This window comes from Hyperoodon ampullatus, assembly GCF_949752795.1.
Source record: "Hyperoodon ampullatus genome assembly, chromosome: 11".
NCBI classification, from domain to species: Eukaryota; Metazoa; Chordata; class Mammalia; order Artiodactyla; family Ziphiidae; genus Hyperoodon; species Hyperoodon ampullatus.
Genome location: NC_136924.1, coordinates 99164356 through 99303439, shown reverse-complemented (window position 1 = coordinate 99303439; position 139084 = coordinate 99164356). Strand labels below are relative to the sequence as shown.

Below are 139084 nucleotides of genomic sequence, written 5' to 3'. Positions count from 1 at the left end.
GAATTGGTTTTCTCTAGTTTAATGGGTTAGGAAGGTATAGTTCTGTGATGAGCTAATAACTTCATGCATTTTTTAAACCAACTTTGATTTGTTTCAGCAATCAAGAGAGGAATACATGAATAAAGAGTCCATATTATCCATGGTCCGTTTGAGGTTTTGCTTCACTGTGACGTGGGCACTGATCTCCCGTTTTGCAGGCCAGCATCCTGCGTCCACTTTCCCAGCCAGGGTTCTGTCCAGCAGATGATGTTGCTGGATCCCATGACTCAGGGATGCATTTTCCCTAGGATAAGACTTGCTCTGTCTTCTCACGGTACATGTAACTTATTGGCATCCTTTTAAAGCACATTTCCATCTTGGAGGGTGAATCCAAGTGTACTTCCCGCAGTTGGGGTGGCCCCCTGCAGAAAGTAACTCGCTCTGAATTTTGTGCCTAGAAAGTACGTATTCTCATGGGCAGCTGGCCCATGTTCTGAGACTCTCGTGGGCCACGCATGTCACCTTGAAAGACCCAGGGCTGTGTTTCTCAAACTTTGTGACTCATTATGTGCGTGTGTGTGTGTTTATATGTGCATGCTAACCCTGAAAAAAATGTTCCGCAAAACTGCTGTGTGAGATACATTCTGGTATTTTCTGTTTTGTTTTAATTTTTAAAAAATACTCTTCCTGACCCACTAAACTGATTTTATAACCCACTAATGAGAAATGACCCACCCGCAGTATGAAAAGCGCTAATCTGGGAGTTCCTACAGATGACAGCAAATGGAAACAATTAGCAAATTAATTCATTTGGGTCCTAGTCACACATCTGTTATACCTGTTATAGCTCAGATTCTTTATTTCTCAAAATTGGATTTTTCTTCTCTTTATTGACACTGATGCCTCCAAAGTAAGTGCCTGGCCACCAGGAAGCTTGAATTTCATGCATTTTTACAAGGACCCTTGTCAGTCAGTATTTTAACATCATGTTTCTAAAATAAATTTGATCTTAACTCAAGACACAGGTTTTTATTTAACAGAAGATTATTTTTTAAAATAAAATTATAAACAGAGCCCTGCTTTATGAACTTGCTAGTTTACTCAGCCGTTTTCATTGAGCATTTTCAAGGTGGAGTAAATTAGCAAATGAATAAATGAGCATATCCGTGAGTTGGAGCTGGGGATTCAGAAATGCCACCTTCCTGCCCTCAAGGAGCTCGCCTCCAAAAGAGAGGGGAGAGACCTGCTGAGGAAACACGGTGAAGAGCAGAGGCGCTCATGGAGGCTGAGTCAGAACGACTGACTTAGGGAGGTCGGGAGGGCAGGGGCCAGACGAGGAGCAGGTGGGGTTTGAGTTGGGTCTTGCAGGATGCATAGGAGTTCAAGTGGAAGGTCTGCCAGGTTGTGCTGAAGGAGCTGGTCTGCTCTTCAAAGAAGTTTGGAATAGAACCAGCCAAGTTTTTAAGTTGGGGCAACGTAAGATCAGCTTATTTTAGAAGGATGATTGTGAGGACAAACGTGAAAGGTGCTCAGGAGATGGAGATGGGGAGAGAGAAACCAGGCAGAGGTGTTGGTAGTAGTCTCGTGTAGGTTTCGGAAGGAGGATGAGGTTGCCAAGGGGATGAAGGAGAGGAAGACGGATGGGTTCGAGGCCCTGGGAGCTGGCTTGCATCTGTGGGGTGAAGAGGTAAAGTAATAGAGTCTGAGGAATCTCTCTCTCGGTTTCTAGTTTAAGTGACCACATTGGTGGTGATGCTATTAACAGTAGAAAATACCAAGGGAGGAACAGGTAGGTGTTGGAGAGAGAAGATAACGAATTTAGATTTAGATCTGTGGGTTTGCGTTTCTGTTGGACGTCTGGCTGGAGATGCTCCGGTGCTCAGTGACCTTGGGAGGCAGGGGCGGCGGGGACGCATCTGGAGTAAGATGGAGCAGCCTCTCTTCCTTCTTTGGCCACACGCTTCTGGTCTGTGTGGTCCAGGGCCTGAGCTCTCTCATTCGTCAAATGGGGAAGCAGTGTTTATCTTGCAGGGTTGTAATGAGGATTGGAGAAAACAGATATTAACATCCTGGCACAAGGCAAGCACTCCAAAGTGCTATAGCATCACTCTTAGAGATGTGGGCTGAGAGGAAAGATCCAGGGCTCACATCTCAGTTTTGCCACAAAATTACAGGTGTCCTCGGACAAGTTACATCACTTTTCTGGGCCTCAGTTTCCTCATGTGGATATGGAAGGCACTGAATTTGACCATCTCTTACGTGCATTCTAGGGCAAAAATTCTGTGATCTTCTGAACAATGAGAGAATTTACCAATATACTGGATGTTAGAACTGGGGCTTTAAATCACTAGTGTCTGTAAGGATGGAGAAAAACTAACAAGATGAAAGATAGTGGGCAGATGTTTACAGTTGCCCCTGTAGCCGAAGTCCTTACTTGGGTTACTTAGATGTAGAAGAGGCAGGAATTTTGATCGGGGAGCTCTGGTTTGAAGCGCTTGAGGTGAGACAGCGGGCAGGCCCCGGTGCCGCTCAGGGCTCTGTCTCCGATGGTCACAGTGTGAAGGGAGGTGGTGCCAGGCTGCACTGGTGGGGATGGAGCGTCCACAGCCAGCCAGTCTGTTGCCACTTGCAATGTTCAGATTCCATGGAGCAGAGTGTCCAGCTCATTCATCAAGTGCTCGGTCACCAAACGATTCTGTGCCCCTACTATGTGCCAGGGGCTCAGACGTAGCAGTTCAGGGCACTGCGTTTCAGGGAGGGCAGGAAGAGGAGTTGGGCCGGGTGGCAAAGCCCTGCAGGCTGCTGAGAAGGGGGTGTGTTGCTTGGAGAGAGAGGCTCGAGCGACTTGACACTGTCTCCCTACGTGTGACAGGCTGGCACCTGGGAGAGGAATTCGGCCTCCGCTTTACCGCTCCAGAGGGAAGAACTAATTCTTTTAGCCAGGGTAACGATGATGATGCTAATGAAGAGAAATATCATCTACTCTCTATTAAGTGCAGCGCATGCTGGGTACTAAATCAGGCACGGTGTGTACGTCACGCACGGGCTCCGTGCACGTACTGTACTCATGATTCATGGAGCAGCGAGTGACATGTGAAAGAGCAGAGCTCCTGTCACCAGGCTGATTCCATGGCCAAGCCGCCCATGTAGAAGTCAGAGGTGGGCAGGTAGGGCTCACTTAGGGAACAGCTGCCTGCTGACAGTGTTCAAGCAGCGGGTGAAGGCTGTCTGTGCAGGGTCTCCCCAGGGCGTTTCTGCAGAGCGGAGGAGATTGGAGGTAAGCGAGTAACTCTTCCTGGGCTCCCTGGATCCTCAGGAAGCCCTCGGGGGAGGTAGGCTCTAGGTCCATTTTGCAGACAGGCAGACTGCAGGCACCTCAAGGCGTTCAGCGGCTCACCCAGAGTCGCACAGGCCCCGAGAGACAGGACTCAAGCCTGGGTCTCCTGATCCCCCCCGCCCTTCCTGCCGCCCGCGCTGCCCCCCCAAACCCGCCCCGCAGTCCTGCCTTCTGGGCTTCCTTGCGCCTGCTCTTCCCTGCTCCTTTCTGGACCCCACAGACTCCCAGGCTCCAGACGGAGGCCACGGCCAGCACCCTGGCTGGTGGAGAGGTGTTACCACAGCCAGTGCGTGTACGTGTGCGCGCGTGTGCGTGCCGTGGAGGCCCTGCGGGCGGTGAAGTCTTGGGGCTGTGTGTGATGTGGCGTAGGCAGGCTGGAGCTCCTGGCACTGCGGGGCTGGTGGACAAGGCGGTGGGATCGTGAAGGGCAGGTGCTCTGCGTTGCCCCCTGCAGGCCCTGGCGCTACCGTCCTTTCTGAAAGGTGGGCCCCGAGGCAGCAGATTAGGGAAGTTAATTGCTCCGTTAATTTACCCAGATCAGACAGGCTCTCTGCTTGGAAGATGCCCTGCCAATGGAAGGAGGAAGCTGCTAATTGGCCAGTTCTGGTTCCTGACGGGGCCCTGGGGGGATAGGGAGTGTCGGAGGGCCTGCTAAGCTCCCTGGGCCTGTGCCCCCCACCCACCCCAGCCGATGGCCTTGGTCTTGGCCTGTAGGCGAGCTATCCTCTTTCCTTTCCTTTTCTCTCTCTCCCTGGGCTTTTCTTCCCTCTCCTTCCCCATTTTTCTGTTGACACGAGATGCCACCAGGAGAGCCAGCTGGGCCAGATTTCCAGACATCGTTCCTTCATTCGATACGTGCTCGTGGGGTCCCTGGCTCGGGACTGGGACGTGGCGGAAGCTGAGGGGACATGGCGAGAATCCGACTGCACTCTGCTCTCCCGAGGCCAACAGTCCGCTGGCCAAGACGTGACCTGACCACGCGCTGCTCGGGCGGAGTCAGCGAGCCCACGTGATGGGGGCGGCGAGGCGGGGGGCCGTGAGCAGGGGGATTGTCACTGGGCCATAGGCCCGAGGAGCCTCCAGGCTGGAGGGGGGAGGCTAACGGAAGCCTGGAACCGGGGCAGCTGGAGAGAGCCGAGCCAGGCGCGCAGGCCTCCCCGAGGCTGGGACAGGGTGCTGGGTTCAGGGTCAGGGTGGGTGCAGGACGGATCGAAAGCCATCTCTAGGGGGGCGCAGGGAACCCTAGGTGTCTGTGCTGTGCAGCTGTGTCGGGGTGAGGGCCTGAGGGTGAACAAAGGCAGAACCCGTAGCGTTGACTCTACAGCACGAGGGGGAGGGGCAGCCCTGCAGTGACTTCATCCTATTGTTCTGTACCCCCCCATCCCCCTGCATTAGGCACGTCTGTGAGGATGGGCTCCGGCTGACTGAGTGCTTTTGGCAGATCCGTCCCTGCTGGAGGGGAGATTTTGGCCAGGATGCCTCCCCAGCTGGTGTGACTTCAGATTACGGACTGAAATGTCTCAGCGCCACTTTGGTGATCGTGTGCAGATGTCTCTTCAGGAGACGCACCAAACAGGGCAGGGGGGCGGGTCTCACACCCCCCAGATCCTCTGGTTTTGGAAGATTTCCTAGAGGTGGTGGGACTTGAGTTGCTGCTTGGGTAGTGGATCCAGTGAACCACTTTCTCAAGGCGGGCAGGGGGGTCGGTAACAGAGGAGGTCATCGTAGTCCTGGCTTCAGAAATTCTGACTTGGTCCCCGCCGGCCGAGGCCTCCGAAGCGGGGGCCTGGGCAGCTCGCTGAGGGAGCCTGGGACTGGATGGCAGTGTGACGGCCTTGGTGCAGGTCATCTCATTTTCCATACGATGCTCTCTGCACCTACTTTGAGGACAGTCACTTGTGTGAAATCCCTTTCAACAATGTACCTTTTTTTCTGTAAACGCAGCCTGCTGTCATTGCTTTGACAGTTATAATAGAAATGTTCAGCAGAGTCTGGAATGATGGAAGCCGGGGGAGGGGAAGGGAGGAGAGTGGACTCAGTGGTCTCTGAAGACCCTCAGCTTCTGGGATCTTCCTCCAACAAGGAAATTCAAGGAATTTCCCGCTTCCTCCCCCTAATGCAGGTGGTGGGTCTGTTTCTTTAAGGTGTGGGTGGCAGGTTCCCTCTCGAGGTAGACAGGGAGCAAGGGGATAGGTCGCGGAGCTCCCTAATTACAGTGCCTTCTGGATCTCCTTCCCTCTTCCCCTGGGTGCTGATGTTGCTTAAACGGAGCAGTTAGAGCCGGAGGATGTGGCTGGGAGCCTCAGGCAGGTGTGACCTGTCTGCCCTGGGCTTGCTGATGTCCTGTGGCAGGAGGCTGGCGGTGGGAACAGCTCACACCCAGGGTTTCTGTTCTGTGCGTTGCTTCTCCAGGCAGCTCCTGGTTGCTGGAGGTCCTACGGAGGAGGGTGGGTCGGAGCAGGGCGTCCGCGTCTCACGACTTCAGGGAACCGTCTTCCCGGAGAACACAGTGTAACCGTCCCCCCGGAGCTGGGGGTGGCAGCCCTCCGGGAAAGGGCTGCAGCTTGGGGCGCCCCTGTTTTGTCACTGAACTCTCTTGATTCCTTGGTTCTGTGGTCTCTGTCCTCAGGTCTGGTGCCCAGTGGGGTCGGCAGAAATGTACGTAGTAGTGTTGATACTGATGACAGCCCTTGACACTGAGTTGTCCGTCTACCGCTTCCGTCACATGTGGTTCAAACACATTTAGAAACAACCACTTGGTCAACAAGGGTTTGTGGAGCGTAGCTGTGAGCCAGCACTGTGCGCAGTCGCTGGGGAGACCGAGAGGGGAAAAGGCTGGGGGCCCAGTGAGTGAGCCGTTCCCAGGTCTTCTGTCCACATCGTGGCCTGTCTCGAGTTGTCAGGCCCCGGAGGGTGGGTGCAGTGGGAGCTCCAGCGTGGTTGGAATGTCTAGGGGTAGGCAGGGCGGGACCAGGACTCATTCTGATGTGGAAACTCAGGGGTCACATTCAGCAGTGGAATCTGGGCGTGCCCAGGGCAGCCCTTGACTCACTTTCCCACGGCTGGTGGATCTGAGGGCGTGGACGGGAGTTTCCGGCCCCTCCTCGGAGGGCTGCGGTCACAAAGGATGACCGGCCCCCTTCGGAGCTCCCCAGGTCGGTGCTCCTCTGTGAGTTGGCTGCTCCTGCCTGCACCCTGGGCCACCAGCCCGCTGTGGTGACGAGCTGCAGCTGGGCCCGCAGAGCTTAAAATAGCTGGGTGAGCTGGCCGCTTTGCATGTGGGGCGCCCGCGGGGCGTGATGGGCAGCTGCCTGGAGTTGGGGCGCCAGTGGCTCTGACCCAGGGGTGGGCAGTGCTCTTTGGGAGTTTCTCCCGATCTCAGGGTTGGGGGACAGGGGGCGGTGTGGCTGGGCGCTCAGGTGTGGCTGGTGCAGAGGGGACGCGAAGAGCTTGTCTTTCCCAAGACCTTTTAAGGGAAGGCCTCGAACCTGACCTTGGGGCCTCCTGCTGTAGAGTCAGAGGGCTTCAGACCCGGCATCCTTTAGCCACGTAGGGTCCCGTACAGCCTAAATGAGAAGAGAAAATGAGACGCAGAGGTGCGGTGCCAGGTCACGGGCACCTGGAGTCCCAGCCGGGCGGGCACTGACCACTGGGACCCTCCCTCTGCAGCTGCCTCCTGTTGGGCTGGGCAGAAGCCTTCTCTGGGCCTTCCTTCACTCAACAAGTATTTCCTGACTACTGACCACGTGTAGAGCTGTCCTTGGCTGCGGAAACACAGCCAGAACCCTGCCCTCATGAAGCTTAGTTCTGGTGAAGACGAGAGATCCTAAACCATCAATGAAAAAAAATGCAAATTACACCGTACGCTGGGGTTAAGTGCTGTGCAGAGAGCGGAGCTGGCTGATACTGGGTGCCCTGGGGGAGGTACAGAGTTCAGCGGGGCAGCCCTTGAGGAGGTGGCTTTGGGTGGAGCTGTGAAGGAGTGAGTGCTGGCAGAGCAGACGCCTGGGGCAGGGGTGACCCAGAGGAGGGAGAAGACGGCGTGAAGGCTGCCCCGTGAGAAACAGCAGGAAGGCCCGAGTGGCCGGAGTGGAGGGATGAGCGGGACGGACATGTGTGTGTCAACGGGGAAAATGCTGCGAGGGCTTCGTCTCTTACCCTGGGAGAGATGGGAGCCGTTAGAGGGTTTTGTTTTTTTATTTTTTGGCCGCGCAGCATGCGGGATCTTAGTTCCCCGACCAGGGATCAAACCCGTGCCCCCTGCAATGGAAGTGTGGAATCCTAACCACGGGACCGCCAGGAAGTCCCCCGTTCGAGGGTTTTGAGAAGAGCAGGGACCTGGCCTGACCTACATCGTACGGGAGCTAATGTCAGCGGTCTTTTTCTGGTTATTAGGCCACCGGTGGGGGACCCCGGGAGACCCTCCCCATGACGTGTCCATCCTCCATTCCTGTCCCCACCCTCAACGTGCGACTTCTGGGAGGACGAGCAGGGTGCTGGGTTCTTCTCCTTGCCTTGGAGTTTCTCCTGGACCGAGGGAGCTGGGCCATTGCAGTGGTTGGCCGGAGGCTGCTCGTGCTGGCGGTCAAGAGCCTGTTAGTAAAGAAGCAGGAAATTTGCCATCAGGAGCTAGAAACTGGCCACGGTGGGAGTATTTGCACTGCGAAAAGTGGCGAGCACGACGAGTCACGGCTTTTCCCCGGAGAGCTGGCTGATAAACGTGGACAGCCCACCCCCGGTTGTCATCCGCACTCTCCCTGGGCCGGGGTTTCGGGGGGCGGGGCCTCTGCCTGCTTTCATTGGCACCCACACCAGCGTTCAGGCTCTAGGAGGTCGGAATGCGGGGGACGTGTTGGCTGGGGGGTGACGTGGGGTGGTGCTGGCGTGTCCCCTGGGACTTCCAAAGCAGGTCCATGGGCCGGCGACGGGGGGCTTCTCTGTTGTTCCTGGATGCGTGGTCCTGAGGGCCCTCGCACCCCACCTCTTTCCTTCCCTTTGCTCCCTCTGTGCGTGTGGGACGGCTCTGTGCCTCTGTGCATAAGAGCAGGGTCCAGCACCAGGCCCGGGCAGAACCACTAGGCTTAAGGAGAGGGCTCTGTTTGGAGTGACGGGCCCCAGCCCTGCCACTAAACAGCTTAGAGGAGCCTTCTGCTCTTCGGGTCTAGTCTCCTCGTGTGTGACTGGGCTGACCGCCCTGCTTGTGTATCACACACGCGTGCGGTGAGGACCGCACCTAGAACCAGCTGAGTCCCTGTGATCACGCCTTTGCATCGATGTGCAGCGCCTGGGGCCCCTCCTCCACCCGCCTCCAGTGGGGGTGACAGCCCAGCACGCTCCCACTTCCTCCAAGAAGCCTTCCCGGATAGGCCAGGCCTCCCTGCCCTCGGTTCACGCCACCCACTCTGGCTCGTGCTCGAGCTGCCTTTTCAGGTTTCAGCTCTTCCCCTGGGTGGACGCGGGCTCCTCGGTCACAGCCACAGCGGCGAGCCCAGGGCGGCCCACAGTGGGTGCTTGGGGAGTCTTAGTGACTGGTAATGACTATCTGTGTCCTTGATCTTCGTATGGAGCCCTTGAATGTGCTGGTTGGTTGTGTGTGTGTAGATGGAAGGTTCTGGGGTATGGACGGCCCACCTGGTAAGGCCCTTTCCCAGCAGTGCCTCTCTGCCCCCCGCAGTCCTCCCTAACCCCACTCTGCAGACGAGGAAATGGAAACAGGGTCACTCCTTCGTTCATTCATTCAAAAAACGTGCATGCTGCTCCGAGAGCTGTGCGTCTCTGGTCCGGGTCACACAGGTGGCAAGTGTCAGAGCTGGGCCTGGGCCTGATTCCCTGCAGTCTGAGCGTGTGCTCTGTGCTGCCGTTAGGACGAGCGGGCACCCACGGAGGCATGCTGGGTGAGGCGACGAGGGGCGGCCTCGGTGGTCAGGGCCTGATTCCGCTGTGTCGTCCCGCCCAGCCGAGGCTGGCATTTCCTCCGGCAACGGTGTGGGGGAGGGGGAGAGCAGGTGTGCCCTGGCGCCCAGCCCGAATGGGATATGGAGGCGCCCCCTGGGGCCGGAGCTCGGGGAATGAGTGACACGCGGTCACCCAGATGCATCAGGCCTCGCGGAGCCCAGCCACATTCTCTGAGCTCCAGGCTGGACATCTGAGCCCCTCCAGGGTTCAGGAGGGGACCGAGGCTGGCCAGTGACCCTAGAGAGGGCCTCCAGGGCGAGGACAAATGGTGGTGATCTGGCAAGATGCACGCCCATCGGCAAGGCTGAGGGCGGTGTTGGTGGGCGTCCAGTGCATGGAGCTAGGGCACAGGTCAGGACTGACAGAGCACAGTGCCGGAGGTCACAACCCCACGCTTGAGTACTTGTGTCAAATCCCTGGGGAGCCAGAGAAGGTTTTCAGTTGGCGAGAGGGGCAGCGTGGCACCCCCAGGGCTCTGTCTCAGAATAGTTACGTGGCAGCCGGTGGCAAGGTTAATTGTGGAGGGGACGGGAAGCAGGGACCCCGGGAGGGAGAACTGGGCCAGCAGGAGCTTCTGCTTTCAGGGTTGTGTGTGCCGTCTGCATCCTGGGAGGTTTTGCGCAAGGCTGGGTCCCCCTCGTGTGTGAGCGGGATCCACCAGCAACGACCCTCTGCTAGAGCCACCGGAGAGAGACTGTGGAAAGAACCTTCCTAAGAGTTTCGGTACCATCAGCAGACTACCTTCAGGTCTGGGGTGGCCCAGATGCTCCTCTGAGGCCCCTCAGTAGGAGGCAGCCTGAATGGCAGCCTCCTGGACACGGGGCAGCCTGAGTGGGCACAGGGGAGGGAGCCTTACTTTACAGAGTGGCCAGTTCTTCATGGCTTCATGCACTGAGACCGCCGAGTCCTCAGACAGCCCCGTTCTACCCAACAGAGACGCGCCCACCACTCATCCCCACGCCGCTCATTCCCTTCCGCTGGGGGGCGGGGGGGCCGCGTGCAGCCTCCCCTCCCCCGTGGCTTCAGAGCAGACGGGGTCCCGGCCACTGTTCCTTCCCCGTCTTCTTTGGAGCATCTACAAATGCTGTGTGCCTGCTGCTCTCCCTGCAGTGGCTCCAGCCTCAGTGAAGAGGCAGGAAGAGGCAGCGGCTCCTGAGTCGGCGGGAGGGTCCCAGCCGCATGGGCTGCTCGCACAGGCTGGCCACTGTGTCAGAGAGCGTTGTCCCAGCCGGCGGTCAGTGCCCTCCATGGAGTGGCTGAGGAACATTAGATTTGCTGGGTCAGGAAATTCCACTGGGGCATGACAGTGACCTTCGGGCTTCATTACACTTCCTGGGCCCACTGCCGGGCCTTATCTCGTTCTCCGCAAGCCGCCTGCCCTCCCTGATAAGCGAGCGCCCATCACGGTGCTTCATTGCTCCCGGCATCCGGGAGCGGATGGCGTGGTGTGTGCCCACCGCACACAGCAGGCCCTTCTGGGGCATCTGACAGGGAGGCTGATTGGGCTTGGGGTGAAAGGTGGGGCTCGTTTGGGACTTGCCTGGAAAAAAGGGCCTGTGAGCCCAGTGGGGGCCGCTCCCTGGGTGGGCCCCCAGCCTGCGCCCCGCATCCTGTAAACCTGCTCAAACAGGAGGCGTGGCAGCCCTCACTCCCCTCCCAAAGGCAAGGCCCATTCTCCTGAAGAGTGGCTGTCACCTTGCTCGAGGCTCCCACGAGGCCCGCTGTCTGCACGCGTGTGTTCGGTGGTGATCTCACAGCTCCTGTGTGCTGGGCACTGGCTCTGAGCCAAGGGCTGGGATACAAAGATGATGGACGCAGCCCCTGCCCTGAAGGGGCTCACGGTCTGGGGCCAGGACGTTGGTGAGAAGGTAGCTCCATGGTGGGACGGACTCAGGTGCGTTGGTGCTCCAAGCAGAGGCCCGAGTCCGGCTGTGGACGCTGGCAGTCAGGGCGCGGGGAGGTAGGTCCAGGCAGAGGAAGCAGCAAGTGCCACGGCTGGGGGCGAGGCAGACGTGGGAGGTCTGTTCTGGTGGGAGGTTAGCCAGGTAAGGGTGGGGGTGGGAGAGCACCTGGCGTCCAGGGTCATTTCTGCTTCACCCCCGCCTCCCTTCCCAGTCACTTGCCGCGAAACCTCATTTTGGCTGGGTGTGTGGACGTGTCCTCCCCAGACATCCTGGGCACTCGTCTCCCTCTGGCTTCGCCCAGCCTTTTCCCACCAGGATGCTCTTCCTTCTGCTGCCCTGACCGGTCCTGCCATCTCCCAAGAAACAAGGTAGGTCCCATTTCCCTGGGTGGGAATTTCAGGGCTGGAAGGGGCCTTAGAGAAGCAACCAGTAGAAACTTCCTTTTCTGTAGTCGAGGAGGTGGAGGTAATTGGCGTCCTGAGGCTTTGTCCCTCAGGCGACCCAGGAAGCCCTTCTTTGGCGGTGCTGCCATCCCAGCCCCCGTGCTCCCCGTCCTTTGAGCTCCTCCTCTCTTGTTCACCCAGCATTCTCTGGTCCCGCTGCTGGTCACGCATTGTCCTGGGTTCAGCCCCTGCTGCCCTGGGGTTTATGGTCCGGTAGGAGAGCCAGACAGCAAACTGTCACTCGAGTAAGCATGTGCTTCCAAACGGACAAGTGCTGCAAGAGAAATGGAGCTCTGAGAATTTAGGCTTTAATTTAGACGGGGTGGGAGGGGAGCCACAAAACCAGAAGAGACCGTTGTGAAGCACTCACAAGAACTCAGGGGTGAGAAGAGGTGGTCACAGCGGCAGGCACCGGGGCTGAGGAAATGGTTAAGACACAGCCCCTGCCTCCTTTGAGAAGCCCAGTGACTAGAGCAGAGGCAGGTGGACAAACTAATTTGTCTGGACGAAGATCTGGGGGCCTGAAGGAGGGGCAAACCTCTTCCCAGGGAAGGAGGTGCCGCCCTTGGTAGAAGGTCCTGAGCAATACATCCCTCCTTCTAAGGGCACCCCTCCCACTGCAGCCAAACCCAGTTCTTTGTTTGTTTTCCTTACTGGTCTCAGAAACTAAGCAAATAACAAACACAGTGACCTTTAGTTCCTTTCTACCCCAGCCCTTTTACTATCATCACCGTCCTTGTGAATCCTGGCCAAGTCTGGTGACTCGTGGCCCTGGAGCTGTTGAATTTCCACGGCAAATTGGAGGCCCACCCCTGCCCCCTGCCCCAGACCCTCCTCATCTCCCCCTGCAGAGTGAACCTTCATGCCAACATCCTGGGGTGTGGCCCCTGTTAGGCACCGCTCCATCCTTCTCCTCCTGCCCTCTTTCTTTTTAAAATTTATTGAGGTGACCTTGGTCTCTAACATCATACAGGTTTCACGTGTACAACATCGTATCTTGACTTTCGTATACTCTGCAGCTCGCTCACCACCAAGGGTGTGGTTTCCAGCCACACCCTCCCCCTCCCTCCCCCTCTGATAACCACTGCTCTGTTCTCTGTATCCACGTATGTGTTTTGGTTTGGTTTGGTTTGTTTATGTATTTAATATCTGACACATGAGTGAAATCATACGGTATTTGTCTTTCTCTGTCTGACTTATTTCACTTAACCCGTGAGGTCCATCCATGTTGTCACTAATGGCAGGGTTTTGTCTGTTTCGTGGCTGAGTCGTGTTCCATCATATATACACCACGTCTTTTGTATCTATATTCATCCATCGTCCATCCTTGTTCCCTTTTGGCACCATCGGTAAATGGTTTGCTTAGCAATCAAAGCATTTTCTACATTGCTGAAGAGGATCCCAATTTGGGAGTTTAAAAATTAAGCTGAGGTGAATAAGGCTCCCTTCTGTAATGGTGGCCCCTCTGGATGGCGAGTGCCCCTCTGTCTCACCTGAATTCTGGTGGGGCCGCCCTGCCTGAGCCTCGGAGGTCCAGGATGCCTCACGAGCTACACACGTTGTCAGATACAGAGATACTCAGTGTGGGACCAGAAGGGGATCTGTGTGGCCCATCACCTGTGTGCAGGTTAGCGAGAGCCCAAAGGCCTGAGAGACGCAGGGAGAGGCCAAGAGCTTGGCATTACTCCGAAGCTGCAACATGCAACATCTCCCCAGCTGCCAGGCAGCAGAGATGTTGCATGTTGATTTCACGTATTCACATCTCTTCCTCCCCTCTGGGAACTCTGTACCTGCTTACTTTTTTTGTTGTCTAAAGAAAACAAAAGGAAAGAAGAAGGCAGCTCTGCCTTGTTCACGTGCTCTGAGACCCTCAAGGGCAGTCTGTACCTTCCAGCTCTCCTGAGCCTGGCGAGTAGATGAGGACCATCACGGGGGAGAGATGGTGTCTCACATCACCTTCTCTCTCTGATGGTTCCTTCTGCACCCAAAGTCTAAGTAATTGAGGCAGCACAGCAGCTGACCTTGCCTCTCCACCCTGCTGCCAGGCCTGGCTTACTAGGGCCCCGATTCTGTCACGTGCCCCACTTCTTGGGAAGCCCCAGGATGAAGCTCAGACTCCTAGTGTCACTCGAGGCCTCACAGGTGGCTCACTGTGGCCCCCCAGGCCCCGTCTCCTCACTGCCCCCGAAGTTCCCCTAGCCGTGCTCTCCCGCCTCCCCTGTCCCTGCCACGCCCGCTCCAGCCAGCCCTTCTCCGAGGGGAGGCCAAACTCCAGCTCCGTGCCGTCCTGTCATGGCACGTGTGCGCTCTGTCATTCTGCTGTGGGCTTCTCCAGGGATGGTCTGGAGTGGGGTGGAAGGCTGGTCTGTTCACTACATCTCGAGCTCCTTGGGGCCACGGCCATGTCTCACTCACCTTTGTCTCTCCCGGTGCCCCTGCTCAGTGTCCCGCCCACGATGAGCTGTCTATGATGAGTGGTCTCTTCATGGTGGCAGTGGAGGACGACGCTCTGACTGAAACCGCCTGCCCGTGGCTGGTCTGCCGGCTTTGCCCGAGCTGCCTCCTGTCGGGGACTCAGTTCCTGTCTTGCAGACTACCTTCTCCCCTCACCTTTCCTTCTTCCAGCCCGCTGTACGGTAATGTAGGGCCATCTCCTGGGGGACTCCCCTCTGCTGACGACCGGTCCAGTGGCACTGCCCTGACCACCCCTCTCCCCTATGCCCCTTACTCAGGTCCTTCTGCTCATGACCTCTCATCAGGCTCCCTGTTATGCTTTTAGACTCTGTCTGTTAGACTGGCAGATTCCCAAGGGCAGGAACTAGGTTTAGAGCCCAAGAGAGTAAAGAACATGGGCTTTGAAATCACAGTTTCCTTATCTGTAAAATGGGGATAATAACCATACGTATCTTGTGGGGCTGCCCTGAGGATTCGGTGAGTTACTGCGGGTGATGCTTGGTGCCTGGGATACACTGGGGCCTTGCAAATAGGAGTTGCTCTTATGCTTCTGATCTAAGCTGGGAGCGAGCCCTCACGGGACCTCACCGAGGCTTTGTTGATGAGCCGAGGAGTGGGACTTCAGTGCCCTTTTTTTTTTTTTTGCGGTACGCGGGCCTCTCACTGTTGTGGCCTCTCACTATTGTGGCCTCTCCCGTTGCGGAGCACAGGCTCCGGACGCGCAGGCTCAGCGGCCATGGCTCACGGGCCCAGCCGCTCCGCGGCATGTGGGATCTTCCCGGACCGGGGCACGAACCCGCGTTCCCTGCATTGGCAGGCGGACTCCCAACCACTGCGCCACCGGGGAAGCCCTTCAGTGCCCTTTTGATGAGCATGGCCAGGAGGAAGCAGAGCAGAGCGCTTACACGGGGCGGCCCCTCTTCCTCTCCTACCTGCCTGTTGTCCTGCAGCCCCGGCCCCCCAGGGCCTCAGCTGCTGAGGAAACAGCTATTGGCACAAATCCACGTAGAATCAGAAATGAGGGTGGAACGATCCAGGGCAGTGGGGAGGCTGTTCTCACGGAACAAGGTGTGAGCTGGGGAGAAGAGAGAGAGGAAAAGAACGGAGAAGGTGGGGGTGGGGAGTGGGGGCCAGCCTGGGAGGTGCTGGCTGACTCCAAGTCCACGTTGGAGACTAGTAATGACAGCCCCTGGTACTGGCTCAGCTCTTAGGGGCCTCAGACGGTTCTCACACAGGCCGACTCCTCTGGGGCTGGGCTCTGTGAACCCCATTTTAAAGAGGAGGAGATAGCACCTCACAAAGGCGGACCACCTAGCCCTGATCACAGACCTCAGATCGAGCTCAGAGTGAAAAACAGGTCTCCTGACTCTCAGTCCAGCTGGTACGGTCTCTCCCGCATCAGAGAAGTGATGTGGCAGCCGTGAGCCCTCAGGAGCCGGTCCAGGCTGAAGAGGACAAGAGGCATTCCAGTCGGGTGGCCGTGGGATCTGCCGGGAGCCAGCCGGACATCTGCCCCTCATGTGTGCACAGCACCCACAGGACCGCTGTGCCCAACCAGGAGACAGCAAGGTGCCATGTCTGTGACACACGCTGGTTTTCGTTGCTGGGCTGCCACCTGAGTGGGGAAGGGGCTTAGAATAGTAGCACCGCTGTTGGTCCCTTTAAAGAAGCTGGGCTGCCCTCAGAATGAGCGCCCGCACCCCTGGGATGCAGGCCTGCCTCCGGCCCTGAGGTGCAGACTCAGCAGCTTAGGGGCCCGAAGAAGATCTGTGACAAGGGTCTGGTCGGTATGAATGTCCCCCTTGGCCAGAGCGGATGTGGTAGCTCTGTTCCTGCCCATGGCCTTGGTGATTAATGTCCTTCTGTCTTCCTGGCTAGATCTTGTGTATCTGAATCTGAAGGGCAGGGAGCAGCAGTATACCTCATACCTGTTTCCCCAGGGCCTGGTGCGCTCAGCACAGAGCAGGTGTGGAGTAGACATCTGATGGGATCCCAGGAGGACATTTTCACACTCACACACCATCCAGCCGCCCTGCCCAGCGCCTTCCGGCGGCCAAGCGCGCTGTTAGGTGTGGGATGCAGGGCCAGGGGAGACGTGGCGCTGCTCTGGGGCTCTCAGCACCCTCTCGCTGGTGGTAGAGGTGCCGCCCCCCACCTGTCTTCTGGTCTCCTTTGTTTGCCAGCTGGGCAGCGCAGACCTCTGCACAAGCCCGGGACGCAGGTGGTGTTTCATGGTAGGATGAAGGGCTCCTTCTGGATGCCCCCAACCTCCTAGCGAGAGCATTCTTGGTGCTGTGCCCTGACCAGCCCTCCCGGAGCGCCGGTATCCCAGCGCACTCCAACACCACCCTTGGCAAGGCAGGATTCACGGGGGCAAGGCAGGACCTTACCTGGGCCACCTACTCTTCTCAGCCGGGTGGGGGGGGGTCCCGCCTGGAACGCAGGTCAGGAGTTGGTGGGGGGGCTCGCGCAGCTGCAGGAGACTCCGGAACCGCGTGCGCGCGTGCGCGGAGGGGGCGGGGCGGGCGGCGCGGGTCGCGAGGGCCTTTCCCACACCTCGCGCCTCCCCTGCGGTCCCAGCTCCCCGCGCGCCCTAGCCTGATCCACGTGTGCAGACACGCGCGCCTGTGTGTGTGTAGCCGGCAGACCTTGTGCCTGGGTCGGACAGGCCCCGTGGGCACAGGGAGCGGCGGCCAGCTGGCCAGCGGCCGCGCTTCTTTCCCTTCCAGTCCTCCCCAGCACTTTCCTCTGGGGAGGTTTTCTTGGGTCGTGGTACCTCCAGCCATTCCCCTCCCCTCCCGCCCCCTTCTCTTCCCGGAAAGAGGCCAGCGCCTTGCGATGAAGGTTCTGGTTCACCCCGGCTCCGGAGCCCTTGACATTTAGCGAGGCTCGCGGTGCACTGGTGTAGGCACCAGGCAGACGCTAATCCCATTAAAGCTGTGGTGTCATCCGGGAGGGAGGCTGCCCCCCGTAGTCCTCGCGCTCATTGGCCGAATGCAAACCAGGGGGCGGGGCCGAGGGCCGGGGAGGGGGCTCCGGAGATTTCGGAGTCGGAGTCGGGCCGGGATTTCGCAGGGGGAGCCCAGCGGTTGAAGCTGCGGCGGATCCCTCGGCACTGCCCGCCGCGCGGCCGGGCAGCCCAGGGCCGGGGGCAGCTCCGCAAAGTCGCGGGGCGAGAGGAGGCGGGCGCCCGTAAAGTGGCCGGGCCGGGCCGGGCTGGGACGGGGAGAGGGGTGCCGGGGAGCCCGGAGCCGGGCGCCCGGGTGCCTCGTGTGGAGCTGCGGTGCGCCCGGGAGGCGAGCCGACGCTCGGGAACGAGCAAGCAAATCGCTGCCTCCCCAAAGACGCTAAGTTACGCAGGCCAGCCGGTTCCTGGGGAGCGCGCGTGGAGCCGCGCCGCGGCGCGCCGCAGAGCCCTCCCGGGCCGGCCGGCGAGGAGCGGGGCGCCGGCACCCCCAGCGCGGGGTCCGGCCGGCAGTGCTCCCCGGGACTGAGCGGCGGCGTGCGAGGCTCCTCCGACCCGCCCGCAGCCCGCGCCCGACTCGGGCGCCCCCTCCGTGCCACTCCGGGAGCGATGCCCCCCGCCCCCCGCGTCCCCCGGGAGCGACGCGATCATGGAGAAGTCGAGTAGCGAGGATTCTTCGATCCACCGGAGTCCATCTTTGGACAGCAAGGACTCGGACTTTGTCAAGCCGTCCACCTCGGGCCGCCCGTTCGGCCGCGGTTTCACGGCCGGCGCCTTCTACGGCACCGCGGGCTCCCGCGGCCAGAGCCGCGCTGAGGCTGGCGTGAAGACCGACAAGTACAATGCACCCAAAGGCAGCAAGTACGTGGTGTTTTACCTGGACCTGTCCTTTGTTCTCCTCCTAGAATTTAAGAAGTGCAACATGGCCAGAGGCTGCCTCTGCTGCTTGAAGTACACGATGTTCCTCTTCAATCTGATATTCTGGGTAAGTCCCTCCCGGTATCTCTCCTTGGTCTCCTCTCTTCTTTGCTTAAGCACGATACCCTCTTCCCGTTCGGAGCTGCATTGCTCTGCTCTCTGCACAGCGGTAAGTGGGTTTTAAAAAACCGTTCCCCCGGCCCCCGCCCCCGCCCACACTTTCATTCATCTTTCTCTTCCCTTCTCTCTCCTTGGTGGCTGAATGGAGGCTGCAACTTGCCTGTCTTCCAGGAGAGACTTGTTCTACTCCTGGGAGGCTGCTGAAGTTTGCCGTCACCTTCTCCCCCTGTAAGAAACCCGTGCCCCCAACTGGGTAACGTGCAGAAATAGGTGTGGTGTCGGAATTTTTAGCAGCCGTGACCTTGATTTTAATTCAAGCATTAGTGCGGGTGGTTTTCCGAGTTTCTTCTTGTATGCCTCCTGAACATGCACGAACACAGTCTGCGCCAAGTTATGGGCATGAGATGGGGAGAGTGGTAGAGGTCACGCCCTCCTGATCCTTTCAGTGAATCCCAGGAAAAGGAGAAGGAGCCCCTATCCCAGGCCGAGGGCCCCGCTCTCTGGCCTGCATCTCTGCCCCCGAGTTAGGGCTTGTGTGGAGAGGGAGGGTGTGGGAGGGATGCTGCCATCGGGTGGCGGCAGCTGCTTTTGAGGGATTGCAGTGGACTGGGCAGGGAGTGGGCCGGCCATGTGCTCCCGCCATGGGACCCAGAGCCTGGAAGGGACAAAGGGAGTGCCCCATCCTTGGTGAGAGAGGAGGCTCTAGAGAAGGTGCCAGTGGGTGCGGCAGCTTGGAATTGTGCTCAGTCCCCTGTTATTCTCTTGACCCTGTGTGCCCCTGTGCACGAGAAGTACTAGGCGAATTTGAAAACTTCGTAAATGCCTATCTAACTCTTCCTTCCTCCCGACTTCTGCCTCCGCCTTTCTTCTCTGGAGCCCAGACTTCGTCAGCACAGATGTTTGGCTCTGCCCCAGGGCTGTCCTCCTCCCTTTTGGAGGCTGTCCGCTGCCCATGGTCCAGGAGGAGCACGGGGGCAGGAGAGTCACCCAGTGCGGGGGGGCTGCGTGCGGTGTGCTTTGGTGTTCAGTGCTTGTGTGAACTGACCCACTTTAACTGAAAAACTTTCATGAGTGTGTATGGGTGGGTGACTTTTCCCTGGGAAGGGGAGAGCTCAGGCCTGGGCGGGAGGAGGACTGGGCTCTGGCCTTGGTTCTGCATTAGCTCTTCGTGTGACCTTGGGCAAATCACTTTATCCCTAAGGACTGGGTTTCCTTTCTATTCCAGTGGGGGGGGCGGTCGTGATGGTCCCCCTCACAGCCTCGCCTCCTTCGTTATGGGACCTCCTGCCTCCTTACCTTCTCTCTGGGGAGGGATCTCCCTTCCCTTCTCTTCCGAGGAGCCTGGTCTGAGATCTTTTGAGTAGGATTTCCCCAGGTCTGGGTCTGGGTCACTGCTGGTAAGATGTTACCTGTCCTCTGGTGAGCGTTTTGTGGAAACCGGGGCAGATCCACTGGAATGTCAAGAATGATCTTGTGGCTGCCTCTGGGCAAGTCCTCCTGGTCCTCTGGCTCGTTTACCAGCATCCGTGTCAGCCAAGCACTGGTGTGTGTTTCTCTGGGGCCTGGGGATTTCCATGAATGCTGCCCATTCATTGTGCACGGCTTCCCTCTCTGTCCTTGTTCACAGTCTCCGCCTACCTTTCTGCCTTTCTGCCTTGCCCCACTCTTACTAGAAAGACCCTCCTGGGATGCTCGGTGCCCTGGCCAGTACCTCCCGCTCAGACGCTCTCCTCCCCGCCCCCACCCCGCCACCTGCTGGCCAGAGTAGGTATAACTGCGTGTGCCGCCTCTTTTTCTCTCCGGGCGTTTAGGGACCTCTCCTCGCGCTAGCTAGTGCTGTGGTCTGTGCCCTGCACATGGAAGGCACTGGTTGTGTGTTTGTGAGTGAATGAAGGGAGGGTCAGCGCAGTAAACCCACACATGTGGTAGGGATTCCCAGTCCCACCTGACAGGAAAGAGAAGTTAGTTCTCAAACTTGCCGGGGATGAAGGCTGTCCTAGCGCCTTAGCTGTGGGGTGACAAGCGACTCTCTCTTCGTGTGGTTAATGAACCGTTCAGTGGAGTGGCCTTCCTTTTTGGTTATAGTGAGAGAACTTACTCTTCCTAATAAGAAAGTGCCTACCCCCTCTCTCTTACCAGGCAAGGACTTGATTTCTCCTAGTCTCTGACTTTTCTGGCTACTTAATATTTTCAGAATTCCCACAACGTGCTATGAGCTGGGAAAAATTTTGAGTCTCAAAGACCCAGGTCCTTCATGCTTGTAGCGTATGGGATGATGAAATAAGGCCTAGACCTTAGGAGAGATGGAAAATTCAGCAGAAGAGAAACGGATGCTTGTGTGTGTGAGAGTGCTGGCCACTGCGTTTCTTGGCAGGTAGATGAGCAGGTGTAGCCAGGACTTGGGCTTGTGCGTCCCTGTGCCCCCGTCCAGCGAAGGCTTCCTGCGGGAGGTGCTTGGGCCTGAAATAGAAGGAGCAGTGGAGGGAAGAGCCAACTCGGAAGAGAAGGAGCGAAGGCGGGTGGTGGTGTTGGTGAGGCAGGACCTCTGGAGACCCCTGCTGCTTCCCAGGGCACCAGGGAGGCAAGGACAGACGTGAGTGAGAGGGTGGGCGCGAGGGGGTGTGTGGGGCTGGTCAGCGCTGCGCCCTCTGGGACCCAGAGCAGTTGTTAGAAATTATGTAGCCATGACTTTCTAGTCTCATGGCTCAGAGCCCAAAAGGAGGCTTTTCTGAGGCATTAGAGTTGAACCTGAGGCCTGCAATCAATAGATCGAGATCTCCCTATAGATCCTGAAGCCTACCTGGTCGTTCTCCAAACCCACTGCTGTGGCCACACCGCCTGCCTCCCGGGAGCCCGCTGGGAGGAGTCCCGCTGCCAGGAGAGGTGCAGCTGTCTCACACTGCAGCCCCTCGCAGGCCTGAGCGGGCCTGGCTCCTTGCCACTGGGTGGAGCTTCTAGGGTATTGGTGTTGGCAGGGGCCCGGGTGACATCACTGGGGGCAGGATGGAGGCGGAGCTGTGTGCTGGCCTCCCCCCACGTCCTCCTTCCGAGGAAGGAAAGGGCAGGTGCCTTGCAGGCTGCTGGGTGCCTGCCTGTGGGGGGCGGGGGAAGGGATGGCGTCCAGGTCTGCCCCTGGCACCGCCGCCTAGAGCCAGCCAGTGCTAGCCAGGTTGGCGCCCAGGGCAGCGTTTCTGAGGGCCTGACATAGACGGTGGGGTAGAGGTCAGCCTGCCTGAGTGAGCCCCACCTCCTCTGTGCCCATGCACGCCCCACCCGGATCCTCAAAGAGAACGCTGGCTTCCAGGTGGATGCGAAATGAGCTGGCCCAGAAGTTTCCCCATGCGGAGGGGCCTGTCCGCCAGCACTCCAGCCGCCCCAGGTGTCTCTCCTCGTCTCAGCCCCGTCTCTCAGTCCTCCCGGGACCATCTGGTGGAAAACTCCAGGCAGAGATTAAGTGAAGCTAAGCCCCTCCAGGAGGGCACAAAAGGCTCAGAGCTTTCAACTCTGAGTATCGGGGCGAGCGCTGAGTGCTGGGGGCCTTTGTCCCTTTCCCGGGACGGCAAATCGTGGTCCCGTCCCACCTCCTCCCAACCCAAATTGGGCTCCTCTCTGATGGGGGCGGTGGTTGGGAGTAGCGCTGGCGTGGCTAGTGCAATTGCCACTCAGAATAATGGTCACTTTGCATGCTCACCAGCAGAGCTGTCCCATCACTTTAAATCAAGGCTGGCAGAGCAGTGACATTCTGGCCTCGCCGGAAAGCCTATTCCTTGTGGATTGGTCCCTTAAGAAAGGCCAATTAGCCAAGGAGGCAGCGTTCAGGGTGCCTGCCGGGGCAGGAGAAGGGCCGGCGCAGGGCTGCCTGCGCCGGGTGTCGGGCGGGCACCCTGATTAACCTCCCCTACATGGGGGCAGGCCTTCGCGGCCTGGCCCCTCTCGGGCCGCTCACTGTTCCTCTGGGTGCGGGCAGCTTGGTCATGGCTCTCCAGCCACCTTGGAGGCACGCGTTTGGTCCTGGCTTGGTCTCCAGTGGATGCCGTAGCTGCCCTGTGTCCGTGAAGCCCAGGATGGGGTCTGGTACAATCTGGGCTGGGCGGCCTGGGGTGTCCTGAGTCTGTGGGCTGCCTTCCGTCTGGGAACGGAAGTCGTGAGTGGGCTGAGGGGTCAGAACAGAGTCCTAACAGGAGATACAGGCCAAGCTGGGCAGCAAGAGGTATGTATGTAGAGGCTTCCCAAAGACTCCGGCCGGCTCCCCAGAGGGCAGCTACACGTGGGTCCTGATGCTCAGGGTGGGTCAGGCCTGGCTCTGCTCGGGGAGGGGGGCTGATGCCCCGAGACCCGGGAATGTGGCCGTGAGGGAATGCCGGCTCTGTGTTCGCTTCCTTTCCAAAGCATTAAAAATTGAACTTCCTTGTCTTGATATCTATTTTTAAATCATGTCAGAGCCAGCATTGGTGTCAGTCAAGAGGGGGTGGGGAGGAGGAGGGCAGGGAAGAGAGCGTTCCGCTGAAACGGGGGGAGTGCTGTCACCCCGGTGGGGAAGGGCCCGCAGGCCTGCCCCCCACCCCGCTGTCCTGAGGAGCACAGAAAAAGCCACAGGCCTCCTCCCCAGGCCTCCGCAGAGGATGGGGCCTCGCCCTCCCCTGCCTCCGCGTGCCTGGCTGCCCTTGGCTGAACTTGGCGGCGGGCTGTGGGGCTTACTGGGCTGTAGGGTCCCAATCGAGCCGGTTCACTCATGCCACAACTATTTCCTGAATGCCCGCTGCGTGCGCAGGAGCCTGCAGCGCCGAGGACCGGCTGACTGGGCTCGCACAGGGCAGATCAGCTTTCCCGGGCCAGGAAGTCGTGGATGGAGAGGTCACCTGGCCCGTCCTCCCCCAGGCACCAGAACACGGAGCCCCCTCCCCCTCCCCCGCATCCTGGGCCGGGGCAGCGGCAGGCCTGGACTCAGCCTCCGTCCCGGGGGCCTGCCTGGACCTGTCCTTCCCTTCCCCCACGCCGTGTGATGGCTGTCTCGCTCCCTCTAAACTGTTTGCGTCCATCAGAAATAAAGGGGAGGAAAAACAGCCCGTTTCTTTTACGAGCATCTGAGTTTGGAAAAAAGAATTAGTGAGTTGTGTCTTTTCTGTTTCTTCTTATGGAAAGGGCTGAGTGGGCACTCTGTGGCTAGTGTGCCCTGTGTGCATTTATCGAGCACCTGCTGTTAGCCTGGTCCCTGGGAGCAGTCAGGTGCATAAACAGATAATTACACTTCTGGGCAGTAAGTGCTCAGTCGAGCCTCTAAGTAGAGTAATTAATACTGCTTAATAGAGACAAGATACAGAGATGACAGTGACCGCTGGACTTGGAAGGATTGATAGGAGTTTGCTGGATAGGTGAGGATGGGGTTCCGGGCTGGGGAGAAGGGTGATCCAGACTGAGCCCCCTGCACGTGTGCAATGGGCCGAACATAGGGAAACAAAGGGCGGTATCAGCCTGGTGGTGCCAGCCGAGGGCGGCTTCCTGGTGAGTTCGGCCTGTGTTCCGAGGACGAGGTGCTGGGGATGCCGTTAGGTTTGTCACCAGGGCTCTGCGGAACGGGATGCTTTGCTTTTCGGGCGGTGACCCCCGAGACAGGTCTTGCGGTGCCGCTCGGGCTGCAAGCTGTGGCTGTCGCTGGTGCAGCTTACGGAGACCTGCTTCCGTGGTTCCAGTTAGCAGGCTCTGAGGCTGAGGCAAACCCGTCGCGCAGAGTTAAGTCTTCTGAGCCAGCTTTGTCCCTGCTCACGTTTGAAAGCTAATCTGCTAGCAGGAGTCGGGGCGGGGGTGGTGGTGGGGGGCATTGGGGCAGGGACATTAGAAGTGGCGCGTGGAGGGGACGGTGGGCAGCTCGGGGGGGAGAAGGGGCTCTCACCCCACACCCCCCGCTCTTCCTCCCCCAGCCCCAGGACCTCAGGGGGCCTGAAATCTCTTTTAACGTGGTCGGTCCGTGCTTCCATTCGGATGGGTTCCGCTGTCTCCTCCCTCGGGCCCCGCCAGGCCCCCTGAGAGCCTGCAGGAAGGCCCTGGAAGGGAAGGGAACAGGGTTTCAAATCCTCTTCCTCATGTGGGCAGCTCAGTACCACGCAGGAGGCCGGGTTAGGTGGCTGGTGCGGGGGTGACTGCCTTCAGGGAGCGTCCCATCCGTTCCGGGGCTCTCCCCTAGGATGTAGGTTCGAATCACCCAGGCAGCTGTGTACACGGACAGAGGCCGCTGTGCCCCTTGACCTCCGACCTGCTGACTCGGAGCGCGCAGGAATGAGGCCTGTGTTGTGAAGCGTTCCTACCCCGCCTGGTGCCTGGGCTTCCGCACGTGTGACGGTATCACCTGTCCTGCAGGGCTGTTGCCAGGGGCCCAGGTGAGGCGGTGTGTGCATGACACAGGTCCGCTTCTTAGCGGGATGCTGGCACGCCAGACTCAGTGACAGTGGTTGCAGGTGTTGTCACCGCCCTCCTGCAGTGACAGCATGGACCCCCAGGGAGCCCCCCACAGTGAGTCAGGTGCCCAGGGCTGGCGTGACAGGGCTGGGCGGGGCTTTGGAGCCTGGACGGAGCTCCAGATGTCTTGTTGGGCTGGGGAGAGTTCCAGATGTCCTCTGGTCTCAGGGATACGTGGTAGGAATGGGGAGGAGGCTCTGTGGGAACGGAGGATGGGGTGGAAGGCAGTGCGGGAGGGCCGGGGTCTCGGACGCGGGGGCCTGCAGCTGCCCCGCCACACTGCACTCCTCTCAGTCGGGCCACGCCCTCCCCTGCCTCCCTTTGTTCCTGGCGCCATGGATCGGCCGGCTGGGCCTGTGGTCACATGGCAGGGTCCCACGGTCCTCTGCCCTGGGCGCTCCAAGGGCAGGTCACGGTGCACACTCAGGGTTGGGCTCTGCTGGGCAACTTGGCTGTGACCTGAGCTGACAAAAGACAGGCAACTGGGGCCTCCAGGTCACTTTACTAACTAGAAAAATGGTCGCTTAAGACTTTTTTCAAATAGCAGAATATATCCTATCTAAATTCATAGAAAGACGTATATAACGAACATGTGCCCACCATGTAGTTTAAGGAATGAAATGTCATGTACACCTGCGAAGCCTCTGTGCGGTCCTCCCTGGTCTCGCCCCAGCATCCTGCCTAGGGAGAACCATTCTCCTTACATTTTGTGTTAAGTCTATTTCTTTACGGTTTTCCCGCGTGTGTGTGCATCCTTAAACACCACATCGTTTGGCTTGGCTTGTTTTTAAACTTTTGGTAGTTGGAAGCGTTCTGAATTTTTAAAATTCAGCGTTACGTTTATTGATTCATCCGTGTTGATATATGTGATGATAGTGCGTTTATTTTTGCTGCTTCACGGGATTCCGTGATGTGTGTGTGCAGCAGTGTATTCTTCTGGTGATGACATTTGGGTTATTTCCTTCTTTGCAAACATGCTTCTGGAGACGTTCTGGAATAAGCCTCTTGGTGCACATATGCCAGAGCGTCTCTGGGGCCTCGCTTCTGAAAGTGTCTCTGGAGGAGCAGCTCTTCCCTTCCAGTCTTTGGACAGGGCTCTGCTGTGCATGACTGGTACCCGGCTCCAGCCAGAGGTGACCCCACTGCATCCCCGAGCTTGTTGATCGTGCACTTGAATGTTCTGGCCATGTCAAATGGCTGTAAAGTTCCTCAGCGTTGAGCCAGTCCATGGACCACACGTGGAGAGCTGCTTTAGGAAACATAGCAAAGATGGGCACTGATGAGTTTTAGAATCCTTGCGTTTCCACTTTATTGGAGAATGACAGATTATTTTCCAAGCTGGAAACATCAACTGACATCTCCCCCAGTGGAATGCAATTGAAAATGGGAAGTCTGGGGCATTCTCCGATACGGTGGGTATAAAATGCTGTGTTATGTTTTAAATGTGCATTTCTCTGATGATTAGTCAACATCTTTTCATAGGTTTATCAGCCATTCTTTTCTCTTCTGTGAATGCCTCTTGATGTTTTCGTCCATTTTCTTATAGAGTTGTTTGCTTTTTCTTCCTAAGTTTTAGGAGTTTTATTCGTGTTCTGGATACTCATCCGTTGTCTGCTAAGTGTACCACAAACACAGTTGACAGCTTCCAGTTTGTAGCTTGTCTTTTCACTTTCTTCAGAGATCTTTTGATAAACAAATTCTTTAAATTAATGCAGTCAAACTTAGTCTCTTTTCTTTGTGAGATGGTACTTTTTATGTATTATTTAACCTAACATCTCGGGGACATCTTTATGTCCCTGGTAATAAGACAGTGCTTTTGTCACAACATAATAGACGCTCATATTCATGAGGGTCTGAATGAGTGAATGCATGATCAAAGGCGAGCCCCTGTATTTATTTCTGAAGGCTTTACTTTTCATATTTAAGTGCTTCGTAGCTCTGGAATGTATATCTGCGTGCGATGTGAGCAGGGCTCCGACTCCCCCCTCCCCTTGTAACATCAGCTGCTTGAGCCCCCCCAGCCGGCCAGGCCCCTTCTCCCCCACTGGTGGGTACCTTGCACCTTTCCCTGTGCTACACCGTCTGAATTACGGCCACTTTATAACAAGTCTCCGTAAGTGGTAGGGCAAGTCCGTTCATCTTATGCTTTTCAAGAATGCTTGGGCTGTTCTCGGCCCTTTGTTCTTTTGTGTAAGTTTTGGAATCAGTTTGTCTAGTTTCACCAAAAATCGATCCATCAAGCCCACCCCCCAGCCCTGGTGGTATTTTGATTGTCCTTTCATTGAATCTCTTGATCACCTCGGGGAGAATCGCCATCTTTGTGTTTGCATTCATGAATAGAAATTGTATTCTCAACGTGCATTTCTGTTCACGGACGTGGTTTACTCCACGTATTAGGCCTCTAATGTTCTCCGTGAGGGTCTTACACGTTTTCTGCCGAGTGCAGACTTTTGATCCTCCATCCTTTGCTTTGCCAGGGGTGGCTCTGGTGTGAGGGATGACGGGGCGGCGGCTATGAAAGGACGGAAAGTAGGGTTAGAGGCTCCTCTGGGACAAGAGGAGCTGAGGGAACCCCAAAACCAAACACCACTCGCTCCCTGGTGCCTGTCCAGGGGCTCCACGTGGCCCGTGCTTGAGTCAGGCGGGGGTGTGCGTGTCTCCCTCCAGCTGCTGTCCTCCCCCCGGGCAGGAAAGGCCCTTTCAGAAGTCTCAGAACGCAGGACCCTGTGGTCCAGAGTAGAAGCAGAAGGGGTGGGGTCAGGGGGCAGCCAGTGTGTGTCTGTCTCTGTGTGAAGATGCTGTGATAGCACAGAGGGCGGGGCAAGTTCCTGAGGGTTTTTACAATGGCCCCACTGCATGGCATGAGGTTCCCCGAGCAGCTGTCGAACCCACGCCCCCAGCAGTGGAAACGTGGAGTCTTAACCACCAGACCGCCAGGGAGGTCCCCCTGAGGGTTTTAAAATGTCCTCGTGTTCCACTGGTCTGGTTCTGCGCTTGCATCTTCCCCAGGGTACCCAGATTGTACGTTCTCAGAGCTTCCCCCCATACGCACACATTCACAGTTATGTATGCATATATGTGTGCACATGTGTATATAGACCTAATGCGGTATTTATGTATAAACGTGTGTGTATGCCGTGTGAGTATATAAACAGTCAAAACACATTTGTAGCGTAAGTATGTGCGTATATATTTATACATCTATGAACATGTATATTTAGAGAGATTCCCTCCAAGTGTGTGTGACCTTGGGTATAAGCTGGCATCTTCATCTAAGCATCTCACGTTCTAGATGGATTCTGTACAAGCTGAGGCTCCCAGATTGCAAGCACCGCACACCAGGCAGGGCTAACTCAGGAGCACAGAATGTATCTCCCCATTTATCTCTCTGTCTGTGAGCAGTTCCCAGCAGTGGCAGTTGGCATCTGGGGGCAAATCACTTGAGCAGACGTCTCTTATTTTTGCCGGCCCAGCTTTCTTTTCCCTTCTCTGGGTACCCGCACCCCTGTTTTTCTCTCTATGGGTCTTTCAGTATCTATGAAGGATACCAGGTGAGCTCACAGGCTAGGAGGGAAGGCTGAGCAGCAGACCACACATGGGCCAGGGACCAGGGTGCTCCGGGGGTCCGGTACCAGGAGCTGATGGTGAGCTTCAGCCCGTGGACTCTGTCAGGATGCGTCAGCTCCTGCTGCTTTGGCCCTTGGGTCTCACTCTTCAAGATCCAGGAGAGTCAAGATCTGGGAGGGAGTCTGGCTGGTCACGAGCCCACCCTTGGGCGGGGATGAGCAGAGCACGCTGCTTGACGGGACAGGGCCATCTGCCCTGGGGAGGAGGAGAATATCCTGAAGAAAAACGGGTGCTGATACCAAAAGAAGGGGAGGGCAAAATGGTAGATGAAGTGTTCGCCCCCCCAATGCCAGATGCTGCTGCTGCTGCTGGGATTTGCTCATCCCCTGAGATGTAGCTGCCCCACTTCCTGGAGAGAGAGGGCAGGAGCAGGTGGGGAAGCGAGACCCAGGGCGGTGGAGCAGCTGCTGCCCCGTCCAGCGGCCCTGGTTCTGTTCACATGGCCACGCCAACTGCCTCTGCTGGTGAGATGGGCAGCCTGGGTGCTCCTCTGTGTGCCCAGCGCCTGGCTGTGCCATCCAGGTGTGTGTGAGTCCCTCAGGGGTAGGTGTTCTGGGTTCCCCAGAGGCAGGCCACTCTTCGGGGCATCTCCCAGCAAAGCACACTCCTGGATCCTAGCCAGTCAGCCCCTTTCCACACCCCTCCCCGGTGACCACCACTGGGCAGAGGCCCGGCCAGCCGATGCTCTGGGGTGTGCCTGCCGGGCCGTGCTGTTCTTTTAGCCCTGCCCTGGGTTGTCCTGACCTTCCTCAGTGCTGAGTTCCAGGAGTCCCCAAAATGTGTCCTCAGGGATGAGCCCTGGTTCGCTAACCCCCAGGCTGGCCTGGACGAGGGGGAGGCACGTGAGAAGGGGGGCCCGAGCCAGCAGGGTGCAGACCTGGAGCAGGACCCTGGGAAGGAGGGGAGCGTGGAGGAGGAGGAGGCCCTCCACAGGGTGCCAGCCTGTGGGCACCCCTCGTGGGGGAGGGCACCCTGCGTGGAGTGCCTGCCGTGTCTGGGGACGGAGCTGGGTGCTCTCCTGACCCTGGCGGGCGGTGTCAGCGTGTCCGCGTCCAGCCCCTGCCGTCTGTCTTCTGAGCACAGCAGGCTTGATGGAGGAAGCAGGTCTCAGGAAGTAGCTGAGGGCCAGAAAGGACAGGGCTCCAGGACCCGGAGGATGGGAGGTGTACCGCTAGGGAGAAGGCAGGGCAGGAGGACAGTCACGAGAAGGTTCTGGATGAGAGGGGCGGGGGGAGCATGGAGGATGAGGGGGCAGGAAAAAGAAGGTGGTTTGGGGCTTCCCTGGTGGCGCCGTGGTTGAGAGTCCGCCTGCCGATGCAGGGGACGCGGGTTCAGGCCCCGGTCCAGGAAGATCCCACATGCCGCGGAGCGGCTGGGCCCGTGAGCCATGGCCGCTGAGCCTGTGCGTCCAGAGCCTGTGCTCCGCAACGGGAGAGGCCACAACAGTGAGAGGCCCACGTACTGCAAAAAAAAAAAAAAAAAAAAGAAGGTGGTATGGAAGACGGAGAAGAGGCTAATGCATAGGGCTTGAAGCAGAGTGTGGTGGGCAAGGACTTGCTCCCTGGCACAGTCCATGGTAGCCAGTGGACAGTAGAGACTGCAGGTGGCAGGTTTGGAGAACAGGTGAATGTGGCCTGGCCCATAGACCCCAACGCCCCTTTGCAAGGGGCTCTAAGGAGAGGGCGGCTGCTGGCAGGACCTTCCCGAGCCTTTTGTGCTGGAGCAGCGGCCCCAGGGTTCTCTCTGCGGGCGGTCATGTGTGTTCCCAGGCCCAACCGTGCTCCCCGCCTGTGGGCAAGAGCGAGTGACAGCTTGTCAGACTGATGAGCCTGGGCCCTGGGCAAGAGACCTTTGATGTCTGAGTCATTTAGGACACGAGTCCTGACTGGGCCCTGAGGCCTGAGGACCCTCAGGGGGGCTGGGGGAAGGAACGTGGATGCAGTCAGGAGAGCTGAGTGCACAAGGTGCTTGATTCGTTACCATTTATGGCAGCCAAAGAGAGCGGTGCAGGCCCGCCCCCTCCCCTCCGCCTCGAGCCCCCCTCTGCCTGCCCCTTTCTCAGCCTGCCTGATGGGAGGAGGGGCGTCTGTGTGGAAAGCGCACGTTGAGCTGAAAGCTGTGGGAGGATTGACAGGATTCTCAGCATTGCTGATTTGTTTCCTCTCCTTCCTCGTGGATGGAGGCTCCTCACATCTTATTGCGGTTGGGTGGGCAAGGCGGGGCAGACGCCCCTCCAGCAGCCTGCGAGATCCTGGTGGGCCCAGCCACCAAGCGTACATTTCCTCCCCGTTCTACAATAGAAGTGCCGAGTCCCGCTTTTCATGTAATACATGCACCAGTTAACTCTTCAGTTGCACCTGGGATCCAGGTGGGAGAGTGGGAAAGAGCAGCGCATGGTCACAGAGCCCTGGCTTCTAGCCCCAGCAGTTGCTAACTGGCTGTGTGACCCTGGACAAGTTACTTCCCCTCTCTGGGCCTAAGTTTCCACATCTGCACAACGGTAGACTTGGACCAGCTCACCTCGAAGACCCCTTCAGGCTCTGGCATCCTGTGATTTTTATTCAGTTCTTTTGCTCCCTTTGTGTTTTCAGAGAGCTGGTGGTTCTTGAGATGCTTTATCTTCCTCTTCCTCTTGGGTGGAGCAAGGGACCAGGGATGGAGTTCTTTACGTCTCACAAGTGGGGAGACCGAGGCCAGAGTGAGGGAGGACCCGTCAGGCAGGACTGGGTGTGTCCTGCGTGTGCTGGAACTTGCTCCCTGAGCCTCATCAAACTGCCCCAGGTTCTGCCCTGCCTCGGGGCTCCCGGCCCAGGGGCTCTGGATTCCATGGCCCACCCGAGGGCAGGAAGAGATGGGAGTCTGGCTAGGCAGTCAGCCACAGCAGCCCCCGCTTCCCTGCCTGGGAGGGTTGTCACCACCAAGCAGGTAACCAGGGGCGGGCTGCTTTATTCAGCGCCCCCAGTGCCGCGTTTGACACCCAGCGCGCTGTGCGGCTCCCTTCCTGTTGTTAGAAAGAGGCCTTAATGACGACTGATCCAACCGCACCCCCCAGCACTAGGAAGGGCTTTCTTTTCCCTCCTGCTTCCCCAGCCCCTGCTCCTCCAGGCCTCCGCCTCCAGCCTCTGTCTCTCCCTCTGCCCGCTTCCATCCGGGCGGCCGGCACCTGCCCGTCCAGCTGTACTTGGCAGCCGCTGCCTTTGAGAAAACAAACAAACAAACAAACAAACATCCCCCCCTCCCAACTCACGGCTCCAGGCTGTGATGGTGTCCCTTCCTTGTGAATACAGGGACCGTCCCGCTCCCCCACCGGAAAGGACACACGCAGGTTCACTTCCCGCCGTCCACCACCGCTGGCTGCGTCTCCCCTTCCTCTCAGCCCCTCCTCTGTCCTTCCGACTTTGTCGTGAGGGCCGCGGGCTCGCGTGGAAAGAGGCTGGACGGGAGCGCGGGTTCCCCTCGCAGCCCTGCCTTGGCTTTCCTGTGGGGCTTCTGCTTCTCATCTGCAAGATGGGGATAAACCTTAACTCTTGGCTGGCCAGCCGGGGAGAGTTGTCCGGAGGACACACCGAGGTGTTTGGGAAGGTCTCTGAAGTCTGTAAAGGGCGATGCTGATGTAAACTGGGATGGCTGTTGTGTTCTTTCTGTAACTTCCCGTGGTGCTGTGTCCGTGTTTCCATTTCAGGGTGGGCCCGAAGGCCCGCAGTGGGTGTTCCCTGAGGCATTTCACCCTCCAGGCAGCCTCGCTGTGTGGTCCTGGTTCCCGCACGCCGCCTGCCCAGGTGCCCACGGAGGCTGACACCTCAGCAGAGACCGCTTGAGGCTGCCCACGAAGTGGGGTGTCGGGTGGGACCCCTCTCCGACATCCCTGAGGCTCTGCGCTGGGTCAGAGGGGAGAAGGTGGGTTGGACCGGGAGCAGCTGCAAGCGCCAGAGAGAGCTGCTCTGTCACGCTGGTTCAGGCTCCTGGCTGCTGTCAGGGGTCCTAAGAGCACGGTGGGATACCCTGTGTGTCCCAGGATCACAGAGCATGGACCCTGTGACCCAGGGCTGCTGTTCGGGCCCCGCCCGGCTCTGTGCTGGAGGAGCCTCCTGGGCAGGCCCTTTTCTGGCGGCCCTGAGTCTGCGCTGGGACTGGCGGGAGTTTGGGTGCATTTGCTTCTTGGCTTTAACTGCCCCTTGGGGATGAGCAACCCGGGCTTCCGTCCTCTCCTGGACAGAGCCACTGGCTTGTGCTTCAACCGTGGAGGTAGGTTTCGGGGGCAGGATGCTCGCCTGCATCGCTGTGGACCCACACGAGGGGACCAGGACCCTTTTCCTCTCACCCCGGGCACTCACACCAGGGCAGGTGGGTCTGAGGGCGGGGCGGGGCGGGGCGGGGGGCAGCTTCTCCAAGCTCGTCCTCCCCGTTTTGTGGTGTCTTGGAGCCACCCGAAGCACGTCTTCCCCTTAGAGCGTCAAAGGCCTTATTTTGCTTTTAGGCAGGCTGAGTCGTAGGGGAGGTGTTATGTCAGGGGTCCAGGCCACACCGGGAATAAATGAAGCCCGCCTGGCTGCGCTGGAGCCACTGGCACCATACCCGAGTAGGCATGGAACCCGAGTGTATTAGGTGGGTCAGGAGGTGACCTGGCTTCCAGGGTGGGTGGGCCCCTGAGGGGTCAGCTGCTGCCCCTTGCCTGCTTCCACTGAAGTCCACTGTGGGCTGGTCTCTCCAGGGAGCTGCGGGCGTCCTGGGGGAATGTGGACCCCCTTTGCCAAGGCCCTGACCTCCAGCCTTTAGACAGACACCCATGGCCCCTTGCTTCAGGGGGCTCTGAGGATCCTTCTGGATCCTTGTGAAATTCCAGGCCAGGCGGCTACCCCAAGGGCCCACTGTCCTAGGGGGTGGCTAGGCTGCCAGAATGCGCCTCTGAGCCAGGGTTGGAGGAGGGAAGGGGCAAAGGGCATCCTCTCGCCGCTTAACTTGCTGGAGGTAGTTTTCTGTGTCTTTCTCTGTCTGGTGTTCCCAGACTTCTATTCGTGCCTCTCTCCCTCTGGGTTCTTGTCACCTGGCTATTAGGGGGTATTGGGAGGTGAGCCTCCACGCTCCCCTGGTGCCACCCCTGAGCTGGAATTCCGGGACCGAGGTGAAGGCAGACCTGGAGCCCTTCTGGGAAGTCATGTTGGGTCCCCTGATGGAGATGCCCACTGCCCAGCTTGGGGACGACTTAGGTCTTGCATTCTTGGTGCTGGAGAAGGCACTGACCCCACCACACCCAGCGCCCATTTCTCTGGTGTCTCCCGCATCACCGAGGCAGCGGCAAGGGGCCCCATTTGGGTGGGTGGCCTGGTCTTTGGGGGGGGTGAAGGGTGACCGCCGCTCCAGACCTCACGCGCCTGTGCAGACACTTTTCTCTCCCTTTCCCTTGCCCCAGGGGATTGGGGGTGGGGAGAAGAGAGTCAGAACCCACAGAGGGGGACTTGCTCTGGCCTCAGCTGTCTCCTGCCCGCATCCCTGTGCCCACCCTTCTCGCCTGCCGCCGACACCCACTCAGCCCCCTCACCTCCTTCCAGGCCTCCCTAGCTGCCCAGGTGGAGGTGAAAGGTACCGTGGTGGGAAGGGCACCGGCTTCAGAGACACACAGGTGGGCTTGATTCCTGGCACCACCGCCTCCTGTTTATACGAACCTGACCTCCTCATCTGTCACATGGCTAGGGAGGCTAGGGAGTAACCGAAACGCTGTCTGAAGAGTGTTCCGCCCGTCGTCCCGCACACGACGGGCGTGTTGGGTCCAGGCGGGGTGTGTGTGGGCAGCTGGCCGACGTGGGGAGCGTATGTTCAGGACTGGGTTGGGGGGCCCGGTCGCTGTTCTCGGCCACCTTCCCCAGCTGGGCCCCTTCCTCTAGGCTTTGCTTTGGCGCTCGCTCTCTCCAGCTGGAGAGCTGGAGCTCCAGCTCCTTCAGGGCGGGAGGACGAGGCCAGATGAGGAGTGAGTCCAGCCGCCTGGGGCTCTGAGAGGCGGAGGAAATCGAAGGTGGGGTTCTGGGCTTTTAGGATGCTCTCCAGGGACTCAGTGTTTAAACTGGAGTTGAAACCTCTCTGAGCTCTTGAGAGGGGGGCCGGGAGGAGGCCCTGGGGCCTCTGCATCAGCTGGAGCAGCGGGGACCTGGGTGGGCAGGGGAGGGTCTGGGATGGGCAGCGGCTTGCCCACCTGGCCTTGACGGCGGGGCTGAAGCCTGTCTCTGGGGAGACTGGGCGCCCCACCGAGGGTCTCAGCAGAGACCGAGCGATAGAGGAGAGCAGGGCCTGGGAAGGGAGGAGGAGAAGGAGAGGAAAGGGAAGGGCAGGACGGAGCAGGCCCGGGCCAGCCTGGGTGGGGCGGGGGGCGAGGCCAGCCGGTGGGCGGGGCCGGGCGGAGCTGGGCGGGGCCTGCGGGCCGAGCCCGCAGGTAGGATCGCCGGGGGCCGCGCCTGCTGCCCCGTCCTCTCCGCGGTGGTGAGCACGTCTTCGTCACCAGCTGCCTGTGCTCAGCGGCGCTCGCTCTCCGCTGCCAGTAACAAACGCGGGTGGCTGGATCTGGGTCCTTAGAAAAACAACCTGGCCTTTCTTGTCTTTCTTTACCTCGGGCAGCCCGTGCACTGGAGTGGAGGTGGGACCCCAAGGACGGGCCGGAGGCACCGGCGCCACGGTGGACGTGTTGGCTGTCAGGGCCACTCAGCCAGCCTGGCAGCCGCTGTGCTGACTGTCCGAGTTGTGTGGTTGTGGAGCGAAGGCCCCAAACGGAGAGGGAAGTGCTGGAGATGAGGGGTTTCCCCTCCCACTGGCGGCCGTGGTGGTGGCCGCGAGCGTGGGCTCAGGGTCAGACGTTGTGAGCCAGCGAGGCGGCGGCTCGGCCCCTCCAGGCTGACGCTGTTCCTCTGTGCACGACGGCAGTGCCGCTCGGCCGACCCGGGGGCTGTCGGCTGGGTCTGCAGGGGGTGTCTTGGCACCGCGCGAGGAACGGAGCTGCTGCGTGGTTGGTTGTCGCTATTTTGTTGTCTGTGATGATGAGCCGCTCTGTTTGCCCAGCCTCAGGCCCTGAGCTGGGCTGAGCGCCTGACCAGGACTGAGCTCCCGGAGGAGGGCGGCGGGAGAGACGTCCTGACTTCTGCCGGGCCGGGAGCAAAGGAAAAGCTGGGCCAGCAGCCTCTTAAACGGAGACCCCTCTTAAGGCTATAGAGGCTGGTTTGTACATCTCGCTCTGGGATCTAGGATTGCGGCCCAGAAGGGGGAGGTGGCAGGGACGAATTCGAGGTACCCACAGCAGCTGTCACTTCTGGGAGCTCCCACCACGCTGGACCCCGGTCTGAGCACCCATCTGTGTTGAACCTTGTCTGGCTGATTCCAGAGCCTTCCATGCTCCTGACCACTGTGTTGCCCTTTACTGTCCCAGGCTGGTGACGGACCAGGGCATGTGACTTAGCGTGAAGCTCTCAGGGCTGGGCCTCTTCCCGGCTCCCCTCCAGGGGTCTGGGTGGGTGGGTGGCCCCTGGCCGGCAGGCGGCAAGCCCCACCGCCCCACACCCTCCTGGTGGGCGCTCAGGGGCTGGGCCTGGCGGCCTGTGCACGGCACAAAGCAGCTCAGCAGATGTGGGCAGAGGTGCCTCTTTGGAGCAGGCAGAGGTGGTCAGGCTGAACCTGGCCGTTTGCTGGGAATGGGGAGTGTCGGGGGGCAGTCTGTGGAGGAATCTGATGCTGGTGTTTTCCTGGGACTGACATAGCCCCGCTGTCCTGGCCTGTGGGGTCACTGCCTCCCTGTGATGTGGGACCACTCCCTGCCCCCTGGGGACGAGCACGCCAGGCTGCTGGCGGAGGGGCCCAGGTGGGAAGGGTTTTGTCCTTCAGAGGACAGGCCCTGCTCATCGTAGATCTTGGATAAGGAACATGCTGGCCTTTGCCCGTGGCTCCCGACTCTGGAGCCATCCTTCACCTGTTGCTTTTTTCCAAAGATGCAGAGAGATATTTCAAGCTGCCTTTTATGGCTCTGGGACAGGAGAGCCCTGGGACTGGTCAGCGGGCTGACCTTTTGCAAGTTTGCTGGCTGTTGGTGAGAGGAGGGAAGACAACACGGGTCATGGGGCTGCTTCACTGCGAGCACAGGTGGGGCTTCCCAGGGCTCCCTGGTGGCAGGCCTCGGGGTGGGGGGAAGGCCTCTCCTCAGGACCACTCGCTAGGTCTCTCACCCCAACCATTACTCCTCCTTCCCTCGTTCGTTCGTTCATTCACGCATTCATTCAGACACCTACTTATGCAGGGATGAGACACAGACCTTGTCTCGTCATGACCAGACTGCCTTGACACCCGGAGACATTGTTTTGTATTAAAGGGAAATATTAAAGAAGGCTGAGCAACTGATCGAAGCTTTCCCTTTTTTTTTTTTTAGTTTTTAAAAAAATATTTATTTATTTGGTTGCGCCAGGCCTTAGTTACAGCAGGCGGGCTCCTCAGTTGTGGCATGCATGTGGGATCTAGTTCCCTGACCAGGGATCGAACCCGGACCCCCTGCATTGGGAGCACGGAGTCTTAACCACTGCGCCACCAGGGAAGTCCCTTTTTTTTTTAGTTTTGATAAAATTTAATTTAATAACATTATCACTAGGCCATTCAATGCACTTATTATTACATTTCCTTTAAAATTTTTATTGGAGTATAGTTGCTTTACAATGTTGTGTTAGTTTCTGTTGTACAGCAAATGAATCAGCTATATGTATATGTATATCCCCTCTTTTTTGGATTTCCTTCCCATTTAGGTCACCAGAGAACATTGAGTAGAATTCCCTGTGCTGTACAGTAGGTTCTCATTAGTTATCTATTTTATATATAGTATCAATAGTATATATATGTCGATCCCAATCTCCCAGTTCATCCCACTCCCCCACTTTCCCCCTTGGTGTCCATATATTTGTTCTCTACGTCTGTGTCTCTATTTCTGCTTTGCAAATAGGTTCATCTGTACCATTTTTCTACATTCCACATATAAGCGATATTATACGATATTTGTTTTTCTCTTTCTGACTTACTTCACTCTGTATGACAGTCTCCAGGTCCATCCATGTCTCTACAAGTAACCCAATTTCGTTCCTTTTTATGGTTGAGTAATAGTCCACTGTATATATGTACCACATCTTCTCTATCCATTCATTCCTCTGTCGATGGACATTCAGACATTGTTTAGAGCAGTTTTAGGTTCGCAGCAAAGCTGAGTAGAAGGTTAAAGAGAGTTCTCATGTACCTTCTGCCCCCAACCCTGTGAAGTCTCCCCCACTATCAGTGTACCAGAGCAGTACACTTATTACAGTCAATGAACTTATTTTGACACACCTTTATCACCCGAAGTCCATCATTTACATTGGAGTTCACCCTTGTTGTTGTACATTCTGTAGGTCTGACAGCTGTACCATGAAAGGTAGCCACCATTACAGTATGACACAGAACAGCTTCACTGCCCTAAAACTCCCCTGTGTTCTTCCTGCACACGCGAAGCTTTCCTTCGGACGTGCTGAAATGCGTTGTTTAAGGACATCACACACCGAACCAGAGTGTGTTGGAAAGAAAGCAGCAGCGTCTCCGGTCCTCTGTTTCCTTAGAGCTGCCCAGGGCCCTTTGCCATTTCTCCTGACTGTTCTTCCAATAAACGGCTATCGAACTTCTAGGCTGCCCCAGACACAGCTCTGGGCTGTGCCCCGCTGGGACGCAGGGGGCGGGGCATGGCCCTGGGAAGAGGAGGTGCGAACGGGATCCCCACTTCCTGCACACAGGGTGCTGGCTCCGGCCCAGGAGAAGCTTGCTTGGCCTTGGGCGGAACTGGTACTTCCAGAGTCAGGAACGGCCGCAGCTGGCGGGCTCGGGGGCCCTGCTGCGTCGGCCTGTGACGGCGGCAGAGGGAAGGGAGCCAGGTCCAGCACACGCCTACCGGCCTGGGCCTTCCCCTTGCCAGGTTAACAGGCCCTCCCAGCACCGTGGAGCCACGTCTGGATGAGTCACAGGGGTCTTGGCTCTTGGCAGCCTTTCCCGAGCCTGATGCCGCCCAGAGGTGATCCTCATCAGCTTGTGTGTGGGGCCTTGTTTGATTTATGGCTCACTTTGTGAGCTGGCTCTGTCACCCATGTTCCTGCCAAGAGCGTGCCAGGGCCCTTTCTCCGGTGGGCCCTCAGGAAATAGTAATTGGCAATCGAGCACCAGAGACTCTGGTTCACTGGTGCTGGCCTCCAGGTCCTTGTTCTCCCATGATTTATAGCTCTCTTCTTTTTTTTTTTTTTAATGTATTTATTTTTATTTATTTATTTTTGGCTGCGTTGGGTCCTCGTTGCTGTACACGGGCTTTCTCTAGTTGCGGTGAGCCGCGGCTACTCTTCATTGCGGTGCGTGGGCTTCTCATTGCGGTGGCTTCTCTTGTTGCGGAGCACGGGCTCTAGGTGCGCGGGCTTCAGTAGTTGTGGCTCGTGGGCTCAGTAGCTGTGGCTCGCAGGCTCTAGAGCACAGGCTCAGTAGTTGTGGCGCACAGGCTTAGTTGCTCCGTGGCATGTGGGATCTTCCCGGACCAGGGCTCGAACCCGTGTCCCCTGCATCGGCAGGCAGATTCTTAACCACTGCACCACCAGGGAAGCCCTATAGCTCTCTTCTTAAATCATCCCCCAGGCCTCATTCGGGACCTCTCCTCCTCACTGTGGGTTTTGTCCTACACTGTGGGTTTCATCACAGCTCTGGCCATCCAGATTCAGAGAACTGCCGCTGGAAATGCACGTGGAGGCCAACATGGACAGATGGGTGGAGCGTGGGCAGGGAGGCCCGGCTCCGGGCGGGGCTGGCCCTTCCCGGCCCCGTCTATTAACTCTGCATTAGCATGCACCGTGGCGTTATCTCTAACAGTTTGATTTATGCCACCGTGGTTTTGCTTACAAATTAGAAGCCTCTATTGTGCTCAGCGGGCTTTAAAATCAGTGTGGAGTAATTGCAGTACATGGGTAGCTGGATGACATTAACATGAGAAATGTGCCGTAGTCGTCATCCTTGGAACAAACACGACCAATTACAGTGAAATTGCACGCCCTTTCCCCAGCTAATTGGAACACAGCTCTCCACCAAGGCCTCCCCGGCACGGCCAGCCCTGGACAGAGATGTGTCTCGAATGGATTTGTCAGGAGTCGGGCTGGGAACCATCATGTTGATGTCCCTTGGAGGTGTCGGGCCAGACAGAGTTTGTTTCACTGCCTGTTCCAGATCCCTGGCTTTTGAAGTGTGGTTTGCTGTCGTGATGCTTTGGTCCTGGTGTGACGGCCCTGAGAGCCTCAGCGTGTGGTGCTCTGTGTGAGTGCCCGTGTGTGCGTGTGTTTGTGCACACCCACGTGTGTGTGTCCATGTTGCCTTAGAGTAAAAACAGTACCCCTGAGGCCAGGCCATCCTCGTGCATCCTGCCCTTCCCCAGCAGTTCCTGTCATCAGCTCCCCCGTTTCCTCACTGCTCACCCTCTGGTGTAAGTGCTGGGCAGAGCACGGGAGTCCAGGTGTCTGGACGCTGGAGCGTGAACTGGAGGCAGCAGCAGCAGGAGATTGTTAGGAGAGCGATCAGCCCAGGGCCGACAGGCGGCCAGGCAGCAGGACAGCTGTCACTCTTCTCTGCACAGTGGGGTCGCAAGTAGATTTAAGACAAAATCCTGATGCTGGGCTCCATCCTTCGAAATCCTGCTTTAATTGGTCTGGGGTGTGTCCTGGGCATCTGGATGTTAAAAGCCCCCTGCCTGCCCCTGCCGCCGGGGGCCAGGGATTCACATACACGTGTTACCAGGGCTAAGAACTGCCATCTGGTCCATTTCTCTGACTTCAGATGGATCTGTGCTTCTCTAGGTGGGACCCATACTAACTGATGTTAAAGATCTCTGAGAAAAAAAAAAAGGCGGGACCTGATAGGCCTCCATCTAAGCAGACTCCCTGCTGCTTCAAATCCTCCCCTGGTTGGACTGAGAGGCCGGCCCCGTCTCTCTGTATGGAAGGTGGCAGGCAGCGTGTCATCACTGGGAGCACTCATAAACCGGACAGTAAGGCTTTCGTTGGAGAGCGGCCCCCCGGGGATTGTGCTATGTGCTGCACGGCCTGCTGGCACCTTCCCCGGCCGCTGCAGTGGAGTTGAGGGCCCTCGGGGATCTGCAGGTTGTTGGGGGGAGGGGCACAAGGGCTCCGGCCCTCTCTTTTTATACAGGAGGGACCCCACGTAGGAGAGGACTCTGCCAGCAAATCACAGTGATTTGGTGGCAGAGGTCAGGCTGGAAGGCCAGGCCTGCTCCCATCAGGGCCGTTTCCCACACGTGGCAGCCCCAGCTGGGAGAAGCGGGCCCTGGACCCCGTCTCTGGGGAGGCTGAGCCCGGGGGCAGGACCCCCGGGAGCGAGGACCCCGAGCAGCCTGCGTCTCGGCGAGGCTCCCAGACGCACGCGTTGCTCCAGGCTGGCCGCCTGCCGGGCTGGGGGAATGACAGCTGTCAGGTCTGCTTTGACGCCAGTGCAGGCCCCTGACAGATCCCCTGGTTCTGTCAGCTCGGCTGCCACAGCTGCAGACTTCTTGCTGGGGGAAAGCAGGTCTGCCTCAGATGGATCAGCCCCCCGGGGAGCGGGGGCAGAACGAGGGTCGGGGTGACCAGGCGGCCATGGGGGCCGGTGCCCGTCCCCTTGCGGTGGTCAGGCCATCAGTCGGCCAGTGCACCGGGAGCGTTACCTTTGACCTGGCTCTGGGCGGGGCACAGAGGGGCTCTGGTGGGGCACAGTCTCCTGCTCGGAGAGCTCTGTTCCGGTAAAGAGATGGGCTCCATATCATCCCGGCACGCTAAGAGCTGTGACGGGGTGAACACAGAAGCTGTGCGCATGCCTGAAGCCAGGGTCCGGGGAAGGCTTTCTTCTGCATCCACAGTGAGCGGAGGAGAGGTACTTCAGGCCAGGCAGGGCTTTGCCTCCTGGTGTCCTCCGCCTGCCCCCAGCCTGCAGGCCTGTCCACCAGGAGTCCAGCAGCGAGGCTGGTAACAGTTTCTGCACCTCCCACAGAAGGGGGCACGGTGGTGGGGAGGCTTCATGCCCAGGGCCGGATGGGAGGCACAGTGTTCTTGGTGGGGGGGTGTCCGAGCACAGCAGGAGTCGCGTGCACGCTGATACTGCTCGGGGGCAGTTCGCAGGCAGCTGCAAGCAGGCAGGTCCCCGTGGGATGCTGGCCCGTTGTCGCATCCTCACGGGAAGATGAGCAATGCATCCCTACGCACTGCCTGACTCATGCTTGCTTCCGGAGCCTAAAAAGGTGGAAAAGCAGCTCGCCCTTCCCAATAACAGGAAGAACGGGCAGAGTCGTTGGCTTAGTCTGGGGAGCAGAAGGGATTCTTTCCAAATAGATCTTGCTCATCAGAGGGGCGTGACCATGGCCACCCCGTAGCCCCGAGCCTCCAGGCTGATTCCCAAGAAAGCTGGGCAGGGTCTTTCTTAGCTGGAAGAACGGGCTTGTGCCAGGAGGACCCAGAGGGACCGTTCTTTTGCGCTCACTCTGCCTGCTGGGCCAGGCTGGGACCCACTTGGAGACCGTTTTGCCTTTCTTCCGACCACAGTCGAGGTCACAGGGCCCATCAACATCCCAGGCCTGACACGAGGTGGGAGAGAGGTCAGGGCCACTGTTCTGCCGTCTCTCCCAGTGGTCAGTATTGCCGGGGGGACAGAGTGGAGACTGGGGGGATGGAGGCCCGGGAGGTTGCCCTGGCCGAGCGCTGGAGCTGGGGAGTGCGTGTGTGACGAGGGGAGCAGCGGAGGGGGAGGGCAGGGCTGGAAAGGAAGATTATTTCTTATTCTCAGAATTGCACAGAGCGGGAGAAGCTTCTTCCAAGACCAGAGAAGATAACCTTCCATTCTTGGCTTTGGGGCTTTGAAAGGAGAAACATTCCTAATTGATCCACAAGTTCAAGAAGACTGGCTGGGGTATTTCCTAGGGGATGTTCAGCTCCGGAAGGGCCAGATGACATCTCAGCAGCCGTGATCCTCCGGCCGTGAGGATCCTAGGGGCCGTCTGCTCTCTTTCCCTCCGTCTGGGTGGAACGCTGACTCTTTTCCTAGGGGTGGAGAGTCCAGGCCTCCCCAGGGGTGTTCAGATTTCAGGGCTCCCTCCTCACACGTGACCCGAGTCCTTTCCACGCAGTAGCCTCGACGGCAGAGAGGGCCGGAGCCCATTGCTTAGTGAGAGATACTGAGGTGCAGACGGGAGACCCAAGTGCTTACCAGGCATGTCTGGAGGGGGGCGTGGAGGCCAGAATGGAGCCCTTGTCCCCATGCCTCTGCCTGTGGACGCACCGAGTCCTGTAGCATCTTCTGTCTTTGCACCAGCGACAAGCATCTCAGTGGGCAAATCCAAACAAGTGTTTAGTGGTGAAGAATTAAATGCAAGAGCTGAAGCCAGCAGTCATTTCAACCAGCACAGGGAGACTGAGAGCCCCAGAGCAGCCTTAGGAGCTGTCTGCCCCACGTGTGCCTGGTTTTCTCGGGCCCTGAGTGTGTCCCCCAGGGTTGTGCAGTCTGGCTTGTTGGTGCTGCGGGCACAGGCTTCAGAGAGCTGCTGCGGCCTCCTGACGAGGGCTGGCCTCGGGGGGGAGCTCTGGGCAGCCCATCTTGTGGGTGGTTCCGTGGCCTGTACACCCCTGGACTCCGTCAGCCACCAAGGTCAGATGCCCGGGGGGACAGAGCTGTTCCTGGTGGGCGGGGAGGAAGGACGTGGTGAGAGACTGTGCAGCCGCCCCAGGTCCCCTCCTCGCCCCCTCGCACCGCTGCTCTGATCGCCCCTTTGCTCCGCCGGGCAGGGCCCTCCCTGCCCAGACCTGTGTGAGGCGGGGGGCCTGGTGCCCTTGGGGGCCTTGTAGGCAAGAGGAGGTGGGGAGATGCTTCATAAACAGGGGTGATCGGTCCCCCTCACGTGGGCTGGGGTGACGAAAATCTTGACTTCTGTGAGTTATAATGACTAAGGACCACTGACATGTGTGTGATGCCGCGCGGTTTAGCCAGCGCCTTCGTAAACATTTCTCATCTCCCCATGGCCCCTTTCGAGGACGTAACAACAGCAGCTAATATTTGTTGAGCAATTACTATGTGCCAGGCACTGCACTGAATGCTTTATGTGCGTTTAAAAACATTTTCTCCTAAAGGGAACCCTCCTACACTGTTGGTGGGAATGTAGGTTGGTGTAGCCACTATGGAGAACAGTATGGAGGTCCCTTAAAAAACGAAAATAGAATTACCATATCACCCAGCAATCCCACTCCTGGACGTATATCTGGAGAAAACCATACTTTGAAAAGATACACGCACCCCAGTGTTCATTGCGTCTCTATTTACGATAGCCAAAACATGGAAACAACCTAAGTGTCCATCAACAGATGAATGGATAAAGAAGATGTGGTGCATATATACAATGGAATGTTACTCAGCCATTAAAAAAAGAAAAACAGAAACAGACTCTCAGACTTAGAAAACAAACTTATGGTTACCAAAGGGGAAAGGTGCGGGGGAGGGATACATTAGGAGGTTGGGATTAACATGTACACACTACTATATATAAAATAGATAACCAGCAAGGACCTGCTGTATAGCACAGGGAATACTCAGTATTCTGAAATAGTCTATACGGGAAGAGAGTCTGAAAAAGCATAGATACATGTATACCTATAACTGAATCACTGTGCTGTACAGCTGAAACTAACACAATATTGTAAATCAACTAGACTCCAGGATAAGATAAAAATTAAAAAGAGAATTCTCTCCTCACCATCACCTTGGGACACAGTACCAAGGTGATCTCATTTTACCCATGATGAGACTGAAGCTTGGAGAGGTTGGCTAGCAAGGTCACAAAGGTACTGCCCAAGCAGGTGGGTTCCGGAGGCCAAGCTCTCACCCCAACCCTCCGGGTCCCCCGTCGGCAGCAGGCCTGGAAGGGTACGGTTCTGTCCCAGCACCAGCTCTGGCTGTCAGCAGAGCAATGCTCCGTCCCCAGCCCAGGGCACGAGCTGATGCCCAAGCAGGTTTCTCAGTGGAGATTCACTGCAGCTCACTTCCAGGCTGTTTCATTTCCAGTGGCTGCTGTAACAAATCACCACGAATTTGGTGGCTTAAATAACAGGAATGTATTCTCCATAGTTCTGGCGGTCAGAAGTCCAACACCAAGGTGTTGGCAGGGCCGTGTGCCCTCCGGAGGCTCTGGGGGAGGATCCTTCCTGCCTCTTCCAGATCCTGGTGGCTGCCAGTGCTCCTCGGCTTCTGGCCCCTTCACTCCCATCTCTGCATCCACCTTCGCGTCACACTCTGCTCTGTGTGTCTGCCTCTCTCTTATAAGGACACTCGTCATGGCATTTAGGGGTAATCCAGGATGATTCGTCATCTCGAGACCCTTAACTTAATCACACACGCAAATAGGGTCACACTCACAGGTTCCAGGGATGAGGGCGTGGATGGGCACGTCAGCCCATGACGCAGGGCGTCCTCTTCAGGCGGCAGGAGTCGGTCCCAGTTCAGACCCAGGGGGCGGTGGGGGCCTGGGACGTGTGCCAGGCCTCCCAGCAAGGGGCAGCCGGCGGCGGAGCCAGCACGGTGACGCCCCGCCTTGGGCCTGTCTCCCCTCTCCTCTGTCTGTAAACTCTGAGCCTCGGGGTGGGGAGGCACCTCTAGTTGTTCTGCTCTTCTCTTGGCCTCCTGCCTCACCTTCTCCCGACAGATCCCCCGGGTGCCCCCTGCTTTCTCTCTGCTGATCATACACTTTCTCCTGACTTCTGACCACACTGCCCTCTGCAGCATTCCTGCCTGGAGCTTGCTGGCAAGGGCCTTTCACCAGGACCTGTCTACGCAGGGAGGGCTGCTGCCAGACCGAAAGCCTGGTGCGCTGTGCTAGATGGGGGTGGGCACTTCGGGGGATTGCCCAGAGGTGGAGCTGTGGGCTGTCTCCCTGCTGGGTTTTGCTGAACTTGAGAGAGAGGGGAAGTGGGCCGGTGCTGGCGTCGCTCTCCTGCCAGTTACCACCTGGGCTGCATGCAGATGGAGTCCCTTGCGGCCTCACAGGTCCGGCCAGCAGCCTCCTCCCTGGCGGGCAGGCGGGCACTGCTGCCCCAGCCTCTATTGCAAAGACATTTCAGGAACCTGGTGCTGTGTGGGCCGCACGAGCTTGCCTTTCGTGGTCCCTGAGCAGGAGACAAGGGTCTCCTGTCCTTTCAGCTCATTCCCCACATTTCCCACCCCTCCCACACATCCCAGCACTGCCCTCGGGGCCCTGTATCCCCTTACAGAAGCCACCCCACCTGCCCCCCAGATTGCCTGAGCCTCCCTGGGCTGTGCTTGGAGCTGCCTGGGACCTGGGCAGAGGTGGTGGGCATCATGGATTATCCGAGGGGATGAAGGGCCGTGAAGGTCAGGAGGAAGGGTCGGTTCCAGCTCCTCCAGGGGTTCAGGTGGGAAAGCAGACGTCTTCCCTGGTGCCTGGTCCTGGGCCCCAGCTTTTTTCTCCCTGTCCTTGTCTCACCATCTCCCCCCATCCCCACCCCGAGCCCTTGTCCCTCCACCGACCAGGTGGTCTCCTCTGTTGCATAGCAGTGCCCACCGGGGACTTGCCCTCCCTGCCCTGGGACTGAGCGTTTCCAGAGATCAGTAAGCACTCACTGTGCACCCACCTCTGCAAACAGGTGGTGCCTACTGAATGTTCTTCAACACTTTGGGGCATAGCCTTCTAAAATAAGGGTGGAACAGAGGTTTCTCAGTCCTTGGAGACTGCCTCGCACCCCAGGGGTTTTCCCGGCTCCTTTGGGGACCAGCAGGGGCGTGTCCTCCTGGCTGTTCCCGACTCTCGCCCCGCCGTGTCCCGAGCTCCCCGTTCTCCTCCCCGGTCAGCCGCTGCCCCTGGTCCTCTGCTTCCTGAGGAAGTGCCGATTTGTTGGAGGCTTGTGCAATCCTCAGTCACCCTGGAGACCCCTTAAGGATGCCACGGGGCTTCCCTGACCCCCGTCTGGAGCCCCAGCCAGTAGGATCTCTGTGCAGCCCTCCCTGCCTGGAGTGATGGGGTGGGCAGGGGGGCTGGCTGCTATCAGGGCCCAGCATGACCTACATCAGCCTGCTGCCCGGGAGGGAAGGACGCCACACACTGGGGACAGTGCTTGGTCAAGAGAGTGTGCGCCTGGGTGTGCAAGGATTGTGGGCTTTTAAAAGTAATTTTAACTTCTTGCCAAGAATGCCACGCATTCTTTCTCTCTCTGCCCTCTTATCCTGCAGGAGGCAGGGGGATAGCAGGTGCAGCCATGAGAGAGGCACGCGGGGGTAAAGGGGCAGGAATGTCCCAGGTCCCCCGGCTCCTTGACCAGGGCCGAACCTCCCCATCTGGACCTTAGGATTCCTGTCGGTGCACTGACCCTCCGGGTCCCTTCAGGTGGAAGATCCTGGTTCTGCTGCCCCGGCTGTGGACACCAGCGGGCTCTGAGATGGGGACCCAGGATGGCGCTCCCAGGCCGGGCCTCGCGCTGGCCTCAGCCGGGACTAGGACCCTGGCCTCGCCCCACTTCCCCAGGGAGAGGTGCTATGGCCAAGGGCTTGGGGGGAGCTCTCTAGATCCACGCACAATGACCTGCCCTGCCTGTGCACGTGCTAGGCCCACCCTAAGGAGGTCAGCAAAGAGTGGAGCTGGCAGGGGCGGGGCGGGTGGAAATTCACGTGGAATTGGCTGGCCTCGGTGCCAGGGCAACAGATGTTGGCTTTGGAGCCTGGATGGGGTTAGCTCCAGGCCGTGGGCGGGCGGCACCTTCAGATGAGCTCCCGGGTTGGGTTTCTCGTTGGCTCTGGGCAGGGCCTTTCACTTTCCTTCCACCTTTTCACCCGCTGTCGCAGGCGGGCCCAGCTAGTGTCGGCCGCTCCGCCTGGTGCTGCGAGCTCCCTGAGCCTGGGGCTGCCTCTCCGACGGCCGGGTCAGCCAGGGTAGCTTCTCCCTTCTCCCTGGGAGCATCTTGCGCGTCTCGGGTGCAGCCGCCCAGTTGCATGCGCCCCTGCAGGGAACCGGGATCCTGCAGGACCTCGGCCCCTGCTTCTCCCGAAGTCGCTTCTGTCCTGTCGTGGGGTGCACCCCTGGATCTTCTTTTTGGTGCAATTCTTATGGGACAGAGGAAGGTGAGCCTTGGAAGTGAGGCGGGCACAGGCTTCCCAGCTACCAGCGTTCCCTGTGTCCAGAGGTACCCACCCGCAGCACACGTGACAGCAAATCAAACCCTGGGAAACGCGTGCAGCCTCCTCCCAGAACATTGTCTCTCCCGAGCTCCCCCTTCCTTGATCAGCTCGTTTCTCTTTTTACTGTGAGCTTTACTTATTTATTTACTTTTAAATCCTTGCGATAAGCAGAGGATGTGAAGCCACTTTAAGTTTTTTCCAGTAAGAGATGAGGGAGAGGCAGTGGGGTGAGAACTTGGCTAACAGGATCCAGGCTGGGTCTTCAGAGCCCTGGGAACCCGAAGCCCGTTCCCCCGCCCTGATGTGTTCCCTCTCCCACCTCCCCTCCCTGCCACTGGTGCCCGGAATCTTGAACTCAGAGAACACTCAGAGGACATTACATCGGGCGGTTTGAGCCTGGCTGTGCGTCAGCGTCACTGGGAAGCTTGTAGTTCCCACCCTGGGACAGGAGCGGGGATTGGGGTTCGGTTCGGTTCATAAGCGCCCGGGTGGTGCCGACACGTCCAGCCCCTGCGCCCCCGGTCCTGTGGCTGGTGTTTGGTCCACGTGCCCTCGTGCGGCGCTGGCCTTCTCCCCTCTCAGCTGAGGCCACCGAGCTCCTGCTTCTCCAGGGGCCCGTCTGAAGTGGCTACTCACGCCTCCTGGGCTGCCCGCTCCGCTGGGGGTGCATAACTGCGGGAAGTTCCTTCTCGTGGGCCCTTGTCTGTCCCCCGGAGCTGCACAGAAGGCTTGTCCTTGCCCTTCTCGGGGTCCCGCCCGTCCTGTCCTCCCCAGTCCACGCACCCCTGCCCCTCTCAGGCTTGTTGGCCGCCTTCCCCTTGCCGCAGAGCGTGAGGGGGACGGGGGGAGGGGCCAGGAGTGGGAGGGGCACCCCCAGCTCGCTGGCTGGGCCGGGGGCGGGCTCTTCCCGCGACGGCACCACCGCCTCATCCCGTAGAGTCTCTTCCAATAACCCTCAGCAGGTTGTCTTCAGGGGGTGCTCCAGCCCCCTCAGCCATGCCTAATTTCTGATTATTAATAATTAATTTAGCAAGCACCTTAAATTGTTTCCTTAAATAGTATTTGATAGGTACGGAAGATACATGCAAGGTGTCAAGGATAACAGAAGGGACCCCACTGCGCCCACCGCCCACCCTAACTAAGGCTGGGCCCTCCCCAGCACGTGGCCTGTGGTCATCCCTGGGCACCCCGGCCTCTTCCGGCAGAGGGGACCTCCTCCTGGTTGTGTTCTATCCCTCTTTCCCCTTGGTTTTGCGATGTTGCCGCTCATACGTGGCCCTCAACTGCGCGCTCTGGAGCTGTGCTTGCTTTGAGCCACCTGCGGTGGCGTGTGCTCTGTGCAGCTTTCCGTAGTTTGCATTTCTTTTACTTAGTGTTGTGTTCCTAACGTTCATGCTTGTCATGTTTGTAGCCGTGGTTCACTCAGTTTCCCTACTTTATTATCTTTCACTGTGTGAGTACAGTACACGCATCTGTCCTTTGTTGCCCATTTTTGCCTGTCCTGGACAAAGCCTCTGTGGGCGTCTGGACCATCTCATCCCTCCAGGGCATTTTCCAGGGTGGAATTGCTGGGCCGTGGGGCAAGGGCGGTTTCATCTTTTGAGAAATACATCAGATCTCAGAGCGAGAAGAGCTGTGCTCCTGGCCCGGCCGGGCCGGTGTGTGGTTTCCTCTGACTGGCCCAGGGAGCAGCCAGGTCTCCGCAGGGGGAGATTCTCAAGCTGAGCGGCAGCCCCAGGCCTGAGCCCACGCGGGCTGTGGAGGGCGGCGGGGCCACCTCACGGCAGAGGAGGGATGAGTGGAGGGTGTGAGCACGTATCTGGGGCTGAGATGCGCTCACAGATCTAATCTACTGCCCTGCTTTCCCGTCCTGGAGCCTCTGCCGTGTGCCTATAAAAAAGATGAAATATTGAGCTAAGATCAGGGAAGAAAGGAGCAAAAGGCAGGCTTTTGTGTTAGCCGTGGTACCCGTCCCGGATTTAAGTCTGGCCACATCTGCCCCACGTCCCACAGTCGGGATGAGATCTCTCCTCCCCGGAGCAGGTACCTTGCCTTCCTCTGAATTTCTCGGCAGCATTTAGGGTCTGTGCGGTAGCCGAGACGCGGTGCTTCCTGCCTGCCCAGACGGTTCTCTCTCCAGGCGTGTCTCTTTCCCTCAACCAGACCGTCCGCCCCTTGAGGGCAGGGCCTGCGTTCGTCCTCCACAATGCCCCCTGCGGCCCCAGGTCTCGTAGAGGCCACTCAGTCGGTACTGTCGTTAACTGACTAGTTAATTGGCGGGTCCACGGCAGCCACGTGCCCCTGCATGGGGGACATGTCCCCTCCAAAAAGAACGTCCCCAGAACCGTATTCCTGGGCGGTTCAGACATTTCCTACGAGGCTCTTAGCTTCACTGTGCCGTGGAGGGGCAGTTCTAGGCCAGGGCTGCATTCCGGCAGGAGCGTGACATGGGCTGTGGTCTGGGATCTGTTGCTGGCCACCGTGTCCACTCTGCTGGGAGGGCCTGGAGAGGTGCTCTCCTGGCAGTTCTGCAGGGAAGAAAAATGCCGTCCTGGTCTCCCAGGCTTTCTCGGGCAGCAGGAGACAGGCAACCCAGAGGGCAGTGAACTATAGCTGCTTAGGAAAAAAATGTAGCGAGTGAATGAAGGGATGAGTGGAGGATGAATGAATGAATGGACGAATGAGAGGGCAAACAGCCAGGGGCTGCGCCAGAGAGAACCCTGGCCGGGAGCCCCAAGGCGTGGGGTTTGCAGCGAGCATTTTCCTATTTGTGCGACGTTGGAAAAATTGCCTCATGTTTCCTTAGTTCCCTCATCTGTAAAATGGGGCAGAAGCATGTCCTTCCCCAGGGTGGCCAAGGAGACCAAAGGAGATGACGTTTGGGAAGGTGCCTGCTCCCCTCAAGGTCACGTCTGATGTAACCCAGATCTCAGTGGATGGAAGACTGGCTGTGATGGGCACGTGTGTGTTTCCCCATCAAGTGGGTTATGATTTGAAAAGTGCCCACGGATCCTCTCTGCCAGCCTTGGTGACTGCTGGCTATTTGCCGATGGAGAAAGTGGTTCCCCTGCAAGCTGGGTTTGCACTGCAGCCCGAGCGTCGCAAATGGTTGCTTTCCCATCGCGCTAGAGGATGTGAGGCCTGCCGGCTGCTTCCAGCCAGTGGCACCTTCCCGGTTTGCCTGCGTGAGGAGAGCAGGTGCCAGTCTGATTAGCTTTGGGGGCGGGGGTTGGCCTCGCTGCTGCAACAGCATTTAATTTGGGGACACCAGCCAGTCCTCTCAAAAAGAGACTTGCTAAGGCCATGCCTCATCTTCCAGATTCCCGGGGAGCTGCTGAAGTCAAGGAGGGGGGCAGTCATCTGATCCAGGGTCCCACAGCTCCTTGGTCCTCGTGACTTGAGGCTTCCCCAGGGTTGAGGGCACACCCTGCTGCCTCTATCCTTTTATGTCCTCTGCAAGCCCCTGCAGTCGCAAGAACAGTGCCCCTAAGGTCAGAAGACCTGGGCTCCAACCCCCATCTCTGTCTCCTTAGCAGCAGCTGTGTGACTCTGAACCAGTTGCCTGACGTCTCTGAGCTTCACCTCCTGCGTGGTAGCGAGAAGACAGTGATACTTACCTTGAGGGCTTGATGCAGTCATGTGACACTAATGACCGTTTACTGAGTGCTTTCCGAGAGTGTCAACACATTACAGATATCATTTCAGCAACACCCCCGAGAAAGAGGTGGTGTGGACCTCCGTTTTATGGAGGGGCAGCTGCAGATCAGAGAGGTTAGGTAACTTGCCCAGGTCGCACAGCTGGTGGTCGCAGGGCCGGTTGGCACCCGGTGGGCACCCGCCATGCTGCTTCTCTCGGTAAACGAGATGACACGTGAAGAGCACCTGGCATGCAGTTGGCTGGATCCGAGTCTGACACGGCCTGTGGTATTCCTGAGAGATTAGCTGGGGCTTTCTGGGGACCGGAAAGAATGGGGGTGGGGGTGGAGACTGGTGAGCTGGGTCTGTCCCCCCCGCCTTCGTCGCGAGCCCTCTGAGAGTGCAGGCCTTGTCGTAGTTTTGGTGGCAGCCTGAGGACTCTCCTCCGAGCTCAGCAGGAGGCGTAGGGCGGGCAGTGGTGCAATGGACTCAGCTCGTTCCGCGGGTTTGTGGAAGTTCTGAGGGCCCAGGCCCAGTCGTGGACGTCGTCTTGGGGTGTCCTCTGCATCCTTGGGACGGCGGGGGACACCTGAGAACTGTCATGCAGATGGGCCTGCCCAGAGGGAGCCCCTGGCCATCCCACAGCCTCAGGGCATGCGCGGGGGTGTGGGTGTATTGGGGGCAGCCGCCGAGGCCGTGCACTGCGCTGCGGAGGGGCTGCTCCCTCAGATGTGATGTGCTGTGGGTGACTCACAGGGGGGGTTCCTGGAGCGGAGGGGCTGCTGGAGCGGGGGCAGGGTGTGGCCAGCAGGGGGAAGGGAAGCTCCTTGTATCATCCTGATCGGTGTTGTCCCCTTCCTCGCGTTATTAGAGCATCCTGTGTGGGCTGCCCCGCTGGGAGCTGATGACACGCCCGGTCCGGTCCTGGACCTGTCTCCTGGCGGCTCGCTGGCAAAGGCAGGTGGGCTGATGCCACTTGGGTGAACGTGACCTACAGGCTGTGCGGGGCTGTGCACGGCCGAGAAGGCTCCGGTCCCTGCGTTTCCCACCTCGTCTCCTCGTACCAGGGAGAGACCTCAGATCTGCTGACTCTTTCTCCTCCCTCACCAAGGACACTCCAGGGCTGGTCCCCCACAAGGCAGGCTCAGCCCACTCCTCTCTCTCTGGGTGTGGCCTGCCCTCCTGGTGGGGCTGAAATCGAAAACCTGATCGATTGATGTCTCTGGAACGAATGGCTGTTTTATGGCTCAGGGTCTCCCTGTCCCCAGTCGCAGAGAGGGCAGGTCGGCATGCCCCTCGGGCTCCCCTGCCGCGGCCCTGGGTCCACACGGCCAGCTGTTCCTGCTGTGGAGGGCACCACCGCCAGCGTCCGTAGCTCATCCCACTGTATGAATTTTGCAAACAGCCTTCTTCATCATGTTTATGAACTCGGCGTACGTTGGCTGCAGGTCAGCATTCCTGTGATGATGGAGGGCTTGCCTGGAAAGCCAGCAGGTTGCATTTCAGAATCTCAGCCTCTTTGGGGATGCTTCCTCCTACCTCCTCGGCCTTCCCACCTCCCGTCCCCTCCCTTCCCCTCTCGTCCTCCAGAGGAAGACTAGAACATTCCCTCGTTTCTGCATGCTGCTCGCAGGTCACCCAGCACTTTACCTCTCCTGTAGAGAAGATGCGTTATTCGCACTTTACAGGTGAGGAATGGAGGGTCAGAGAGACCCAGGCCAGAGGTTGATGGTTCCAGGCCGCTGAGCTGAGCCCTGGTCCCTAGTCCTGACTCTGTGTCCTTTGCTGTTCTCAGCTGGCTTTGCTCCCTCGATCTGGCCGGCGTGACACATGCCTTCCCTGGGCCCCGAGCAGAGTCCCCGCCGGCCCCACTGGGGACGTTGGGTTGAGCAGAGGCTGAAGCTGCCAGGGGCCAGCCTGTCTTGTGCTGAATGTGGTTTGTGGCTTTTGTTTGTTCCCACGGTGCCCTTCGTGAATGTCATTGAGTTACGACGGGGCTGGCCTCTTCTGAGCTGGCAGCAAAGCCCAACTCCCCGAAGTCCTCTTCCCCAGAAAACTGTGTCAACACTGCCATGTCTCGTGGGAGGGCCCTGGCTGGGAGGGGGGCTCCTGGTTTAGACCCCAAAGACGGCTGTCCCTTCCCCTGCTCTGGGCCACGTCGAATGCCCTCATTTGCCCGCTCAGGAGATGGGGCGAAGATTCAAACCGCCGTCCCTAGTGGAGCAGTGGGTGGTCCAGTTAGTGCTCAGCTGCTGGCCAACTTGGGCCACTGACGGCCACTGGCCCTGGGCGTGCGGGCTGCCCTGTGCCAGGGGCACTTTCATCCCCAGGGAGTTTCCTGCTGTGTTTTTCTCCTGGTTTCCCCAGAGACCTGGTCCTCCCCAGAGAGGCTCAGGTAGTCGCTGCTGTGCCCTGAGAGGGGTGGCGGTTCCTCCACAGTCACTGCAGGGTAGGGCAGGGCTGGAATCAGACGGGGGCTTGCGATTCGTCCCTGGATCTTAGGAGCCCACTGCCAGCCCTTCGAGAAGGGAAGGGAGAGGCCGTGTTTTGGGGTTTCTTTGATGATTTTCCTCTCTCAGCAGCTGTGGCTGGAGCCAGCCCCGCCCTCCATCACAGCCCCAGCCTGCACCACAGCCCCGGCCTCCACCACAGCCCCGGCCTTTCCCCTGGCGGGCGGTTGAGGCCCCCCTCCCCAGGCATGTCTCCTGCCTGCTGCTCTGTCCCAGGGGACTGCACCCTCCACGCCGGGGCTGGAACCCCCTCGGCAGGAGAGAGCTTACCTGTTTCACGTCCTGCTGCCTTTTGAAGCTTATGGTGACCCTGAGCTGTTTTCTTGTCTCCTGGGGAGGAAAGCCAGGGTCATGGAGTCCATTCCCACGATGATGTCCTAGCAATGCAGTCCCCCTCCTTCCTCCCACCTCTCAGGACCGGGGCTTTGCATAGCGGCCATTTGGTAGCATCCATGTGGTCATTGTTGCTTCTTGTTGAGCTCCACAGGGGTGTGGCCCTACACTGAGTGTCTCACTTGGTTCTCATGGGGGCCCTGCAACGTAGTTACTGTTGTTCCATTTTATAATTAATTCCACGGCAGGTGAAACTGAGGCTAAGAGAGGTTAAGTAACTTCCCCACCGACACACAGCTGGTACGCGAGGATGTAAGCCCAGGGCTGTCAGGATCCAAATCTGGGGCTCCTCACAATACCCCATGCCAAACGCTGTGCTGCTGTATTAAACACGAGCATACTGTTAACTCCTGTGGGTTCATGCGTATTCGACATATTATAACAGTAGCACTGTAACGGCCCAGACGATTGAGAGTTGTGGCTTGCCAGCTGTCGTGGCAACTAGATTTGCGTAAGAAGAAATATCAGTGATCAATAAATATGAGAAGGAATGCATAACATTACTAGTAATAAAAGAAACCCAAATTATGACGATAATAGTGTGCTGTCTTCTAGCCTCACAATACGCACAGATTTTTAAGCTGTTAATTGCCAAGACGACGCAGTCCTCTGATACAGCTCTGGGGGAAAGGAAAAAGTGTCACAACCTTTGCACTAAACAACTTTGCACAGGGTATCGAGAGCCCTAAAAACGGTCTTGTCCTCTGACCTGGGGCGGCCCTTGGAAGAATCCATCCTGAGAAAATAACCTGAAATGCTGTCCGGTGTGTTATCTGTCAGGGTGCTCACCAAAGAGCAGTTTGTAACAGAGGAGAATTCAGAGCAACTTGTATGTCCTCCAGGAGGGGAAGCGTTAAATCACGTGCGCTATGTCCGTGGGTGAGTGAGTTTGGGAAATTATTACATGACATGGGGGAAAATGTCGGCAATAGAGTCTACTTTACGTACAAGAGTAAAATTTACTCTTTTTGCTGTGCAGTTCTGAGTTTTGACAAATACAGGCAGTCACGTAACTACCACCACCGTATAATTTTAAGAGAGAAAAAATAGTTTACCGCAGTGTGTACACAGTAAGTTCCTAAATTTAAAACATATGTATATATACGTGTATGACTGCGTATGATAGGAAGGACATCCCAAAAAGGCGACCCAAGGAAGTGGCTCGGGAGAAATGGGCTGCGTGAGTTTTGAACAATTTTTTTTTTAATTTTTAATTTTTGGCTGTGTTGGGTCTTTGTTGCAGTGCACGGGCTTCTCATTGCGGTGGCTGCTCTCGTTGCGGAGCACGGGCTCTAGGCGCGCAGGCTTCAGTAGTTGTGGCATGTGGGCTCAGTAGTTGTGGCTCACGGGCTCAGTAGTTGTGGCTCGCGGGCTCTAGAGCGCAGGCTCAGTAGTTGCGGCGCACGGGCTTAGTTGCTCCGCGGCGTGTGGGATCTTCCCGGACCAGGGATCGAACCCGTGTCCCCTGCATTGGCAGGCAGATTCTTAACCACTGCACCATCAGGGCCTGGGTTTCTTCCTTGTCGGTGGGAGGCCGGGCGCCAGGGCCCTGACCTTACACCAGTGATCTCACCCGGTCCTGGCCCGCGTGGAGGGGCTGGCCCAGCCAATGTGCTCAGCAGGGCTGGGAGGCAGTTGGCACTGCCAGCCTGGGGCCCTGCTGTGTCACTCACTCAGGATAGAATGGAATGCTGCTGGCCGGGCTGTGGAGGGCAGAGTCCCGTCCCCTGTCCCCTCCTCACCGTGGCCACCGTGCAGCTGCTGAGTCGGGGCCCTGGCAGGCTGGGGGCTGTGCCTGGGGCAGGAGGGGCTCTCCATTCTAGACCCAGACACCTCCCTCTTCCTCTGGGCAGGGAGTAGCCCTGATCCAGGGAGAGAGCGTTTTGCTATCCTGCCCTCTTGCCTCCCTGCCCCTCTGGTGTCCCCAGGCCAGCTTCAGGGGTCTCCCTCTCAGGCCTCCTTGGTCCCCTGGGGATGGGGCCGCTTGGGAGCAGGCAGGGAGGAGCCCCATCAAGAGCCCCTCTTACCCAGCCCTGAGCCAGGGTGGGGGGCAGCCTGGGAGGGGCTCTTCCCCGTGGCCTGGTTGGAGTGGGTGTGGCCGAGGCCTGAGGCCTGGGTGTGCCTCCTGCCCGGTGGCCTGGCACTCCGGGGTTGCCGCCCCCCTGCCCTCTGCGCTGAGCCCCCTGCCCACCCCGTGCACCGTGCACTCCCAGCCCCCAGTGGGCAGCTCCCAGAACGGGGACATGGCTGCTCGGCTCCCACGGTCAGCTCTGGGCGGAGCCCGGACGGCCAGGTGTCTTTTCCTCCTTTGCCCACCAGGTCCCAAGGACGGGGCTGTCCCTGCCCTTCTCTGTGCTCAGCTGACAGCACAGAACAAGCAGGGGGCTCTAGTGGTCAGCAGGGTTGAGGGGAAGGCTGCGGCGGGGGTGCCCTGGTCACCCTGAAGGTGCCACAAGGGCATGGGGCCCTCGTTGGGTGTACGTGTGATCTTCTGCGCTGGTCCTTTGCGCTGCTCCTTCCCTCCCGGAATATCCAGCAACACCGACAGCTGGGCGTCCCGTGTCGCTCCGCGGTGGCTGCTCCCTGAACCCTGCCCGCGTTCCTGGGGCAGTGGGAGGGTGTCCTTAGAGGCGGGACCATGGCGGGAACAGTGCAGGGGGCAGAGGGTCCCTGGGCTCCGGGCCCCACCTCTGAGTCAGCCAGAGAGCGCTGGGCTGTGGGTGGACCAGTGTGCCGGGGGGTGAGGGCTCAGGATGGGCCTTAAAACCCAGAGTAGAGAAGACCACCCAGTACAGAGTCATCCCTCAAGCCTGTCCCAGGGATGCTGTGGTTTTCCCTGAGTTTTTCCACCTTTTTCCTGCCTAAGTTACTGCATAGTGGCTGAGCTGTGCACCTCGTTTTCTGCTGGTCTAACCCGCGGTGCTTGCACGCCACTGCCACGGGCCCCTGCGTGGAGGTCCCCTGTGGGCCAGGCACGGAGCTGGCCTCGCTCCCAGGACCCCAGCGAGCCCCGTCGCAACCAGGAGGCAGGGCCGCTCTTGTCCGGCTTTAGGAGGCTCAGAGGAGCTGAGGGACCAGCTTGGCTTCCCTGATGGTCGCACCGGCTCTGTTTGGCTGAGGCCGCCCCGCTCCCGCATCCTTAGACGCCAGTCCTGAGCTGAGGAGATAGGGCCCTCGGCTAAGCCGCTTAGTGCCGCACTGGGTCACAGCCGGCAGGGTGGGGGGGGACACGGCAGTGAGGGGAGCAGCGGGCTGCAGGCCCTGCCTCTGCCACCCTCCTCCACTCCCTCCCCTTGGCCGCCTCGCCCAGGCCTGGCTGTGAGGAGGGACACGAAGGCCCCACCGATTTCCTGTCTCCTCTGATACAGGCTCTCAGGCCCCGTGGCCTCTGATGGGCGGCAGGGCGGCAGGAGGTGACTGAGCTCAAGGCCGCTGCCTCTGGGAAGCCTTCTGTGATTGAGCTACCCGCGTCGGCTGTCCTGGGGCCCCACTGTCCCCGCATGCCCTCTGGTTCTGCCCTCCTGGGAACCGAAGCCTCGCTGGCCAGGCCTGGCTGGTCGGTCAGAAGCACCTGGCGACGTCCACTTTGGAGACCCTGCTCTCGTGCCACGCCAGCCCTGCTGTCCCCGGTGCGGCAGACACACAGCATCGGTCCCGCCAGATGGTGAGCCCCCAGCTGCTCCCTAAAGGGGACCATCTGGCTGATGGTCTCTTTAGTCATGGGTGTGAGAGCTCGGGTAATGGAGGGGAAAGGGGGAGCGGGAGCCACATCCTGCTGCTGGACAGCAGAGAAGGCTCTGGAACCTTCTCCCTGTGTGTGTGGCTGGGCTCTTCCTCCCTTGCCCCTCCCGAGGTCAGCCGACCCAGCTGTGTCTCTCGGCATCCGGCCACACTCCTGGGGCTTTGCGGACCCACTTCTGCCAGGCCTCCCCCTCCCTGGGCCTTAGCTTCCCAACTGCGTGGGCATCCGGTCTTTCCTGGCTGCTGGAGAAGACAGGCCTGTGCGCAGCAGCCCAGCTCACCTGGGTGTGCGTTCCTGGGATGGAGGGAGAACAGGCCTCCCCGAGTCCCCCTCCAGCCGCTGGCAGCGCCTGGTTCTGGAACTCGGCACCGCTCTGACCGGACCATCCCGGGGCGGCCAAGCCAGCGAGCAGGTGCCTGGACCGAGGCACGTTTCTCGCACCTGCCAGCCAGTGGGACAGCCCCGGAAGGTGCCAGGCCCGCTTCTGGTTCTCGGGACGCTGCCAGAGGGAGGCGCCCAGAGGTGCAGGAAAGACAGGCGGATGTTCTCAAAGCTGCTCCACCCTGAAAATGGGAAGGCGGCAAGGTGGACTCGGGCCAAGAGAGAGAAACGCCTTCCAGTTTTCTTTCTCTCAGACCTCTTTTGATTGTCCCTAAGGAGGGAAGCACGTGGAGCGGGAGTGTGGGAGGGGAAGGGAGTAAGGTGAGGCCCGGTGACCGTGGACCACCTGTAACCGGGCAGGGAGGGCTGCCTGTCCCCGGTCCTCTCCACGTTTCTTCCTCGCGCTGTGTTGGTGGAACCTGCACTCCTGGAACAGTCCTAAGGGGTGATGGAGGCCTAGGCTGCTTCTCCCAACCCCCAAACACCCTTTGCTCACGGTGCAGGGGATGGGACCGTGGCGTGCAGCCGGCACGGGCAGCTCTGTGTCTGTTGGTGCACTTCTGTGATGGGGGGAGGTCACCCGGGTCGTGGGCTGCAGTCCCTGCTGGGCAGACCTGGGCAGTCTCCTCCAAGTCCAGGGAGGACCAGGGCTGCTCCCCCTGCCCTGACGTCCCCTCCTTCTCCCAGCTCCACTGCCTCCCTCCCTAGGGCCCTTGGGGCAGGGGGACTGCAGCTGCTTCTGGCAGAAGGGCTTGAACCCCGTTTACTCTGAGGATGTGCCCTGCAGGGGAGAGGAAAGGCAGATGGACATCTGGCAGAATTTCCCACCTGAGAAGTTTGGGATTCCAAGCCCGTGCCTTTCTCGGCGCCAGGGAACAGTAGCCCAATTGTTCCAGACCGGTGTTATCTTGGTCACGGCACCCGCGTCCTTCTGGACCACGACCCTCCAATTCCTGGGCCTGATAATGGCCTTGTTCCGGGCAGGGTTGAGCAAAGCCCTGTTGGTGGCTGTTCAGAGCAGCCCTGGCGACCCTCCCAGCTCCCCCTCCGAGCGCCGCCCGGCCGTCCTGGCAGCCCAGCCCTCGGGGAGGCTCACAAGGGCGGCGCTGGGCTGGCGGTGAGGGGGTCTCTGCTCCTAGGGGCACAGGGAGGCCGAGCCCGGTCAGTGGGCAGCGGAGGCCTGGGCGAGGTGCGGGCAGCCTCCAGTCTGTGGTGCGTTTATAGCTCCTGGACTGAGGGTAGAGCGCGGTCCCAGGTGGATGGAAGGAAGGGGTGCGTGGACAGGCGGTGGGTTTGTCCAGGGCAGAGAGGAGGAGTGTCTTGCGTGCTGGACTCATGGAAGTTGACTGTAAACGTACCGTGTTGAAGCCGTGAGGTCGTAGGGAAGGTGTCTTGCGATGCCCGTGAGCCTCTCCGGGGCCTGGCAGGAGCGATCAAAGTTGCAGCACAAGTGGCTTGACAGAGACCCGTGAAATGTGCTCAGGGCAGAGCCGGAGAGGAGGTGTGCTGACTCTGGCTACGGCTGATGGAAGTTGCCGGCCTGGGAAAAAAAAGGAGTTGTGGTCGCCAGGCGTCTGTGATGCCGGAGTGTGGCCCGCGTGGAGCCGGGGGGGCGGCATAGACGCCCTCTGCAGGCCTTCCTGCTTGGGGGTCTCTGTCTGCAGAGCAGGACAAAGCACAGGAAGGCCTGAGAGGTGTCAGGCCAAAATGACAGCGAGGTCTGGGAGCCTCCCCAGGGCAGGCAGGCTGGGGAAGAGCCCTTGGCGGGGGGGGGCTGGGTGTTCCGCCCACAGAGAGACACCCCGGAGGGCGCCCTCTGAGCGGCCGCGGCCAGCTTCAGCCTCTACCCCACTGTGCTGGTGTCTGCCCTGGCCCCCTCCACTGCTCTCCCTCTGGGCTTTACCTACTGATGGGCTCCCCCCACCCTCCGACCCCCGCCCTCGGCCTCTGCTGCCAGAACAGGGCGGCGTGCACTGCAGCACACACGTGCCAGTGGGTGAGCTTGGTGGGCCCGGAGGGGGAGGGGTTAGAAGACTGCCTCTTGGTCTCACGATGGTCGGCCTGTCTTCCAGCCCCTCTCCCCTGGATCTGCGCAACCTCTGCATGTCAGAGCAACAGGCCCTTCATTTTAAAAACATTTTTAAAATTTATTTATTTAGCCTGCGTCGTGCGGCTTGCGGGATCTTAGTTCCCCGACCAGCGATCGAACCTGCACCCTCGGCAGTGAAAGCCCCGAGTCCTAACCGCTGGACCAGGGGAGTCCCTGACAGGCTCTTCATTTTCATCAAGGCGCAAATGGCTCCTGAATGCCTCCTTCCTGGCCATGTCTGCCCCCGGGGACTTTGATGAGTCCCCAGCACAGGGATGCTCACAGCCCCTGGTTACTTCTGCAGTAGTTACTTCCTTACCTTTGAAACCGTCCTCCTCTTCGGGGAGAGGAAGAGGAGTCATCCCTGTGGGACGCCGGGAGGTGTTGGCCGGGCTGGCAGCCTGGGGCGAGAGTGTGCACTGCAGAGGGCTCCGTGCAGCTCCTCTTTTTTTTTTTTTTTTTTTGCGGTATGCGGGCCTCTCACTGTTGTGGCCTCTCCCGTCGCGGAGCACAGGCTCCGGACGCACAGGCTCAGCGGCCATGTCTCACGGGCCCAGCTGCTCCGCGGCACGTGGGATCTTCCCGGACTGGGACACGAACCCGTGTCCCCTGCATCGGCAGGCGGACTCCCAACCACTGTGCCACCAGGGAAGCCCGTGCAGCTCCTCTTGGAAGGCACCACTCTCTGCCTTTGACTTTGGAGTTGGCGTGCTCTCCTAGTCCGTCCTTCTGCTTCTCTGCTCTCTCCACGGCTGCTTCTCGCCTTGAGCTAATGTCCTTGAAAGTGACACCTCTGGTCCTTCCCCCTCTCTTCTCCTCTCTCTCCCTTGGCAAACCTGTCCAGCCTCTTGGTTTCAGCTACGAGCTCTGATCATAGCATCTCAGGTGTTATCAGGTGCCTTTGCAGTTTGCAGTGCGTCTTTACAAGCAATCGGCCTGCAAGTGGAAGAGTTCGTCCACTTTTTTGGATGATAAAGCCCAGGCACAGAAGGACTGAGCTGCAGCTGGGTTACATCTCACTCCCCACACGCGCACCCGACATTCCTGTGGGCAAACCATGTCTGAGTTACCCCTGCGGTGAATGCGGACCCTCGTGAGGGACCCCTGGTGCACCTCCCTCACACCAGGCCCTGTCCTCGGGGTTCACGTGTTACTTGCTTTAGTCCTCATGTGGTTGCTGCACGGAAGGTATCCTAACCTGTGTTATACAAGTGAGGGAATGGCCCGGTGAGGTGTGTTATTTACTCAGAGCCTCCGAGTGAGTGACGGAGCTGGGATCTGACAGCGGACATCGCGTGCTTTCTGCTCACCCACACCTGTTGACGAGGCACGTGACCACCACCTGGCCGTCGGCGAGGCCACGCCCCCCAGCGCCCCTGCTTCCTGAGCGGCCCCCTGTGGTTCTGTCATCGTGAGGTTCTCTGAGCTGTTCTGTCTCGGGCTCTGTTGGGCCGGTCTGTGCTGCTCTCTCGTCCTTCGTGATTTTGCAAACTTTGGTCAAATCCCCCTCGACTTTGTTCTTCCAGAATGAGGAGGTCTCAGCTCCTTAGGAATCTCCCCTCACGTCTCAAGTTCTCACTTGCTTCCCGTCTATCTGGTGTGTTTATGTGGGGACGAGTCGGGCCACCCCCTCCCCAGATCCTCCCACAGCTGGCACGCACAGGACACCTCCCCGCTGCACAGACACACCACGAGAAGCCCCGTCTCTACTCCCACTCCAGGCCCAGCCGCCCATGCTGAGGTCAGCTGAGCAGCGGCCGCAGATACGGCCCGTCCCAGGGCTGCTGGCTCACTGCATCGTGTCTGTGACAGCAGAGCCTTTCCTGGTGCTGTGACGGAGTGCCGGAGGCATGCAGAGCTGGGCTCCTGGCCTCCTGTGCTAATCACGGGTGCCAGGCCTGGGCACGGCCAGGTTAGTGGCAATGATAGGCACGACCTGCTGGGAGGAGGGGGTTCGGGGCCGGGAGGGGTCACAGGCGGACTGAGGTGGACTTGGTGGCACCATGCTCTGGCCCAGGCACTCTCTCCTCTCCTTGTGGCCTCCCCTTCTTTGTCAGGTCCCTTTCTTCCTCATTTTCCTTCCCCGCTATGTTTTGGGAGTCACCACGGGGATGGGCGTGGGTGGTACCATCCCAGCCCAAGATTAGAGCTCTGAAGATCTCCTGCTTTGGGGCTTCATGCCAGCCTGGGTTTCTTAAAGAGGTCGCAGGCATATTAAAGATCCAAGGCCGTCTTCGGAGGTGGTGAGGGAGCCTTGGGAACAGCAGAGACCACTTCCGTGACAGGAAGGAAAATCGCACTCTGCGTGCACCTGCTGGGTATGCCTGCTGTCACACAGGCGTCTCGCACCTGAAAAGCAGGGAAGTCGAGTGCTGTGACCTTCCCAGCAATGAGTTGCCCTAGAAACGAGATCCACTTGCATGTGACACTGTCCCCTGGTATGTGTGAATGTGCCAGAGGGTACAGGAAAGAGGAGGATAGAGGTTTCCAGGTGGTCCATCTTCGCTACTGATGGGGTGTCTGAGGGGAGAAGGAAGTGGGTTCTTCTTTTAAAAAAAGTTTATTTCTGATGATCAAATTTGTATGTGGTCATTGGAGAACATTGGAAAGAAGAGAGAGGTAGAAGAGTAGCAGAAAGTTTTAGCTTCACCCTGCTGCCGTGCCCAGCTAACCTCTGCTCACCTTTGATGAGTTTCCAGGTGTGTACGTGGGAGGAGAGGCTTTTGTTGCCAAGGACGCCTTGAGTTTAAAGGAATAGAAGGACACAGGATAGTGGGTTCCCAGCCCTCCTACCCTGGGCTGCCTGGGGCCTCCCACTTTGACCGTCAGCCCTAGCTGGCTGACCCTGGGAACCGGGCAGCCACTCTGCCCAGGCTTGAGTGCCCCCTGGCAGGAGGACCCTGCTCCCGGGACTTCCTGCAGAGTGGCTGGGACCCCGGTAGCTCGTGGGACAGCCCCTGCGCCGAAGCAGAGGCTCCTGGCCGCGGGGTCTGGTCCCAGACGTCTAGTGGCAGCTGCCGTGATGGTGAGCTCCGGGTCTCTGGGTGAGTGAGGCCGTCGGATCGTTTTTCACCTGTAGGTTCCGACCCTGGTCCCCGCTCTGCCCTCCAGAGCCTCGCGGGATGAGTCCAGACACCGTGAGCCACGGCAGTGCTGCCCGTACTTCAAACCCGCAGCCGCGCTCCCCACCGCTCCCCCTCCCCCGCCCCCTGCCCCCTCTGGTTCCCACCCGTTCCTCGTGGGCAGCGTGGAGGGAGGCCGAGCCTCTGGCTAGGCTTCCGGGAGCAGGTGAGAGGGGATGGTGATGGCAGCGGGATGGGGAAGCCCATTCCAGGCCAGGGAATGGCACGCAGGAATGTTGATCCGCGGCAGGTGTGCGCACAGGCCCGCGTGAGTGTGAGCTGCTGCCGGGGCCAGAGGACTCCCCGCCCCCTGGGCTCCCTTATATAGCCGCCGCCCTGCTCCCAGAGCTCGGGTGGGGATGACCCCCCCACTGGACACACTCGGGGAGCCTGCCGCTGGCTGGGCCCCGGCCAGCTCTCAGGATCGTCTTGTCATCACAGCCCGAGTCAGCTGTTGGTTTGGGAAGCCTTCCCTGGTGTTTCACGGTGCACAGCCAGAAATATAACCCTCCTGTTTGCCAAGAGCCCTGGGTCTTGGCAGGCGTCCTCATGGCCTGTTTTAAACTGGAGGGAGCGGTGAGAAGTGCCTCTTGGGCTGAGCCTGGGACCCTTCCCTTCCCTGGCGGGGCTGCTGGGGGCTGGTCGCTTTTCCCTCCTTGGGCCCATGGACACGTGTGCTGGGGGGAGGACACGGGGCTGGGAGGCGGGGCTGTTTCAGGGCCATCTGGAAGAGGGTTTGCGCGATTGCACGGGGGTGAGCCCCGGGCCGGCAGCGGGAGTCTGCTTTGTCCGCCCTCCCTCCCTCGGTGGTGCTGGCGCCGTGTTGGAGCAGGCGGCTTGGCCACCCTGTTTTCCTTGCCACCTGGAAAATGGGGACCCACGTGGCTCTGCCCCGCCTCTCAAAGCATTCCCGTGACCTCAGAGAATTGTTACGAGCTCGTCTGGGATCTACCGACCCCTGTCTTCCTGCTTCATTTGCCAAAGTCAGTCTCCCCCCCAGGCAAAGCCTCTCTAAGTAGACACGTTTCCAAGAAAACCAAATAAAGAGATGACGGAAACAGGCAGCAAAGGCTGGCTGTTCAGCTCCTTAGCAGGCTGCTGGCGGCCCAGCGAATGAAATAATAACCAGCACCTCGTGAAGGACCCAACGTGGCCTGTGCTTCAGATCCTGGATTCTGGCTCTGGCTTTGCCGAGCCTCTCACAGGGCAAGTTCCTCAACCTCTCTGAGCCTCGGTTTCTCATCGGTAAAGGGGTGATGATGATGCCCACCTCGTAGGTGTGGTGGACATGCACCAAGATGATGGTCTGTAGTGCGGGTGCGTGCTGCAGGTCAGTGCTGACCGACTCGGCCACTGCAGTGGCCGCCGCTGTGACCTTCCCAGAACCCCGTCACAGACAGAGGGTACCTGCCGTGATGCCGATCGGCCCAGGACCAGCTTCGGTGGAAAACTAGTCCCTCCCCACCAGGGTCCGCAGAGTGCCAGGCAGGGATCGGATGGAGTCTGGTTACTGCCCCCAGGAGCCCTGCCTTAGGGGGTGGGATGCCCGGGGTGGTGGTGACAGGGTGTTCATTCTCCAGGGGATGTGGCAAGGGGTCACAGCATGTTTGGCCTCAAGGGGCAGCGTGTCCCTGGGGATATTTCTTTCTTTCTTTTTTTTTTTTTAAATAAATTCATTTATTTATTTTTGGCTGAGTTGGGTCTTTTGTTGCTGCGCGCGGGCTTTTCTCTAGTTGCGGCGAGCGGGGGCTACTCTTCGTTGCGGTGCGCGGGCTTCTCATTGTGGTGGCTTCTCTTGTTGCGGAGCACAGGCTCTAGGTGTGTGGGCTTCAGTAGTTGTGGCGCGTGGGCTCAGTAGTTGTGGCTTTTGGGCTCTAGAATGACGGCTCAGTAGTTGTGGCCCACGGGCATTGTTGCTCCACGGCATGTGGGATCTTCCCGGACCAGGGCTCGAACCTGTGTCCCCTGCATTGGCAGGCGGATTCTTAACCAATGCGCCACCAGGGAGGTCCCTCCCTGGGGATATTTCTGTTCGCTGGGCCTCAGCCCAGTGGAGCCCACTCCTGGCTGGGAAGCTGGCTGGTTACAGCTCCGGAGATTCTGATGCCCAGCAGGTCTGGGGTGGGGGCCTGGGCAGCTGCAATGCCAAAGTCCTTCCCGGTGATTCTGACACCCAGCAGGGGAGTGGGGTAAGGGCTGTGGAGGCAGACAGAGCTGGGGACTCAGCCTGGCCCTGCTGCTTAGTCTTGGACAACAGTACCCACCTCCTTGGACTGGTGTGAGGTTACATGGAACAGTGCGTCTGGAACACCCGGCCCAGAGCTTAGTGCACAGGCCCCGCTCCCTGCGTGGTGGCAGTGACGGTGAACTTGGAAACACTGGCTGGGCGGGGGCCCCTCCTCTGTTGGGCCAAGGGCTGGCTGCCTTCAGGGGCTCAAGCTTCTTCTCCAGACCTTTTCCAGGCTTGAGGGCCGTCTTCCTTGCCCTCACCCCTCCCCTCCCCACATCCCCAGATTGGAGGCCTAAATGCAGGGGTGGTGGTTCCCGTTTTAGAGGCTCGGGGGAGAACCGTCTGCAGGTCCATGGAGAATTGGACATTGGTGCTTGGCTTGGGCTGCCTCTGGGTCAGGTTCGCAGGCGCCTCCTAACCCAGCCTGGGCCTGAGTTCCAGGCCCCAGACCAGTGCTCAGTGCACTTCTCCACCAGAAAGAGGACTAAGGTGGAGGACTTGGGTCCGTCTTGTCCATCCGGATGATGGTGGCGGCTCTGTCCAGCGCCTGTGGAACACTTACTCACTACCAGGCCCTGTTTCAAGTGCTTTTCGTACTTGAACTTATTTTAGCTTCATGACAGCTCCGAAGGAGGTACTATTCGTAAACCCATTTCACGGATATGGAAGATGAGTCACAGATGGACCACGTGTTGCTAAGCGCTGTGTTTTCAGGCATGCCGTCCCCTAATCCTGTCCTTTTACTGTTGATTCCGAGTCGGTTTCCATTAATAGCTCATCAATGGCGACAAGCACATAGCGCACATTTTCCCGTGGACACTTCCCTCTGTGGTCTGTAGCTGCCGCGCAGGGTGGATGCTCCGTGCACACGTGTGTTGACTGTCGGGTGTATTTATTTGTTGGTTTCCAGGGGACGGGAGAGGCTGGACAGAGGGCAGCAGATGCCCCATCGCCGGGAGAGCTGCTCTGACGCCAGCCTGCCCGCCGTGTGGGCTTCCTGCTGCGGTCACTAGCTCCCCTTGGCCCGCCAGAGCCCAGAATAGCAGTCTGTGGTCAAGAGGGGCAATGGGGAGCAGGGTGCGTGGCTGGGCTGCAGGGCTGGTGGGTGCAGGATGGTCAACCTTGAGGCTTGCGGCCTGGCCCTGTCTGTCCCGCCAGCTCCAGGCTTTATATAGCGAAGCTGTGCTAGATGAGCCCTGCAAGTTTGTGCGTGGCCCTCATCTGACTGCGGCATGTGGACCCTTCACCGGGGTGGCCTGAGGAGACGTGGCCCCCGGGCTGACCTGGGTTTGAGTCTCAGCAGCAGCTGACGGGCTCTGCCCACAGCCACATCGCGTAACGGGAGCAGCCCGCCAGGGAGCTGAAAAAGGAAACGGGCCGTGCCCAACCCAGCTATTATTAAACTTTTCTCTAGCACTTTCTCCCCACTCAGCCCTTTGCCACCGTACTTGAGAGATTGTCCCTGTGCCACCCCAAAGGGATGTGGCCGCTGTGACCCGTATAGGGAGGATGGCATGGGGGCCTGTTGTAGTGGCGTGGAGCTGCCAGCGGGATTCCTACCACCTTCAGTGGTAGAAGAATGCCTGGCTTTCAGAAAGGACTTCTTGGGACATCTCACCTGTAGCCCAGAAGCCAGAGAGCCTTTCTCTTTGGGTGACCCTTAGAATGAAGCAGCATCTTTTAGATGAAGTCCTTGTGCAGACAAGTAAACGGACTCTCGACCATATGGCAGTGCTGGGCAGGGTTGGCATCTCTCAGGTCCGGAGATGAGCCTGTGGTTCAGGCCTCTCCTTTGTGGGAACAAAGCTGGACTCCTTTCATGTCTCTGAGGGACAGGCACCTGCTTTTGTTAGTGTCCTTGAGTGGAAGAGCCTTTCTTTTGCCAGTTACATCCTTGTAGGGCTGTTTGCTGTCACCTACCATTTATTTTCTTTAAAAGAGTTTTTTTTTTTTTTTCCTTAAGAGCACTTTTAGATTTACAACAAAATTGAGAGGAAGGTACAGGAGATGTCCCATACACCCCACACATGGACAGCCTCCCTCATTATCAACATCCCCACCAGATGCAACACTGGTTACCAAGGATAAACCTACATCGACAAGTCATGGTTACCCAAAGTCTGTAGTTTACGTGAGGCTTCACTCCTGGTGTTGTACATCCTATGGATTTGGCAAACGTATAAGGATCTGTTCCCACCAGTATGGTATCATACAGGGTATTTTCACTGCCCTAAAAATCCTCCGGGCTCTACCTTTTTACCTCCACAAACCTGGGCACCCAGTGATTAATGTCCTGTCTCCATCGTTTTACCTTTTTTGGAATGTTATATCGTTGGAATCCTACAGTGTGTCGCCTTTTCAGGTGGGTTTCTTTCACTTAGTCATATGCATTGAAGGTCCGTCCATGCCTTTTCATGGCGTGACGGCTCATTTCTGTTCAGCACAGAATACTGTTGCACCGTCTGGATGGACCACAGAATGAGGAAGGGATGAGGAAGAGGGAGGGGCCCCTGAGCTGGTGAGAGCCGCATCTGGTGCTCAGCCTGGAGTCTGCACAAGGAAGTGCAGGGCCCTGTCCGTGCAGCAGAGAAGACAGGGCAGGGCCGCTCGGAACCTGGGACAAGTGCCTCCTGCAGGGTCCTGAGCAGCATCAGCCCGGTGGCCGAGTCCCCTCGGTGCCTCGCTGTGACGGGAGGTGTCTGGTTCCTCCCAGAAGGCGAGCAGGTTATAAATAGCAGATGACAGGCTGTGGTGAGAGCTGCCTCTAGCGTAATCGCCGATTTTGAGAGTGCCCTGGCGAGGGTGGGAGGATGGCTGAGGTTAAATTTGGCCCTGTTGGCTGATTGGCATTTCTTGAGCCGGGTGCTAATCCCTTCAGGAGGTCAGATAAGCTCCACAGCGGCGCCAGGTTAAGGCGCCAGGTTTGAGGCCAGGTTAACTCTTTCGGGGGGACTGCAGAAGACCCCCAAAGCTGTGACGACTCCACATTGTCCAAAACAGAGCCAGAGCCGTCGTGGAGCTGGACTTCAAGAGGGTCCATCCAGGGGAGGGCCGGTGCCTGAAGTGCAAAGCGGACTCTGCTGTGTGACTCTCTTTCTGCCGAGGCCGTCCCGTGGGAGGATGTCCTGGGGTAGCCCTGTGGTCAGCCCTGTGGCACAGAGACGGTGCCCTTCCCCCTGGGAAGTAGCTCAGGCCCAGGGACCTGCCTTGCTGAGTATTGGGGTGAGTGGGTAGCACCACTGAAGGTCAGGGATTCCCCCACCTGGTCCTGTCACCTCCCCCCACGGCCTGATGTGTTAGGACCCTCTTTCCAATGCCTCGCATAAGAGCAGGAAGCTCTCCCACTACAGTTCTAGGCTTTGGGGGTTTCCTGCTCCCGTCCCGTCTGCTGCAGGCATTAACCCTCACCCTTTTGCAGAGGGAGGGTGGGTTTGTAGCCTGCCTGCCCCTCCGGGGTCTCTGGGGGCGGCGGGTGGGCAGTTCTCGGCCGCTAGCCTCGTGGGAGGTGTGCACTGCTTCCCCCGCGAGTGCCGCTTCCAGTCTGGATTTCTCCTCCAGCCTGACCCCTTCCTCCCGGGGCTGGGGGTCCCGCTCCATCTCCTGCTGCTGTGGATGGGCCGTGCTTCTGAGCTTCTCGGAACCTCCTCTTTCCAGGACCATGAAACTGGTCCCCGTGGAGTGTCGCACCCCCCATGGGCCATCCTCTGCTTTATGGCCACTGTCACTCTGCGCTCACTCCTGTCACAGCCGAGGCGTCCGAGAACCATGGCGCTCGCTGCTTGTTCCATCTCAGCTCAACCAGCCGAAGCCTGCAGAGGCGCCACGGGAATAGATTATCCCCACCAAGCTCTCCGGGCCCCTCTGCTGTGCCCCAGTCCCCCTCTCGCCAGCATCTCAGCGGGGATTCTGGAACCTCCCGCCTCTGTCTTCCTCCACATGTCCCTTTCACCTGGAGCAGCATCTTCTCTCCAACTGGCCGCTGCGTGTGCCGAGTCAGGAACTTCGCGCAGAGTGCTGATGCCTCAGGGGCGCAGACGTGGAGAGGACCGGCCTCCATCCTTCGGATTCTTCATGCTCTTCTCCAGAGAACCATATACCCTGCGGAAGGAGCCCTTAGCTGCCCTTGCGGGCTGAGCTAGGAGAAGGAGGACCCTCCTTTCACGAACGGGGATATTTGGGTGACGACGAAGCTGGCCTCTCCATTCTGCCGGAGTCAGAGGGTTCCCAGCAGGCACGCTGGGCGGGGAGCCGTGGCCGGTTCTTGAGGGACTTGACTGCCAGGCTAGAGGGCGTGGTGTCCTCGCAGGGCACGGGGGGAGCCGGTGAAGCTCTGCACGGCAAGAGCAGTTTTAGGAAGAAGAATTGAGGGGGCAGGGAGGAGAGGGGTGCTGGGGTGCTGTTGGCTAGCTGAGGGTGGAGCCCCCTGCAGGCAGGCTTGGCTCTGTCCCGGGCTGAGTCTGCACCCCGCTGGTCCAGCCCACGGGCTTTGGGGCTTCAGGAAACGAGAGCCTTGGCAAGATTCGTTTGGGGTCTGAGTGCTATGGGCCTGGGACGTGTCCTCCCACCCATGGGTATATTCTGGGGCTCGAAATCTCGCTGGTGTCCTGTCCGCTGGGATGGGGAAGGAGAGCACAGGCCCTTAACTTCTGGAGGAGGGACTCCACTGTGAGCATCTCTGGCCTGGGCCGTGTGGCTTGTCTCCTTCAGGGAGCAGCTAAGGGCAGAGGGAGCCTTTCCCCCCTTCCCTGGGTTTGGAGCTGCTCTTTGGCATTTGATACCAAGACGTCAGGTGAGCTGGTTCTTTTTCTCGTCTCCCCGTTCCATCAAGGCTGCAAGGAGCTGGGGGTGACCCTAGAACCAAGCGGTATTGAACGGCACCGTGCCACGTCCCCACCCCCCACCCAACCCCGCCACTGTACCTGCTCCCAGGGTCTCGTCCCCAAGCCACGGTCAAAAATGATGGCTTGGTTGGGAGCAGACGTTCCTTGCTGACGCCCAACAGAGATTCACTGGAATTGAATGCACGTGCCAGCGTGTCCGTGATCTTAGCAGACAGCATGGTGTATGCCCAGCTTCACCACGTCCCCCCTCACTGCCCCTTGTCCCTTAGGTGAGACCCTGAGATGAGGTGGCTGATACATGAGTGATGGTGACACTAGGCAGCCCGGCATCCGGGGCGCAGGAGGACGACCTCATTTAATTAGGAAGAGTGTGTGGGCCTGAGCCCCAGCATCCTTGGAAAAAAAGACTTTTCTGTGAGCATCACTCTGTACCAGGCACCGTGCTTATGCAACCTTGTGAGTTTGGTGGTGGTGTCTCCGTCTTGTAAATGAGGAATTAAGGCCCAGAGAGGTCAAGTTGCTTTTCTAACGTTGCACAGCAGGGGCAGGGAATCGAGCTCCCTCGAGTCCATCAACTTCATAGCCCGTGCTCCTGCTTGTTCTTTTTCTTTCTTTTTCTTTTTTTTTGGTACGCGGGCCTCTCACTGTTGTGGCCTCTCCCGTTGCGGAGCACAGGCTCCGGACGCGCAGGCTCAGCAGCCATGGCTCACGGGCCCAGCCGCTCCACGGCATGTGGGATCTTCCCGGACCGGGGCGCGAACCTGTATCCCCTGCATCGGCAGGCGGACTCTCAACCACTGCACCACCAGGGAAGCCCTGCTTGTTCTTTTTCACCAGAGCTTTTCACATTGGGCAGCATTTTCTCTGTGCTGAGCTCAACCACCCTTCTGCCACTCCCAGGCTGTCGGTGACGCCCGAGAAGTTTATTCCACGTATGCTGAAGGCATACGTTCCCCAGGACAGGAGGTTCCCGAGTCCTGGTCTCCTCCCTCTCTCTGTTCCTCCCTCCACAGAGATTCACTGAGGCTTTACCATGAACCTGGCACCCGAGGGACACACAAGGGACGAGTCAGGGATCTCTGACCTCATGGAGCTCACATTCTAGCAGGGAAGATGGACAAGAGTAAATAAACACTTAAAGTCATAATAGGTTTTCATACAAGATGGGGAGCAAAGGAAGTTTCAAGGAGAAGAATGAAACCACGAGTCTCTGAGGAAGAACATTCTGGACAAGGGACACCCGAGTGCGGAATAACGTGGTGTGCCTGGGAGCTAGCAGAAGCCAGTGAACGGGACCAGGGCACGGAGGAGGCAGGCAAGGCAGAGGCTGGATGGTGTAGGGTCCCAGAGGACACGGGAAGGGATTTGGGATTTGTTCTACATACGAGGGGAACCTCTGGAAATTTGCTGCTCTGTGGAGAGTGAGTAGTGGAGGGGCAGGGGTGGCAGCTGGGAAAACAAAATGATCGCAGAAGTTCAAGGAGGAGGCTGGGGTAGCAGTGGAGTCGGGGAGAGATGGGTGGGCTGGGGTCAAAAATCGTAGGTAGAACCGGCAGGACTTGCTGGTGGGTGATGGGGCTGCGCAGAGAGTTGCTGGTGACTGGGGTTCCCCGTGGCTTGTGCATCAAGCTTCCCGTGTGACCCTGTTAAGCTTGAGTTGCCTGTAAGGCGTCTGAGGGGAGGTCACGGTCGGCAAGTGGGTGCCCAAGTCTGAGCCCAGGGAGGGGCCGCTCACGTCTGCCTGGCAGTGGTCAGGTGGAGCAGTCCCTCAGGACACTTTGAGAGCCCGTCGGGGGGCCCAGCTCTGTGGCATGTGGTTCCTGGCGTAGTGTGTGCTCAGTAATGGCCTTTGGAAACGAAGCAAGATGACGGCATGACTGAGTCACACAGAGGAAGTGGGGATGGGGATGCAGCTGCATTAGATACAGCAGCATTTCTGTGCCACCGAGGGGGTTGCGTATACTTGGTGTTCATGGAAAGGCTTGACCCTCGCGGTCTTTGACAGTGTAAGGGGAGGTACCCTTTCCCCCAGGGGACCAGCTGTGGGCTGCACAGTTGTACCGTCTTAGTCCCATGCTGCTGGGAGCTTGCCTTTGTGAAAACTTGAAAAATACCTCTTGGGAACCTACTATATGCGAGGCACTGTAGGAGACACCAAATAAGCGTCGACTTAGGCAAAACCAACAAGGAATGAACCTTGTAGGGCAAAGGGTGTTGGGTGCTGTGAGGGAAGTGGGAGGTGCTTCTAGCCCGCAGAGGGGGCATGGGGAGGGTGGAGCTCATGGGTCCTTCATGGGAAGGATGGCACTGCTGACTGGTTGGGGTGCAGGGGGGGCACGGCTGGCGGGGAAGAGCCGGCAGGGAGGCACGCAGGCAAAGGCTTGGGGTACATCACAGAGGGACCAGTGCCCTGCACTGTGGGGATACTGGCAGGCTAATAATGAAAAGATGAGCCTGCAGGAGGTCTCAAATGGACGCCGTGCTGAGACGCTTCAGCCGCATCCTGCAGGCTGCAGGAGCCCTCCGGGGCCTGGACGATGAGGCGTGATGTACCCCAGGTGGAGTGTTCAGATGGCGGTGGTGACGGTGGGGGGAGGTGGGGTGACCAACAGGGGCGCTTCTCAGTGTTCTGGCCGAAGGAATGAGACCAGGACCTGGGCCGTGGGAGTGGAGAGGACCAGGTGGATGCAGGAGAGTTGCAGGGGCTTGGCCGGAGGATTTGGAATGGGCGAGCTGCAGAAGGGTAACAGTGGTGATGACCACCATTTATGATGTTACGCCGTGTTCTTGTTCTCAGGGCTGTAGAAGTTTTCTCCTTTTTAATCTCCACAACAAACCTTGTAGGTACTACATGTAGTTTGGGGGAGTTAGCATTATTATCCCCATTTTACAGATGAGGAATCAGAGTCACAGAGGTCAACTGGCATGAGGCTACATTGGGGAAGGGTCAGAGCTGGGATTCAGAACCCAGGCGTTCACTCCAGAGCCTGTGCTCTTAACTGCTGGCCCCAGATCCAAGGTTTGATTCCTGGATGGAGGAATAGCTGGGAACACGGGTGGAGGGGCATGTTTTCCAGAGACTGGGACAGACACCCTGATTCAGAAGACGTCATTCAGAGGGCGTACGACACCACAGAGAAGAAATACTGACGGTCAGGGCAAGCAAAGGGCCCCGGGCCCTTTGCGACCCGAGAGGCAGTGTGGTACCTGCACGGTCAGTGTGACCCCCATCCTGGTGCAGGCGGCAGGGTCCTCCCCCAAGTCCTGGGTGTCCAGTGTCCATAGCATCAGGCCCACAGGCGGATGACACACTGTTCTGTAGGACTGTTGTGCCCCTTCCCCAGCACTGGTCCCTGCTTTTCTGGGCCTTGGTGACCTGCTTTCTGTAGGACTGCCTTAGGTTTGCTTGTGCAAAAGAAGTCAGAGTTTTCCTGAGATGAAGCCAGACTCTGGCTCCCCTGAGCAGCTGGCGCCATGAACCTGAAAGCTTCCATCTCCAAGGAAAATCTTTTTTTTTTTTTTTTTCTTTTTGGTAACGTCTACTTCCTGAGATGCAAACCTGCCAAGTGGACGGGAGCGGCCCCTCTCCCTGGTAATTTGACGGTGTCTGTTTAGTGGGTGCCCTGGAGGCAGCACCCTAAAATCTCTCCACTTACAATGTTATTTCTTCTATTTCTTCTGACTTCCGGGTCAGCCTGCATCTCAAAAAACACTCTTTTGAGAGCTTCGGGGAAACGTGGAGCCGCAAAATGCAAGCGTCTGCATTATGCTGGGTCCTCATCCCTCTCTGGCTACTGCTCGTTTTTTTCTGTCGAATAAGCAAAAGCCAGAGCACATTTATTCTTGGGGATGGGATCTCATATGAAAATGCGTGGTAATTGTTTCCTTTTGCTGTTGTCAATATGTTTCTGTTCCGTTCATTGAACTTTGTGCTTGGCTCCTACCATCTCACATGTCACATCTAGGTTATTTTTCTGTTTGCCGTTTCTGAAGTGACATCCTTTCCCCCCCAGGTCTTGATGCGGGGAGCGTTTGTGCGCCCGTTCTTGCGTGCGTGCGCGCACGTGTGTGTGTGTGTGTGTGTGTGTGCGCGCGCGTGCGTGCGCTGCAGAAGAGGGGGCTGGGAGGAGAGAGGGAGAGCCATTTGGGATCTGCTTGGAGGGAGGCCTCCCCCGTGCCTGGACTTGGTCAAAGAACTCACACTCCTGCTGCTTCTGCTTTGGGGAAGCCCCTGAACTCAGAAGTGATCGATTCTGATGTATATCCAGGGTGGGGTATAATTAGCCGTCTTGATTTCACGTCATTATGGCCTGAAGCCCTGCCAGCCCCTCCTGCTGTTTGTGTATGTTTAAGTGGTCAGTTCCTGTCTTGGCGTCCACCTGGGCCCTTGACCATGGGGCCCTGAGCAAGTCTCAACTCCAAGCATCCGTTTCCTTACCTGGGGGATTTGGGTCACGGGGGCGGTAAGTCACACAGCACTTCTCAGGTCCGGTGCGGTGCTACCGCTTTTCCTTCCTGCTGCCTTCCCGAGGGACACAGGGTCACCCTGGGGAGGCAGGGGGTGGGTTCCAGCCTCCTAGCTCTGGGGCAGATCATTCAACCTCAGAGACCTCACCTCCTCCCCTGAAAAGGGGACGTAGCCATCTTCCATGTTGCTCAGCCAGGCTGAGGGGGGGCTAGCAGAGGTGAGAGCCCAGGACCTCAGGGCTGGAGGGGTTGGGATATTGTGAGGCTCAGCCTTTTCTCTGGAAGCTGGGGGCCGAGGCTCAGAGGAGGGAGGGGCTCGCCCCTGGTTCCAGCCGCCAGCAGCGCGTGGCCGGTGCGCTGTGCCGTTCGGGGTTCACCCTGCCGCTCTGCCCGAGGGCTCACCTGTCCGTTAGGTCCTGAACATATGTGGTGCCGCGCCTCCCCGCGCGTGGTGCTGGATGGACAGATGGCCCTTCTCCTGCCATATGCTCTGGCCTGTTACGGTGTCATGGCGCCAGGGCTAAGGAGGCGCTCTGTTGCGGAGCTGGGCACTCGCCTTGCTTCCACGTCTCCGCACTCCTCCCTCCCTGTGCTTGCTCTTTCCATACCTGGCCCAATGCTCAGCTTGATGCCAGGGATGCACAGAGAGAGGTATGAGGGGAGGCACCCCGCCCCACCCCGCCCCTCCCCGGGCAGCCATTGTGCTGGAGCATCACCGGCCAGGTCAGCACTGGCGGGTGGGAGAAGGGTCCAAGGCTGGTGAGTGGTCAGACGGCCAGAGCCGCTGCAGAGTGTTAGGTGGGGGTCAGGGCGGGGCTGGCCAGCCTGGAGGAGGAGGTGGGCATCAGCGGGGACCCGAAGGCCCTGGGTGGGACTGAGAATGGTGCAAAGGGGGAAGAGGAAGTTTTCTTGGTTGGGTGTGGTGCTGTGAGACAGGCATGGAGACAGTGGGGTGGAGGGTGCAGTGAGGGACCCGAGGGACCCGGCCGAGGAGTGGGGAGGCTCTGGCCAAACACGTTTTATTTTCAGGGCTAGGTCTCAGTGTCAGTGATTGGGCGGCACGTGTCTGATTAGATTTAGCTCATCTGATGCGGCGATCGCGATCGTTACTTTGGCTCAGAGCATTGCTGAGAACCTGACTCTACCTGTCACTGCCGCTTGCTCACCTGCCCGAGGATGGAAGGGACTGGAGGGAGGCGGGAGACTTCCCGAGCCTCCCGTCGCTAGGAGCCCGGTGGAAGGGGGGCCCTTGGGATCCAAGGAGAGGAGGCAGGGAGCCCAGTCCTGCTTTGGATTCACTGCGACCCCTGCTGGGTCACAGAGCCACTTCCCGCCCGCCGCCGCCTGCCTGCCTGCCTGCCTCGGCCCACCTCCTCTCGAGCTGGCTTTCTGCTTATCTTAATTTATTGATGAAAACTTGTTTTACGGTCCAGAGCACAGACGGCAGCAGCTCCCTGCCAAAAGAAAGCATGCTCGCCAATCGGGAAAGCGAGCTGCCTCCCGGAGATGGGTGGCTGGGGAAGGGAGGGTGGGGTGGCAGTGAGGGACGCGCATCTGGCCTGACTGTGCGGCGGCCTGGATGGGTGGGGGGGCCCCGCGGGGCTGGGGGCTGGGAGCTGGGGGCGCGGGGCTGCCGCCTGGGCGGGAACCCTGGCTAACAGCCGCTCTGCCCGGTCTTAGCAGTCAGGATGAATGAGGACCGCAGGCCATAAGTACTAATAATGACCCTCGTTCATAGCTTTGTAAAGGCGCCACGCTGGGAAGTTTATTTTCGTGCATCTCATTCAGTCCCAGCTACAGCTCTCTGCGGTAGGAACCATGAATTCCCCATTTAAAAAACAAGCCCTGGAAAGTCGTTTTCTGAGATTCCCACCCCCCGGCTGGTACATGAGGGCTCCATGAACTTGAACCAAGGCCAGAGCCGTCTGTAGCCCCGACCCAGACCTCCCACTGGCCCTGTGCTCTTCTGTGTCGTGGCTGCCTGTCCGGCTGGTCTTGCTGGTCCAGCTGGGTGTCCTGCTCCTTGATGGCCGTGGTCAGCATGGTGCCCGGCTCAGGGCAGGTACTGGGGCCCCTGTGGAGGGACTGGGCTGAGGGGCGTCAGGAGTGGGGGTCAGGCCTCCCTGTCGCTCCTTTCTAAAGACAGGAAGTTCTCCGGGTCGCTTCTGAGCATTCCTCTGAAGCTCCCTCTCCTGGTGGGTCACAAGTGGATGTCCCCATGAGGCTGCTCACCACGCCGGGCGGGGACGGGCCTTCGAAAGATGGGGCCGGGGGCCCCGCGAGCTGCAGCGGCCTCATCTGTAACGTGGGGTAGCGAGTCCAGGGGTCTGTGGGGAGCGTGTGGGGTGGCGCGTGTGAAAGCCCCCTCCAGAAAAACGTGGCGCGGGGCGGGGGAGGGCGGGGAATTGTTTCCACAAGCTCCTCTGGTTGTGGAAATAGAGGCACAGTAAGAAGGTCCACCAAGCCCCAAAGTATTTTATGTTGTTCCTTCTTGCTTCTTTGTGCAGAGGTATAGCCAACAAATTTTGCAACTCTGGTGAAATCAGCAAAGTGGGCAGTGCAGGTTGGCTGGACGCCTGCCCCCAACACATGTGCACTCCGTGCGCCCCTCCCTGCGGGGGGCGCCCCTAACGATTGGTCCTCCACGCAGGACAGACCGCCTGCCTCTCCTTCCAGCTGGGGTGTGTCTCCGGCCCCTGCGCTCCTCCCTGCCTCCCCTGACTCAGACGGGGCTACAGTGGAGAATGTTAATAAAATGAAGTTTGGGGTTTTTGTTTGTTTGTTTGTCTGAGGCGTAGAGAGGCTTCAGTCAAAGGATTGGAGTCGCATCAGACCGGGTTAAAATCTAGCTCAGATGAGATACTTAACCTCTGATCCTTGGTTTTCTCATTTGCAAAGTCGGGGGAAACAGTAGGAACTACCTTGTCTGTTTTTTTAAAATTATTTTAAAAATTTTTATTGGAGTATAGTTGCTTTGCAATGTTGTGTTAGTTTCTACTATACAGCAAAGTGAATCAGTTATACGAGTATATATACGTATACCCCCTCTTTTCTGGATTTCCTTCCCATTTAGGTCACTACAGAGCATTGAGTAGAGTTCCCTGTGCTCTACAGTAGGTTCTCACTAGCTATCTATTTTATACATAGTATCAATAGTGTATATATGTCAATCCCAATCTCCCAGTTTATCCCACCTTAGTATCCATAAGTTTGTTCTCTATGTCTGTGTCTCTGTTTCTGCTTTGCAAATAAGTTCATCTGTACCATTTTTCTAGATTCCACATATGAGCGATATTATATGATATTTGTTTTTCTCTTTCTGACTTACTTCACTCTGTATGACAGTCTCTGGGTCTATCCACGTCTCTGCAAATGGCACTATTTCATTCCTTTTTATGTCTGAGTAATATTCCATTGTATCTATGTACCACATCTTCTTTATCCATTCATCTGTTGATGGACATTTACCTTGCTTCCGTGTCCTGGCTCTTGTAAATAGTGCTGCAATGAACAGTGGGGTGCATGTGTCTTTTGGAATTATGGTTTTCTCAGGGTATATGCCCAGGAGTGGGATTGCTGGGTCGAATGGTAGTTCTATTTTTAGTTTTTTAAGGAACCTCCATACTGTTCTCCATAGTGGCTGTATCAATTTACATTCCCACCAACAGTGTAGGAGGGTTCCCTTTTCTCCACACCCTCTCCAGCTTTTACTGTTTGTAGATCCCTTGTCTGGTGTTTGTGGAAAGGGGTTGCTACAGTTCCTGGCGTGGGTTAGCGGTCGGTAGATGCTAGCTTCCTCATCGGTGTTTTTCGCATCATCATTGTCATCGTCACCACCCTCGTCACCACCATCACTGTCACCATCCCTGCTTTCCGCACCCTCTTAGTCTACAGGTGGGTCCCAGGCACGCTGTACGCAGCAGCTGGCCTTCCCCTCTCCAAGCATGGACATGTCCAGGGACCCGTTTCTGATGTATTTGGGACACCCTAGGTCTAAGCAGTGGGGTCTGGTGGGTCAGAACATGGTTTCCAGAGGCAGATTTCCTGGGTTCCTTCACCACCTAACCTCTCTGTGCCTTCACCCTTCCAGGTGTAGAACGGGAGGACGGAAATGACCTCCCCCTGTTCCCACCATTGGGTTGGGAGGATTAAGTGAGGCAGATGGGGCAAAGCACTCAGAACCACGGGCACATGGTTGGTGTCCCTGGCAACACAGCTTCGGGGGAGTAGTGAAGACAGGGAAGGCGCCGGGTGGCTGAGGGCCAGGCATGAAGCTCCTCCCTGAATGAGCTCCGCGACCTTGGGCGCGCTCGCCTGCCAGGCCGTGGCCCGGCTGCTTTCAGCGAGTGACCTGAACGGCAGTGGGTACATCGAAGAGTAGAAGGCGGGCCAGGGTCTCCCGTTCTACCCGATGACAGAGTCGGCCCAGGGCCGGGACGAGGAGGGGGTCTCAGGCTGACACGTGAAGTTGGTGCAGAGACCATCTCTGGCAGAGGAACCCGCACTTAACCAGCCTGTGTCCCCCACAAAACATGTCAGAAATGTCAAATCCCGACGTGGGTGGACACGGCTCCCGGCTGGCGGTATAAATAATCCGGCTCTGGGCAGAGCATCCCTGGAGAGAGGACCAATCATGTTGGCCACGTCCGAGGCTTATAGCCGAAGTGTGTGTGGGCGGCTGTCCTGCGGCCAGAGATGGAGCTGGTTGTCCCCCACGATCCTTCCCGATATCTACACATGTAATCAGGGAGTGTTATTTGCTGAGCTCAAGCCAGGGAAGACCGTGCTCTTTACATTATTAAAGGGCCTCCGTTCTGTGACAGGCTGAATGCGGGCAGCCCTGACGAATGAGAGGCACCCAGAAGTGGACGTATTTTCATGGCGTGACTCTTCTTCCTCTCTAGGGGGGCTGGGGGCACCTTTCCTCAAACAGGGAGAATGATCCCCACCCCCTCCCCGTTCTGTAGGGTGAGTTATAGTCTCCCAGATCGTTGGAGCTCTTTGCCAGAAAGATGTGATGTGAATTCAAGGTATCCCCTGCATTTTCCAAGGAGTCTGAATAATAGCACAGTACCTTGTACGATATTTATATTCCGAGGAACACAAAGGGCTCGGCAGGCATCAGCCTATCCATCCTCTCCGTGTCCCCGAGTGCTGGGGAGGTATTTTTTTCTCCCTCAGTCTTTCAGCGGAGAGACATGCCAGAAAGGCGGCTGGAGCATTGCCGTCCCCTGGGGCTCCATGTCCAGAGATGCGGGCTGTGGACAGTTCTGCTTTCTCAGGGAAGCCCAGGTGGCCCCAGTTTCAACGTGAACCTTGAAGATAGGTTTCTGAACCCCACCCCTGACTCCCAAGGCAGCCCCAGCTTCATGGATTATTCTGTGCTTTGATGCTGTCAAGCGTGCCTTTCTCCCCAGATGCACAAAATAAAACAAATGCAGGAAGGGAAAAAATATGCCTGTGGTGGGAAAATCCTTTCTCCAGACTCCTCTGACAAGTATTCTGAGTCCTTGGCGCTTTTCCCTCCCAGCTTACCGTGACCTTGGGGGTTCAGACAGTGCCTCTCGCTGTGGTCCAGGCTGGCTCCCCGTGGCTCCTTCCCGGCTCCAGAGCCGTGGTGCTTGGGGCGCAGGTGATGAGGGCTCCATGCACACCCCTGCCCCAGCACAGAGCACCCATTCTTGCACTAGCGCCTGCCCAAGAGTTGCTGGTCTTGGGTGGCCCGAGGCTCTAAGCTGTGTCCTGTTGAGTGCTGACAAGTTCTGGAGTTTGGGGTCACCTTCCCCCGACTCTCCCAGCGAAGGGCAATCCTCCCACTGGCTCAGGGGACAGAAGCCTCCGGTGGAGCCAGGACAGCCGACTGTCTCCTCCGTCTGAAAAGCTCTTCCCCGAGCCTGCCCGCTGTTGTTGTAGCCCATCTCCTCTCCTGTATAGAGCAGGGGTGGAAGACAGCTGTGTGCTCTCCCGAGGGGAGCAGCGCCTGCCATCCAGGGGCTCCATCCTCGTGCAGCGAGCTCGGGAGCCCGGGGTCACAATGCTCCCCTTGTGTCCCGTCTCCCCTGTACCCGCCCCGCCCCACCCCAGCTTGAACAGGAAGCACGTGCAGCTCTGCCAGCCTGGTGGGCCCGCCCTGGAAGGGCCGCACTGTTAGCCTGGGTCAGTGTGGACAGACCGATGCGTGATCACGCCCCCTTTACAAGGCTGGCAGGGGCTTCGTAGCCCCCGCTGCTCCTTGGCGTCCCGACCACACATCCGTCTGTGGTCCATCTGGGCCTGTTCCCTGGGCCCCCCTGGGGGCTCTGAGCTGCTTTCCACCGTCTCCCCACCGAGTGAGCAGGCCTGAGGTCAGTCCGAGACTGAGGTGCCGTGGCTGGCACCTGAGAAGGTCGATTTGGGCCCTGCTGTCCGACGTGAGGAGCCCAGATGGCCTGGGAACTGGGCTGCAGCTGCAGGTAGGGGAGGTGAGCCCTGTTGCCCTGCAAGCCTTTCTCCCAGACAGGAACGGTGTGGAAGTCCAGAGTTGTAAAGGGGCCGTGCTGGGAAGGTAGACCCCCTTCCCCAGTTCTAGTCCTTGCCCTTTGCTCCCTGGGCATCAGCTGTCGTGGAGACTGGGCCTGCTGTTGGCACCCCTGCCCTGGCCTTTGAGGCCCAGGGACAGACACAGGGCTTGCCACCCTGCAGTCCCACAGACGCCTTGGTTGGTGGGAGCCCCGAGGCAGGGCAGATGCCCTCCATACTGAGGCCAGGCCAGGAAGCCCAAACAGGTGGGCAGTGCTTCAGCAAAGCCAGTCTCCTCCCTTGCCTCCACTGGGGTCAGAGGACGCCAGGCCCTTTGTGCAGCCAGCTTGGGGCCAAGGCTGCGGTACCTGCATTTACCCCTACCCAGGACCCTAACTGACTGGAGGGAGGAAGGGCTGGCCTCAGGGTCTCAAGAGGGGTCTCCCCTGTCTCGGCTCTTTCATCCCCAGCACTTTTAAGAGTCTTAGACAGCAAGAGGTATTGTAGCAGGAGCCCCTCTCAACCGATAGGGTACGCCAGTGAATCGGGGGGTGCGGTTCCCATGTTCCTGATGTCCCTGCAAAGTTCGCTGCAGAGAAGCGGGCTCGGGAAGCATGTAACTTAAGAGCTTTATTAACGTCAGAGACTCAACAGCTCCCAAATACAGCATCCCCGAAGCTTGGCCGCATTTAAACGCTCTCCCCTAGAACCATCTTAGATAGACAAATAACCGCATCCTGCAGTAATCAAAATGTAACTAGGTTTTAGATACGCAAATGCTTTATGTCATGTTTATTTGGAGGAAAATTTGGCTCGGAAATATGGGTGTGATCCCCCTGTCACCTCTGCAAGCTGGTGATGTTGGCGGCTGTGAAGTTGTGAAGAAATTGGAGGCTTTGAGAGAGAAAGTGTAGGGTTAAAAATAGAATGGCCGAGGAATCACGCTGCTTGGCTTTGAGTCACGCTTAAGCTCAACGTGAACCACACCTGTGCTGTGGCTCCCAGCCAAGCCAGGGGCGGCACAGGCTGGATTACTAGAGGTGTAGAGCTCAGAGTGCGGGAGGGGAGAGTGGTGTCTTGCACTCTGTGCTGGCCCCTCCGGAGCTGGAACCTAACTTTTGGTAGTGGAGAGTGACTCACAGGGGAGGGCCCTAAAAGCCCTTTGATGGGCCAGGAGAAGGCTGGGAAAGGATTTTGTTGGATACAGGCCTTCAAGAACCTCAAGTCCTGCCACACTTGATCTCGGTGGGCTTCCCGGGCAAAACTAGGACTGACGCACGTTAGCCCTGGGGAAGCGGATTCCTGAGTTAATGAGGAAGAATTCTTGACCAATTAGAGCTGTGCAAAAAAGGAACAGAGGGTGTTATTGGCTGGTGAGCACCGGGACCCCGGGGTGCTGAAGTGGAGGCTGGACCCCTGGGGCCAGGCACAGAGGAGCCCTCTCACGGGGGCCCACCCCGCTCCATGCCCTGATCCTTCTGTCTCCCGGGTGGCTTTGGCAAAGGTGTGCCTGTGACTTTGTCCCTTCCATGTGGAATTGGAAGCACTGTCCGGCAGTCCCCATCTCCCTTTATGGCCCTGACATTGAATGAGCTGCAGCCCGCCTCCCCCGCAAGAGGCAAGGGTGGCTGAAACACGATGTAGCCGCCCCCTCAGTCGTCGCGCTGACACCTTTCCCCCTTCTCTGTGTGATGAAGTTCCTAGCAGCCGGCTTCTCGCAGGATCGTTACCAGCCAGCGCATTGGCTGTGGAATTATAGTCGTTTCTGTTTGCTTTTTCATTCTCCACATCCACTAATTTATTAAATGCTGTTAAACGTTGCACTTGGCCCTGACTCATAGGGAACACGGGGGCGTGCTGAGGCCAAGGATTTGAGGGGCTCCTGCAAAGCAAAGAGAGCGTGGCGGGCAGGGGTGCTGCAGAGACACAGAGGCCTCGGGGATGAAAGTAGCCAGAGGGTGTGCTGAGCTCTGAGGGGATGGGGCAGGTAGAGAAGGCGACTTACACAGGCGAACCGGGGCTACGGGGGAACTTGGCACGGGGGTGGTGAAGAGGGTGCAAAGGGGGCCTTCTTTTTCAGGTGGCTTTGTGTGTCTGGGTATGGTCCTGTTCCCAACCCCTCCCTCCCTCCCTCCATCCCCTCCCTCCTCCCTCCCTCCCTCCTCCCTCCCTCCCTCATCCCTCCCTCCCTCATCCCTCCCTCCCTCATCCCTCCCTCCCTCCTCCCTCCCTCCCTCCTCCCTCCCTCCCTCATCCCTCCCTCCCTCCATCCCCTCCCTCCTTCCTCCCTCCCTCCTCCCTCCCTCCCTCCCTCCATCCATCCCTCCCTCCCTCCCTCCATCCATCCATCCATGGAACAAATATTTCTGCAGTATCCAGGCATGTTCTGGGCCCCACGGTGGTAGAGAAAGGGCTGAGACGTGAACCTGGCCTGGGAGCACTGGTGTTTTCGTGGAGCTGGGCAGCGCGTCTACACAGAGGGCTAGGCAGGGATGTCCAGCCCTGGCACAGGAGGTCATCCCAGGGAGGGCCTCCCTGCACGTTGGGGAGATGGTGGCAGCTGTGGGGGATGCAGGCAGTGGCTGCCCTTTGGCTCTAAGCAAGTGAGGGAGGAAGCTCGGGGGAGGTTGGTTCAGTGGAGGTTATGGTTTCACTCCCGGAGAACCTGGGATGCTGTGTGAAAAATACATACGGACACACGGTAGAAACACGTATTAAAACCACAAATCAATGTGGTTGCAACTGAAGATGGGGAAAATGCCATGGGGGTATTGGCTAATTACAGCAGACTTGATAAGTGAGGCCATAGCCTCCGGGCCTCAGTCTGCATGCTGTGCATCTGTTGGATGGGCCCAGGGTGATGAGGAAGATGCTGAGACTCTGAAGGGTCCTGCACCTTCTCCCTTCTGAAGAGAGAGCCTGCAGGAGGGAGACCCATGGGCATTGCCAAGGGGAGGCGCTGTTCTAGGCCCTGGGGATTTAGTAACGGACAATACAGACCCAGGTCCTGGTCCCTGTAGAGAGCAGGGAATGGACAAATGCCAAGGGTTTGCTCACGTTTGGATGGGGGTTCATTTGGAGCCCGAGTGGAAAATACTTGGAAGTGCCCTTGGTTGGGGGAGGGGCAAGGGGCGGGGAGGCTCGGTGGTCAGGGTGGCCCCTGGGCCTGCCTCTGCCTAGAGAGGAGTGCCAGCCAGGCCTGGGCCGCAGCAGGGTGGCTGGTGCCTTTGGGTCGGTCAGTTGGCTGGGTCCTGGTGCTTGAGTCACCCCGCCTCACCCTGGAGTTTCTTCCTGCCGTGGGGGCTTGAATCTAGCTGGTTGTGTCTGAGACAACCCTCTGCTTTGGGAAGCCAGTTTCCCCGAATGCCACCAGCTGAGCTCTCCAGCGCCGAGCTCTGGCTGTGCCCCTGCAGGCCCCGCCTCCTCCCTGTGCCAGGCACCCCGGTGTGGGGCAGCTTCCCCCTGTCGCTCCCATCCCTCCCGCGCCCTCCCTCCCCCTGCTGTGGCTTCAGGGATGGCTTCCTGTCCTCTTGCCCTCCCGCCCAGCAAACCCTTTCTGCTGCCATTGCCCCCCCCAGACATCGGCCCCCTAACTGCCCCTCTCCGGCCCTCACCAGCACTGTCCTCCTCCCGTGCGTGTCCCTCTCAGAGCTAGGACGCACCCCACCCTGGAGGGACACACCAGTTCTTTCTCGGGTGTCTGTCTTCTCTGGGAGTCGGTAGCTGGCGGGTGGACACCTGGCTGGGGCAGGGGTTCTCAGTCTCTCTCGGCATTTGGGGCCAGATGGCTCTTCGTTGTGTGAGGGCCGCCCTGTGCCCTGCAGGACAGTTAGCAGCGTCCCTGGCCTCTGCCCACTCAGGTGCCCGTAGCACCCTCGCCCCAAGTTGTGACAACAAAAAAGACTCGACATTGCCGGATGTCCCCTGGGAGTAAAGTTGCTTTGGTGGGACCACCGGACTGGGGTGAGAACAGCATGTCTCGGGCTTGGCTGAGCCGGGAAATTCTCTAGTCCAGATGCCACGTTTTAAAGGGCATTGGGCCTCAGAGAGGTAAAGAATCTTAGGGTCACACAGGGGAGCAGCATGATAAAGGAGGCATTTTAGGGAAAGGATTCAGGCAGGTCTGTGCAGGCTGGGCTGCAAAACGGAGGCCAGAGGCAGGCAGGGGCACATGGCCGGGACCTGGGCTTGGGGCTGAGGCAGTGGCCTGGCGCCTCTCACCCGTCGGGGGCTCAGCGGGGGTGTCGCCGGGGCTCTGCATCAGATGCCGGGAAGCCAGGTCCCGGGCTGGGCCTGGCAGTGTGATATCCTAGTCTGTGAGCTGAGGGTCTGGGGGCTCTGCTGGTTTTGGGTCAGAGACGGGGGCAGAGGGTCCCTCCACCTCAGCAGGAGGCCGAGGATACGGGGCGAGCAGGGCCTCTTGGTGCCTGCAGGGCCTCATTCATTCAGCAGTGGCCTTTTGGGGGCGGGGACGGGGGCGGGACTTGGGTCCAGGCTGCCGGTGGAGGCTGCCCTGCTGTCTGCAGCAGGCCTTACCTGAGACGTACCCGGGGCAAGGTGACCTCAGACAGGAAGTGAGAGGGAAGCAGAGGTGGGGAGCAGCTCCTCCTCCTGGCGGGCTCTGGGGAGCTGGCACAGCAGGTCAGAGGTTGGGGCGTGTGAACTCGCAGAGGTGACTGGCTCCGGGAGGTTCTGAGCTGTTGAGATTTCCCACATGGGGGCCCCTGTCCACGAGGGACACGGGGAGGGGAGGCACAAGGGGTCCCCCCGGGCCCACTCCCGGTGGGAACCGGCTGCTGGGAGGGAGCCGGACAGTCATCCCTTGGTATCCGTGGATGCTGAGGTCCCTTATATAAAGTGGTGCGAGTACCCTGAGGACTTTTCCGGGCCCAGGGATGGTCCCTAGGGGCCCGGTGTTTCCAGCGCAGGGTGGGAGGGCGTCCTGTGGCTCCAGGGTCCCAAGGCCGGGCTCCCTACCTGTAGCGAGCGACCTAGCCTGTAGCAAGTGACCCGGCAGCAGCGGGGTCTCTTCTTTTTCTTTTTTTTTTTCAGTACTTGGGCCTCTCACTGTTGTGGCCTCTCCCGTTGCGGAGCACAGGCTCCGGACGCGCAGGCTCAGTGGCCATGGCTCTCGGGCCCAGCCGCTCCGCGGCACGTGGGATCCTCCCGGACTGGGGCACGAACCCGTGTCCCCTGCATCGGCAGGCGGACTCTCAACCACTGCGCCACCAGGGAAGCCCGGGGTCTCCTCTTTTTCATTCCAGGGTCTGGCTTTTAGAGCCATAAATCTTCAGCATGGAGAGCATAAATTTCCATGGTGTGATTAATGAAAGAAAAATTGAGCCGGCAGCACAGAAAGTGACTGGATTGAGCAGAGTCAGGAACAGGTTGGCTAAGTCTCTGAGCCTCCCTGCAAACCCAGAGCTCTGACCCGGCCTGGGTCGCCACCTGGTGGTTGCGGGTGTGGGTGGCACCCAGTCCCTGGCTGAGCTGGGTGGATGCCCCGTTGGGTGGGGGGCTGCTCTGGGCCTGGGGTGCCCACACCGCGGACTCGGCCCCGTTCCGGCGGGGCTGCCGCAGGGCACAGGGCGAGGGCGGCTGTCCATGGTGTGGGGCCGCAGCAGCTGCTCTGCTTGCCGGCTCCATCTCTGCAGCCCTGGGAGCTGTCTCCGATTTAGTGACGCGCGGGAATAGCCCCGCTTCTTTCGGCATGCCCCGCCTGGACCGCCTTTCCATCTCCTCATTTATCGAAATCCTGCTCATGCGTCGAAGCCGAGCAAGCCCTTCCAAATACATCTCGAATTGGACCGTCTCTCGGCTCCTGCACAGCCTCCCGCTGGAGGTCCCTCCAGCCCCGCCTGGTCCCCTGGTCACGGCAGTGGCCTCCTGATGGCTCGCCCATCGCACTTTGCCCTCCGATGCCCTATTCTCCACACAGCAGCCAGAGTGACCTACTGAAATCACCGATCACGTCCCTGTCCTGCTCCCGGGCTTCCCATCCCATCAAGAACACCACCATTTTCTTTCCCGATGCCTGCGAGGTCCCACCTGCTGGTCCCCCACCACTGTCACCCTGTCACCTCCGGACCCTGGCTGGCCAGGCTCCCCCCACCCAGGGCTTTGCACTGCTGTTTCCTCTAGAACATTCTCCCCCCGCTTATTTGCGTGCTTATTTACTTGCCCTCTTGTGGGTTCCTCCTCAAGTGCCACCTTCCCGAGGGGCCTTCCCTGCCCCCTGCCCCCGCACTCCCTCTCATCCTGACTGTTTTTCTTCACGGCACCTGGAAGCCTGTCGTGTGCTTGCTGGGTGTCCCCTCTTCCCCAGGGCGGGTCTCTGCCGGTGCCGTTGCCACCGCCGCCCTGTGCTCAGAGCAGGGCCCGGCTTTAACGAGCAGGAGCTCCATTCCGGTTCGTGGAGCAGAAGAGAGAGGAAGTCGTCTCCTTGGGCAGCCTGTGCCGGTGCCTGGGCTTCCCGCTGTCCGCCTGCGCGTGGCCGCCTGGCCCTCGCTGCCACGTGTCCACTCCCTGGGGCGGGGGCAGCTCGAGAGCGGAGACGGGCTTGCATCCTGGGGGGCGCAGCATGGCGCCCGGCTCGGGACCTGTCTCCCGGAGGCCGGCGCCTGGCCCTGGTCACCCTCTTCACGGGCCTTCTTTCTTTTCAAGTCTCACAGCAGTCCAGAAGGGGGTGGTAGTGTCTCATTCCCCACCTGCCCCGTGCACGTGCCTGAGGGGCTGCCCCCTCCCCCTGGCACCTGAACTCTGTGCCACTTACTTGGCCCCGTGCACACGGCCTGGGGTGGATGCTGCCCTCCCCTGGCTCCCGTCTGGTCCGAGCCGAGGCCCTGGGAAGGCAGGTCCCTAACGCGGCTGTGGCTCCTCTGTGCTGTAGGTTCTCGGTCAATACCTGTCGACCGACTGACTAGCTCCTGAGACCCCGCAGACATCCTTGAGCCCCTGGAGGGAGCAGGGGGGTGTCAGCTTATGGAGTGTAAAACGAGGCTGCTGTGGAGACCTGCAGCCCGGGGAATGGGAAACTGCAGCCCCGGGCATCACAGCCCCAGGGGTGCCGTGGAGCGGAGTGGGTTCCAGCCGGGGGCGGCTGCTGCTCCCTGGGGTGGACGGTGAGGCCATGGCGGACCCATGCCCTGCACGTCGGCCAGCCCCTCAGCCAGGCCAGGGAGCCCCTTCCTGTTTCCATGTGCATGAAATTTGTTCTTCCAGCTCCTGAGGACCATGGGCAAGTGGCCTTTCCGGTCAGGGCAGCGGGACCCGGTCACCGCAGGGTCTGGCTCTGAGAAACTGGCTCGGGGGTTCCCTCCCAAACCCCTCACTTGCTTCCATGGCCACGTGGCCCCTCCCCGCCTCCCTCCCGAGCGCCAGGCCCTCCTCTGCTGAGTGGGACCGCCATGGCCGTGCACGTGCAGCTAGGACCTTCCGTGCTTGTCACGTGCTTTCCCTGTGCCTTGTTTAATTTGTCCTCATTGATGTGAGCCTCTGAGCTTCGAGAAGCTGGTGCCATCCCGTTTGACGCGGAGAGGCTGGGGGCTTTGTGCAGGTCACACCACCCAGCTGTACCCTGTCCGTGTCTCATGGTTGGGGCCGGGGGCCGTGGGGGCAGTGGGGCGACACGCAGTCCTTTGAGTCCTGTGGAGATGGGTACCAGAGCGATGCCGGGCTAACAGGCTTCCCTTTCTCTCCAGCTCTGTGGCTGTGGACTGCTTGGAGTGGGCATTTGGCTCTCCGTGTCCCAAGGCAATTTTGCCACCTTCTCCCCCAGCTTCCCATCGCTGTCTGCAGCCAACCTCGTCATCGCCATAGGCACCATCGTCATGGTGACGGGCTTCCTCGGCTGCCTGGGGGCCATCAAGGAGAACAGGTGCCTCCTCCTGAGTGTAAGTTGGACCCCAGAGCCCCAGCCCTCTGAACGCTGGATCGCCCTGCATTTGAGCCCCTGAGCCCCCTGGGTGCCCAGCCTGAGCCCGGAGAAGTAGCTCCTAGAAGGGTCTTTGCCTGACCCCACCCCTCTTCCTCGTGATTGGCTGCCCCTGCCCTAGGTGCCCCTCCCACTCCTTGACTGGTGTCTGCCTCATCTCCCTGCCCTCCCCATCTGGGAGTCCTCAGGAGCCGTGGCCTCTCCTGTACCTGGGGAATCCTGTCTAGGTGTTACCTGTCCCTTGATGTCCCGTTTGCACCCCGTCCCCGGCCATGACCGCTGCCACGTGCCCACGCCTGGACCTTCTCTTTCCAGTTTTTCATCGTCCTGTTGATCATCCTCCTGGCGGAGCTGATCTTAATTATCCTCTTCTTTGTCTACATGGACAAGGTAAGCCTTCCAGGAGGTGAGGGGGTGTTTGGAATTTCCTTGCCCCTGGGGTTGGGTCTGGGAAGCCGGAGGAAAAGCAGTGACAGTTTGTACTTGTGAGGAGAGGAGAACTAAGAAGGGCCCAGAGGAGGGGTTTTGGTGGGGGGCTCATTACCTGTGTCGTCTTGGGAAGTGGAGTCCTCTAATGACCCAGGGATGCCACGGACGGCCTCTGGCGCAGAGAGCTCCCCGTCACTGGGAGTGTTCAAACACAGTTGTGGGGAAGGGATGCAGAGCTCACTAGGTGCCTGGGCTGGGTGATAGGAGGATAACCTATTGGTAACACAGGGGAACCTTCCAGGTGACAGTGCGTAGGGCTCACAGTGGAGGCAGCTGTGCTTCCACGTCCAGAGACCTTTGGGGACAGACAGCTGCTCCCAGGCTGCACCGGGGGTTCAGGAGGTTGGAGCGGGGACCCCTGGTGACCCCGCCAGGCTGGACAGTTCCCTGCAAAGTTGGGGCACTCCTTCTGGGACCACCAGGAACGATTGGCCAAGCGCGGGCTTCGGGCTCGGTGGGCCCTTTGGGTGCGTCGTACCCAGAGCCATGTTACCATCTTCTCCTTGGGTCCTGAGGGAGGCGCCCGGGCCACGCTGAGAGGGAGAGGCACTCTTAGGATTTGTAACAGGAGTTCCTTTGCATCTCTGAAAAGGAGGCACGAGTAATACTGCGAGATCCCTGCGGGCCAGCCTTGTTCTCAGCTCTTTATAGGAGTCCTTTCCTTTAACTCTCACAACAACCCCAGAGGTAGATGTTATTTTCCAACTTCACAGACAAAGCAGAGGTGGGCCCACGCTCGGGATGGCTGATGTGCACCCTGCGGTTCCCAGGGTGTGTCCCGACAGGGGTAGCGTTAGGGGGTGTCGTGGCCTGGGGGAAGGGTGGCCTGGCGGGGCTGGTCCTGGGACCAGGGTAGCTGAGGGGCTTGGGCTGTCCCCGCCTCCGCGTCACAGCTCTGGCCCGAAGAGCTCGGCTCTCCAGGGTCACCACCCCGCCCCCAGCGGGCCTCCCCGGCCCGGGAGAGCTGTGGCCATCTGTCCTGGCCGACCTGGGAGAGCTGGGGAGCGGGGTGGCCTCCTGCTCACCCCCGACCTGAGCCTGCCCTCACCTGCCAGGTGAACGAGAACGCCAGGAAGGACCTGAAGGAAGGCCTGCTGCTGTACAACTCGGAGAACAACGTGGGGCTTAAGAACGCCTGGAACATCATCCAGGCCGAGGTGCGGGGCCGTGCAGGGCAGGGGGGCGGGGCCTGGGCCTTAGACTCTGGGACCCCGCTCGGCACCCCGGCCTTCTGGGTCAGACACCATGCGGCAGCCGCAGAGGGGTGAGGTGGTCGGGGAGGACGGCGAGCAGGGCCTGGACGTGGCCTGCAGCTGCGGGGCCCAGGGAGCTGGGAAGGACGGATGATCGACAGGGCGTCTCGTCCAAGCCCTTCCTTTCTGAAGCTTTGGCACGAGCGGCAACTTATTTTAGCAACAGGGTTGCCTCCCTTGTCATGACTCAGGAGGTTCTGTTCTAAGAGGAAATGAGTCAGCACAGCCCGAGGGCGCAGGGTGCTACAGCCAGCGTGGGACGATCCACAAAGCCAAGAGCCAGGGGGCGGGTGGGCGAGTGGAGGGCTGAGCGCCCTGCCCAGTGCCCAGCGCCCAGCGCCCAGCTCAGAGGGCAGGCGACATTGCCTTCTCCCCATCCAGCCTCCAGGCAGGAGCGATCACTTCCTCCCCTGGGCCCGGCTGAGGCCCAAAGAAGGGACGAGAAGGCTGAACTCCAGGCGGCAACTCCCCTGGGGGCCAGGGAAGCCCAAGGGGGACGCCGGCTGTGGCCCGTCTGACCCTGTGCCCCTCCCCCTGCAGATGCGGTGCTGTGGTGTCACTGACTACACAGACTGGTACCCTGTGCTGGGGGAGAACACGGTTCCTGACCGTTGCTGCATGGAGAACTCCCAGGGCTGTGGGCGCAACAGCAGCGCCCCCGTGTGGAGGACGGTGAGGCTGCACCCCACCCCACCCCAGGCGTCTGTGCGGTGGACAGCCTGGGGACGGTGGCCCCGGCCACCAAGGAGGTGGCTTAATGTGGGACGGGCGGGGATGCACAGGCCTGAAGCCAGAAGGCAGGTGGGAAATGGGGGATCTGGGCCCACATCTGGGGGCATCGGAGGTCGGGGAGAATGGGGTCAGGGGCTATGTGGCGGGGCCTTGTAGGCGGAGCCCCTGGGGGAGGTGCTCGAAGACAAGAGGCCCGGGGCTGGGGCGCAGGGAGGGTCACGCCAGCGCCTGAAGCTGTGGTCCTCGCTCCCCAGGGCTGCTACGAAAAGGTGAAGATGTGGTTTGATGACAATAAGCACGTGCTCGGCACGGTGGGGATGTGCATCCTGATCATGCAGGTAAGGGGGCCGTCCAGCCTCACGCAGCCCAGCCCGAAAGCCTGAGGGAGAGACCACCGATGGGTGGCCCCGCCCCTCCCCGACCGGGCTGCTCCCCCGGGGCCTGTGCGAGCCTGCAGGGCGCTGCTGTGTCACTGTCACATCCCTCTGAGCCTTGGGCCTGTGCTGGCATCGCAGGAAGCCCCCATGGGTTTGCTTGTGACATGCCTGTCCCCACAGCACGGGGACGTTTACCCTGTGACTGAACTGAACGCCGGTGAGTCCTCAGGCATCAGCTGTGAGCAAGGCCTACAGGCGGCCTCCACAGGGTCTGTCCCATCCCGTGGGATACATGTGACCTGGCAAGTGGCTTAGCTGCTGTGCCTCCGTTTACACATCCGTGTAGTGGGCGTGATCATGGGCCACTTCTTAGCGTTACGTGAGTTTAATACCCGAAACGTCGCACAGAGGAGGTGCTCGGGAAGGGCTCGCTGCCCTCAGCCAGCGTTTCGCGGGCGGCTGTGCTGTGCAAGGCCCAGCGTGGGGGATGGAGGGGGACTCGGAGGGGCCCCCGGCTCCCTCCTTGAGGAGAAGGCTGACATGGTGAGAACAGGAGCCCCCGGCCTTTCTGGGGGAGCATATGGGCTCCCACCTTGCCCACTTGTGTGTAACTCCTACGCTTGGTGACCAACTGACCCTGACTGGTCCGTCCACGGGAAGAGGAGCATCCTGCACGAAGTCCCCTTTCTTCCCTAAACCCCGCGGGCCTGACCATGTCTGATCATCTGCGAGCCTCCGAGCTTGGCAGACAAGCCACTGTCCCTGCTCAGGGCTCTGACGTAAGACGGGCTCACGGGAGCAAGGGTCTCTCCGGTGCCGAGAGTGGGGCTCGGCTCGGGGCTGCCTGCTGCCAGGCCTGGACCAGGACGCCGGGGCCAGGCTGGGCCCCTCGGTCTCCAAGGTCACGGGCAGACCTTGAGTGTCAGTGCCGCGGGAAGTACGGTGTTCTTGGCCGCGCGATCCGCGGCGAGTGCCGGTGCCCGGGAGGCCGCAGGCTGGCTTCCTGCGCATTCTGCTCCGCTCGGGATCGGGGGGCTGAGGGGACCCAGGTGAGTGGTAATGTGCTCCCAGCGGAGCAGCGGTCAGACGCCACGCCGTGTACCCCAGGACCCCGCGGAAATGAGGCGGGGGGCTGTCAGTGTCCTGCCGCTGCCCCCACGCCCCCAGCTCCCCGCCGGCTGCCACTTAGGGTCAGGTCCTGTCCTCACCGCAGCGACTGAAACAGCAGGTTTCTGGGCCTCGAAGCTCGGTGACGTCCCGCACGGACAGTCCGAGCAGCCGAAGTCCCCACGTGCGGCCTCCTCTTTTCTGCATCGTTCTCACTCCACCAGCATCTGCATCCTGCAGGGGGCTGCCTCACGCGCTCTGGGTGCCCGTGGCCCCCGGCTGAGGCCCCTTGCCCGTGTCTTTCAGATTCTGGGCATGGCCTTCTCCATGACCCTCTTCCAGCACATCCACCGGACTGGGAAAAAATACGACGCCTGAGCGGGCCGGCCGAACGCCCCGGCCCCGCGGACACTGCGCCAGGGGAGAGGCCTTCAGCTTGTGTCGCCTGCCCGCACCCTCCAGACTGCTGACCCCTGCGCCCGCCGCCCCGGCCCACCTTCCCCGCCACCCGCTGCAGCCTTCTCGGCGGGCGGAGGCCAGGGAGGAGGAGGCGCAGAGACCTCGGGGTGCCGGGGCGCCCGGATTCCTGTGTATTTGCCAAAGAAGACAGGGTGGGCGGGGGGTGTGCTCTGGGAGCCCCCCGGCACCGGTGCGTTTCTGCCCTGTCCTTCCTCCGCTGACACTTTGTCCCCGCGTGGCGTGGGGCGGGAGGCGCAGGGCTCCCTCCCGGTGGAGAGACTGCCCGGCGGAGGCCCCGGTGCCCCTGGCCACCCGGAGAGCGGGTGCGCGGACGCGGGCGGGGCTGACCGTCTCCCGGCCGGGCCCCTGGAAACATCTCGCCCAGGCTTTTTATACCTTACAGTGTAACTTTTCTATTTTATTTTACTCTGATTATGATTATTCAGGAATACTATCTCTTGGATAAGTTTAGGGTTAGCTTTCTGATTTATAACTTTTTACTGCGTTGATTTCTGTAACGGTTTGATTTTCTTTCTGAGGGTGGGGACAGGCGGGGACAGGGCGTGTCCGCCCGGTTTCTGTCAGGACAGACCTCTGTGCACACTCAGGAGGCTCTCGCCAGGATGCACTGAGGGTCGGGGAGCAGGGAGCCTGGCAGGGGCAGGGGAGATGGAGGCACAGGGTGCAGCGTGTGCCGAGGCCCAGGCCGCGTGAGAGGCCAGGGCCGGGGCTCCTCTGGGGGCTGCGGGTGCTTTGCTGGGAACGAGGCCGAGCGGTCGTGGGTCCTTGTGCGTCACTGGTGAGCAGCTCTTTTTCCCTTCTTCCTCCCTCCTGCCCTCTGTGGGCCCGGGAGGCTCCCCTTCCACCCCTGCGGGCATTCCCGCGACAGGTTCTGCAAACAAGTTATTTCACAGACATTCCTGCTAGAAACTCTTGGACAAATACCTCTCTAGTTCACATGCTGCTCACTCTCACATTGCTTCTGGAAGGGGAAGCGGTCCTTCCGTGGAGCTGCTCAGACAGCAGCAGAGGACCCACGACCACCAGAGGGGAGGGCGGAGCCGTGATCGGTCCAGCCAGAGTCACTCCGGCTGCTGACTCCCCGCTAGGAGGGAGGGAGGGATGTCCACCCGGGTCCCAGGACCCTCATCTCCTTCCTTGGGGTTCATTGATGCTGGGGTGACTGGTGATCCCATCCTCTGCGACCCCAAGGAAGAGTACCGAAGACCCAAGAGAGGTCAGATGGGATCCTGTTACAGTAGCCCCAGGACAAAGCAGCCTGAGTCAGGGCCTGGAGGTGGACAGTTGGGGGGCATCTGACTGCAGCAAGGTGCCCCGACTAGGGTTCATGCTGGTCTAAGCAAGTTGTGCAGTTAAAAAAATAAGTCAAGAATGCATGAGGCTGAGCTTGGAAAGGTTTCCCCACCAGCTGGCACTTCCCCAGGTGGGCCTCGCCTGGGCACTGCCTTTGTTCTGCACTGTTTGGATGGGGGCCCTGACCTCCCGGGGGGCCCTGTCTCCTCCCCAGCCTCCGCCTGTCTGTTCCGAGAGCTGAGACCTGGCCACCCAGCCAGCAACCCCCTTCTCCCCTTAAGTACAAGACGGTTGGGACCAGGAGTACAGAGCTTTTGGTGTGCTCAGGAGTCGAGCTTCGGGGTGCGGGGGAGCAGAGAGTAGGGAGCTCTCGGCGAGTTGGGCAGAGTAGAGACCACCTCCTGAGACGGGAGTGGGGGTGCTCACGGGAAAGCTTGTGGGCAGGGCCGTGGGTGGAGGCCACAGAGGACCGGCCCTCCCCACCCTCTGGCCCTGCCTTCCTGGGAAGGAGCTTCAGCCACCTCCCGGGAGCCCAGGTCTGCAGAGCCCAGAGAGGATGCACCACCATTCCACTGCGAGGGACCCTCCACAAACAAGCATTCGAGTGGCACAGTGGGACTGCTGCATAATGGGTTTGTCTTGGGGGGGTTGTTTACGCCTATCAATGCAATGTAAAATTTTTGTTAAAATCAACAGCCAAAGCCTAGCACCTTGGTGGTGTGTGGCCTCGCTGGCATCTTATGTTTCTGGAGCTTCAAGGGGCGTCCTCCGGCCCTGGGGCCCTTGCCTCCGGCTCCCTCCTCCCGCCAGCCCCTGCCCCGTCCGTCTATCCACAGAGCCTTGTCCACAGTTCCCAAAACTGCCCTCTCGCCTGACCCTGTGCTTGGCTGTTCCGCCATTCGGCTGAGTCCACACCGGGCGGCGGGCTCCGCGCATGGGGGCGGGAGTGGGGGGGCTCTTTCCAGCCCCTCCCCCATCGTGCAGAGCGGTCCCCACCCCGCACAGAAGGCGGCCGTGTGATGTCAGTGATGGGGCCCAGCACCTTCTCAGTTTCTCCCGACCCTGTTCTCATGGGCAGCACTACCTGAGTGAAACCCCTCCTTGGCGACTCCCCTGCCAAGGTCACGGTTAGCTCAGTGGGGTCTGATGCAGGCAGTTTACAGAGTTGACTCCCAAGGCCAAGGTCCTGCAGACGTCAGGGGAGTGCCTGTCTCCACTCAGCCTCTCTCTGCAGCCGTCTTGCAAGGGAGGTGAGCCAGCAGGGCTGAGCACGGCCCTTGGGGACCCCAGCAGTTGCCGACCCCTGTTCCCCCGCTGGAGGCCCTCTCCTCTCTCCCCTCCAGCGTGGGCCTGTGTTGTGGCCTCTCACCCTGGAAAGGTTGCTGACCCACCCCAGACCCTCATGCAGGTGTTCTGGTTTGACTTGGACCAGATGGCCGTCCCTCCTTGCTTTGGTGGCCAAAGAGTGGTCCAGGTGGATGGAAAGGATGTCCCCGCCTCTCCGGCCCCTGCCCACCGCTGGTGGAGGTGCTAACAGCAGGGACCCAGCCAGGACGGAGCGGGGGCCGGCGCCTGAGGTTCTCCCTGCCCCTCGGCCCTTCAGGGCCGGCCTCTTGTGTTCCTGTTCTCCCATCCCCCCTCCGCCGCCATGAGGCCAAGTCCAGGCCGTGTCCTTGCCTCGCCACGCTGACCGGGCCCCTCGAGGGCCAGGCCTGGGGCTTGTGCCCACACCCTGCCCGCTGGGGCAGCATGGCCGAGCGGGGGGCACGCGTGCTGGTTTCAATGCACTTTTCTGCTTGTGATGCCATATCTGTGCGCTTCCTTCATCCTGGTCCTGGCTTACGGAACGCCATGTTTTTAGCATGTTTTTAAATAAAAACTGATAACGTGTCAAAAGCACAAGCAGCCTGTCTCTTTGTGGTGTTTGTGCCCACTGAGCCACGACTGTGACTTTTTCACGAGGTGTTGGTGTGAGGGACCAGCCTGCCTTGTCCACGCACAGCCCACAGCGAGGACCTCTCCTCCCCTCCTCGGGCCCAGGCTACAGATCTGCTGGGCGGGGAGGGGTCTCTGGGGTCAGGGGCCTGTCCTGGCGACCTGAGCTGGCCGCACGAGAGGCCAGCTCCCACCTCGGTGTCTGCCACCCACCACCGATGGCCAGTCCTGGGGTCCTGTGTGTGTGTGAGGGAGGGGCCAGGAACAAGTTATCAGAGGCCCCCAGTGGGGCGGGGCTGTCAGCTTTAGGTACAGCCTCTCCCTGGTCCCTGCGATGTTCCTGGGCTTCGTGTGGGCCTGGCCTCTCTCCCAGGACTGAGGGGACCTCACCGTGTGACTTGGTCTGGGCCGCACCCCCTGAGGGTGGCCCTGGGACGGGCTTGAGAGGGCAGGGAGCACCCATCAGCGTGAGATGGTCGGCAGGGATGGAGGGAGGCATTGGAGCCACAAGAGCCCTGATCTGCTGGCTAGCTGCAGCGGGAGGCTCCCAGCTCCCTCGGCTGGGGTTCTGGCTTGTGGGTTTTCCTCTGCTGTCATTGTCACGGTGACAAGGAACAGGAGAGGGGTGGGTGGACGAGCTGGGCGGGAAGGAAGGGTAGGTACAGCATGGGGTCTCCCTGAGCCCCTCCACACGTGGAGATCTGCCCCCCTCCTCGGGGAGGCCAGGCTGGCACGAATTGTCCTGAGCACCCACCTTGGGACCCCTTCCCACGGCTGCTGTGTCCCGAAGCCCCCGGGGATTTGCTGAGGACTGAGGAGTCTGAGGCGACGCTCTTGAAGGTCCAGCGGAGTGGGATCCCTGGGAGCCTCCCCAAGGACAGTTACCGGGGGACCTTGGGGCCAAGGGCAGGTGACCCTCCGTCATCTGCTGAGGACCAACCAAGTCACAGGAGCGCGGGTGGGGCCGCTCCCCCTGCCCGTCCTGCTCTTACTCCTGCCTCAGCCCGTGGGCGCCCCGCGGCGGTGCCCACCTGGCCCCTGTGCTGTCTGCTCCTGGGGGCATCCCGGCTGCACTGTGAGCACTGGGTTCCTGCCAGGTGTGCTGTGAGAGGCAGCTGCCCTGGCTGGGCAGGGGTCACGGCCTGTGAGCCGGTGGGTGAGTTTAAACTTTAAGCTAAGAGCAGTGGGCGCCTGCTGAGAGGTTTGAAGCCCGTGGGACCAGCTCAGCTGTGCCCTTGGCCGCCATCCCTCTGGCTACAGCGTGAGAATGAAGGTAGTTACCAGCGGGATGGGGGAAACATGACAGGGACCTACGGGAGGACTGACAAGCCTTGGTGATGGACCAGATTTGCTGAGGGGAGAAGGAACCTTCCTGTCATCCCCCCAGCGTGAGCCCCTCCCCCGACAGGACTCCTGGAACCAGGCGGAGGCTGCCTGGGTCTCCCGGGCTGCGAGCTTGCGCGCAGGGGATGGATGGGCAGAGCTGCAGGCTGTAACTGAATCTCTCCTTTTGTTGGTGTTGGGTCACAGCTCGTGAAATGCCTTTGTGTGCACTATGGACCCCTCCTGACCACAGCTGTTTGATTGGCTGTCAGTCGCGCCTGGGCTTCACACTTAGAGAAACACCACGGCTGGGTGGAAAGAGCGCTGGTTCCGCAGGACTGGGTCCGGCCCCCGCGCCGCACGTGGTTGGTGTCTGTGTGAGCACTGCGTTCTCACTGAACTTATCTTGGTTTCATCATCTGCAAGATGCGGGTAATACGTATTTTACAGATTTGCTGTGAGGACTAAATAAAATCATGTATGTAAAGACATCCAGGACTTCCCTGGTGGCGCAGTGGTTAAGAGTCTGCCTGCCAATACAGGGGACACGGGTTTAAGCCCTGGTCCGAGAAGATCCCACATGCCGCAGAGCAACAAAGTCCATGGGCCACAACTACTGAGCCTGCGCTCTAGAGCCCGCGAGCCACAACTACTGAGCCCACGTGCTGCAACTACTGAAGCCCGCGCACCTAGAGCCTGTGCTCCGCAACGAGAAGCCATGACAATGAGAAGCCCGCGCACCGCAACGAAGAGTAGCCCCCGATCGTCGCAACTAGAGAAAGCCCGCGCGCAGCAACGAAGGCCCAACACAGCCAAAAATAAATAAATTAAAATAAATAAATTAAAAAAAAAAAAAGACATCCAGCTTGTTCTGAACCAGAGTAGGTGCTTGGCAAGAAACTGGTCAAATCTGGGGCCTCAGGAGTCCCCAAACAAGAGATGGGACCCCAAGGAAGAGCATCCCCCTGGCTGAAAACTGGAGTTGCAAGAGAGTGATCTGGGGGGTGGAGCTGGATGGAGTGTGGAGGGGGGATAGAGCTCGGGAGATGTGCAGGCTCGGTGGGCAAGCTTCCCCCCCTCCCCCTGGGGGCTTGTTCTGCTCTGCTGGTCCAGTAGCAGCATTCAATAATCCACAGAAGTCGGATGGAAGTCAGATTAAGTGAATGTCATTTTGGACACAAAAATATTGGCATTGCAATGGTTCCTTCTTAAAGTGTTCGACAAAGACTTGGAGGCTATTGATTTAGCCATCTTGTTTTTGCTGAGTGTAACGCAGCCATGGAGATGGACTAGTGTGTCTCCTTAAACTAACAAAAAGGAGTATAACAACCCTCCACAGGGCGTGCCTGGGCCAGGCTCTCCAGCTCAAGCTGCTGCTGGGCTCTCCCTGTCGAGGCGCTTAGATGGCAGCTGGGGCACCCCTGAGCACTGCCCAGCTGCCCTCACTGCCCCTTGATGCCGAGCAGAGGGGGGACTGGTGTAGCCAGGCCCCAGTGTACTCTGTGGGTCTGGTGGGTAGAGCCTGCTTCCACCCAGAGATTTTTCTTCGGGTGGCTGCAGAGCTCAGGGAACCAGCCTCGCCCAACGTCTGCAGCAAGGCTGATCCAACGTGTGGACAGGCGAGGCCATCTCACTGGTCAATGGCCTCAGGAAGCTCCTTGTCTTTTGCCTCCCTCTCCCCGCACTGAATTCCTGCAGGGCCAATATAGTCTCAATAGATATCTTCTCTGGGTCAACAGACCCAGTTCCCGAAAGGACTCAGCCTTCTCACTTACTGGTTGGCAACTCAGGGAAAGCATGTGAAATTTGATCTGTGGTCCCCAACCTGGGGCTCCCTAAACACCAGTTAAGGATTTTCAGGGATACTTACAGCTTTTGAAAAGTCTGGTGGAAACCGTTCCCACCTCGTGAAACGGTGCCAATGGGAACATTAGCCCTCTTGGCTCTGGCTGGCCTGGCTGCTGACGACAAAGTGCAAGGACAGACTCTGGAGCTTGCTGACGGACAGGGCTGGATTCGTGCTTTACTGACTGCCCTTTTCACCCCCCGGCCTGACCCAGAGGCTCCCCCAGGCCCCCCTGCTGGCCGTCAGTCACTGCATCACCATCTCCAGCCACTGCGTCATCTTCAGCCAGGGATGGATGCAGGGGGAGAGTGGGAGCGGGGCTTCCTGTGCCCCCACTGACAGCCTGTACATTCTCAGCTGGGGGACGGAGGGAAGCAGGGTCCAGCTCGCGGCCGCCCACCCACTGCAGCCTGACAGCCTGGCCCTCGGAGCTGGCAAGGAGTGGCAGGTGACGGGCCCGCCGGCAGGCACCGAGGGGGACAGCTTCGCAAAGGTTTCTTGCTGCTCACCCACCTGACCAGGGCCCCGCTGACCGCCAGCCTGGGTAGACAGCAGTGCCCCCCGCCCCAGCGCTGCTTGTGTGCAGCGGGGAGGGGCCTGCAGGGGTGCCGGCCCCCCGGGCACACTTGAGTGTTTGTGCGGACACGCGTGCATACTCACGCTCACGGTGATGGTGGTGAGAGGACATGCCGGCCCAACAAGACAGATGTGCTCAGCCGTGCCTAGACCGGGTCCAGCCCCTGCCTGATACCCAGGCCATCGGAGGGCAGCCCCGTGGTTGTTCAGAGAATAATCTCGACCAAGATGCGGGTGTGACACAGGAGGAGGGCAGGGCTGTGGACTCCCCTGCAAGGTGGGCTCCCCCCGGGGACGTCCCTGGTGGATGGAGGGCTCACACAGTGAACGGGACCATCAGGTTCACACCAGGCGAGGGGCTCGCGCCCAGACTGCAGACCCCCCACCCCCACCCTGTGCCCCCATCTTGGGGCCCCGTGAGCCCAGCTGGCCCAGGTGCTCCCACGGACCCCAGCCCCGCCCACCTCAAGCAAGTCTTCTAGACAGAAGAGTGAATGAAGTAGAATGAGCGCGTTCTGTCACAAAAGACGAAGCATTTACTTCCTTCTGGCGTCACACTGGGCAACCTGGGGCCCCCAGCTTCACTGAATTATGATGGAAGTCGCTTTGCCTTGGGGTGAAAAAGTGTCCCCCCGCTTGCATCTGGGGACGGGGACAAATGAACTGATCCCCGTGGAGAAACGCTGCCACTCTGGAGTGAGGTGGCCCGGGGTCCTGGTACCGGCGGGAGAGTGTGACGTCAGCCTGGCATCTAGCCCTGCAGAGAACTTGGGACTTATGGTTATTTTTCGATTATATGCACGAATCCCAGGAAGTTGGAGGGCAGCAAAGATAATTGCAGCACCATGTTTTTTGGCTTTGGGGCAATCTGGGATTGCTGGAAAGCTGGCCTCCCTTTTAATGAATTGGCATCAGTGATCCCAGGGCCCTCTCTAACAGCGCCCGGAGAATCCCAGGGCAGGAGAGGGAATCCACCCTGGGGAGGCTGCTGTGCCCTCTGCTCGTGTGGGTAACCCGTTCGGGAGTGTGCGGTTTTGGTACAGTTGGGGCTGTGTTGGGGACAGCAGTGACCCCCGAATGGGAAAGAAAACACCCTTCACCAGGGACTGAGCTGGGCCCACAAGAGACTGGGGAGGCGACGTGTGACCTTTCCTGGCCTTGGCCTCAGCATCACGGCAGTGGGAAGTAGAAGGGGAATCCAGGACCCCGGACACGAGGGCCGGCGTGGGGATCTCTGCCCACTCGTAACGGCCACGTGGAGGGGGATGGGCTATGGGGGTCTCATGAGTTGATACGTGTTCTTTGGGAAACTGTGCCAGCACCTGTGCTCTGTGTTTCCCAGGATTTTCTTTTAGTTCTCCCTCCATATCTGGGAAAGTTCTTCCTGAAAATTCCCTGGTTCACCCCCAGTATGACAAGCTAAGGAAGGGGCTATAGTCTCTCTGGGAAGCAGTGGGGCTCCTGCAGGCCACGTGGTGACGGCCCGGTGGTCCGGGAGTGTGGGCCCAGGAAAAGGAGGTTCCGGGCAGAGCATCCCCTCTGCTAAGAGCTGCACTTTCTCAGCGGCTCCAGCTTTGCAGGGTCTGTGATCTGGTTTAATCAGGAAGGATTTTACTCCCACCAACATTAAGAGCTGAAGATGGTTTTAAAAACCTGGGCTTCCTGAGATTCAAGCCATGGACAGGAGACCCCTGAGGGGCATATGGCTAGAGAGGGGGCTTGGGGCCAAGGTCCCCCCAGGGGGGACCTCTCCCAGGGAGGGGCCCAAGGCAGGCCCCCCGCTCCCGGCCCTGGCGGGTCCAGCCCGCCTGCGCCGCCCAACCCCGGGCCTGCAGGAAGGAACCGGGCCACCCGACACTCCTTTCCAGGTGAGAAGGTGTGGTGGTGGGCGGAAGGCTGGTTCTTCTGCGGGCAGAGCTAACCCTACCTGCCCGCCCGATGCACTTCCCGGGCCGCGGGGAGAAAAGCGCACCCAGCAGAGGCACGAGGAAGGATGCTGAGCACAGGTGGGTCACGGGCCCAACGTAAGCATCCCAGAGGGGCCAAGGTTTCTAGCCCTGGTTCAGGGTTCAGGCGCGGGGAGGGGGCACAGCCTGAGCCCAGCCCCCTGCGGTCCTCGGGAGCCCATGCCTGGCGAGGCTCCGTCCCCGGCCTGGGGGTTCCGGCGGTGAGCCCACAGAGGTGCAGGGAGGAGGCTGAGGGTCCCCGGCCCGGGTGGGGGCGCTGCAGGAGCCATGGTCTCAGGCACCTGTGGGTCCCAAGGGGCTGGGCACAGAGTGGGGGTTGTTTCCGGGAGCTTCCAGGCCAGCTGATGCTGACGTCGCAGGCCTGGCCGATGGGATTTGGGCCCCTGAACTTGCGAGGGGCAGTGGGACGGGGACAAGGTCGGCCGTTAGTATAAATGCAGCTGGACCCTCCGGTGCAAACAGCAGGTGAGAATCATCCCGCAGATCTGCCGGGTGGAAAGAGCAGAGGGACAGAGACATCAGAGCCCGCTAGCGAGCTGGCCAAGGGCGCCCTGGAGCTGGGCTTCCCACCCCCAAGAGCCCCCTGGGGACCTGATCAGGGGCAGATTCTGACTCAGGGGGTCTGGGGGGGGCCTGGCACTCTGCATGTCTAACAAGCTCCCAGGTGATGCTGGGGGTGGAGGTGGGGACCACTTTGAGAACCACTAGCTAAGAGCGGTATTTCTCACACTTGAATGGTCACGGATCGCCCGGGGACCTTGTCATGCTGCAGATGGCAATTCTGTGGCCTGGGGGAGGGCCTGCGCGTCCAACCAGCTTCCCGTCCACACGGCGGCTCTGTGGTCCCAGACCTTCTCTGGAGATGGCCTGATTTTATTAGATTCCGAACGGTGACACCGCCACTCCCTCGTTGCTGGCTGAAGCAGTCTTTCTTGAGGAAAGTCTGTCTACCTCTTGCTGCTCTCAGATACCAGAGAAAAACAAGGCCCCGGAGTCGATTCTCTGGCTGATGCGCAGGAGGGGACACTGAAGCTCTGAGTGGAGGGCCCAGAACCGTCACCAGCTCATCTTGTAAATCAATTCGGGCCACGGCACCAACCCCAGGCCCGGGGAGCCTGCCTGCCAGCCCCTCTGAACCATCTCCTAGCTGTCTGGAGCCGGGCAGTGCCGGGCAGTCGCCTCCCACGTCTCACTTGCCCATCTCTAGACGCAGAGGATGAGGACCTTTGTTCCCCACCTTGTTCTCTGTTTGCTTCCTCCTCCTTCCTCTTCCTCTCCCGCCTCGCGCGCGAGGATGCACTGAGAACGCGGAGGTGAAGACGTGTCAGACCAAGGGGGCCCAGGGCTGGGGCGGTGGCCCTGATGAAGATGGCGCTGCTGGCTTCCGGCTCCTGGCCCGCAGGAGGGGACACTCGGAGGGCAGCCCATGGCTGTGTCGCGGACAGGGGTCCAGGTGGGTTTCCCAAATACAGGAAACAGTACCCCATGTTTCCCAGCGGCTGCTGCTGACCTGACCTTTCCAGGGTGCCTCCGGATGCACACGGAGGAGGACGGCCTGGGGCTGGCAGACCCTAGTTTCTCTTTGAGAAACTCAAGGAGGGAGCAGAGGTCGAGCCCTTCTGTGCCCCCTTCCTCCCCCCTCTCTGTCCCCACGCGGGAGTTTCACCCCCTGGGAACACAGCTTTCAGCTTTCAGACTTGGTGCTAAGAGCAGCGCTAATCCACCTCTGGGATTCAGAGCCACGGGCTCAAAGGTGGCTTAAGAGGTTATCTCATCTCCCGCTGGCTTTAAGCGGGTGGCTGTCACAGTCATTCCACCCAGGTGGCGAGCAGGCTCTCTGCCCTGTCCCCACCTCATGGTTTGATGACTTGTCCTGGGGGATCATCTTGTCAAGGGGAGGCCAGATGGGAGCAGCTGGACCAGCACAGACTCGTGGCTGCGTCCCCTACGGCACACCTCTCACGCCGGGGAGGACCCTGAGGGCTGAGCATCCAGCACGTGCACTCTGTACATGACATGTGTCCCCAGGGTGCCCCCGGGGAAGGCACGGCGAGGTGGATGTCAGCGTGTGTCCAAAGACACACACACACACACACACACACACACACACACACCCCCCACCCTGATGCATGCAGAGGGGCAGACAATGTGCTCATCAACACGTGGGCACATGTACACACATGTGTATACAAACACACGTGCACACGCACACACACACACTTTGATGCATGCAGAGGGGCCGAGGATGTGCACATCAGTGTGTGCACATGTGCACATTCACACACACACGCACGCACGGACGCACACACACACCACCCTGATGCATGCAGATGGGGAATGGGCCCAAACTATCCAGTCCCTGAGGGACCCCCAGTGTCCCATTCCTGACAGGACATGGAGGACTCAGCACAGACGGCTGTGAGCAGAGATCACACGGGCCGAGGCGGCTGCAGGAGGCGGCAGAGGGTGGGCTGGACAGGCTGCTGGGCTCAGCCTGCACGGGGCACGGGTGAGAGGTGCCCTCTCCTGGCAGCCTGCCTGGAGGCGGTGTTTGCTGCGTGCGGGCTTTTTAACAGGGAGGCCGGCATGCTTTTAGCCTCGTGAGGTTTTTGGGACGGCAGCTGGCTGTCATTACAAGCATCAAGGATGGGCCGCGGAGGTCCAAGAAGCCGTTCCAATAAGATCTTTCAGTTCCCCTTTAAATGACCTGCAGACCCCAATCTCGCTGTCCTGTAGCCCCTCCTCGAGGCTGGGTGGCAGCTCCAGAGCAGGCCAGCAGGGGGCGCTGGAGCCCGAGGCTCGGCCGCCGCAGCGGAATGGACGGAGAAAATGGGCCAGGGATGGGGATCCGGCGGTGGCCCGGGGACACTCTCTCCGGGGCACGAGCACAGTCCCGCAGGGCGCTGTGGAGGATGAGCTGCCCTTGGTGGGGGTCAACGGGGGGCTGCGGGCACCTGCCCTCGACCTGGTGACCCGGCCTCCTCAGCGTTACACCTACAGCTGGACGTGTCCCACCCTAACCTCAGGCTCAGAGGTCATCCCGCTCCCTGCCCTTGGCCTCACTGCTTCATCTTCAGCTTCACGCTTTTGAGAACAGAGGTCAGGAGGAAATGGACGGAGAGCGCGGCCCAGGTCCAGTCAGTGTCCGCAGAGCAGGCCCCCAACACCCGAAGTCGGCAACAGGTGTCCGAGAAGCTCGGGAGAGCAGGAACCTCAGTGCAGAGCCTCCCCCCACCCCCTCCGCGACCCCGACTCTGGCTTGCGGCTCCCCGGGGGTCAGCGCACCGGGCAGAAGGCCTGCCTGGGCGGGCGCGAAAGGGCCGTGTGAGCGCCCCCCACCTGCCGCCCCCGGCTCGCTGCGCCTGCACCTGAGTGTGGGTGAGGAGGGCAGGCTGGTCTGGCCAGGAGACAACTCGGCTCTTTTGAGAGACGCTGTGCCCACGGAGAAACGATGAAACGGTGGTGGGTACCATTTTCTGAGTGTCTGCTGTCTGCTCAGCGATGAGCCAAGTGATCTAAGTGCACGACGCCCATCCCCTCTAGTCACCCGTCTGGGTACCATCAGCTCCTTTTTACAAATGAGGAACTGAGGCTGCACCCGCAACTAGACTCCTGGGTGGTGGCCGGGGGAGGGGTGTGGAGTGGTGAAACGGAGCAAAAGGCATCGCTCACCCTCAGAGCACAGAGCTGGGTGTACATACCCCCAGGGGCACGCACACGTGCATCACACGCACACACAGAGGAATGAGCGCGTGTCCATGCATGAGAATATACACGTATGCACAGCACGCCTAAACACGTATGTGCATCCGGCCCCGGCCACGTACACCCAGGTGCATGCAGACACACCCATGGACCCACTGGGACCAAAACAGGCTGTGCACACCCCCCCGCGTGCACACACACAGTGCATGCACATACCTGAGCCCACACTCCCACTCCTCCCAGGTCTCTGTGCCTGACAAGTTCAAGGTGGCCCCAAGGCCCAGGTATTTTCCTTCGTGTTTTCTGGGGAAGAGAGTGAACTTGGCTGCAGGGGGAAGAGGAGGGGACGGGGGAGGAGGGAGCGGGCAGGGCAAGGGTGGGCGGAGGGCCAGGACCTGCGACCTCGGCCAGCGGGCGAGGGCGTCAGAGCCCCAGACGCTGCCCCCGCCCCCGAATCCCCGCTCCAGCTCACCTGCAGGCAGGCCACCCCGATGCCCACCGCCCCCATGAGCAGCAGGTGGTCGGCCAGGAACTGCTCCAGCTTGGTGATGCAGCCTCCCTGGAAGGTACGGAAGGCAGGTCACACACCCCTTGGCCCAGAAGTGGGTGAGGATGGGGAGGGAGGGCTGGCCGGGGGCCACCTCCACCCAGCTCAGCGAGGCCAGATACGTAAAGGGCCGGGTCTAGCCTTTCAAGTGCCCGTGGGCTTCTCAGGTGGCCCAGGGGCGTGCCACGATGTCCCCGAATCTCCCGGGAGCGGATGCCGCCCCCAGGCTTCGTGGGGACCTTGGAAGGCCCACTGCCGTCTCGTGGCCAATGAGTGAGTATGATCTCCACCCGGCCCATCGCAAGCCTTTCCGGGCCCCCTGCCTGCCCCAGCAGGACGGGCACTTACCTCCACCTTGTAGATGTTGGAGGGGTGTGCCCGCTGGCCGCAGCGTGCCACCACGGTCTTGCAGCAGCTGTCGGGCACCCGGCGGCCCTCGGCCTCTGGAGACAGGATGTACGTGCTGTGCTGCCAGTCGGCTGAGCTGTTGCTTCCGCAGCACCTGAACTGGAGCAAGAGACGGGGCTGGAGGTGAGGACCCGCCCGGGGGGGCGGGGGCCCTCCAGCCCCTCGCTTATGGGGCCGCAGCACAGTCTTCAGATCTTAATCCAATCCCTCTTTGCTTCCGAGATTTCTTCCCTTCCCCTCTTTTGAGCAGGAGGCTGGCTCTGCGGGGCCCTTCTCTTCAGGCGGGTGGAGAGCCGGTGGCAGGAACACCGATCACCACCTTTTTTGTTCACCCACGTCCTTTTTTCTTTTTGCGGTACGCGGACCTCTCACTGTTGTGGCCTCTCCCGCTGCGGAGCACAGGCTCCGGACGCACAGGCTCAGCGGCCATGGCTCACGGGCCCAGCCGCCCCACGGCATATGGGATCCTCCCGGACCGGGGCACGAACCTGTGTCCCCTGCATCGGCAGGCGGACTCTCAACCAATGCGCCACCAGGGAAGCCCACCCACATCCTTTAAGGAGGTTGCGCTCGTTGTCCCTGGGGCAGGGAGGGTCTGGGAGAAGATGTGGGGAGATGGATGCCAGCGGGTCCCCCAGGGAGTGGGGCTGTGTACCACTGTGTGCAGGCCCAGGGCAGCACCAAACCACCAGGGGGCGCTTTCCTGGCCATCCAGGGAGGTAGGACACCCCCCCACCGGCACAGGGTCGCAGCCTTCCCAGAGGTTCAGATGCCCCCCATCCAGGCCTCGAAGCCTCAGATCCCCTAGACCTGCAGGACACAGAGGTGTCCCAGAGGCCACACACAGCCAGCTCAGTGCCGAGGGGTCAGCGTGAGGGCTGAACAAGACCAGGGTCTTCCACACGGCTCCGGGGTGTGGGGAGCGCCAGCCCGGGCCTCAGGGGAGCCGGACATGGTTTATTTCCTGCACCCCGAGTTGGGGGACTGAGACTCAAGTCCCTGTAGGGGCCACAGAACACGGCTGTTGTGAGGGTCTCTGGTGTGTGGGGTGGAGGTACATTTAGTCCAGTTAACAAGCATTTATTAGGCACCTGCTGTGTGCCAAGAGTGAAGCTAGGCCCTGGGCCTGAACTTGAGTAAGAAGCTCCTGGCTTTCCCACGCTTGTCACTGACTATCGCTTAGTAGGAGGGACAGAGGTGCTCATGTGGACGAAGGGCCAAGGAGGCCTCGCGGGGCAGCAGAGAGAACAGCACAGACAGCAGGGAACAGCATGGCGTGTGCTGGGAATCCCGCGGGACTGTCCTCACGTGCCACCTGCACAGGTCGCTTAGCCCCCCTGGCTTCAGTTTTGCCCCCTGTAACATGGGGATAGCCAGGTACCTCCACAAGGGCTGCTGTGAGGCCTGAAAGTGGTGGGTCATGTAAAGCACTTGGCCACGAGCCCAGTACAGAGGAGGCAGTTAGCGAGGGGGCCCCTGTGGTCACCATACGTGCGTGAACACAGGCCCGTGGTGCGGCCCAGAGCCCAGACGCTGCCTCTCGGGCCTCAGTGTCCTCAGGCCCAAGATGCGGGCCGGGCCCAGTGTCCCTCAGGTCCCTGTGAGGGTGTTCTAGGTGTTCCTGGCATGTGTGGGAACCCGAGTCCACGTGCTCCGGTGCCCGCGGGGCAGCACTGCAGAGCTGGCTCCCTCTGCTTAGACCGTGCCCTCCTGTCCTTTCCCCCCGGCAAGCCCAGCTGGCCTCCCCGGCCCCGCTCTCCGTGTCAGGGTCCCCCAGCCTCACCTGGACCGCAGTGGCCTGTGGGGTGTCGGGCTTCCTGAGAGAGGCCCCAGGGCAGTGACCTGGCACAGTTCCTATGTGGGAGGCCTGCCAAGTGCAGACGGAGCTGGACGGGGCTGCCCAGCCGGGTGTGTGTGCACCTTGGGGACAGGACTGGCCTTTGCCACTACGTCGGAGGACAACAGACCCCCCGGGAGCTGGGCCAGTCTTGGGGAAACGGGGCAGGTGCCTCCCCCTACTGAAGTAAGACACAGCCAGAGCTCAGGGTCCCCCAGCCTCTTCCCCCTCTACTTGCCTGGGGTCCTGGCAAAAAGGCCACGGCCCCAGGCCCAGGGTGGGACTGCAGATGCAGGATGGCACAGAGCCCACAGGGTGAGGGTGGCATGGGTGGCAGGGAGCAGGGGCACCAGGGCAGGCGGGGAGCGTTGTCTCAAATTCTCCAACACGGAACCCCCAAGATTCCAAGCTGCACCATCCAACAGAGTTTTCTGGAACGTGGAAATGCCCTATACCTGTGCTGGCCACCTTGGTGGCCACTAGATGCGTGTGGCCACCGGGCAGTGAGATGTGGTGAGTGTGACCGAGGGGCTGAGGTTTACGTTTAGGTGTAAAGAGCCACGTGTGGCCAGTGGCTGCCGTATCGGTCTGAGGTCCACTTGCCCCGACCCCCCACCTCTGGCAGGACTGTGGGCCTCACTGCGGGGATCTGCTGGGCCCCTTCCTGGAGAGGAGAGACCACTTTTCTGTGCCATTAGTTCTGCCCGATGGCTTGCAACTGGGACATTCTTACAGCGGCTTTGCTGAGATGCCTCTGCCTGTCACTGTTCACTCTTCTGGGGCCTCAGCCGAATCCTGGTACCGCCAGCTTCCTGCCCACCAGGCACCCAGAGGGGAGGGCAGGAGAGGAGGAAAGAAAGAGCCAGGATTCAGGAAGTGCTTTCGTGGTGGGAGGGGCTTCTACCTGCGGGGCCGTGGTTAATGCTCGCACGCCCTACGAGGCTCAGAGGAGCTGCGTGACTCGCCCAGGGTCACACAGACGGGAAGGGACACAGTCAGGATGGGAACCCAGGTCTGCGTGGCCTTCAGGCCCGCAGGGCAGGTGCTTACGTCCTGCTGTAGACGGTCCACGGAGGCGGTGATCTCCGCAGCGCCGGGCTGCCTGTAGTTCTCGGCCAGGGTCCGGGTCAAGTGCTGCTTCAGCTCGTCGCTCAGCTAAGGAGGGTGGAGAGGGAAGGTACGTCCTCGGAACCACCCACGGACCCGCCCCCACTACTCTAGAGCTCCTTGAACTTGAATGTTGCTGCGGCTGAGGCCTCCCACACAGTGAACTGGGACCCCCGGTGGGGAGGCGGGGTCCCTAGAGATGGTGTTGCAAAGGCTGGGGACCTGCGTTAGGTGGACTGTGATGGGCAGAGCTGGGAGACAGGTGGGGCCCCAGAGCTCAAGGCTGGTGGGGGCACCGGGGAGGCTAGGGACCGGGTGCCTTTAAATACAGTCATCCCTGGGTACCAGGACTAGCACGGATCTTCTGCGGATGCCCGAGTCCCTCGTATATAATAAGATGGCGCAGTATTTGCATGTAACCTATGCGCATCCTTCCGTATACTTTGAGTCACCTCTAGATTACTGATAATACCTAATGCAATGTAAACGCTGCGTAAATAGTTGTAAATACAATGTAAATGCTACGTAAATAGTTGTGCACGGCGCTTTCACTGCCGTGGGCCGGGGTTCAATGCCTGGTCCGGGAACTAAGATCCCGTGAGCCACACAGCACAGCCCCCCAACCCCCCCAAAAAAGTTGTGCACGGCAGATTCAAGTTTTGCCTTTTAGAACTTTCTGGAATTTTTTTCCAAATATTTTTGATCTATGATTTGTTGAATCTGTGCACCCGGCACCCCTGAATATGGAGGACTGTATCTGTTGATTTTCATTTTGAGGTGATATTCAAAATATTTACAATCGTTATCCTGAGGACATCCATCAGTCGTATGGGCGCTGGCGTGAAAGGACAGTGCAGTCATCTGTCTCTACCAGCCGAATAGCGCCCTTGAGTCACTGAGCATCCAGTGGGAGGGGACCTGACCGTGGCATCCTTGTCCAAGGCAGGTGGGTGAGGCCCAGGACCACCTGCATGTCGCTGCCTCCCCACCCCCACGTGCCCCTCCCCGTGCTGCCCCTCCTGGGGGAGCCGATGGGGAAAGTACAAGGAGGACGCTTCACTCACCCTCTGGTAGTACACGTGGGCCAGGACCCCCGCCACCAGCTCAACGAGGAAGATCGCCAGCAACAGGCAGAAATACTAGGAGCGAGGAGAGAAGGTGGTCACGGCCGGGTCAAGCCTGGGCAGGCAGCTGGCCCTTCAGGACCTCTGACAAATGCTTCCCCAAAGCTGAGGGGGGACTCCCATCACTCACAGCTTCTTCCTCCTCTTCCCAGCAGCCCTGGACGGGGGTCTGGACACCCGCCTCTCCTGGCTGCTGGCCTGGAGTTCCCCACTCCACCTTTCATGCACCGGTCTGCTGTCAGTTCATTAATCCGTCCACCCACCCAATGTTTATTAAACACCTACTGTATGCCAGGTATCGTTAAGTAAGGCAATTATTGGCCTCAATTGTTGGTGGAGGGGAGAGATAAGTAAGTGACTACACGTTGTGTTATAAATGCTATTATGGGGTAGGCCCTAGAAACTGTAGGAGGCCCCAGGTTGGGGAGGGCAGTCAGAGAGGGCTTCCTGGAGGAGGTGGCACCTGAGTGGCATCTCTAAGGGTGAGATGCCAGGTGAAGGAAGTGGGAAGCACATGCCAGGTGGAGGGGAGAGCGTGGGAAGCCTGGAGGGTGCAGGGAGCTCGGGGGGTGGGGGGGCTGCAGTTCAGGGAGTGGGGAGAGCCGGTGAGGCTGAGCGTGGTGATGCTGGCTGGGCAGCCGCCGCCAAGGCTGGGGAACAGCAAGGCAGAGATCCTGGGAAAGGCACAGCCCTTCAAGGCCCTGCAGGGGGCTCTAAATTCCCCTCACCACCGCTCCGCACGTGTGTCCCAGCCCTGCTGGCTGGCTTCCGGGCTGTGCACTCGGCTGTGACCGGCAGGAGGATGGGCCTGCGTCCCTCTCCCACTCCCACCTGGTGTCACTGCTTGGTCCTGGGGTGCTCTTACAGGAGCCAAGGGGTGGGAAATGCATGCCAGGCCCACGTGGCTGGGAGGCGACGGGGAGAGGAAGCTGAGGGAGGGTGGAGATGAGGGCAGGGAGAGGAGGAAGAGGAGGAAGAGGAGGGAGGTACCCCTGTCTGCAAGCGGCCCCTCTGGGGCAGCTCAGCCCCTCCCCCTGAGCACTGGCTGGTGCCGCCTCCTCCCCCCCAGGGCCGCCCACCTGCCTGGCCATGCCAGGGCCGCAGCCCCTGGTCACTGGATCACTGGGTTCCAGGGGAGGCTCAGCCTGGGGGCGAGCTCTGAAACTTCAGGGCTTATCAGGTAGGGAAAGGAAGGAGGGCAGGAGGGGATACAGAGGGCAAGGAGACAGGTGCAGGACGGGGACTGTGGGGCCAGTTCCGAGGTGATGCCTGTCCATGGGCCCGCAGGCTTGGCCCGGACACCTCCCAGCCCACGGGGGAGCTGGCACAGAGAAAGAACTTTCCACCCAAGGGCCAGGCTTCCTTTCAAGTTAAGTGAATACCGCCCCCATCTTACTGGGCCCCACCCCTCCCAGCATCAGAGCTGCCAGTGGCGGGGAAGCGGGGATGTGGGGACGCATTCCCAGTCTCTGCAGGAGTGGAGACCGCCGGCCCTAATCACCTGTCGGGCCTGAGGCCAGAGCACCGTGGAGGTCCCTGGTCCCCTCCCCTCCAAGCCCAGGCTCAGCGCTGCACCAGGACAGCCTGCGTGCCCGAGCTCTGTCCGTCCCCCACCAGGGGCACATGCCCGGCCCGCAGCTCCTCTGACACGGCGACCCCTCCACTTCCCCTGCCCGCCCGGCACCGAGGCCGCTCTCCTCCCTACGCGCAGTGGGCAGTTGCTCCCCTGGCTTCCTGGGTGCGTGCCGCGTGCCCATGCCGGCCATGCCAGAGGAGGGCGGCGCTGGCCACCTTCCTTCTGCAGCGGGGGCCGAGGCTCCTCTCCGTCACCCCTCCAGCTGCGGGTCACGTGGGAGGGTGGTCCTGGAGACGTGGCAGTGTCGTGCTGCTCCGGGGACGTTGCTGCCACAGGTGCTGTCGAAGCCAGGCTGGGGAAGAGGGTGGATGGGAAGGGAGGGGGACCCAGCCACATCCTGACATGATGGCAGGCTAAATGAATACCTGCCAGCCCCTCAAAACTGTTCTGACGCATCAGCAGGCATCAAACAGACTATCCAACCTGCCGGAGTCGTCAGGAGGGGAAGGGCGGTCCCGAGAGGCTGTGACGCTCCCTCCCACCCAGGAGCTCCGGCCGGCCGTAAAGATGCCTTTGTGGGGGGGTGGGGTCAGGGCCGGGCTGGGCTCCGTGGGACGGAGGGCGGGTGCCAGGGACTGGACGGCTGGGTGGTCGGTGGGCACGGGCACTGGTTCCAGGCAGTAGCTCCAGCGGCAGGAGGGCTGCAGGTGTGTGACTCACCTGCGCGGGGGAGGCCCTGAATCACAGCTCGGGGTGACAGTCCCCACTCACTGGGATCCTGCCGCACCAGGATCCTGGCAGCCTGGCTTCTGGAGCTGGCCGGCTGCAGCCTGGGCACCGGGGCCGGGCTGGAGGGCTCTGCCATGTGGCGCCCCGAGCTCTCACACGCCTCGCCCCTGCCCTCCGCCTTGCCCTCCACCAAGCCTCCCCTGACGCCCCGGGTCCGGCCAAATCATCTCCCCCCACGGTGCAGGGGGCTGTCTGCGCGGACAGTCCTGAATGCAGGCCCAGCCCCCCAGCCTCCACGCCTCTGCCCTGTCCCCCTGCCTGGAGCTCCAGGCCTGCCTGGCTTTCCACACGCAGCTCAGCCACGGCCTCCACGAGCCCGCCCCTGGGTCCCAGCCACATGCCTGCAGCGCTTCACCTGCCTCGTGTCCCGACAAGAACTCCTGCTCTCCTCCTTCTCCCCTGGACTAGACCCGGGGCCCACCCTGCCTGCCTTCGGCCCCTCATCCGCAGCTCCGGGTGTGGGCGTGGCCTCTGCGGGGTGAGGGACGTAACTCCACCCACTTCTCCCAGGAGCCTGCTTCTGGTGCTCCTGTGCTGTCTCTCCAGGATGATCGTGAGCTTTTGGGGAACAGGCACCCTGTCTCAGGTTCCTCCGGCTCTTCCGCAGGGCCTGGTGCCGAGCTGGGTCTAGATGCTCGGAAAGCAGCCCTGGATTAAGATCTCCAAGTGCGCTTCTTACTAAGCGCGCCTGTGAGACGGGGAACTGGCCGGGGCACGCAGCCCACACTTGGGGGCAGCAGCTTAATCCTTTTCTGATCCGTGGGTGGCGTGGAATTGTTACTTTCATTTAACTTATACCAGTGGTTCTCCACCTGGCACGATTTTGCCCCCAGGGCACGTCTGGCAATGTCTAGAGCCATTTTTTGTCGTAAGTTGGGGAAGGAGCGCTACTGGCACCTAGTGGGTGAAGGCCATGGGGACATGGCCAAGCCTCCCACCGTCACAGGGCAGGCCCCACGGCAAGGATGATCTGGCCTAAATGTCAAGGCCGGTGCCAAGGCCGCCGAGAAACTCTGATTTACACATTTACCTTCAGGTTCTAAGGCTGATGCTGGGGCTTGATTTGCATATGTGCCCGTATGCACTATTGGAGACATGACAAAAAAGATCTGAGGAAGGTTCTCTGGTTCCTGAGAAGCCTGAAACAACACGACAGAAGCAGGTGAGGGGTTTTACCCTGTACCTGCCTTGGAGGGCAACTTTGGGGCAGGAAGTTGCTCACCCCAACTCAAGAAAGGATCAGGGATGCCTACAAGGCTTCAGCTGCGGGCACGCTAGGACCTGGGGTGCAGAGAGAAAGCTGCTGGCCTGGCTGTGCCCTGGGGTCCCCGGGTAGGTCCCTGGGCAGAGGTGGGCTCTTGAAGCCTGTAGATAATGGTTGATTCTGGGAAGCCTGAAGAGGTTCTGGAGCTACAGTCCACCCCCTTTAAACTTGGTCTGGTGTGGGTTTGGAATTATTGAACAGAAGTCAATAAAAAGTTCTCAGATCCCCTGTGAGTAATTTGGAGAAGTCATGTTTCAGTATAAGTCAGGACGTACTGGACCCTGAGCCCACCATTTCCAAGAGACCACCAGAATTCCTGGCCTGTGGCTTAGCAGGTGATAACCCAACTCAGGGGGTGCTGCCTTCTCAGGAACAGAGGAAAGGCAGGTCTTCTACAGTGGGAGCAGTGGACGGCATCCATTCCACCGAAACACCCCCGAAAGCCCCAAATTAGCCCTCCTGGGCAGAATCAGTGCCTTAGCCACCTGGGTGGTCCCCAAGTGCACACGCTGGGTGCTCCCTGCATGGCCCTGCTCATCACAGTGCTCTGTGGGCGCCAGCATCACACATGTGTGTGGAGAGGCTACAGCCTGGCCGAGGCCACGTGGCCCGCACGTGGTTGAGTCTGGAACTGAACCCAGGAATTCTGGCTGCAGAGCTTTGTGCTCACACGCTGGATCACCCTGATGGCTGATGGGTGGGCTGGCTGAGCTCACAGCATGGGTGGGGGGCAGGGTTAGGTGGATGCCGGGTGTCAGGTGACAAGAGACAGAGGGGAAACCCAGGCACAGGAGGGTGTCTCTCCGGCCCCCAGGCAGCCTCCAGCCCTCAGCACCAGCCAGGCAGGCTAGGCGCGGCCCCTCCTGGGCAGGTTCCCCGGCCCCCAGCAAAGGGTCCTGTGCCTTCACGCCTGTGCTGGGGTCATAGCCGCAGCTCTAATGCCCAAGTCTGTCCCCTTTGCTTTACTCAGCCCGGCCTGACCGTCTGAGAGTCTGGGGGCCGCACAGCTGGGCTACACCCCGAGAGTGCACACAGGGCTGCACCTTGGTCTCTGCGGGCCCTGCCGGTGTTCGCAGCTCCGAGCACGTCTGTGCTGTGCAGCTGACAGCCGTCAAGTGTGAGCTTGGTCAAGGCCTCCACAAAGCCCTCCTGGAGCCAAAAGGTCCTGACTGCGACCCTGTGGTCCTCACCCTTCCTTCTGACCCCCGTCTGACGCACGGGCCTCACGCCTGTCCCGCTCCCGGGAGTGTATAGGCTTTGATCCCCGTGTGCCCTCCAGCTCTGCCCTGTCTCTGTGCACCGCGGGGTGAAAGGAACCCACCCCACGCCAACACCCCCCTGACCCTCAATCCCCCTCTGAGCTTTGCGAGCAGCCGGCCTCACACTCACCCCACCCCCAGTCCTTCCAGAATCGACCGCCGGAATCCTGGTCTGATAGAAACCAGTAGTGAGAATTCCAAAGAACGCTCTTGTAGCCTCTGCCCCCAGAGCCCTCCATAAGGACACGCCACTTCCAAATACACCGGACTGGACCCCAGACACAGAAGGGACCAGCCTGGTTAGCACAGAACGGGACCCAAACATTCACCTCCACCCCTGTACCACCTACCAAAGTTTTTTTTTTTCTCCCTTTAATTCTCTAATGGAACAGTTTGAACTGGAAGCAAAGTTGGATATTTTCTAAAGCTACAGATCCCAAAGGAAGCTGAAACAGCACGGGACTCTCTGAACTAAACCGATACTTTCTTTAATAAGAGGCTCTGCAGGACCCATGCAGAAATATTCCTCATTGTGACGTTAAGGTGATTAATTAGAAGGTGAGTCTTCAGATGGATTTACTCTGCACGGGGGCCAAGCCGAGATATGGTTTCTGGGGCAGATTCACTGGTGCCCACAAGACCAGACAGCTTGGCCCAGCTGGTGCCATCCTTGAGGTGAATTTTAAGAACTTTATAGCACTGGACTTCCGGAATTTCTCCACGGGACTGATTCTATCACCAAGAAGGGAGCTTGGCCGAAGCTCTTCTCCTCGGTACCCCCTGCATTCTGCATGATTAGCGATGGAAACCAAGCCACAGCTGGAAACGAGGCTCAGTGTCCCGGCAGGCGGGGCCGGGGTACAGGAGCCGGCCTACTCTCAGGGAGATGGTGAGAGTGGAGAGTCAGGGTGCAGCCGAGATGAAGTCACGGGGAGCAGAGCTGGCCTGCAGCCCCCAGCCTGGCTGTGTGAGATGATCACAGCCGTGGGAGGGTCAGGGAGCTCGGAGCAGCCAAAGAGGCCTGACCGGAAAAGGCGGAGCCAGATGCTTAAACGGCAGTGACCTCAGGGCACGTGATTTTCTGGTAATTAACCGCTGGCTGGAGGCTGTCAGGGCTCAGGGCGCAGCTGCCCGCCTGTTCGTGCAGAAAAGAGAGGATGTAGATTTTGGAGCCTTGAGCCATTCCAGCAACAAGATGTCACTGCTGGAAGGATGAAGGTGACCTCTACCCTCCTGGCCCAGCCCAGGGCTCCCAGCCCAGGCCGTCCAGCCACGGCGACTTCAGCTCTGGGCTGCTCTAAAGGATGCCAGGGTGTGCTCTGGCCCGTGTCTGATGCTAATACAGTATTGTGTGCTGGCCCAAGGGGCTGGGAGTGGAGAAGAAGACGGGGGCTGGGGAGAGGAGAGCCGGTCCACAGAGGGAGGGGCAGTTGGAAGAGGGCAGAGGAGGGAGCAGACTGGCCGTGGGGAGGCAGGAGGCTTTCAAGGGACACATCTAGAGGATGCAGCGGGGGCCGTCCAATGCCCGAGCCAAAAGGTTGGGGGTCCAAAGGTCATACTGTGGGCGTCACAGGAGGAGAACACATTTCCAGAACCACAAGCCAAAGCCAGGAGTCCACTGGATTTCAGGCTAGGACTGCTAAGAGCTCAGCTGTGTGGGCGGAGAGAGCTGGGTCCAGAGGGGATGGCAGGGCCTGGCTGGGGGGATGAGGACCAGGCTCCCCTGGAGGTAAGGGGCCCAGGGACTTGGGGGATGCCACTGCCTGACGGATTTGGGCTCGGGAGGGGGGAAATCACCCATTGCTGCCTCCTACGAGTCCCCTGGAAGGGCCTGGATGTTCCTTAGGGCTGACTTCTCACGGGCCCTGGAGAGATGTCATACAGCCTGCGGGCACCTGTGCTCACGCCGGCACAGATGAGATTGTGCAAAGGGCTGGGGTAGCATGAAGCAGGTGGCAGGGACCCCAGGATGGGACCGGTGTCGGGGTCCCCAGCAGTGGTCGTTCTAGGACAGAGTTGGCTACTGGGGGAAAGGGAGGCTGAGCAGAGTTCCTGCCAAGCCTGGAGGTTAGGAAAAATCTGGGGGCTTGGAGAGGTCAGGGGCTCTGATCAAGCCAAACGGGAATGTCAACCACCCACACAGTCCTCTGTCCTTTCATACAGGTGTCTCGTATTCCCCACTAGGCTCCAAGCCAAGACGGGGTCCCATTCCCTTCCGTGTCCTCTCCCCTGACCACCCTGCCCGTCCTGCCTTGTGCCCAGAAGGGCAGGAAGTCAGGAATGTGCTGGAAATGCTTGTTGAGGTAGATGAATTAGGCGGCCCCATCAGTGTAACTTGGAGCATGAGTTGCGGAAAATTGGACAGGAGAAGGTGGCGGAAGGTAGCTGGCTGTAAAAACTGCCCCTTGTAGAAGATTTGCTCCTACAAGCAGGCGGGGATCAGTTACATCTGCTGCAGCCCAGGAAAGGTGGGTCTTGAGCCCTGAAGGGTGCTGGTCAGAGAAGAGAGTGATGTCACACAAGGCGCCCTGGCCTGGGCGTCTGGCCTCTGGGACAAGATGCTGTGTGACCCTGGGGGAATCCCTCACCCTCTCTGGGCCGTCTGCATAAAATGTGGGGCTAAGATGGGAAGAATGTCTTGGTGCCACAGCTGCATTGGTCTGTGCAGTCAGGACCAAGCCTCCTCTGTCCTGGCCTCCCGCCTCCCTGCAGGGACATCTAGAAGGACACCCGGATTCTCCCCAATCCTTACTCACAGCTACTCCAGTCTGCTTGGCTAGTGGGCCTCCCTCCCTCCCCTTGGGGCCAGCCTGTCCTCCGGATGCCACATTCTCTGCTCGCCACCACACGGTGGGTTGAGTGATACCCTTCTTAGGTGTGTACGCATGTCCCCCCAGAGCTGGAGTTGCTAAGGCTTCTGGACACAGGTGTAAAGCCACACACTCCCGTCAGCTTCACTAGGAATAAAGATGACATTTGACTGCCATCTCTGTTTCCTGCTCTTATGCTCCATTGATTCTAAGCACCCCTAAAGCCTCCGTGCGATGTACAGTGAGATGGAAGAGGGCACCCCGTGTCCCAAGGCCAGTGCCAGGACCCGACATGAGGGCAGCATGTCCAGACAGCTGTCCGGCCACCACTCCCGTCCTGGTCCCAGTGGCGGAGGGGGCCTGCAGCCCCAAGTCTGTGATGCGCTGCTACCACTGCCAAGAGGCGCACTCACCTCACTGATAGGAAGGAAGGTGGGTCCCGCCCCCTGCCTGCACCCGTGGCTCATGCTGGCCGGACAGGAGCTGAGGCCAGCTCTGCAGGGCCAAAGCAAAGCGGGGGAAGTGCCCACCTGCCCCCGCCAGCCACGTCCTTCCAGGAGTCCCGTCAGAGTAGAGCAGCAACACTCACTGCTCTCAACCACCTTGTCCGCCGCCTGCACGGGGGCTGGGGAGGGGAGCTTCTCCTCTCCAGATCAGCTCTCCCCAGCTGCCAGCCCTCGCCAGGCCTTCCTTGCTGGGCGCGTGCCTGTGGCATAGGGTTTGTTTTAACGTTAACGTAAGGAGTGAAGTGATACTGGGAAGGAGAAACGTCTGCATACACCCGGGGCTCCAAATATTTGTTGAAGGACTATCTGCTGTCCAGATCACCTGCTCTGAGGATCTCCTCCGTGGAAGGGCTCAGTGATCGGGGCACTGACTGTGCCCAGCTAGGTGACAGGGACCAGAGCACATCCCCTCCCGGTGACGTGGTTAAACCCAGACTCTGTTGAGGAAAGGAAGCAGGAAGCCGAGTGATGGAAAGGCAGAGGTTACTCCCCCAATCAACTCCGGGGTTTGGGACGCAAAGAGATGCCGTTTACCAACCATCCTTGCCCTCCTGCAACGCACAGTACAGACACAGGCACACAGATGCAGGGGGACACAGACACCCACCCACCCACGCGCTGCCTCTCCGAGGTCAGTCTGCTCCGAGACCTGCTCGGCCCCCACTGCGGGGTGATCACCACTCACACATGGCTGAGTTAGACTCATCTCCAACCCAGCCGAGGCACTTCTTTGGTGCACAGCCGACCCCTGCACCCCGCAGCGCCCTGCAGCCTGCCCTCCACTTCCCAGTGGACCAGGTGGCCGGCAGCTTGGTAACTTGTCCCCAGTTCTCACCTCCCTGCTTCCCTTTTCACCTGGGATGCCAACGACGGGCCCCGAGTCACGAGAAGGTGCGTGCCCACTCCCTGTGTTGGAGGTGTCCAGGGAAAGGGGACGGTGCCGGCTGGGACAGCGGAAGGGCCTGGACCAAGCTGGGGTGAGGGCCACGTGACCTCAGGCAAGTCTGTTTCTCTGCGGCTGAGAGGGTGGGGAGTTCGCTCCTCAGCCGCCTGGCGGCCCTTTCTGCGCAGCCCCTGAACCAAGTAAGGCCAGCAAGAAGGAGGCTGAGGGGAAGGATCTGCGGGGCCTTGAGAGGAAGGGGACACATCCATCAGGCAGCCACGTGCAGCCCAGGGCCTCCCCCGCCTAGGTGCGACAGGCCCCTGCTGGGAGAGCGGGCTGCGTGACCGCGGGGGCTCTCGTGCAGCATCTCCAGGATGGCTCTTGAGGTTATTTGTACCTGCTTCCCCAGGAGCCTGGCGAGGGTCCTCCTGCCCACGCCAAGTGGATGAGGAGCGGCCCTCTCCTTCCGATGGGGCGGAGCTTGGGTTCCCCAAGCCTTGGCTGCAGGACCCATTCCTTTGACGCACGTGGGCAGTGACTCAAAGGTCAGAGTACCACCAACAGACGAGGCTGTGACCACCCGGCTGGGTGGCTGGTAGGGCCTCAGCAAAGTAACATGTGGGTGAGGAACCAGCCCGGGGAGAACACGGTCCAAGGCCTGGGCGACGGGACCCGGGCACCCTCCACGCCGCCTCCATCCCCTGCTTCCAACAGAGACAGTGGCCCAGCAAGCTGTGGGGACCCTGGGAGTCACGGGCCTAAGAATAACTCCGTTTATTTAGGCTCCTTCTCAAAGGAGCTGGTGATGGTGATGCAAAGGATAATTATAGCCACACTTTATGATCTTTATATAATGTGGTGACTCGCTTCCTAAGAGCTAAAGTACTGCCTTGTTCCCCTCCTCACTCCTCACCCCTGAATGGGGATGGGGACACCGAGGCGGCCGGGAGTGGCCGGGTGACTTCCCAGAGGTCCCGGAGCAGGCCAGGCAGGACGCACTACGAACTGCTTTTCAGCTGGAGTCCTTTCCTCCTTTGGTTAACCAAGTCTGGATGTATCTGATGGAAGTGTTGCAACTTGGGGTCCCCTCATTTTCAGAAACTGTTTCTACAACTTCCTCCTTTGAGTCCATCCCCTAAATAGAAAAGAACCCCTGACAAAGACCAGTCAAGCCTGAACCATCTATCCTAATCTTCATTTGGCTGAAGATATAAAAGTGTTCAGAGCCCATATTCCAAACTCTACAAATATCCCTTTCTTTGGATCAGGGTGGCATCTGTGCTGGTCATCGGCCTTGGGCTGAGATGGCCTGAATTATCTGGCTCTCTAACGCAGCCTGCTAAAACAGAAGATCTGGTGTGAATAATTTAAACCCTGTTCCCTTTCCCCCTTGCAGATTTCTGGCTCGGCGCTGATCATCATTTCAGCACCGGCGAAGATGTGCTATTCCTGTCCCCAATGAACATTTCCTTCTTGAGAAAGTGAGTCTGAGGGGCTGCAGATGTGCTGGGGGAAGGGCTCGGGCCAGGACGGACGCCAGCCCTGGGGCCCCGAGGGAGCTGGACCGCCCTGGCCAGGCAGCTCTCAGGGAACTTTTGATGTCAAGCCCCTCCCTCCTCCTGATCCAAGGTGGACGCCCACCATTCAGATGGCTGGTCTTTCATCGTCCCCTTTCTTCTTTAGGGAGCGCTTTGTATAGAGCTACCCTCACTGCATTTGTCCATTTAGCTGATTAAAGATTTCAAAAGGAAGTTAGACACGGAGGGGGAAGAAAGTAACGAGACCAGGAAGGAGGAAGCTCCAGGAACCGCAGAACACTTTTAAACTGACTTAAGTATCCCCCTTGCCTCTAAATGGGAGCATGGGTTTTAAAATTCCTACTTTGTGTTGACCCGAGAAAAGTCTTCCAGCCGTCTTCCTGGCTGAAACATTCAAATGCTCAGTAATTCAGGGGCCAGTGGGCCAGGATGCGGACTCCTCAGGATCCGCCCCCTCACCTGGGCTCTGTCCTTGGACCTGGTCTGTCTTTGGTTCTTTCACGGGTCGGGCGGGGAAAAGCAAAGGAAGAAGATGCTAGGCTTCGAGGTTTGCTGTCAGCCCTCATCCCCACGCTCCTGGCGGCGGGTGGCTGTGTGTGTGTGTGTCCACACACGCACTTTCTCCTGACCTCACTTTCAAGCTGGCGCCTCTCTGATGTGTCTGGTTAGCGATGTCGGGCCAGACAGCTCATCGGTTCTGGGCGGGATACAAGCGAACGCGGGCAGGGGGGTCAAGTGGGGCTGAGAAGATGGGCGGCATCTCACACCCGCCTGTCCAGCAGCCCCTGCGCCCCCCAGCCCTGCCTCCAGGCCCAGGGAGACAAGCAGGCCCATCTGTTTGTTGACCCTCTGAAGGTCAGAAGGGGGGAGTGAGAGGTGTGCTCCCGGCCCACAGGCCGGCCGAGCCCCTGGCCTTCCTAAGTCTTCGCACGGTCTCTGCCCGGCCCCGGGCACAAGGGTGGTCTCCAGGCCAAGTGACGGTCAGGCTGCGACTGGGGAGGCTGGAGACGTGTTTTCATGATGGCTCGGCCTGGATGGCGGGACATGTCTCGCGGATGGATCGTGTAGGAAGAGGGGCTGAGGTCAGTGCTGGGTGGGCAGGCAGCGGCCAGTTACAGACCCCTCGGCTCTCCTCTGGTCTCCGAGACGCCAAGGGGAAAAGAGCTTACGGTTTGACAGCCTCCAAAAAGGCCACTAACGCTGAGTACCCCCATTAACACCTGGGGGACCCCCACTCTCCCCGGGGTCCTGCAGCCCCTTGGATGGAGTGTTGGACTCGATGGCCCTTGGGTCCCCTTCTAGCCTGGATGAGTTCTGACCGTGCACAGTTATTTCTGCACTATAATGAGGGCAAGGGCTTCCACCCTGTCTCCTGCCCTGGGGCCTAGCTGGGCCCCGCGGGAGTCACTCTTGCACCCCCAGACTTCTGAGGGCAGCCGCTCTGCGCAGGTGTCCACAGACTCAGGAGACGTTGTCTCTGCACTCGCCGTCCCGCTCGGCTTCCCTCCATCACTCTTGGCCTCCCCAGGTGACGCGGAGGTGATTCTAACGGAGCAGCATCCACAAGGCAGCCCCGGCCCTCGCTGGCCCCATGCCTTCCAGGCCAGCTTTCTCACCTGGGGGTGGACGGCACCTTCTAGAGGCTGTGCTGAGCGGCAGGTGAGAGCAGGGGGCCGGGGACAGCCACCCACCAGCAGTGTGACCCAGACCTGATGGCTTAGCCTCTCTAACCCACCTTCCTCACCCCCAAAATGTGGGGCTGGCATGAGGGTCAAAGGAACTAACACACCTGAGCGTTTAGAACGGCCTGGCACACAGAGGTCACGACTCTTGTGACTCTGCAGGGCTGCTTTTAGAGGAAGGGGGCGCTCCGTGACCCAAGCCCACTGTGTTATAATCGCGTCCCAGCGGAAAGCAGGGGGCTGTTTCCCAGGCTGCAAGGGACCACGGGCCACAGGACTCCTTTAGAACCAAGAGGGAGGGCTCTGGGTGGGAAGGATGGCCGGCAGCTTGCCTCCCAGGCCAGAGGGCTCAGCCCGAGACCAGAGGCCAAGGCGAAGGCCCTGCTTCCTGCAGGACCAGGGCTGAGCAGGGTAAAGGGGGTCACGGATGATGCAGGGGATGGGCTCTCTCTGGGCCCAGCAGCCCCGGTCCCTGTAAGCCTCAGTCCCAGAGGGCTGGACCTCCCTGACCCTCACCACCAGCTACACCACAGGCCCGGTCCCTCAGTCATGTCTCGTGTCCTCATCCAGCTCACACCGGTCCGATCAAGGGTGTCAGCAGGCTCACCAGGACTCAGGAGTTGGGGACGGTTGGCAGGGACAGGCTGGCTCAGGGCACCCCTGTCCCACGGCTGGAAGGACAGCTCAAGTCAAAGCCACACTCTGGTGGCTGGTCCCCGTGGGCCTTCACCCCCCCACCATCCACGCGGCCCACACCCTGCTCTTGGTGGCCCTCAGCAGAGCTAAGGACTTTTTCTAGGGAGGGGAGGGCTGTCCCGCTGAGCCTGGGCACAGGTGCTGCTGCCTCCAGAGCTAAAAACTAGGTCACGGCCGGCGAAAGAGGCGGCAGGGCACGGCCCCTCCGGCCCCTCCTCTCTCTGGTCAGACGCGGGGGGCCGAGGCTGCCACGTCAGCGATGGGCACGGGAAGCGGGACAGGGAGGGCACAGCCCTCAAGGCTTCTTCCCGCAGCCTTTTCAGGCTCAACCTGATTGAATCCAGCCCCCGCCCTTCCTTTCTGAGTCCGGATGTTTTGTAGCCTACCCTGCCCGCGCTGGGCTTGTCGCTGGGGAGATGCCACCCGGGCCCCAGGGAGCCTGCCCTGGAGACAGGTGCCCAGGAGGGAGGGAGGGTCTGGGAGTCCTGAGCGGGACTCCGGCTTCTGCCCCTCGAGTGCAGCCCTTCCCTTCCTGACACTTGGAGCCAGAGGTGGGGTGCGGGTGTCCTCTCAGCTTTCCAGGGGGGCGTCCGACGAGGAGCCCGTGCTGCCCACCTCATCCATGAAACACCTGCCCAAACAATCACACCTGAGTCTGATCAAGCTTCTGCACCCAACTACAAGAACATCACCAGGAAGGCATCAGAAAGCCCAGACCGGGAGAGAGTAAAGCACAAATGTCCTGGTTCCTTCAACAGGTAAATTGCAAGGAAAAAAAACAGAGAGAGATTGATGGGGAGCTTAGAGACTAAAAGTGACTTGGGAGACAAATCGACCAACTCTAATACACAGACCTTACAAATTTAGATTCTGATTCAAATAAACTGCAAAAAAAAAAAAAAAAAAAAAAAGAACAGCTTATGGGTCAATTGGGGAAATTTGGAATTGCCTGGTTATTTCATGATATCAAGGAATGACTGTTAATTGTTTTTAGGTTTGATAATGGTCTTGTCATTACCTCTTCTAAAAAAAGGATCCTTACGTTTTTGAGGTACACCCTGAAGTTTTTACAGGTGACATGATGTCTGGGGTCTTGGGCGGGGCGGGGAGCGGGGGAGAATGCAGCTGGACAGGATTGGCAGTGGGTCTGGGTGATGACCTGGAGCTTCATTATAACGTTCTCTTCATTTTTGCCTATTTTTGAAAATCACCATGATAAAATCTGGACAGAGGAAGAGGAGGAGGGGGGGAGGAGGAGAAGAAAGGGGAGAAGCAGTGCTGCCGCCACCTCCGAGGTGCCCTCCTGGCTTAGGTCCCAAGCATCTGGAGACCATGGCAGCCTTCCTGAGGCCTCCAAGACCAAGGCCAGCATCACCGGGTGGGGCTCTCAGCGCGGAGCCTGGTCAGGGGGCCAGGCTCTCAGAAGCCCTGGGCAGGTGGCCCTCCCTCTGCCCATGGCGCTGGGCAGGGCCGGGCAGACACTCACCGCAGAGAGGCAGCTCCTGTCCTCGCGGATGACGGCACCGAAGCCCAGGAAGCCGGTCACCATGACGAGCGTGCCCGCGAAGATGAGGATGTAGGCGGACGCGGCGAAGGTGCTGGAGGCCAGGACGCCGAGGTAGCCGCTCTTCTCCACCAGGGTCCAGACGCCCACGGCCATGACCGCGGCACCCCCCATCTGCGGGACACCGGGTCTGAGCACCCACCGCCTACGAGGCCCTTCTCGTGCATCATCTCATTTGGTCCCTTGAGGAGCCCGTGGGAAGTGTCTGGCTGCCCATTTTGTAGATGGGGAAACAGAGGCTCACCCATGGTCGAGGGGAGAGGCAGGGACACGAGTTTGGATCCAGGTCTGACTCCCGGTCCTGTGCTTCCCACCACGATGCCCGTGCGTCCCCGTCATGAGGCAGGGACACTCCAGTTGTGGGGACCCCCTCCCGCCGTCCCCGCCCCCAACCCCGAGCGCTCCTCCCCGGCTTGCATCCCTGGCGGGCCACTTTCACAAGCCCCCGTCTCATCGCCCATGGGGGAAGCGTGACTGGGCTTCTCATCTCTGCTCTCCAGACAGAGGACGAGGCCACCAGAGGGAGGGGAGCTGCCCGAGGGCCGCCTCTGCGGGGCGACACAGGGCAGGGCCAGCCCCAGCTCGGAGCCCGGGCCTGCGGCTCAGCCGAGCTGCCCCCCCCAAAGGAAGGGACACATGCTCCACAGGCTGGAGTCGCTCTGGGACGGCAGGACACTGAGCAGGGGGGGAGGTGTCCTCTTTGCTGACCGTCTGACCCCTTTCGGCCCTGATCCCAGGAAGGGACCCTGGGAAATACAGCTGCCCTGTATATACAGCCTTCTGCAGTGAGGCTGAATGACCCTTTCTGTGGCTGTGATCCTGGGCAAAGTATGTGTGTGTGTGTCCCCGAGGTCCCAGATGGTGAACAGCAGGGGTGTCTGCCCAGGGTTTGGGGCGGGGGCAGGACCCCGGCCCCTGTGACCCGATCTGCCACCTGCTCCTGGGAAGGCAGATGTCCATCTGGCCCCCAGCCTCCCTGCCTCGTCTGAGGATGAGTTCTTCTCCGATGGGGGCTGCTGCTCCCTCAGGGGGTCCTGAGTGTGGCTGAAGGTGGGCAGCCCCAGTGGGCTCAGTCCCATGGCCCCGATGACTCTGTATAACCCGCCTGCCGTTCGCAGACCTCAGCAGGGCAGACGGAAGCTCCTTAGCAACGAGTCTGCACCGGGCGCCTCCATGGCTCAACTTTCCACATTCTCTTCCGAGCTTCACAATAGTTCAGGAGGCTTAGGGCAGGCGGGTGGGAACAGGCATGTTCTCTTTTGCATATGAAGAAATGGAGGCTGGAGAGAACAGAGCGTCCTGGAGAGGACACCCTCCTGCACACGCCCCCCGCCCCCCCAGAAACCCGCCCAGAGTTTCGAGATTGAGATGCAAACCCAGGTCTGCTGAGGGCCAGTGTGGGACTCTGTCCTGGGATCGCACACACTGGGCTGGGACTGCTCCCCCACTCACTGCTGCTCTTTAGATACATGTGTTTTCTTTTAAGGGGCGTTTCATCCCCCTTAGCACCTCTAGCGGGTAAGAGAACCAGGTGGAAGGACGTCGCACAGCTCCAAATGGAATCCACCTCCTTTGATTCCACGGCACATATTTTTTCTCCCGTTTTAACATCTCCAAAACCAGACACATCTTATGGTTGACGGCATCTTACAACCACGCTTGGCCGCACTCTTGCCTTGCGGTACAGAAAACAATGGTGTATCTTACAAGTGATGGTGTCTTAGGCTGGATGAAATCCTGGACTACAACAGGCTTTCTAATTCTCTGGAGCATGGGCTACCTCTGGCCACATAACCTCCAGGACCAGTGAGGAATTTCCTCCATCTGGGTCAACAGGATTGTGTCAAGTGAGGGTTATATTCTGCACATATCCTTTCTGCCCCTACAGCATGCCCAGGAGGCTTGAGAGAGGGTCTCAACTGTGCATAACTGGCTGTGTGACCTAAAGATGGTCCCTTAACCTCTCTGGGCCTCAGTTTCTTCATCTCTCAAACAAGGTGGACGTGTTAGGCCAGCGGTTCCCAACCTATAACCACCAAGGGCCCCTTTGATTACTTTTTCCCACGGGTCTTATGTTTTGAAGGGTTTCTGCCTATCAAACACAGTACATTAAGTAATAGTTCATTTCTCATTTTTTATTAATCAAAGTCATGTGGTAGTACCAAGAAGAGATTCTGAGCAGCATGAAATAGTCAACGTGACCACACTGAGTGGATCTAACTTTTGACGTGTGTAGTGTCTTTATAGAAATAGGCACATCAGCTATTAGGCTTATCAACCCCACAGGCTTAGCATCGGATCTGGAACCACCAAAAGGGGTATGTGTGGACAGCACTGGGGACACCTAATCTGCTGGGGGACGTGGAACCCACTGAGAATCTGATAAAAAGCTTTGGACGCGGGACATCCCTGGTGGCACAGTGGTTAAGAATCCGTCTGCCAATGCAGGGGACACGGGTTCGAGCCCTGGTCCGGGAAGATCCCACATGCTGCAGAGCCGCTGAGCCCGTGCGCCACAACTACTGAAGCCCATGTGCCTAGAGCCCGTGCTCCGCTACAAGAGAAGCCACCGCAATGAGAAGCCCGTGCACCACAACGAAGAGCAGCCCCTGCTCGCCGCAACTAGAGAAAGCCTGAGTGCAGCAATGAAGACCCAATGCAGTCAAAAATAAATAAATAAATAAATAAAAAAAGCTTTGGACGCTTTGCCCAGAGAAACGTCATCCACATAAAATAATGCGCTCAGCTTCGGGGGCTGAGGCCTCATCTTGCATCTCACAATGACCCCGGTGTAGACGTCTCTGGGGCCCCCTCCACCTTGCACCCTCCAAGGCAGTGCTTCTCAGCTGGGCCGCACCACCACCCAGAGACCTCTGCACATCACCAAGGTGACTAGATTTCTGGGGGTGGGATCAGGCCTGGATCCTTTACTAAGTTGCCAGGTGGCTCCAGTTGAGAACCACCCCGTAGTTTCCTAGTCAACAGGGGTCAGTCCTGTCCCCTCCCCCAGCAGGATCCCAAGAACATCCTCCCCTGGGGCCGCGGCCTGGAGGCCCTTGGCCCAGCTCAGGACTGCCCCTCCAGCCACTTCCCTGTCTGCTTCAGGTGTTTGCTTTTTTTTTTTTTTTTTTTGCGGTACGCAGGCCTCTCACTGTTGTGGCCTCTCCTGTTGCGGAGCACAGGCTCCGGACGCGCAGGCTCAGTGGCCATGGCTCACGGGCCCAGCCGCTCCGCGGCACGTGGGATCATCCCGGACTGGGGCACGAACCCATGTCCCCTGCATCGGCAGGCGGACTCTCAACCACTGCGCCACCAGGGAAGCCCAGGGTGTTTGCTTTGATAGGAGCTTTGGGGTAGAAGGGGGGGTGACGAGGAACAGGATTTTCAGTCCAAATGGAGGAAAGTTAAATTACGCAAGAAAGGAAGAAACTATGTGCTCCCGGGGGAGCGAGGGGTGCTGTGAGAAATGCAGCCGCGGATAAGCACACTGACCCCCGAAGAGAGGAGAGTGTCCCGGTCACAGAAACAGCTGGGATCTCGCAAAGCAGGCAGGGCTGCAGCCCAGCCAGGGTGGCAGTAGGGCCCTCACCCATAGGGGAGGGTCTGGGCGGACACACCGTCCTGATTAAGGTGTGGAAAGCAACAAATTCACACTGGTCCTGATGTGCAGAAGAAACCAGGAGGCGAGTCCGAGTCAGTGGGGCCCCCAGACCTCCCCTGGGGGGTCACAGAGCGTCTGCTGGGGACACCCGGTGGGGTTTGCCATCCGGAGCAAGAGGGTTTCAAGTCCTTCAGGGGGTGTCCTGCTTGGAACCCGGTTGGCTCTTTAGGAAACAATCTTTCCTTTGGACAGAAGTCAAAGCTGCCCAACGTCGGGACGGATCGCCAGAGGGAGTCTTGGTAGGGAAGGGGTCAGTGGGCTTGGGTCCCAGCCCTGGCCGTGCCCCTGACTAAGTGTGTGAGCGTGCAGACATTTTGCCTCTGGAAGCCTCAGTTTCTTCATCTGTAAAATGGCCGGATGAGAAGCTCTGAGGTCTTCCGCATGGGTGACATGTCCCCACAACCATCTGCCAATACACCTCCAGCAAGATGCTCATGGCTTTCGTCAAGCGGTTCAGAGATGCCGGGTCAGCAGAAAGAGCCGTGGAAGAGGCCCCGCGGAAGACCGACTGGGCCCGGAGCCAGATGACCCTGCTGAGCTGTGCAACGGCTATTTGCATAGAGTTGATTCAACAGTATTTGGCTCTTTACAGAAACTGGGTTGGATTCCTTTGGAATATTAAGTACATTTTTCAAAACCGTAGCCTGTAGCCAATCGGCCAGAAAACCCTGCAGAGGGTGAAGCTGGCCTTCTTACCAACCAGGACACAGGCAGGCCGGGAGCGGGGGCAGGTCACCCAGGCCGTGCAATTTTAGGAACGGCCCATTTATAGAGAAGAAACATGGCCAAAAAGTTGCTTGTCATCTTGGGAGAAGGATTAGCCTGAGCGGCCGCGCACACTGAGTCTTGAGGGACCTAAGGCTGCAGACCCAGAGGAAAGCAGGCGGAGTGTAAAAGTCATGGCAAGGTTTTCCTCTCCTCGTCAGGCTGCTGAATGGCTTCTGGGCTGGGATTGGGGAGGGGACCGGCCGGTGCAGCAGGCCCAGGACGCTGGGGCTCCCAACACGGGAGGACCCCGGGGCAGGAGTGCTCTCTGCCCGCAGGGCTGGGGCGCCTGTGGCACGGGGAGGGGGCGGAGATCGCACAGGTGATGGTGCAGTCCACTCCCCTAAGTGTTTGCTGGGGGCGTCCAGGTGTCAAGCACCACCTGGACTGGGAAGGACTGGGGGCTGGATGAGTGTTCACCCAGTTAGAGCCACCCCTGTCCTCCGCGCTCCTCCCCCCCACCAGTCTCATCAACGGCACCGCCACGGCCCAGACCAGGACCCCCGTGGTCGCCCCTCTGGACTTCTCACTCTCTTGCAGGGACAGCAAGGACCAGTCTCCTCATCACATGGGCACATCTCATGGGACTTACTGAGGGTCGGGGCTAGGAGGGGACTCAGATCACCTGTTCTCTTCCACACGCAGCTCAGAACCTGGAGGGATGCTGCGTGGCTCTGTCCCCACCCCCCTCCCAGCAAATCAGCCTGTCCGCCCTACTAGTCCCCGCCCGCACGGGTTTCTGCAGTTACAGGCATCACGGCGTGTTTGCTGCATTCGGTACTTTGTCTGCCTCCCGCTCTAGATTCTTGGTTAAACCTCACTCATCTTAGCACCTGCAGCAGAGCGCTCCACGTACGAGAGATGCCCTGTTAACTCCCCATGGAAGGAGGAGAGACAGAGGAAGCGGGCAGAGGAAACCGTCAGGTCTAACCCTTCTATATTCTGGGGAAGAAACTGAGGCCCAGAGAGCAGTGACTTTTCCAAGGACCCGTGACTGGCCGGGGGCCTAGAACTCAAGAAACCTGACGTCCACTTCATGCCCTCTTCACCCACTGGGCTGCGGACACCCCCAGGCAAGCTGAGGGGTGTCTGGGCTGCAGCGGGGACGGCTCAGAGTGGCTGCCACAGACTTCCTCCTGGACCGGTCTCCCCACCGTGGCCCTGGGCAGACCAGATGTGCGTTCCCCCCGAGTAGGGGCCTGTCCCCCAGCAGATGCTGAAGCACAGAGAGGCAGGATGCCGGGACACCACGGGGTCCTGCGACTTCAGCACCTTAAGAAGGGACGCAGCAGAAATGCCAGCCACGGGGCCCCTCAGCTGTTCTTCCTCAGATGATCTGTCCCAGGAGGTGGGCAGAGATCACCATCAGTGGGATGATGGTGAACAGAGTGAAGCCTTCTCCCCTCGGCAGGGGGTGAGCAGAGGCTATTCCCTACCAGGCCCTCCCTGGGGACCCTGGAGGGATGCTCTCAAGCCACTTCACTGCCCTGGTCGGGCGAGTCCTCCATCACCGCTGCCTCCTGTCTTGGTCCATGTCCCCCTAAGGAATCCCAGGGATCCCCTGGAGTCTGAGCCCCACTGGCCCCTGAGGGAGGTGCGGACACTGCAGCCAGCGCCCCGGGCAGGACGGAGCTTCCGGAGCAGAGGCGGCAACCCCAGGCAAGGGAGTCACTGCTTCCCTGGCTCTCCCACAGCCTGCGTAGCTCCTGGGAGGTTGGAAAAGTTTTGATTATTAACAGTGCCAAGGAGCTAATTAAAATAATACATTAGAGAACAACATTGCAGGGGTGATGGGAGCTGTAAGGACCCGTGTAGGAAATGGGAGCGGGAAGGTAAAGCATTTCCTAGGCAGCTGCATAGGAAGCTTGGGTCACAGTTTCTTTTTTAGGGTCATGAAAGCTTTGGCGTTTTTGGTTCCTGACCCAGAGCTGTATCCAAGGGAGCCGCCCCTGCCCAGTGAGATGGTCATGTTCAACTCTGCATTAGTCGAACTGCACGGTGGGGGTGGGGTGGGAGTCAGGGGCAGGGTGATGGTGAAGGATGGGGGGCAGGCATGGGTTGAGTAGGGGGCAGGGGTCCAGAGGTGGGGCGGAACTTAGATACAGGATGCGGGTGTGTATTGCGATGCTATACTCCAGTTCTGCTTATATTCTTCATGCTCTGCGTGTCTGAACTGTCCACACCATCAAAACGTCCTAATCCAGGTTCAACCCTGACTCCTGGGGACATTTTGGAGTCCAAGTAGGCATCAGAGTGGTGGGTCTAAGGCTGTGGTTACGAGTCAGTGGTCTGTGGAGACGGGAAGGGTACCAGATGCAGAGTCAGAAAACCCAGACTTGACCTAGAACTCTGCCAGTCATCTCAGCTGAAGTTTTATCATCTACAGAATGGGAACGAAGATAATTACAGAGTGACTGTAGAATCATTTTGGAGTGTAAGATGATTTATAACCCTCAAATTGTGCTATGGTGGCAGCTGGTGGAGACTGGGTTTAAAGTCTCATCAAGACCTTGCACTGCATGACTGGCACCTGAATCCTGCCCACCTGGGGGTGGAGGGGGTGCTGTTCCCCCCCATCTCACTGCTCTGGGTGTTTCAAACTTTGGGATGTAACCATTTAGGGCTGTGAGCTAAACTTGGTGGGTGGTAACCTGTGCTAAAAAACCAAACCAAACCGAACCACCACGCTACAGAGGAGAAAGCATCAGAGTGCACCGCACATGGTAAGGGTAAGCTTAGCTTCGTGAATGATGCTTCATGTGAGCAATTCTTATGCTTCCACGAATTTCTTATATGGGTCATGATCCCCAAAGCCTCCAAGCCAGAGCTATGGACATAGAAAGCTATTAGAGATGAGGCGTGCCCCTTAGTCTAACCATAATAGCTACACATAACAGCTAAGCACCAGGTAGGCGTATGTCAGACACTGTGCGAAATGTTTTTCTAAATATTCATCTTTAATTCTTACAGGTACTGATATTCCCGTTTAACGTATGAAAAACGTGAAGCTCAGTGAGATTAAGTGATTTGCCTAATGTTTTAGTCTGCTCAAGGTTGCCCTAATAAAACGCCATAGCAGAGCAGCTTAAACAACAGAAATTTATTTCTATTTCTCACGGTTCTGGAGGCTGCAAGTCCTCCAGATAAGGTGCTGGCTGATTCAGTTTTGGCGAGGACCTTCTTTGCTTACAGACGACGGCTGTCTCCCCACTGTGTCCTCATGGCCTTTCCTCTGGGCAGGCTTAGAGAGAGAGCTCTCTTCTTCTACTTGTAAGGCCAATCCCATCGGATTAGGACCTCACCCTTGTGACTTCATTTAACCTTAATTACCTTCTAAATGCCCTGTCTCCAAATACAGTCCCATTGAGGGTTAGGGCTTCGACATATGAATCCCTCTGTGTCACAGTTCAGTCCACAGCACCTAATCTTCCATGGCAAATAGACAACGGGAGTCTCAATTTGAGCCTGAACTTGAGCCCAAGTTTTCCCGGCACCCGGGATACTGGGAAAATGCAGGACTCAGAGCTGGAGGCAGCAGGTTACGTCAGAGCTGATGGCCAGGCACACTGGCTTAGGGGTCAGAGAGAGAGGGGCCTCCAGCTCTGGGGCTTCAGGCAGACTGCTTCCACCTCGGTAACACAGGGCTCTCATAGAGCCGTTCATAGCCTCGGGGCACTGGGAGGATGAGGGTGGATGCACAGCCCAGGGAAGGCCTACAACAGAAAGCTCCATGGATGCTGGGAGCTTTGTCCATGGACGTATTCCAAGCGTCCGCAACAGGGCTGGGCACTTAGCACATGCTTAATAAACGCCATGGAATCGATTTTCAATTATCACGGACCAGAATACCTGGATGTTAGCACCAGCTTTCCTTATCACCACGACAAGACCTTGGGCAGGATTCTGAACTGGGTGTATCTGCTCCCCTGTCTGTAACATGAGGATAACAGTGATACAGCCACCAGGGTTGACCTGCGGATCGCAGGGGATGATCCACGGACGGTCATTATCCAGCAGTGCCTCTCAGATGCCAGGCATCGTAACCCCGCAGGGAGGACCTGGGCTTCCCTATCTTCTCTGTGCTGGATGTGGACGGTGTAGCAGGGTGATGTACGGGGAAGGACCACTGTTCTGGGGAGAAAGGAAGTGTGAGTGTTCACCCAATCAACCTGCCTCTGCCATCCAGGTCACCTTCTGTGTCTGTGCAGGGGGAGCACTGGGAGGGGCTTCAGTGGACAGCAGATGGGGGCGCTTTGGGGACCCTCCCTGTTGCTCTGCATAGGTTCTACAGGGAAGGGGGAAGAGGTGGGGACTGCTTCGGGGTGGGGAGCATCCACAGCGCAGACACTGGCTCTGCCACGAGTCTTATAAGAGAGGCTAAGCGGGGAGGGCCAGCAGCTGGACTCCAGGGTGTGTGGGAGGGATCCTCGTGGACAAGGCCCCCTCCCTGGGGACGTCTTGAAAATTCCCAGGGGCTGTGCGCTGACAAATATGTGAGGCTGTGCTCTGCCGTGGGAGGAGATGGGCCGGGGGTCTGTCCCATGTCTACTGAGGAGGTCACAGGGGGTCCAGGGGATGGATGCTGGGACCCTGAGGCTTGGACCATCGAAACCGACCATGCCCCATATGGGGAGGAGGCTTGGGGCGAGTAGGTCCCTGGAAGCTGGGATGCATCCAGCCAGGCCCCCCGGCAGGGGTATTTTCAACTCAAAGCAGGGAGGTCTGTGTGGGGAGTTGCTGGGCTGACACACTTGCTGCCCATCTGGCTGACAGACCCCAGGTCCGCTCAGGTGGAAGGGACCCCACGGGTGGTCACCACGCCTGCTGCCCGCTCCCCCTCCCAGGCCCCCATGCACGGTCAGGGTCTTGGGCTGAGCAACTCACGATAAGAGGCAAGGAAGGTCCTACCTAGAGTCTCAGAGGGAGCACGGCCCTGCTGACACTTGTTTCGGACTTGATTTTGGCCTCCAGAGCTGTGAGACAATAAATTTCTGTTGTCTTAAGCAACTCAATTTATGCTCCTTTGTTACAGCACCCTAGGAGCCTAATAACCGGAGATATGGGCCATTTTTTTCTTACTTACATTTTTTAGTATTTTATCGATTATTAGTGGATACATAAGACTTTATGAGCTGGAAAAGCACACTTATTACAGTAAGTCCCCTACATACAAACCTTCAAGGGGCAAGCTTTCAAAGATGCAAACGTGGGCTTCCCTGGTGGCACAGTGGTTGAGAGTCCGCCTGCTGATGCAGGGGACACGGGTTCGTGCCCCAGTCCGGGAGGATCCCACATGCCGCGGAACGGCTGGGCCCGTGAGCCATGGCCGCTGAGCCTGCACGTCTGGAGCCTGTGCTCCGCAATGGGAGAGGCCACAACAGAGAGAGGCCCGCGTACCGCAAAAAAAAAAAAAAAAAAAAAAAGATGCAAATGTGCATCTGGTTCCACCAAGGAACCAGAACCTGTGCCATCAACGTCAGGCGTGAGTGAAACTGCAGCTTCCTCCGTCTCCTGTTGCTGAGGATCCTTCAGCTCTACCATCTCCCACCTCCTCTCCCTCCTCCAGTCAGTAACTCTTCCTGCCTGTTCACTCGGTGCCAGCCCCCGTGTGCCAGCTGTCGTGCTGGACTACTGTACTTTTCAAGGTACTGTACTGTAAGATTAAAAATGTTTTCTTTATTTTTTGTGTTTGTTTTTATGTATTATTTGTGTGAAAAGTGTTATAAACCTATTACAGTACAGTACTATATAGCCAACTGTGTTGGGTACCTAGGCTAACCCTGTTGGACTTAAGAACAAACTGGACTTATGAATGCGCTCTCGGAACGGAACTTGTTCATATGTAAGGGACTTACTGTATTTAAAAAAAAATCCTCACTCAGCAAGAATCTTAAACACCCCCCCCCCCCGGGATTTCTCTCTGAGAATCGAAACTATCTACACCCACACAGTGACCTGATCGTATCACGGCGGCTTTATTATTCCACTGTCTTCATCCATACAACTTTCCTATTCCAGGAAACGCTCGTCCAGGAAGAGAAAAGTTGCAAATAAAACAAGTTCATTGTTCGTTTCAGGAACTTTGCAAAAAGCATTTAAGCAAATGTCAGATTGTTTAACTTCTGAATAGATAGCATTGTATGTCCCCGCTCCAAGACTCTTCTAAACCCTTGCCTTGCTGTGTGTACCAATCCTTAACTACTATACCATGATCTTTCCCAGTATTAAGCAATTTCATTAATCTTAGTGGAAGACTCTGAAAAGTCAAACATAGCCCAGCTTTGCCTCCGCCTTTCTGAGAGGCTTCTGAGAGTGCATCCTTTGCCATGGCAACAAGGAAACTCAGCCCTGCCTTACCAGCAGGTTGATCTGGTGGCATTTTGGGGCCTTCTACATCTAATATATCCAAAATACTGCATTTATTGAATGCCTTCTGTGTGCAGAGACGGAATTAAGCACTTCACATACACCATTTCAGGGCATCTGTGAAATACACTCTTAACAGATAAACTGAGGGACTTCCCTGGTGTCGTAGTGGTTAATAATCCACCTGCCAATGCAGGGGACACAGGTTCGAGCCCTGGTCTGGGAAGATCCCACATGCCGCGGAGCAACTAAGCCCGTGCACCACAACTACTGAGCCTGCGCTCTAGAGCCCGCTAGCCACGACTACTGAGCCCGTGAGCCACAACTACTGAAGCCCACGCACCTAGAGCCTGTGCTCCGCAACAAGAGAAGCCACCGCGATGAGAAGCCCACGCGCTGCAACGAAGAGTAACCCCCGCTCGCCGCAACTAGAGAAAGCCCGCGCGCGGCAACGAAGACCCAATGCAGCCATAAATAAATAAATTTTAAAAATAAAAGATAAACTGAGGCACATTAAAAATGTTAAGTTGATTTGAACAAAACTCGATTTGAATCAGGCAGCATCCCATCTAGCAGATGCAAATGAGCTCCGAGAGCCATACAAAAAGAAAGACTTTTCTAGACAGAAGGGTTGGGAACAAGGAAGTTATATTAGGCAAAAAAGCGGGTTGGTCATTGCCAAATAGCTTTTGTTTAACTGGGGACACAGGCTCAGCCAGCGTAGGTGAGTTGCCTACAGCAGAGCCTGTTTGCTCACGGCAACGTCTGCACCGTTAGCCCTCTTCTGCCTCTCCAGACACATTCCAGTGTCTGGCTCTTTTGGAACCTGATGGTATTCTGCTACCAATTATCTGGATAATTGCCTCAAGTGGACAGACTCCTTTCTTCCTGGATGACCTAGCCCGGGTGGTTTTTCCAGGGGGGAGTCGCTACAGAGACCATTCTCCATGCACAGAGGCAGCCCTGGGGCCCCCAGGACTTACATTTCTCTGCCTCGGGCCTGGAGAATGTGAATCATGAAAGGCAAATGGGCTTCGGAGGAAAACAAGCAGTTATTTGAGGCTGTTACATTTCCCACCAGGCACTGGCGCCACAAGTCAGCAGGGGAGGGAGAGCCAGACCTTGCGGACTGAGGCCGGGATGCAAGCTCATTGCGATGCCCGGATGCTGTGCGGTACGGACTCCACGCCAACCTGCAAGCCGAGTCTTATGTTCCCCCTCAGTAGCAAATGTACACATTTGCTTTCAAGTAGGCAGAATTAGCCCATGGGTGGTCTTTGATTTGGAAAAAATCAGCTCCAGAGCGATGACTCACAAAAAGCAAAGACGGCTTGACTCACACGGTGCTGGAGAAGCGGGTGGCGCGTGCCGGGTTCACTTACCCAGAAGAAGAAGTTAAAGACGGCGAGTAAATACTTCAAGTAGACGGTCAGCCAGTCGTCCTGCTCGACCTTGTAATGGGCCATGGTTGCTGGGCCTGCAAAGAAGACACACGTGTGGCCAGGGGTCCACGGAGGCGGCCTCGCCCGCCCAGAGCCAGGCAAGGTTCCCTTCAAAGGGCATCCTAACCTGTCTGGCCGGGGACTCTCAGACTGGGGGTGTGCAGCCCCAAGCAAAGAGCAGGGAAACGCCAAGGTCATTGGACACAAAATGGAGGTGAACTGCGCAGAATTTTCTAGCCCTGTGGATCTTGGTTTGGCCCTTCTGATGCAGGACTAACCTGCAAGTCTTCCTACAGACTTTGCACTGTGCTATTGTGTTCTTATTGTCCCCCCATCTTAGCAGGGTGGCAGGCCACAAGTTCACCCGTCCTGCACACACACACACACACACACTCAGCGTGCCTGCCTTGTAGTGGAATCCTATATCATTTGAACAGGACCTCTGCATGCGCAGGTGAGGCATGAGCCCCAAATCAGAGCATCTGTGCTGGAAAGGACCTCCATGATCCCCAGGCCACCCCAGCACCTCGACTTTCCAAAGGAGGAAGCAGGTCGGTAGACCGAGTGGTTTGGCAGTAGGATGACAAGATCTGGAGTTTAAACCCTGATCTGTCACAAGGTATGTGAGAATGTGGGTAGTTACATAACCTCTCGTCCTCCATGTCCTCATCTGTACTGGAGAGAATAATGATGCCCACGTGGCAGGGCTGTCTTGCAGATGAAATGGGATGACCTACGTGAGGTGTTGACCACAGTCCCTGGCACGGAGTAAGTGTTCTATACTGTTGGCTATTAATATTACATGAGGCAGGGGTTAGAACCCAGAGCGCCAGCCCTAAAATTCCTAGTCTTTGCCCCAGAACCATGCTCCTTCTCCTTGTCCCGATGCCCCCGCTGGTGGGCTCTCTGGGAACTGTGGCGTCGGTGGGATGAGAAGATGGGGGTTCATGTGCCCGGTGATC

The 139084-nt window shown here is 59.0% G+C and overlaps 2 protein-coding genes across 2 annotated transcripts; one reads left to right on the top strand and one right to left on the bottom strand.

The window, feature by feature from the left end:
* Nucleotides 1-17686: 17686 nt before the first annotated feature.
* On the top strand, nt 17687-93551 carry TSPAN9 (tetraspanin 9; the record flags this gene model as incomplete). Its single annotated transcript, XM_079716049.1, has 7 exons — nt 17687-18022; nt 88983-89174; nt 89531-89605; nt 90760-90861; nt 91498-91629; nt 91944-92027; nt 93480-93551. 7 exons carry the CDS (start codon nt 17687-17689, stop codon nt 93549-93551), a joined length of 993 nt encoding a protein of 330 aa, XP_079572175.1.
* Nucleotides 93552-103018: 9467 nt separating this feature from the next.
* On the bottom strand, nt 103019-138146 carry TSPAN11 (tetraspanin 11; the record flags this gene model as incomplete). Its single annotated transcript, XM_079715873.1, has 7 exons — nt 103019-103078; nt 106771-106857; nt 107194-107352; nt 110141-110245; nt 111262-111336; nt 125811-126002; nt 138063-138146. The coding sequence occupies 7 exons, from the start codon at nt 138144-138146 to the stop codon at nt 103019-103021; spliced, it is 762 nt and encodes a 253-aa protein (XP_079571999.1).
* Nucleotides 138147-139084: the final 938 nt, after the last annotated feature.